This window comes from Siniperca chuatsi, linkage group LG7, assembly GCF_020085105.1.
Source record: "Siniperca chuatsi isolate FFG_IHB_CAS linkage group LG7, ASM2008510v1, whole genome shotgun sequence".
Lineage (NCBI taxonomy): Eukaryota > Metazoa > Chordata > Actinopteri > Centrarchiformes > Sinipercidae > Siniperca > Siniperca chuatsi.
This window is the reverse complement of record NC_058048.1, coordinates 20319467-20444252: the sequence shown is the minus strand read 5'-3', so window position 1 is coordinate 20444252 and position 124786 is coordinate 20319467. Positions and strand designations below refer to the sequence as shown.

The window sequence follows — 124786 nt, the reverse complement described above, 5'->3', positions numbered from 1 at the left end:
CTGTTTTCATAGGGCAGCCTTTGCATAACACAAAGTGTAATCTCAGCACACTAGAGGGTGATTAGTAGTGATTTATCTTATTTTCCTCTTTCTTTCTGTACTTTGGCCTTATATATAAGTGTATGTATGTATTTACATTTATATGTATTCAAAGTCATTAGTGGGCTGTAATAATTTAATTAAATTGATTTTAAATTTAGAAATGGCTACACTTCAGCACATTTAATTGATTTATTAAAAATGAGTGTTAAATAGAGACATAATTTAAAATGTTTTGTAATGTATTCATCCACAGTATGCTTACTGTAAAGTTCTACATTACTATGCCACAATAAGAGATTACTATAAATGAAGGCACAGGAGACATTTCCATTTAAAAAATCTTTAATATACTTATAAAGAGCTCTGTAACAAGTGTTCCTTTCAGGCAGAAACTGTGTAAAATGGGTAGAAGAGTTAATAAAAATGTAGCCACACTCTGCTATTTTGTGTAAGATAAAAAAAGAAATTATGTTAAAAAGTAAATATTCACAAAAGAGCACCATCACCTTTGCTGTTGAGGATGTTAATGGGACTGATACACTTTATTTGTACATGAAATTAGGATTTTTGCTTGCTTTTTTCTCCTTTTTGTGGGCATGCAACTGTTTGATTTATACCACCAAAATAAATATTATTCAAGCTAAATGCTCCTGCTAAAGAAACTGGGTTGATAAAGCTACATATTTAGATGGTGGGAATGAAGGAATAAGCACAACATTATAGATACAATTTTAGATTTTTGTATCTGCATTTTTATATATTTTTTTAAATTAACCTGTTAATCTTAATAACAAGTACATACTCTGTTGGTATCCTTGAATTCTGCAGACAGGTTACCAGTTGCACATTTAAGAGGACACTCAAAAAATTCTGTTTAGTCAGGAGTGATTGTAGCAAACTGGGAAGTGAGACAAACACACAGTACAAAGTAGCCAGTAGCTCTATATGCCCTAACACAGCCCAGGATCTTGGTGTTGAGCCCACATTACCCTCAACAAGAATGTCTTGAAACCAGTGTTTTACATTCTTATTTGGAAAAGGAGGGCTGAAAGTCAGCCGGATAAACAACACAGTAAAACGCAGAGACCTAAATTGCTGCTGTGTGGTACAAAACAGAGTCATGACAGTATGAGCAGCCCTGCAGGCAATTAACACATGTACAGTTCTCCTCAGAGCACAAGAGAGGCAGACGACGAAAGAGGTCCCGACAGCTATCCGGGACCACTCAGAGGGCTGATAGATGGTAACTGATGGTGAAAAATAGTGCAATGTCATGGTAAAAAGCATCACCATTGTGGAGTTATTGCCATGAGTTGGACTGATTCTGTTTGGTGATATTTTTATTCTTCTCATGTAGATTCCAAGCAGTAACACAGCTGCCAGAAAAAATCGTGTAACCCATCTGCTGGTGTCTGTAGGCCGCACACTCTCCACCCTGCCTGTGTAAACAGTAAATTTGTTGCCATCTGAGGAAAAAAAAAGATTTACATTATTATGTAAGTTTTGAAGGAAATTAAAGCATGCTTTTCCTGAAATGGCATCTTTGATTTGTTTATTAATATTACCTGCTTGTGTTAGAAATGCTTCTTTTGGACAGAGTGGTACATAGAGATTTGGTGGCATCTGCTGACAAGACATGAAAATTATTACTGCACACACATCACACATTCATGCAAATTCGGTTGGGTGATATGACAGTATATAGTATACTGCTAGATGATATACATTTGTCAACTGTCTGTACCATTTTTAACTGCTACAGAAAACAGTATTTGCATCACTGCATATAAGTTTGCTGAATCAGCCAATAAAATAGATATCTGTATCCATATCAATGGACAGTTTCCCATTTGAATTTCCAATAAATTACTATATCACAATATGCTTCTACAATCACAATAATAAATTATATATATACTGTGATTTATCCATAATGCCCACACTTCTGTGCAAACCTCAATACTATACTTCGTTGCAAATATTGCATAAACGCACACATACACGGCAAGGTATTTTAACAGTCTTCTCATATCAGCAGATTGCTCACAACATCCATCTCTGACAATAATAAGTGAAATTAATTACCTGCTTATATAATGCTAAATTAAAACTAATAAATAGCTGGCATTGTTGAAATACTTGTACTATATTATCTTTGTAGCTCCTCCAGCATGGATGAGCACTGATGATACTTTGAAACACACTACTCTTGAGAGACTGAGGCAGAAGTAAGGCACTGCACAGAAATACTGTAGGTGTACATGCAAACCTTCACATAGCAGATCCTGACATAAGCCTTCTGTGATTCTTCTGAGGACATCGGGCTCACTTGGCTCTCAGACAGGATGGAAATAAAGAATTCTGGAAATGCAGGTCCACGTTCTCTGTACAAAAAGCCTTGCAGGACTTTGACCTCAAGATTGCATTCCTTACAGATGCAGACACATTCCATTGTTTTCCAGTGGTCCACTAGAACAAGGGTAATGATGTGGGGGCAGTGAGCCACAGATCTCAGGAGGACAGATGAAGGACAGATACTTCTGTAATTCAAATGTGTGCTGTGATTATCAGTCTTTATCTGCAAGAAAAAATGCAGACAGACACATAAGATCTGCAATACATTTCATAATAATTTGGCATGAGCAGAAATACATTTTCTACACAAAAATGGCAATAATGGTTGAGTGCACTGTTCTAAATTCAAATTCAGATTTCATTTCACATGCAATATGATGAAAATGATTCCTGTTAACATCTAACTCTGGCACTCACCTCTATTGTAAGTAGAAGACAGCTGGTCTTAGACAGGAAATATACCAACAACTGCTGAAATTCACACTTATAGACATCCATGTTTTGCTTCTCTCCGATCACAGTCCCCTTCACTCTTTGCAACAGGTTCACACAGCCATTAAAGAGCATGCCGTTCAAAGTCACACCAGGAAAGAGGGCATAGTCTTTTTTGATCCTGCGCTGTGTCAAAATCCTGTCCAAGGCAACACTCATTTCAGCAGATCTAAACAGGTGAGAAAAAAAAAGATCAGTTCATGATCACATTATGTAGCAAATTATCACATATTCATAACCCTTAACTACTGTCATATGTTAAATTAATCTCCCAACTGCTCATTATCTGCCGCCAAAAAAAAAGCTAAACAGGCATTTAAAAAGCAAAACATTGTGAAATGCTGGTAAAACAACATCTTTAACTCTAACAGTGCAGCATGAGAAACATAATAACCCAACTGTGAGACTGTCACTTTGTATATTTAATATATAAATTGACTTCACAATGTAATTGACTCATAAAAGCTCCTCTAGAGATTGTCTAATTGTCTTTCTGAGGAGTCTCTCAATATGGTGTTTAGGCCCCGATAAATCAGGCTGGTTCCCCGTTGAGGAATTCATTAAATTATAAGCTAATTGCTGATTGATGTGTGGGAAACCACACTGGGGTATCCAGGTCCTTGACAAAAAAAGCAAGTTAATGAGCAAGATACAAGTGGAGGAAATGGAGAAAACTGAAAACACCATAATTTACCAACAATTTACTTACCTTTCACATGTCATTGTTGGTTTTGTTTTGTCATGAATAACAGCGTTTTTATATGATGCACCTGAGCTGAAGCCCATTGACTCTTCATCAGGTCCATGCTGACTGAACTCTGTACACTGGTCCACTCTGAGCTGTGTGCCAGATGACACCATCCAAGTGAACAGTGTTAAGAAGAAAAATGTGACTGTTGTCATCTCAGAGCCTCGCCTTTGGCACAGTCAGGATTCTTGGACAGATGTGTTTTTATAGCTTCCTCTCTGCTACTCAGCTGTAGGAGGAAACCTACTGGGCCATCCTCAGAGGTACATGCAAATATTTTGTTTTTGCGTAAGACCTGAAGGATGTCAGGCATGAAGAATACATCTGACAAGAATACACATGGGCCCTGTTTCCCAATAACGATCAGTCTAATAGCTTGAGAGTGTTTACTGAGAACGATTTGGTTAAGGCCTTTAGCTTTTACAGCTGATTCAGTAAAGCAGTGCTAAATAGGGAGTGCATGTGTGTGATTGTTAAGTGTGCATAAACATTAAATACATTTTAAAGAAATCATGTATTTAATTGTCATGTAAGTCATTCAGAATATGTTAAAAATACATTATTTACCAAGCATATATGTCACAATTTATCGAACTGTTGTAACTCAAGTAAATTGGTTAACTATGTGGTAGTGATTACATGTACATGAATTTTCCACCTGTGTGGCATCTAATTCCGGGGCCTAGCTTGTTGCATGTTCTCTCCATACCCTGCAGCCCTCCAAATTAAACTATAGGCCTTTTTCACAGACAACATTATGAAGTGACACATAATAAAATTATTCATTAATGTCATCAGTTACACCTGTGGTTTGACTACTATGACAAGTCAAAATCTGTGCTTATTATATCACAAGCTTATCATACTACACAGACATCCACAAGGTTCTGTTTATGTTATACTATGTGTTTGCATAGGTGGATGTGTTCCCCCGCGTGCAGTTCAGTATGTGTAAATAAATTTTGGGTTACACTTTGGTCTGCCAGAAACTCCTGCTCCCTTGAGGACATAGACGGATGACAAAATTGATGTCATGTCAACCTAATGTCTGTCTGAATCATTTCTGAATCATTTTTTGTGTCTTTTCAGATTTGGGCAGGAAAATAAATTACAATTGTAAATTGTCAATAACCTTGAAAACAATGTACATTTTTATTTCAATAGTGCACTAACAAATAAAGATAAAAAGTTGTTAAGAATCCAGTAGCCTAAACCTTTCCCCAACAAACTTTCTGGGCTAAGAATGATGGTAGCAGAAATAAGCCAATGTAAGCAAGTCAAAAGAAACAGAATGCATGGCCTGTTTGGAGTAAATCTCAACAATTTAATTTAAGATGTTATTAAAAGGCAAACATTATGTGAAATGTTGATCTTCCATTTTGGAATTGATTTTGCTGACATAATATTGTGGTTATTTTTCTGAAAATGTATGTAATTTATTATTTGATTAAAGAGGGAAACTGTTCAGGATTTCTTATCATAATATTCATGTAATAACATACATACTATACATGTGCAGTGTTGTGAAATAGATATAAGAAAAGTATGTTGGTTAGTGGGGGTACTCAAATAATTATGCAATGCAGATTTAGATCAATTATTGATTAATGATTAATTATTAAATACAATATTATTTACAACATCTTTAATATCAGGATCCAAGTATTTCAGGAAGAATGGTGAGTTCCTTTACATGATGGGGGACAAAAGCATGATTTAAGAACTTTAATAGACACTGACAGACTGGACAGCTGGAGGGCACTTGCTCTGGCTCTGAGGGTGAGCGGCTGCTCCCAAATACTAGCTGGGAACGGTGATCCGTGTGGGTACATGAGACCCTCAGAAAGAAGAGAAATCACGGGGAGTAACGTTACCACCAGCTGGTCCAGGAGCATCGCCTGGACGATGGTCGGTCCAAGGCTTATTTTAGGATGAGTCTGGGACAGTTTGTCAATCTGCTGTCAGTCGTCAGGCCTAGTATCACAAAAAGCACAGCTAACTACAGGGAGTCTATTGGTCCTGCTGAGCGGCTGAGCATTTGTTTGCGGCAGACTATGTTTGTTTTAACGTCAATGCTATATTTTGGGTTAAGCAAGTAGCCTACTGTTTATCCAACAGCCTAAAAATGTGTATGTGAGACTTGTTACTTACAATGATAAAGTTACAATGATAATGATGATGAAAGTGAGCTAACGTTAGCTTAACACAAACCATGAACTGTATGCTAGTTACCAATTAACTATTAACGTTAGTTTGTATAGTTTAACTTAATGAAAACAACTTACCCAAAATCTCAAGTACCGCACTAATTTGCATCCAGGCTGCTGTTTTCTGTTCAAATGATAAAACGCCAATGAAGTTGACATTTTTTCAACTATAGGCGTTCAGAGCACTCCTACAAAAACGCGAGGTGCTCCGAGCATCTGAAACGTGGGGCGCCCCGGGCATATTAGCAGTGAAAACGCTCACTGCCTATAGAAAACAATTGGAAAAAGACTCTTACTGCAAAAAGCGCACTCTGTCTGATCGCAGCTTGGAGGGGTGATCACACAGAGACACACTGTGACAGGCGCAGCCGGTTCAAAAACGCCAAAACAGCTGGTGCACCTGAAGAGCGTAGATCTCTCACAGTCCAACAGCTAACTAGCTAGCTAGTTAATTAGCCTATTTATTGGCTAGTAAACGGCATTATACTCACCAGAGATTCATCTGACTGAAAGTGGTAAAGTAGTAAAGCCCGCCTCTTGCTTGATTTGATTGGCTGTCTGGGCCAAGTTTGACATTGAAGAGTGGTGTGACTGCACCTTGCGCTGAAAAGTTGAGAATATTTTAACTTTTATGTCCATCTAAAAACCGCTAGAAAACCGCGCAGCGCGGTGCAAGAGAGGAGCGCAAGTCTGGTGTGCCGTCCCATAAGAAAACAATGGTTTTGCTGGCAACACGTTTCTAGTGACGCATCTCTGTGCTATCATAGTTGTCAAAATCGCTGCCATCACACAAAAGAATGTTAAAATGGTTCCCATGATCTCTGCATAAGACAATTCAGTTTCCTTCAAGATGCATGTGTCTCCTCTGGTATTCGATCAATAATTAATGGGACATTTGATGCACTCCATAGAGTCTGTTTTTGAAAGACACAAAAATATTGAAACTGAATCAAACCTTTAATGTTGCTGATTTCTCCTTCTGCACACATAACACAGTCATAACAGCAAACAGGTTTTCTTTTCTGCAGGATTTAGCATTTTCCTGGGAGGCAGCTCTCACTGCACAGGCACCGGGTCCATGAATATGCGGAGGAATTTCATTCAAACACATTAAATTAAGTTATAAACCATTTTGTGCTGCACTTCATTCTAGTGGATTATGAAATATTGTGCAGTATGGCATTGTGGCTGACAACCCAGAAATGTGAGAACAAAGCAATATCAATATGTACCATATGACTTCCTCTTCCCCACACTATCTTCATGCCATTCATTATAAACTGATGCTCACAGGGCAGAGGGGCATCAAAAACACCAACTGTGGCAACATGCATGGTCTCTGAGGTTACATGTTGTAAATTTACGAGTTCAAATCTTGCAGGTGAATCTCCATTATGGTCAAAAGTCAGTATTTCCCCCCTGTCTTGTTGTGAAGTTGATATTCTATAAATCAGTATCAACTTTACTGCCAAGTAGGTTTTCACATATAAAGAATTTGCTTTGGTATTTGGTGCCTGACAATAAATATAGTACACTATAGTACAAAGAATAAAGAAACATAAAGCAAGTACTGCAGGTCAAGAGTCGAAATATAAATTGACAATAATATATTAAAACACATTCTAAGAAAATAATAATAAAGAATATATACAATATGATGACATGTTATTTAAATGACAGTGTGTGCAATGTGCAACATATTCACATGTGAATGTGCAAACGTTTACAGTATTACTGTACTATAACTCGGGGGGGGGATCAGTGGGGGATGCGAGCCTTGTTGATGAGGCCGATTGCGGAAGGAAATATACTGTTGTGCGGCATCAGGGGTCAGCCTGCTCGCCTCAGGGTCCTGGAGGCGTACAGGTTCTGGAGGGAAGGTAGATTGCAGCCAATCACCTTCTCGGCGGAGCGGATGATATGCCCTTGTCCTTGGCAGTGGCAGCAGCATACCAGATGGTGATGGAGGAGGTGAGGATAGACTCAATGATGGCGGTGTAGAAGTGCATCATCATTGTCTTTGGCAGGTTGAATTTCTTCAGCTGCTGCAGGAAGTACACCCTCTACTGGGTTTTCTTGGGGAGGGAGTTGATGTTCAGCTCCCACTTGAGGTCGTGGGAGATGATGGTGCCCTGGAAACAACCAGGCTGTGGAGAACTGTAGCCACTGCATAAGCTGAGTTGTAAACATTATTAGTGAATCTCAGCTCAGTAACATCTGTAAAATGTGATTCAACATTCTGCAAGCTCTCAAAGCCACTGCTTGGCTTTCTTTGTGTGTTTGCAGTGTCATTCAAAGTGCAGTCAAACACATCTTCCCAGAGATCAATGACATATTGGCTGTCAGGAAACTGTGAGGGGTGGAGCTGCCTGAGGTGCTTCTCCAACACCGGTATCTGAGCTTTGCTGACAAAGAAGCCCAGTGAGCTCACCGGGATGCTGTGTCCCTCACTGTCAGTAAGAGAGTGATCTGTCATCCAGGCATCACTGCCAACCCACTGCTATCCTTATGTAATGTTCTGTTTGTACAACTCAGTCACAAGCACATTAACTTCTCTGTGGGACATGAAGGCCACAATGACTTTAGAGGAGTACTTCACAGTTTAAACTACTTTTTGTCATTCATGAAGAGGACCTGTTCGCTCAAATGCCCTATTCTTGTGCAGCTTGTAAAAATGTGGCGATCCTGTTGACATAGTTATTTTTGTTACTGATTGCCCCCACCCAGGTCCAGCCGAAGTGCTTGACCAGCTTTGCCAAGGCTCTGCTCTGGCGGAAGTCACTGGGAATAGTGGGGAAGAAGGACGGAAACTGTACTCTGTTGCAGAGACATGCACAGGTTGCAAAGTGGCTGAGCCGTGCAAAGGAAATTTTGAGAAACAGAAATGTGTTCATTACACGTAAATAATCTAATTGCACAAAAATTGCACATACTACAAAATCAGAAAGGATCTATATTATCAGACAAGTTAATCAAGAAGCTCTTTGAAATCCATAATTAGACATATCCAAGAGCACTATAACTCAAATGGCATAATTATTTATGTACACACAGAATAAAAGTAAAATATTTACCACTGGTCTCTGGAACCTTCCTTGCTTGTGTACAGACCTTTGAATCTGCCCACTCCACCGAGTTGACTGATTATGGTCTGGCATCATGACATGAAACAGCGGTTTCTCGGTTAAAAGTGATCGATCCAATGAGCACCACGGGGGAGTAACGAGTAGCCAATCAGGGCCATGGACAGGACTAAAGGCCAAAACACACCGCTGCCGTATGGCGCGCAACTGATTCTCTGCTTGTAGTCTACATCCTGAGGCAGCTCAACTTCCTGTCCTCACCTCTTGCTGTCGCTGTCTCTCATGTGTAGATCATTAACTATAAATAATGAATACATATACAGTCTAATGTGTAGATCAATGGATGAGCAGAGACAGTTGTTGACTGCAGTGTGTGTCAAATTGCAGTGTGTTTTCCACTTAACGCTGTTGTCAGACTGTTGTCAAGAGCTATCAAGCTGTGCGCTAGAACCAAGGAGGAGTAATAACAACAATGGCGTCCGCTATAGAAAAGATGCTGCGATCAAGGCTGTTCTAAATAAATTAAAAGTAAGTTATTTGTTTTTACTTAGCTCCGCTCCTCTCTTAAAACCCCGGCCAAACCAATATGTTGGCATGGCTACGCACCAGTGTCGACTTTAAATGATGTTAGATTCAGACGGATATGTTGGTCTCTAGTGAGTGGTTAGGGAAAATCGAATTACCCTCCCTCACGGAAATCAGTTAGAGTGGAGGCAATGTCAGACTGAAGATGAAAATAAATAAATAAATAAATAATGGACAAAAATAGTTCATGTCCATGCTCATGTCCATTGACTTGTTGCTTTAGAGTGTAAAGCAAATCAGGCAGGGGCCCCCAGGGAAGGAGAAAAAGTGGGTGTGGTGTAACAATCGAAGAGTATGCAACAGGCACACTCACAAAATATATACTGTTCATGAGTCTTATTTCTTCGTTTTGAAGTCTGATACTGAGTAGCTTGCGTCACAGCAAAGCCACAATTTTTAACTCCACCGATCATTTTTGTTATTGAATTCAATTCACTGCTGACAAACAAGACTGTACAGAATGGGGATGTGTTTCTCATATATTTTCTTCTGTTTATTTTTTATTTGTAACTGTCATATAGATATGTTATATTTTTTATAATAGTTTTTATTTTTTATTTTTATGGGAATCCCATGTCTCTATCAATCACAATATATGAGTGGTGTGCATATCACATTCCACAACATAGTTTTACAAACATTTTATCTAAATCTATTTAGCTGAATTCCATATATTTTTTTAAAGTCTATTTTCTTTTCCTTTGACCAGGAGGTCCCATTTCTTGTCCCATTTATTTTGGTCTTTTTGCTACTTAGCAGGGTATCTCAATTTTGGCAGAAAGTTTGGCCATGAGTCAAAGAAAAACTGGAACCAGTTTACAGATTCAGCAATTTTTTTTAAGGATTTCTTAATATTGTGATTTTTTTAAAAAATGTCTACTATTTCCTCATGTAATACTGAAATTACTTAAATGGAAAAAAAAAATCATCCCCATGATTGTCTATCATTGTTTGCATTTTGATGCCAACCCAGATTGAGATGCAGGTTAGACGTTTTTTCAACATTTTCTAATATTAAAATTATAAATTAAGTTGAATGTGCAGGCTTTTTGCAGATATGCACTCTATGAGTGTTTAATAATTTATCAGTATATCTTTATTATAGAGTATGAATTGGTCATGTGTATTGTGTGGAAACACTGCAAAAACTGCAGATTTCTTGTGGTCAAAGATGCAATTGAGAAATACAGTATGTTGCAGCTGATCAACTAGGCAGGCAGGTGGAAAGCTAAAATAATCTAAAATCAACTGATAATTCATTTAGTTTATCATCAGCTGAATGAGTTATTTTGTTGTTAGTGATAGGGCTGCCCCCGACGACACATTTTCCTAGTTGACTAGTTGTCATTAGTTCAAGCCATTAGTCGACTAGTTGTTGAACGTTTATTATATTAATTTAGTTATTTAAATGTATATTTTTAGGGGATCAGAAAATGGTTTTAGTTCCGGGGCTGAGAAAGAATGTTAAGTAAAATTGTCAACACTGTGCTACATTACAGCGAAATACAAAATAATGAGCCTTTAAAATATACATTTTACAAGGGGCATAAAGCGAGCCGCCTGTTGCTAATGGCAAAAGTGGTAATGATTCTGAATGTGTTGGAACAACCAGCAAGGAGACTGAACTTTTTTTTTTATTAATTTCAACACTGTATAACATCACACAAGTCTCGTTGTTCAAAACGCGGGAATAAATAACTTCCAACTTCACAAAAACAAATACTTGCAGACTTATGAATACGATGATGTATAAGACGGTGTAGTCCCTCATTCGTCCAGGAGTGTTCTATCGTAGAAAAGGTTTCAGTCGTAGTCATCTGGACACTGTTTTCAGAATCAAGACGTTTCGGCTCCCATCCGGAAGTCATTCTCAATTGTGAAAAAATTGGACGGGAACTGGAAATTTAAACTACTCTGAGTTACATAAGCCCTGCCCTCAGGAAGGAATCTGCCTGAGTATCTGTAAATAGCTAGTTTCACCTGAAACTGACCTAATAGTTTCAAGATGGCCCAGTAATCAGGCCTATTGTTCTCTGGCTGCATCTACTTCATCACTGCTAAGTGCCTGATTAGCATGTGATAGGCGTGACCAAGGTGATAATACACTCTGATAGACTTTGGGCAGATTAAATCTCAGACCACCATTTCTGTTCAAAGAGGGGTTCTCTTTCTTCACAAAAATGGCTTCCTTGACGCCCCGTTCCTAATCCTGCGTTAGCGTGTCGGCCGACACGCTAACTCAGGATTACAGAGCGCCGTGCATTTGCATTTAAAAGCTACAAACCACACATTTGAAGACAGCGAGGTGAAGATTCTTAGTAGAGAGAAGAGTTGGTTTGAACGGGGCGTCAAGGAAGCCATTTTTGTGAAGAAAGAGAACCCCTCTCAGAGTAGTTTAAATTTCCAGTTCCCGTCCAATTTTTTCACAATTGAGAATGACTTCCGGATGGGAGCCGAAACGTCTTGATTCTGAAAACAGTGTCCAGATGACTACGACTGAAACCTTTTCTACGATGATGTATAAGGTTACTTACAAATTAACTCACATCTCTCCTGTCCCTGCCTGAACATGCTGGGTCTTTGTCGTCCCCAGAGTCAGAGTCTGTACTGTTGTCTGTTGTCAAACGACCTCTGCCAGTCTCGGAGGCTATGTTTGGTCCAGGTCCCGTGTTCACTGGGACGCAGCTAAGCCCAGTTCTATTGTCTGCTCGCCCGACTCTGGTTCTAGTGGTCATTCCGGCCCCGCTCCCTGCTGGATCCCCCATCCCGGACCTGAAAACTTCCTCCTCCCGGCGGTCCAAAGCTCCTGTGCTAGCATTGTAAACAAACACAAGGACTCCCCCCAGTACTCTGAGCTTCCAGTCTGGGCAAAGTCAGCCAATAGGACTGCTAAGTTAGCTAACTAGCTAATGGCAGCTAGTACACTTAACAAAAGTGTGCCGGTAAGTGACTTCCTGTGTTACAAGAGATAATGTCTGTCTTGCAACAATCCCCTGATATGTCCCCTAATGTTTGGAACCTAAGGCCTTACGGACAGCAGTTGGATTCTGACACATAATGAGGGACATTGGACAGGAGATTTAAGGCGTTCATGGTCTCCCAATGCTCTCTAACTAAAGAGTGAGTAATCAGAAACATGATCAATAGCTACATAGAATTTTATTATATTGTACCAAATGGTTTAAAATACAACATTTAATTTAGATTGCTGATAAGACAAACAATGGCACAGTACAGCAGACTTGAGGTCAGAGCTAAAAGAAAAAAAGAAAAAACAAGGAAAAGAGAGAGAGAGAGAGAGAGAGAGAGAGAGAGAGAGAGAGATCAAAACAAACCCTTAATTGATGTAAGATGTAACATTTGCATGTTGTGACAAAGGTGTTAATTAATATAGACCCTATAATCTGCTTGAAGCAATATGCCACCTGTTACTCTTGTTGTGATGTAAAAGGATGAAGCAATCTGCAATGTTTATTCTCTTGTGTCTGCGTTTTGGGGCTCTGCTGCAGCTTTCCCACTGGGTAATGAAGTCATGCTTACAACAGATGGGAACTTATTTATCTTCCACTATTTTTCTTCTGAGTTGTTTTTGTGAATGCACATGTGTAACCTTTGTTTCTGTCGTATTGCATCTTTGTATCAGTGCATTTTTTTTATAAATGTCAGGGGAATTCCGGGGCTATGTTGCAGGCCTTGTTCCTTATTGAACCTTATCAGAAGAACCACATTGTAGAAGTGCTATCATACAGTTTCTCACTTACACAGTTGTTACACAAGTCATAAACATTTGTTCTGAACTAGGGGTGGTCATTTAGTGCTTTGACATTTTTGAAGCAGTTTTGGCTACAGGTAGTGTTGGTGGTAGTGATATTAGATTATGGTAAATCCTCTGATCACTCTGACCACTGGCTACCTTGTATCTAATTCAAAACCACATTGCCATACCTTGAGGCTATTATTTGGTCTGCATAGTGCACAGCCTCTCTTTCTCAGCCTGCAAAGGTGGAATAACCAAAAAATGAATCTCAGCACTGCAGTCACTCTTTTTCTTCTACTGTAAACTACATAGTATATTGAGGAAATAGTAATATAGAGTATTAGTAAGTTACTTACTATTACTATTAGTAATAGTAAGTAGTAATTTACTTCTCTTTCACATCCCCTTTATCCACTATTGTTGCATTTTAACTTTTAAGATTTGCTTTAGATATTGGTTTAAGAAAAAAATTGTAAAGCTGAAAGGAAGCTGAGATGAAGGATGGATTAATCTAACAAGCAGAGCCTAAGATGTCCAAAAATGGCCCACATACCGATATCTGCAATATTTTCAGAATTTATATTATTTTGGTATTAATAACTCTTCCAGTGTGGGCATATGTATTATATTAAGATAGACTTGGAATAAATGAGAACCTATCCTTTAATCTGATTACATCTAATTACAAAAGGGATAAACAGAAATGACCAAAGAGAGAATAAGTAATATTTTACTTAATACTTTTTTTAATTTAATTGGAAGGGGGTGAACAAGCATTGTTAGTGCAGCTTGTATACCGTGTACTTAAACTATAATTAAAATTAAAAAGTGGTTAGCATGCAGAACACATACTGTATCCTGTGTTTAAGGCATATGCACACCAAGTCCATTATATCTGTCCAAAAGTGATGGACATTGAGAAATAAATATAAGCTCTTGATGTGCGCACTATGTTTACACAGCAGTTCCATCATAACTAGTTTTCAAACAGTCTCTTTTTTCATATCTATCAAATATTTATCAAAAGGAAAACGCTGTTCTCATGAATGAACTTTGGCTGTAGGAGACACATGAACATTGTTAAAGATAATGTGGCCTTGATGCGGCCCCTTTGGAGCCAATAAAAGAGTCTTCTATTTTACTGACATAATTGTTTTTTCAAAGTGTTTTCACTGGATATCCAAAATTACATAAACCTATAGTAGAACTTGCTATATCTCTCACATTAAAAATACTATCGTAGAAAAGGTTTCAGTCGTAGTCATCTGGACACTGTTTTTAGAATCAAGACGTTTCAGCTCCCATCCGGAAGTCATTCTCAATTGTGAAAAAATGGGACAGGAACTAGAAATTTAAGCTACTCTGTGTTACATAAGCCCTGCCCTCAGGAAGGAATCTGCCTGAGTATCTGTTAATAGCTAGTTTCACCTGAAACTGACCTAATAGTTTCCAAGATGGCCCAGTAATCAGGCCTATTGTTTTCTGGCTGCATCTACTTCATCACTGTTAAGTACCTGATTAGCATGTGATTGGCGTGACCAAGGTGATAATACACTCTGATAGACCTGGACCTTAGTGTCCAGATGACTACGACTGAAACCTTTTCTACGATAGAACACTCCTGGACGAATGAGGGACTACACCGTCTTATTAAAAATACTACTTAATGCCAGTAATAAAACAGCAAATCAAAGAGTTTACATTTATTTAATGGCCCTCAGAATGACAAAATATTTTTGTGACTCCAGTCAACCCTGTTTACAGAGTTAGAGACTTATTTTAGTATACCACCTTGCTAATTTGGTGCTACAACTACTATAACTAAGCTACTATACTATGCCAGTAGCTTACCAATGTTGGAGGCTTATTTCATGAGGCACATGATGCTCTTAACATTGCTCACTTGTTATAGTGTCAGAAGCTGTATACTGTATATGGACAATGCTTGCAGATTTTTCACTTTTTTAGTTGTAGTCAATAACAAAACACCACAAAAAAGACATGAATATAATGATTAATAAAATGAATATAAAGATTTATTCACTGAAACAAATTAATATGCATTAAGGAACACTATAATACAAAACAAAGAAGCACAGATTACATTTTGGTTGCAAGAAAAACACTGCAGCAAAAGAAACAAAATTGTGATTTGGACAATGGTTAATAATGTATATCATTATTGAATGCCTTTCCCATTATGTTTTTCCTAGTGTTCTGCTCAGGCCTAAACACAATTATATAACATTTTGGCAGAAAAATGCAGAAAAGTAGACCATAACTGGAGGCTAGAATAGCAAATATCTCCACAGCTACAGTGAACTTCCCAGGAGAGCTGACATACGCTGGGATAAAGGAGATCCATACTGTACAGAATATCAGCATGCTGAACGTGATGAACTTAGCTTCATTGAAATTATCAGGTAACTTTCGGGCCAAAAAAGCAAGAATAAAACATAGGACAGCTATGAGTCCTATGTATCCTAACACAGCCCAGAACCCTACAGCTGAGCCAAGTTTACACTCTAGTACAATCTTCTCTTTATAGTGTTTCATATTTTTGAAGGGAAAGGGAGGGTTAATTGTCAGCCAAATTATGCAAATCAAAACCTGTATGAGAGTGAAACCCAGAACACTGAGTTTCTGCTGTGCAGGCCCAAACCATTTCATCACATTACTACCTGGAAGTGTGGCCCTGAAGGCCATTAACACCACTATTGTTTTCCCCAGAACACAAGAGATACAGAGGACAAAGGTGATGCCGAATGCTGTGTGTCGCAGCATGCAGGACCACTCAGAAGGCCGGCCGATGAAGGTCAGGGAACACAGGAAACACAGACTCAAGGAGAAGAGCAGCAGGAAGCTCAGCTCAGAGTTGTTGGCTCGTACTAGTGGGGTTTCTCTGTGGCAGTAGAAGACTAGCATTGTGATCATAGTTAGAAAAACTCCAAGCAGGGAAAATAAGGCTAACAATGTGCCCAGGAGTTCATCATATGACAAGAATTCTATTGCTTTGGGGATGCAGGCATTTCTCTGCTCGTTGGACCAGTACACCGGCGGGCATTTTATGCAGTGTATTGAATCTGCAAAACAAAAAAGAAAACTGAGAAATGTTGAGTTAAATCGATGTGGTTTCAGAGGTTAACACTTATACAACTGCATTTCTTATTTTCTGTTATGTCGTTATGTGTAATATATTTTATTGGGTTTCAAACAGCAAATGACATACTTGTACATTGTTTAGTTACCTGTTAAATTACTGATCTCGCCTGCTGGACAGGGTATGCAATTATAACAGCAGACTGGCTTTCCTTTCTGGAGGACCTTATGAGTTCCTGGGAGACAGCTCTCACTGCAGACTGACACGGGCACATTCTACACACATAAACACAATTTGTATGCAACACCTACAATATGCACAGTTAAATATATATCAAAAATATAAATCACAACATCCATATAAAGGCTTTTAGAACAATTTTAGTAAATCAGTGAACAGTTAAGACGTCCAAACCTCAGTTTCTGCTTTACCTCGGTCAGACAATTTCTCCAGACAACTGGGATGTTATTCATGACAAACTGATGACTCTCTGGAAGAGAAGCATCATAAATGCCAACTGTTACTCCTTCCATGGTTCCTTTGTTTGTCATTTGTAAATTAACAAGTTCATATCTTGCCGGTGAGTCTCCATTACTGTCAAAATAAACTCTTTCCCTTTCCTCAGTGGTGAAATTCACAGTGCTGAGAAAATGCAAGACCTAATAAAGAAATTATACAGAGATTAAATGACAGTGATACTTGCTGATATCACTCTGTCACACTTAACTGGTGGTTCCTCACCTGCCATGGTTGAATGTGTTTGCTATCAGCACAGCTCCCATTTGAAAAGGGCCCTTTACCCCCCTCGCATTTAATCAGGTTGTCAAGAGCATGACCCACTGCGTAAACTGACTTGTATACATTATTAGTGAATCTCAGCTCAGCCACATCAGTGAACTCTGAGACAACATTTTTCAAGCTCTCAGAGCCGTTGCATGGCTTTCTTTGTGTGTTTGCTGTTTCATTCAGAGCACAGTCAAACACATATTCCCAGAAATCTCTAACAAACTGGCTGTCAGGAAACTGTGAGGGGTGGAGCTGCCTCAGGTGCTCCTCCAGCCCCGGGATCTGAACTCGGCTGACAGTGAAGCCTAGGGAGCCCATCAGGATGCTGTGTCCCTCACTGTCTGTCAGAGATTGATCTGTGATCCAGGCATCACTACCAACCCACTGCAGTCCTGTAATGTTCTGTTTGTACAACTCTTTTGCCAGCAACTTCATTTCTCTGTGGGACATAAAAGCAATAATCACTTTGGAAGTGGCATGTTTAATGATCTCTATTGTCCTCTGCAGACTATCAGGTGGATCTGACGATGAAAATGCTTTAGAATACTCAATGCACACTCCATATTCTTGTGCAGCTTGGATAAATGCAGCTACGCCATTGAGGCCATATTCGTTATCCACAGCCAGAGCTCCAATCCAGGTCCAACCAAAGTGCTTGACCAGCTTTGCTAGGGCTCTGCTCTGGTAGTAGTCACTGGGAATAGTTCTGAAAAAAGTGGGATAATCTTTCCTGTTGCTCAGACAGGCACATGTGGCAAAATGGCTGATCTGCAGTGAAAGATACAAAGATCTTAGATGCAGTGAAAGAGCAAATATTAACATTCTTGCATAATCACTATTTCAATTCATGCAACAGTTTTGCAGAACATCATAATCAACTGTAGATATTTCCAACACCACACTTAACACAATGTAAAATAACACTTGACACTAACTTAAATTACCTTTATTCTTTGACTTACCACAGGTATCTGAAATCTTCCAACAACTTGTGCAAATGCAATAGTTGGTCTTGATCCTGAATGTCCCAAGATAGCTTGCACCGTCTCAGTTTTGGTGCAGTTGTCGTCAATGAGTTCTCCCTTTAGTCCACTCATCAGTGCCACTGCAGCTCTCACTATGTCCATTGTTCCACAGTTATCATAGATCTTGTAGCCAAGTTTAACATTAGGGAGCATATCAGGATTTTTGTTGATCTCATTTATAGCAAAAATCATTGCTTGAGCAAATTTGAATTCTCTAAAATTGAAGCTGGGGTGGTGAAATATAGAATAAAATAATCTATGTTTTTGTTTATGTCTCAAATACAGTAAAAAATACACAAACCATTTAAAATATATAGGCCTAATAATACATACTTTTTGCATTTTCGTACTTCTGGAATTGTCTGAAATGTGTTAATTACATAATCCTGCTCTGTGCGAAATGAAAAAATGCCTCCAATAAAAAGATCGCCGTCTTGGGCCAGTTCAGCTGGTCGTGCTGAGCCTTGCAGTCGGCACACAGAGTCACCCTTCCCCATTAGCAGGACCAAGAGAAGCAGCCTCAATAATGTCATAGCTCTGCTCTGCTCTTCAGGCCGAGACAATCAGCTCTTCAGCTCATGCCAGGTCTTTATACACATTAAACAAGGGGGAAGTTGTCATGGTTTAACTCAAGACTCAGGAGACCAAAGGAAACCAAACAAGTTAAGCCAAAGATGTTTTTGTTGATGAAAATGTGGATTTTATTATTTGATTACAATTTTAAAAGCTTTATTAAATGTTGTGAAATCAGTTAGCAACCAGGTATTAGACTTGTGCATTTGTTTGTACTTAATGATATATATATTGGTTGATATGATTGTTTATTATATTGTATTGAATGCTGTCATCTCAATATGTTATGTCACAAAAGAAATGATATACAATGAAAAAGCTACTACAATAGTAAAATGCAAGTCTTCGAAAAAATTAAGATAGATGTCTACTTGACGGTCTGGCTAACAAATGATTATGTAAAACTTATACTGGCACTAGAATGTCTTTGCCACCATATTATTTTAAGATCTCAAAATGATGTTGTTTCCCCCTTCCCCATCATATTCTTTTTTGTATTCTTCTCTGGTTTCAGTAAGATAATGTAACATTTTGGAATGAAAATACAAATGAGCAGTCCAAAACTTGACGCCAGAATAGCAAATATCTCCACAGCAACACTGAACTTCCCAGGAGAGCTGACATACGCTGGGATAAAAGTGATCCATACTGCGCAGAATATCAGCATGCTGAAAGTAATAAATTTGGCTTCATTGAAATTATCAGGCAGTTTCCGAGCCAGAAAAGCAAGAATAAAACATAACATGGCCAGAAGTCCTATGTACCCAAGTACAGCCCAAAAGCCTACAGCTGAGCCCAGAGCACACTCTAAGATGATTTTATCCTTGAACCCCTTAAAATTCTTAAATGGAAAAGGAGGAGAAATTGTTAACCAGAGGATACATATGACAACTTGAATAAGAGTGAAACCCAGAACACTGAGTTTCTGCTGTGCAGGCCCAAACCATTTCATCACATTACTACCTGGAAGTGTGGCCCTGAAGGCCATTAACACCACTATTGTTTTCCCCAGAACACAAGAGATACAGAGGACAAAGGTGATGCCGAATGCTGTGTGTCGCAGCATGCAGGACCACTCAGAAGGCGGGGCAATGAAGGTCAGAGAACACAGGAAACACAGACTCAAGGAGAAGAGCAGCAGGAAGCTCAGCTCAGAGTTGTTGGCCCTGACAATAGGAGTCTGCCTGTATCTGAAGAAAATGAATGCCACAACAGCAGTCATGCATGTTCCAAATAGGGAGGCTGCAGTGAGCAGTGCTCCCATAATCTCTATATATGACAGAAACTCTGCCTCCTTCTTTACACAGGCATCTCTTCTTTCATTTGACCAGAACTCAGGGTGGCATCGCACACAGGTGATAGAATCTGAAAAATAATATTGAAGCAGGTGTTAGACTTGCTCATTATTGTCGTTTTTGTCACTATGTTGCGTCTTATCTATGCCTACAAGAAATGCACTACTTTTGCACATTGGAACTTTAAACTTGATATTCATTTCCAAGATTATGCATACATTTATGTAGCTGATTTCAGATTTATGTATCAGTATATGTAGGATATTTGATACATTGAATTTAGATGTAATAATATTGATTTTTGGATTGATTAAAAAACTACACACTTACTGTATAATCCCTGCTGTAACTTCCCCCATGCTTTTGAACCCATGTAAACATGCCAGTTTTTAGACTTTTGTTTTGTCTTGCATTAAATATTACTATACCTGTAGTGTTGCTTATTTCTCCATCTGCACATCTTAAACAGTCATAGCAGCAGACAGGCTTTCCTTTCTGCAGAACCTTGCGAGTTCCTGGGGGACATTTCTCACTGCAAACTGACAAAGGCACCTGCATGAACAAAACAACTATGAGAAAAATTAATGGGCATTCACTTTGACAAGGTGTTATCTTTACAAGCATTTTTTTTATTAGTTGTGATGCATCAAAACTAAACATTATGATTATAACAATACGATTATAACAATTCAAATAGACTGTCATTAACAATTACAGTGATCACAAGGTAGCTTACCTGTTGTGAATTCTGTGTCCAAATTAAAGACTTATTTTGCAGATTCAGCTGTTTGTCTGCAGGTAAAGATGCATCATGAAGACCAACTGTGACAAATTCCACAATGCCATTTTCTGTTGGCTGCCAGTTTATAATTTCATACTTTGCTGCTGGGTCTCCATTCTCATTAAAGTAAACCTCATCTCCTTCCTTTGTTTTGAAGTGAATCTTTCTTATGTGCTGTAAAATCTAAGAAAATATACATCATTGCGGATCATTATCTGACAAACATTTTGTCGGCCTATTGTCTCAACAACATGAAAGACAGACTGCAACATTTGTTTTTTAAAATATAAACCATTTTATTTGTAATATGACTTAATGTAAAAACTATAATTTAAGTCAGTCACAAAACAGTCTGGATGAATTGCTGCTCGGGTGTGAAAAAGATATAATCTTTGGTGTATGACTCACCAGGAATGGATCTAGCTGCAACTTGTTGTTACATGTTTTATTACAGCTGAGAATACTGTGAAGTGCGTGGGCCACAGCATACACTCCTTTATAGACATTGTTAAAGATAGGCATGAGTGACATATCAGTAAAGCTGTTTTGCTCTCCAGTCAGATTTTCATGTCCAGTACATTCTCTCTGATTCCCTGCTGATGACTTTGACTGCTTGAACTTGCAGCTAAATAATGTCTCCCAAAACTCTGTAAACATTTCATTACTAGATGTATTAAGCGGCTTCACATCCAATATGAACTCTCTCATGCCACTGACATGTGCTTTGGGGATGGACAGGCCTATGGCACCATCCAGAATGTGATGCCTATCCATGGCTGCAGTTTGGGAATCAAAGATCCAGCCCTCACTGCCTACCCACTGGTATCCAGTCAAGTTGTGGTGAGACAACGCGTGTATTAGCACATCCATATCTATGTGTGAGAGGAAAGTGACAATCACCTTGGAAGTGGAAGACTTGATAATGTCAATTATCTTTTGTATTTTCTCTGGTGGATCTGTTCTAAAGAAAGAAACAGAGTACTCTAGACAGATGCCCAGCTGCTGGGCGGTTTCTGTGAATGTGGCCATGCCATTGTTGCCATAATCATCATTTGTTCTAATAGCTCCAACCCAAGTCCAACCAAAGTGCTTGACCAGCTGGGCCAGGGCTCTGCTCTGGTAGTAGTCACTGGGTATTGTTCTGAGGAAGGATGGGTACTTGGTTTTATCACTGAGACAAGCACAAGTAGCAAAGTGGCTGATCTAAAAGAAAAAAAGAAATTGTATCCCAAGATAAAGATATAAAATATAAAACATTTACATACCACGCTTCATTTCTTTTAAACCCCATGTTGCTAGCTGGAAGAATTACAGAAAAATTATTATTTTTCACAAATATAATTTCATTTTTACAAATCTTACTTACCAGTGGGATATGAAAGGGTCCGATGACAGTAGCTATAGCCATGCAAGGAGAGGAAGAGGTCTCTCCCATAATGGCCTGCACTTGGGCCGGTCTGGTACATGGTGCCTCAGAGGGTGCAGATACCACTTCATTACCATTAGCCAAGGCCAGTGCAACCCTCACACCTCTGGCAATGGAGCTACAAACATCATATAACTTATAGCCCAGAGAGATGCCAGGCAGTAGGTCTGTGCTGTTATTAATCTCCTCTATGGCAAAGAGCATAGCCTGGGCATACTGGAACTCTCTGAAATTCAAACTTGATGAGGACAGTTATACATAGTTGGAATTGTAAACAATTTGTGCCTGAAATAGAAACAATAGCATATAATTGAAAGCATTTGATGTTATTAATCCACATACCAAGGAATATTTCTTACTTTAATAATCAGTTTAATAACCTTTTTTTGTACCTGTTTTGTATCTGTACTCACTTCCTCTTAGACATTTTAAATTTAAATTTTAATTTCAGTTTAATAACCTTTTTTTGTACCTGTTTTGTATCTGTACTCACTTCCTCTTAGACATTTTAAATTTAAATTGATTTCTATGATATAACCTAATTTACCTTGTGCATTGCAGTGGCAGTGGTTTGTGCATGTAGGTATCCTGTCTATCTTTCCAACTGCTGTGGAAAGAGAAGATTCCCCCCAACATAATGTCCCCATCCTTAGATAGCTGGGGGTTCTCAGGATCCCCTCTCCGCCTGCACACCAGCTCCTCAGCCTGAGAGACAGAGGCCACCAACAAGAGCTGTAAGAGTGCCCAACCCTTCTCTGGCCACCTCTGTGTGAACGTCATACTGTCGAAGAGAGCTAAACCACTGGGTGGCATCACACGTACCTTAATGTAAATCAAAAGCTTGCACTGATATTTATACATTTTGGAGCAGCATATAACATAATAATACAACAGTGATGTTTTATCTCTGTGGACCTACAAGGTGGGGTGAGTGGAGGGAGGTGGCCAAACAGAAAAAGAGTTTTAAATATCTTAACTGTATATGTTATCATCCATCCATCCATTTTCTACCGCTTGGTCCCGTCAGGGGTCGCGGGTGACTGGAGCCTATCCCAGTGACTTTGGGCCTTAGGCAGGGTACACCCTGGACAGTGGCCAACTCGTCGCAGGGCTAACACAGACACAGACAAGGACAGACAACCATTCACTCTCACATTCATTCAATACGGGCAATTTAGAGTTATCAATTAACCTACACATGCATGTCTTTGGACGGTGGGAGGAAGCCGGAGAACCCGGAGAGAACCCACGGTAACACGGGGAGGACATGCAGACTCCACTCCAGAGATTGTGTGATGTTGGTCCGGTCCGGGAATCGATCCCACGAACCCACGATCTCCTTATTGGGAGGCAGGAGCTTTAGCCGCTCTGCCACCGTGCACCCTATATGTTATCAGATAAAAATAATATTCAATTGTGCTGTACAAAAGATTTCACTCTTTTACATTAAGATTTTAACATTATTGTGTTGCAATTTATACTTGAAAAACAATGCAGGATGAAGTTAATAAAAAGTAGAGAAAATTTGACTTTTTTGGCTCACTGAAATACCCCACAACAGTACAGTCTTTTTACAATGTATTAACTTATTTTTTTGGGGCCATTTGGGGACAGTGCAACAAGCTTTAAACACAACATTATCACCTTATAAAGTTGATATGGCTAACATGTAAGTAATTTCATGTGTTAGCTTATTAACACATCAAGCAGACGCAGCACAATGTTAGCATTCATTTTGTTTGTGTCCACCTGGTGAATGTAAGTCCAATATTCACTATCCTCTTAGCTCTGTTTTGGTCTCCACCAACAATTTAGAACTATGTTCACTAGCGACTAACTTTGTCTGTGTGACATTTGGTGATGTGCAGGTAGCATACAGTGGGATTTTAGATTTGTTTTGCTGAATATAGCCTGTTGTAGCTGAGAATCAAAACAGTAAAGTTACAGGCTATAACACCAAAACAGAGCAACAGAGACAGGCTGGTGTGACGAAAAATAGAATGAAATCATATATATTTTTATGTCACAAATATAGTACAAAATACACAAACCATTTAAAATAAATAGGCCTACCAATACATGCTTTTTGCATTTTTGTACTTCTGGAATTGTCTGAAATGTGTTAATTACATAATCCTGCTCTGTGCGAAATTAAAAGATGCCTCCAACAACAAGGTCGCCATCTTGGGCCAGTTCAGCTGGTTGTGCTGCAGCCTTGCAGTTGGCACATAGAGTCTCGCTTATCGCTTCATTAGCAGAACCAAGGGGAGCAGCCTCAACAATGGCATAGCTCTGCTCTTCAAACCTGGCCAATCAGCTCTACAGCTCATGCCAGGGTTTTGTACACATTTAACAACAAGAGGGGAGTCAACAAGTTAAACCAAAGACATTTTTGTTTGTGAAATTGTGGATTTTAATGTTTGATTGCAATTTCATAAACTATATTAAATGTTGTGAAATCAGTTAGGAATTAGGTATCAGGCCTGTGCATTTGTTTGTACTTAATCATATATGTATTGGTTGATATGATTGTAATTTACATTGTATTAAATGCTGTCATCTCAATATGCTATGTCACAAAAGAAATGATATACAGGGGAAAAAAGCACTACAGTATTACAATACAAGTCTTCAATAAAATTAAGACTTCTACTTGACAGTCTGGTTAACAAATTATGTAAAAATTATAATGCCACTAGAACGTCTTTGCCACCATATTATTTAAAGTTTTCAGAAGGATTTTGGTGCCCCCTTCCCCATCATATTCTTTTTTGTATTCTTCTCTGGTTTCAGTAAGATAATGTAACATTTTGGAATGAAAATACAAATGAGCAGTCCAAAACTTGACGCCAGAATAGCAAATATCTCCACAGCAACACTGAACTTCCCAGGAGAGCTGACATACGCTGGGATAAAAGTGATCCATACTGTGCAGAATATCAGCATGCTGAAAGTGATAAATTTGGCTTCATTGAAATTATCAGGCAGTTTCCGAGCCAGAAAAGCAAGAATAAAACATAACATGGCCAGAAGTCCTATGTACCCAAGTACAGCCCAAAAGCCTACAGCTGAGCCCAGAGCGCACTCTAAGATGATTTTATCCTTGAACCCCTTAAAATTCTTAAATGGAAAAGGAGGAGAAATTGTTAACCAGAGGATACATATGACAACTTGAATAAGAGTGAAACCCAGAACACTGAGTTTCTGCTGTGCAGGCCCAAACCATTTCATCACATTACTACCTGGAAGTGTGGCCCTGAAGGCCATTAACACCACTATTGTTTTCCCCAGTACACAAGAGATACAGAGGACAAAGGTGATGCCGAATGCTGTGTGTCGCAGCATGCAGGACCACTCAGAAGGCCGGCCGATGAAGGTCAGAGAACACAGGAAACACAGACTCAAGGAGAAGAGCAGCAGGAAGCTCAGCTCAGAGTTGTTGGCTCTGACAATAGGAGTCTGCCTGTATCTGAAGAAAATGAATGCCACAACAGCAGTCATGCATGTTCCAAATAGGGAGGCTGCAGTGAGCAGTGCTCCCATAATTTCTTCATATGACAGAAACTCTGCCTCCTTCTTTACACAGGCATCTCTTCTCTCATTTGACCAGAACTCAGGGTGGCATTGCACACAGGTGATAGAATCTGAAAAATAATATTGAAGCAGGTGTTAGACTTGCTCAATACATTTGCCTTTTTTTTGTCTCTATGTTGCGTCTTTTCTGTATCTACAAGACAGACACCACACCAGATTACCAGACAAAAAATGGATAACCTCATGAAAGCTACAAGGTATCATCATGAAAAGTGTGGATATTATAAGTACAAGATACAGCATAAAGAGGTATTATTCATATTTTTTGTTCATTTGTTTCATTTTCTTTCTTAATAACTAAACATTATATATTTTCTAGAAATGTATCATGCTGTTGCGTTTTTCAAATTTCAATGTTTAATGCTGTAGCAAAACTATAATTTAATTCACTATCAATGCATTTATTTGATTGACATTAACTCTCTGCATGCTGCAGATATCACTAGGAGGAGATAAGAAAATGCCAACACGTCCTCATACCTAAATGACAGAATAGGTTGCTTGCCAATGACTCCCAAAATGACATATATGACCAATGGAGAGTAACAGCGACAGGCGTACTGGACCTTCATTGTCATGGTAACAATAATAAACACATGGTTAACGTTGTGAAACTGTCAAAGTTTGGTTAGGTTTGGATTAAAATAAGTATGTTAGTTACGTAAGTTAAGTTACGTAGGTAAGTTATCTCACGTGACTCACCAACGTAACTTTACTTACATACGTAACTAAACTTACGTATGTAAGTAAAATAAGTCAACGTTGACTTTTGGTTTCACATGGAACACGAACAGTCTCCTGGGTGAAAGACCTGTGTTTGGTTTCACACAGGGACACGAACAGCAATCTCCCGGGTGAAAGTCCTGTGTTTTGCGACCATAAGTTAAGTTATATCATGTCACTCATTAACATAACTTTACTTATGTACGTAATAAAATAAGTCAACGTTGACTTTTGGTTTCACACAGGACATTAACAGTTGTCTCCAGGGTGAAAGTCATGTGTTTGGTTTTGTATGGGACACGAGCAGCAATCTCCTGGGTGAAAGACCTGCCTTTTACGTATGTCAGTTAAGTTACGTCTCGTCACGTGACTTAAAAACGTAACTTTACCTAACTAACATAAGTTAAAAGAAGTCAACATTGACGTTTGGTTTCACTGTGTTTGACGCATTGAGCATCTTTGCTCCTGTCATAATTACTACCAATACTAGAGGTCGCCACCTAACAATAAACGTAAATTTGGGTTGTAATGAGCTGCTTGCACAATCGACGGCTGTATTTTGGGGGATGATGATCTGGAAAATACTGTAGGTCGTTTTGTAATTTAAGTGAGCTGACCCTTTTTTGACCATTTTTTATGACTTTTTACCTATAGTTTTTTATATATTCTGATCACAATATTAATTTAATAAAGTTCTTACTTATAATTAGTGATTTCTGACCTTGTGACTCATAATGGTTGTACCAAATAATTTTCAAATTTTTAAATAAACAATGAAATTGGAGTAATTTTAAATACACTTGAGTTACATAATTGTTTTACCTTTAACTTTGATATGCATACATTCATGAAGCTGATTTCAGACTTATGTATCCGTATATGTTTAGCATTTATGATGCAATGATTGTTGATATAATGATATTGATTTTTGGTTTGCTTTAAAGACTACATAATTACTATGTAGTCCCTGCAGGAACACCCCCATGCTTTTGGAATCAGATTACAAAACTATGCCATTTCTTAAAATTGACTTGTGAACATAACTTTTAGACTTTTGTTTTGTCTTGCATTAAATATTACTACACCTGTGATGTTACTTATTTCTCCATCTGCACATCTTAAACAGTCATAGCAGCAGACAGGCTTTCCTTTCTGCAGAACCTTGCGAGTTCCTGGGGGACATTTCTCACTGCAAACTGACAAAGGCACCTGCATGAACAAAACAACTATGAGAAAAATTAATGGGCATTCACTTTGACAAGGTGTTATCTTTACAAGCATTTTTTTTATTAGTTGTGATGCATCAAAACTAAACATTATGATTATAACAATACGATTATAACAATTCAAATAGACTGTCATTAACAATTACAGTGATCACAAGGTAGCTTACCTGTTGTGAATTCTGTGTCCAAATTAAAGACTTATTTTGCAGATTCAGCTGTTTGTCTGCAGGTAAAGATGCATCATGAAGACCAACTGTGACAAATTCCACAATGCCGTTTTCTGTTGGCTGCCAGTTTATAATTTCATACTTTGCTGCTGTGTCCCCATTCTCATTAAAGTAAACCTCATCTCCTTCCTTTGTTTTGAAGTGAATCTTTCTTATGTGCTGTAAAATCTAAAAAGATATGCATCGATGTAGATCATTATCTGACAAACATTTTGTCGCCCTATTGTCTCAACGGCATGGTAGACAAACTTCAACATTTGTTTTTTTCAAAATCTAAACCATTTTTTTGTTAATGTGACTTCATGTAAAAACTTAAATTAAAGGTTAAACTCACCGTGAATGGATCTAGCTGCAGATTGTTGTTACATGTTTTATTACAGCTGAGAATATTGTGAAGTGCGTGGGCCACAGCATACACTCCTTTATAGACATTGTTAAAGATAGGCATGAGTGACATATCAGTGAAGCTGTTTTGCATTCCAGTCAAATCTTCATGTCCAGTACATTCTCTCTGATTCCTTGCTGATGACTTTGACTGCTTGAACTTACAGTTAAATAATGTCTCCCAAAACTCTGTAAACATTTCATTACTAGATGAATTGAGCGGCTTCACATCCAACATGAACTCTCTCATGCCACTGACATGTGCTTTGGGGATGGACAGGCCTATGGCACCATCCAGAATGTGATGCCTATCCATGGCTGCAGTTTGGGAATCAAAGATCCAGCTCTCACTGCCTACCCACTGGTATCCAGTCAAGTTGTGGTGAGACAACTCATATATTACCATATCCATATCCAAGTGGGAGAGGAAAGCGACAATTACCTTGGAAGTGGAAGACTTGATAACGTCAATTATCTTTTGTATTTTCTGTGGTGGATCTGTTCTAAAGAAAGAAACAGAGTACTCTAGACAGATGCCCAGCTGCTGGGCGGTTTCTGTGAATGTGGCCATGCCATTGTTGCCATAATCATCATTTGTTCTAATAGCTCCAACCCAAGTCCAACCAAAGTGCTTGACCAGCTGGGCCAGGGCTCTGCTCTGGTAGTAGTCACTGGGTATTGTTCTGAGGAAGGATGGGTACTTGGTTTTATCACTGAGACAAGCACAAGTAGCAAAGTGGCTGATCTAAAAGAAAAAAAGAAATTATATCCCAAGATGTAAAGTTAAAAAATTACATACAACACTTCATTTCTTTTAAACCCCATTTTTCTATGATCAACTGGAAGAATTACAGAATAATAATAAGTATTTTTCACAAATCTAATTTCATTTCTACAAATCTTACCCACCATCGGAATATGAAAGGGTCCGATGACAGTAGCTATAGCCATACAAGGAGAGGAAGATGTCTCTCCCATAATGGCCTGCACATGGGCACGTCTGGTACATGGTGCCTCAGAGGGTGCAGATACCACTTCATTACCATTAGCCAAGGCCAGTGCAACCCTCACACCTCTGGCAATGGAGCCACAGACATCATATATCTTATAGCCCAGAGAGATGCCAGGCAGTAGGTCTGTGCTGTTATTAATCTCCTCTATGGCAAAGAGCATAGCCTGGGCAAACTGGAACTCTCTGAAATGCAAACTTGATGTGGACAGTTATAAATAGTTGGAATTGCAAACAATTTGTCCTTGAAATAGAAACAATAGCATATAGATTAAAGCATTTGATCGTATTAATAAACATAACTTTCTTACTTTAATGCTCAAATTTGACAACCTTTTTTGTACCTGTTTTGTACCTGTACTCACTTCCTCTTACATATTTTTAATCTAAAAATATTTTTAAGGTATAATTTACCTGGTGCATTGCAGTGGCAGTGGTTTGTGCATGTAGGTATCCTGTCTGTCTTTCCACCTGCTGTGGAAAGAGAAGATTCCCCCCAATATAATGTCCCCATCCTTAGATAGCTGGGGGTTCTCAGGATCCCCTCTCCGCCTGCACACCAGCTCCTCAGACTGAGAGACAGAGGCCACCAACAAGAGCTGTAAGAGTGCCCAACCCTTCTCTGGCCACCTCTTTGTGAACGTCATACTGTCGAAAGAGAGCTAAACCACTAACCATAACCCTAATTCTACCTTAATGTAAATCAAAAGCTTGCACTGGTATTTATACATTTTGGAGCAGCATGAAAAATAATAATAGAATAGTGATGTTTTATATCTGTGGACCCACAAATAGGACATGAGGGAGGTGCCCAAAAAGAAAAGGTTTTTTGGGCCTTAGTCTATTTTAAATATCTTAACTGTATATGTTAACCGATAAGAATATAATTTGTGCTGTACAAAAGGTTTCCCTTTTTTACATTAACATTTTACATTTTTGGAGGCACAATTGATTATTGAATTTATATGGCTATGAGACAATCTCTGCCTGACACTGAGATTTTATGAGTAACAAATCAAACTAACTCATGGGAGCAGCAGTTTGGCTTTCACATTACTGTAAAAGTCTCCTAAAATGACTAGTTCTAATTGGCACTACATACACACATATGTTTTTCCAATCTGTGTAGACCAAGGTTTAAGATAACAAGCATGCATGCTCTATGTTCTCCATTCTCTCTCTCTCTCTCTCACACACACACACACTCTTTTCATATGAAAAGCACTCAGTAAGATTCTGCAGTAAGCTGTAAGTACTTTTTGATTAAGAGTTACAATATTAGCCTTTTAGCTGCTAAATCACAATTTATCCCCATACATTCCACCCTTTTGACACAAAATGGCAACAATAACATGGAGAAATATATTCAAGAATTACCAAGAGATAAAACCAAAATCTAAAACTTAAAAATTCCAATTCCAATAAGATAATGCTGGTTAAACAGCAATGCAAATACTTCACTTTTTATGACAATAAGGAAAAACTATCTTCTGATACAATCAAGCATAATTCAAATGTCACACAACACAGGAAAGCGACAATCACCTTGGAAGTGGAAGCCTTGATAATGTCAACTATCTTTTGAATTTTGTCTGGTGGATCTGTTCTAAAGACAGATACAGAGTACTCTAGACAGATGCCCAGCTGCTGGGTCGTTTCTGTGAATGTAACCATGCCAATATTGCCGTAATCATCATTTATTCTAATAGCTCCAACCCAAGTCCAACCAAAGAGCTTGACCAATTGGGCCAGGGCTCTGCTCTGGTAGTAGTCACTGGGTATTATTTGAGGCCTTAGCCTATTTCAAATATCTTCACTGTATATGTTATCATTTATTTGTGCTGTACAAAAGGTTGACCTTTTTTACATTAACATTTTAACATTATGGAAGCACAATTTATTCTTTAATTTATAACTGCAATGTAAACATTGAAAAATAATGCAGGAAGAAGGTGATGTAAAGCTGAGAAAAGTACAGTCTTCTGATTTTTTTTTTTTTTTTTTTGTTTTGTGGGCCACTTGGGGGCAGTGCAACAAGCTGTAAACACAATATTATCACCTTGTAAAGTTAATATGGCTCTCATGTTATCAATTACATGGGTTAGCTTATATATACACATGGGTGTAGGAGTATTGAAAATGTGGGTGGGACAATGTAACAGGGGGGTCTGACGGTATAATTTCCTGTATTCTGGTGCCTGGTTTGATACTTTTATTTGGTTATACTAGCATGAGAAAAATTATGGGTCATTTAATTTTATATAGGGGAAGTGTTTGGCAACATCACATATTTGAAGACATAAAAATGTCTTCAAAGAAATTGATTTGATGACTAATTCAGAGCCATCTTTAATAATAACCACTCATTGTTTATTTAAACTTGAGGATGTCTTTCAATTTCTGTTAAATAAATTCCTTATGCTATCAAATCAGTGAGTAAAGTAGAGAGGACAACTGTAAAGCTATCAAAGCAACAGAATCAAGAAGGCTACAAGCAACAGGTGAAGAAAACATTTAGTTAAATGCCAAGCTTTAATTAAAAGGAAAATTCAGCAAATTTTAAGCGAATGTGCAGTCAGTCTTGCTGGTATATGTAGTGTTGGGAATTAGTTCATTTGTGGGACTTTAACTGAACTTTTTTTTATGAGACCACATGCTCTTTTGTTCTGTAAACAAAGGAAAGCCATATAACTCCCACAATCCTCCAGACCTCACACTTACGGTAGGTGTGAACTTCCCCCATGGACCCAGCTTCCAGCTACCATTGGTCAGTCTGACCTGTGCCGTCACCAGGTCAATAAAAGGTCTTTTTTCTCCTCGCTCTCTTTTCTCCTCACTCTCACGCCCAGACCCAATGGTTCGCTGAACCTTGGACAAATGATTAGGCCGCAACACAAGCGCCTGCATTTGTCTTAAGATTCCTGGTCAGCGAACAGCTAACGGAGAGTAAACAATCTCTCTTTCCACCCGCATCTGCTCGCCTCTCGGACCGGAGACCAGGACCAGTCTGAAGTAGCTTACCGAAGAGCTAACTTTGAGGAGAACAACAGACAGAATGACCGGTTCCTCCATCTACATAAACAGACTGCGCAGCATGACTCCCTGCCTGGCTCATCCACGTGGCCAGTTAACAGCAGCACGCCAAAGCTATTCTTCCTTCACGGACTGGTAACTGGGCATAGCATAGAGTAACAGTGTACATGGCTAAGCACAGGACTGTTTAATTAATGTAACGTTACATTGTATTGATTTATTTTTTTGAGGCTTATTGTTGTGATGTGCTTACCCCTGTTAGGATTTGGTAGCCACATGCTAAGTTGAAGTGAGTTATCGTTATGCTTCACATAGACAGAGTCTTTTCATGCTAACTAACTCTCTTCAAACTGGGCACTATTATCCTACATCCATCACACACACGCACTCCGATTTGGCCTAAAACACAACCAGACACACTGAGAGGACATTTAAAGTTCCCGCTACAAATGTTTCTGTCATAGTTTAGTCACATCTCTCCTCCTATCCTTGTGTACTCTATTGTAGCTCTCCCCTTCCTGTGTTCCTTGTCAATCCTCTGTTTGTCTCTTGGTGCGTGTGTGTGTACTGGCCTGGGCAGGGCGCTCTGGTCTTCCCTCCTGCTGCTGATCACCGGCACACCTGATGTTCATCACCCAATCAACCTCACAGTATATCTACCCGGCTCTACCATATAATCAGCGCCAGATCGTCTCAGTGCATTATTGCGGTACCTTCGCTACGGCCTAAATCTCGACTCAGCTAAATCCTTCTGGTTGCTCGTTTTTTTGGCTCCTGTGTGACCTGATCTCTGCAGTCTCCTGTCCAGCTGCCTTTCCTGCTCTGCCTACCACGCTACCTAAGCCATCTCCAGAACATTCTCTCCCCGCCTCCATCCTCTGAGCCTTGCCGGTCCTCCGCGGGCTGCATCAGAAATTTTCCCCACTTGCTCCAAGGAACTACACATGCCTCGCCCGCTCTGGAGGAGCATTTCTCTACCAGTGATCTTTTGTCATATTTAAATTTAGACAGTTTGAACTGACGATCCACTTCTCCCCCTCGCTGTGTCCTGCCTTTGGGTCTTTTAGATCGTGAAACACAACAGTTTATTTTGTTCTGAACACGTGTTCATGCTCGTGCATGCGAGGCAGGACAATATATATATAGCCTAGCAGCACAAATGAACCAGCTGCTAAGAGATGGGACGCACCCTGAATGGCTTACCGAAGGGCGCACAATCCTGATCCTGAAGGATCCCGCAAAGGGTGCAGTCCCATCCAACTATCGGCCAATAACCTGTCTCTCCACAACATGGAAGCTCATGTCAGGCATCATCGCGGCTAAGATAAGTGGACACATGGATCAATACATGAGCAAAGCACAGAAGGGCATTGGCAGAGGAACCAGAGGAGCCAAACACCAACTGCTGGTTGACAGAACAGTCACCCAAGACTGCAGAGCCCAACACACTAACCTGTGCACTGCCTGGATTGATTACAAGAAAGCATATGACTCAATGCCGCACACATGGATCACTGAATGCTTAGAGATGTACAACATCAACAGGACTCTAGGAGACTTCATTGCAAACTCGATGAGGCTCTGGAAAACCACCCTTGAGGCCAATGGCAAGCCACTTGCACAAGGATCCATCAAATGTGGCATATACCAAGGAGATGCTCTGTCCCCACTGCTGTTCTGCATAGGTCTGAACCCCCTCAGCCAAATAATCAACAAGACTGGCTATGGATACCGACTCAGGAACGGGGCCACCATCAGTCACCTCCTCTACATGGATGACATCAAGCTATACGCTAAGAGCGAGCGGGACATCGACTCACTGATCCACACCACCAGGATCTACGGCTCTGACATTGGGATTACATTCGGGCTTGAGAAGTACAGTCGAATGGTGACAAAGAGAGGGAAGGTAGTCCACACAGATGGGGTCTCACTCCCAGAAGGAACAATTGCAGACATTGAGGATGGTTACAAGTACCTTGGAATACCACAGGCAAATGGCAACCTCGAAGAGGTAACAAGGAAGACAGCAACGGCCAAATACCTCCAACGAGTAAGGCAAGTCCTAAGAAGTCAGCTCAATGGCAAGAACAAGGCCCAGGCAATAAACAGCTACGCCCTGCCAGTGATCAGATACCCTGCGGGAATAATAAGGTGGCCAAAGGAAGAGATACAGACCACAGACGTTAAGACGCGAAAGCTCCTCACCATGCATGGATTGTTCCATCCCAAATCCAGCACCCTGAGACTGTACGCTAGCCGTAAGGAAGGCTGCCGTGGACTAGTGAGTGTGAGAGCCACTATCCAGGATGAATATATATATATATATTCTTTCTAGTGCACACCCAGAAACAATGCTCACTTTCTCTTACACACAGACAAACCCTTGTGTTCTTTAGTTAGTACAGTTTAGTTATATTTCATATTGTGCTATTTGCTATAATTATCTTTCAATAAATGCTTGTGTATACTTATGCTGGTTTTTTAATGTTGCACAAGAGTGAATAATTTGCCAACCTCTTCCATGTTGAAATCCAAATCCTTTAACCTACTAGCTATTAATGGTCATTAATTGAAGCAATAAATTCCTCAGTGCATGCTACATTGACTGAGAAAGCTAACTTTGCAAAGTAGTTCTTCCTGCATCCATTGATGTAATTGGAGGCATGGAAGAACTACAAGCGATTTCAGCTTGGATTTCTAGCTTCTGCATTCTGGGTAGCCAGGGGGCGTGCTCTAGATGCTGCACAAAAACAGAACTTCCTTGTTGTCTTTGCTTGTATTGCAAACTAGCTACGTTTCCAACAGTGAAAATGGCATCCCAAAATAAGTATGTGTGCAAAGGATGTTATGGGCGAAGATACATTTTACAGTGTTTTTGCTGACTGATTCAAGCCAGAGTATACGCTAAACAAATGCAGCGGAGAGAGGCCATGGCTGCAGCTGCATTAGCCATGTAAGTGGATACTGTAGCTGGCGGGAACCAGAAACTGAATCATTCTGCTGCAATGAATTTCAGGGCAGTTTTTGTTGGATGATGTCACCAATGCCAACCCCCCATGTGTGTATTACTATGCCTTTACCCCTCACTTGGACAAAGGTGTGCTGGATACCTTCATGATCCTGAAGATAAACTCAAAAAGACAACCAAGACCAGCAGGGCTAAGAAGGCAGATGAGTATTTTTGTCACTCAACGCTATGCTTTGGCCAACAAAGTAATCAGCTAATGTTATAGGTCTCGGGCAGTACTCCGGGCGATAGACTAATGTTGTAATATTGAGGGAGTCAAGAGAAACTGTGTAAATGTTAAGCCTCATTTGAAGCCAACAAAATAACGAGAGTATATGTTGGATTATATGCTGGTTATCTGTTTTTTCATGTTTTGTGGAAATTTATTAATGTTAGCGCAGCAGCTAGCCAGAGCATCTTTGAGCTAGCGTTTGCGTTGTTGTTATACTGAAGCCTATTCTGCCAGTATGTGTGTGTGTGTGTGTGTGTGTGTGTGTTGCTGCTTTATGTAAATTTGCTTGATAGACATCCCTGAAGGTAACCATATAGCTATGTGTGAAAAAGAAATGGTCAAACTGCAGGAAACTTAGATTAGCATCCAGCAGCTTGTTCAGACTATTTCTAGTCTTTCTAACTACTCAAAGCGCTTCAAAGCTGTAACGTTAGTGGACAGCTGGGCAGTAAGCCTGAGGTTATCGGAAGTTTTTGGTTTAGAAGCAGTTATTGTGGTGATATTAACAGTAGAAGTGCAGCTAGACTCAGTCAGCTTTTTTGTTATATGGATATGGATAATCGCTGGGTGAGCATGGGCATCAGAAGCTCAGGCGCAATGCATCCTGGTACATTTATGCACTGCAGGCACGGCTCTGCTGACAGTGGCCCTGAGGAGAACTCGGCTTTCTGTGTCGATATATAGCATGTACTGAGGAATTTATTGCTTCACTGGACTATATTTACCATAAACACTAACTGGAGATCCACATAAAAGGTGCCAGATTTCAGAATCAGAATCAGAATCAGAAATACTTTATTGATCCCCGGGAAGGGAAACTCTTTGTTACAGTAGCTCGCCTTTACGTCAGTGCACACAGGAGAAAGTACTAGAAAACGATATGATACACTATAAACACTATAAAACAGGTCAGAAATAAATTAAGTATCATGTCGGTATAAGTATAAGATAAACTAAGTGTCGAGTACCAAGTGGGTTTACTGGTTGATGGTGAAGTACAGTATAAAATACAATGTCACTAATTATGTAATAAATAATAGTAATAAGCAGAGGTGCATGTACTGTCGAGAGTAATTGAGGTATATAGTATCAGTAACAATAAATAAGAAAAACTAACAAGGGAAAACTAATATTGCACGGGAGTAGTAAACAGAATATTGCACAATTATTATTAATTATGGCGGAGATATAATGCTCAATGTCCAGTTTAGTGACCTAGGGTCAAACAGACTAACCCTTAGAGGGAGGAGTTAAATAGTTTGATGGCCACAGGCAGGAATGACTTCCTGTGGCGCTCTATGGTGGTTTTTGGTGGGATGAGTCTTCCACTGAAGGTCCCTTTAAGTTAACAATTTCCTGAACAATTTGTGGTGACTGTATGTGACCCACCAACTCAGCTACCTGGCATCCAGTCATCAACTGGTTTCAGACGAAATCAGGTGCCTGGTGGTGAAAATACCAGTAGGCGTAGTGGTAGTGCATTTAGGCTGCAGCGGTGGGGACCACAGGTGGTGCTGGGGAAAAAAAAACGCAACGACCTGTAACGGAAAAGTTGAAAAGGAATCAACTTTTGGAGAAACGCAGTGAATTAAAACAGTAAAGTTGCGGGCTGACCAAAACAGAGCAACAGGGACAGGTATAGAATAAAATAATATATTGTAAGGAAGTTCAGACAGTAGACAGAGAGACACTAGACACTCTGTTTGTGGAACCCTTCGCTTTTTGCCTAACCATAATGAGCAGAGGCTGAATAGCTCTGGTCACAATAGTCAGCACAGTCTGCATGCAGACTAAACCTAGACCTAAACTTGCCACATTTGATGGAAATGATAACTGGGACTCTTTCTTGTTGCCATTTGAGTGCCAGGCCAGGAAGTATGGAAGGAGTGCTTCAGGCTGCATGAATGCCTAAGAGGAGCTGCGACAGTATGTCTTTTCACTGACAGAACATACAAGGGAGGATTATGTTCTCCTAGTGGACCAGCTCACTCAGTGCTTTGGAAGAAGAGACCCCCCCAACACAGTAAGAAAAATTTTGGGAGAACTTCAACAAGGTAGAGAGTCATCAGCTCACTTTGCAGAGGAGGTATGACGTCTCAACATGAGTGGATCTCCAGCTGCAAGATCAACTGGAAACTGATGCCTTAAAGAAATCAGAAAGTGGCCTATGAAGTTATGAACCGAGATCCTGCTGTGGGATGTGAAACTGAAATAAAGAATGGAGCAAGACACATTTCTTGGGTTGACGATGGAGACATTTGTACAGACCCCTCAGTATGCTGCACTGATGGACCAAGTCAAGACCCTTGTTCATATGGTAGGGAACCTACAGCTGCAGTTTGAACATGTCCAGTCTACATATGCAGAGCAAACTAGAGCAGTAACGCAACTTCCCTTGCAGCTAGAGAGAAAGCAGAGCCATCATCAGGTGCAGCCCAGCCAAATGCACTCCCACGCACCAAGCCCAATCCGTGGAGCAGCTGGTCCATGTTTTAAATGTGGAGAACCAGAAACCAACTGTTGCCCTTGCTCCTTCTCGTTTACTTCTGATTTTATCAAACTTTTAGATTCTTTTAATTTGACTCAATACGTGAAGCAGTCCAACCATGGGGCACACACTTGACCTTGTGCTCTCCAATGGTTTCTGTGTGGATGATGTGAATTTGATTGATTTTGCCGTCTCTGATCACAATGCAGTGCTCTTCCAGGTTCCACTCCTTTCTCCTGACCCAAAACCCACCACACTGATTCCCTCCCGCCCCTTGAATTCACTGTCTGTTCCTTGCTTCTGTCATGCTTTTGTCTGCCTCAAATACATTTTTTAATACCAGTAAACAATATGGCCTTTCTGTAGAGGAGCTTGTCAGTGTTTTTAACAGCTCTTGCACAAACATTCTAGATTCTGTAGCACCAGTCAGATGTAAAACACTGAAACCTTCTTCTCTGCCATGTTTAAATGAAGACTTAAGGAACTAAAGGAGACAATGCAGGCAAACATGACACTGTTTACCCCCTTTTAAAGAAGCCCTCTCTAAATCCCTCTCTTAAAAGTAATTTTAGACCCATCTCCAAGCTGCCATTTTTATCAAATATTTTAGAAACACTTGTCTCCAATCAACTGATTTCTTTTATGAATAACAATCAAATCTTTGAAAAGTTTCAATCTGGTTTCCGCTCCCAACACAGCACTGAGACTGCTCTGGTCAAGGTCACCAATGACCTACTGCTTGCAGCCGAGTCTGGCTTGTACTCCATTTTAATTTTCCTTGACCTCAGCTCAGCTTTTGACACAGTGAACCATGATATCTTAATCAACCGTCTGAAGACCTATGTTGGCATCAGTGATGTGGCTCTGGATTGGTTAATCTCCTATCTGTCGAACAGGTCCTTCTCTGTAGTGCTTGGAGATGTCTCTTCCTCTCAAGCTCCTCTATTTTGTGGGGTCCCCCAAGGATCTATTTTGGATCCCCTGCTGTTTACACTGCATATGCTACACCTGGGCCAAATCATGTGTAGTCAGGACATTGATTTCCATTGCTACGCGGATGACACCCAATTGTATGTCCCGATAAAGCCCGGTACCATGGATATGCATCCTGTATTGTGTCCTGCCTTGCCGAGATTAAAAATTGGATGTCCAGAAATGTTCTGCAATTGAATGACTCCAAATCAGAGGTAATTATAACTACCCCCTGTGGCCCTAGTACTAGCACGATTAATAATCTCTCCTCTAGTTTGATGCCTTATCTAATAATGTTCGAAAAGAGGCCTGCAACATGGTGTTATTTTTGATTCAGAATTGTCCTTTGATGCTCAGGTGACTAAAGTGGTGCAGTCTTGGTTTGCACAACTGAGACAGCTAACCAAGATCAGGTCATTCCTTTCCTCTGCAGACTTACAAAAGGTTATACATGCTTATATTTCTTCCAAACTTGACTATTGCAATGCACTTCATTCTGGTATCATCAGGCAGGTATCAAGATGGCAGCTGATACAAAACACTGCTGCCAGACATTTGTCACGTACTAACAGAAGTGACCACATTACACCGATATTTGCTGCCCTTCCCTAGTTACCTGTAAGTTTTAGAATTGATTTTAAGATTTTACTGCTTGTTTTTAAATCCTTGAATGGTCAGGCTCCTGCCTATGTCTGTGATTTGCTAACTCCCTATGAGTCTGATCGCTCCTAGAGATCCTCTGGCAGGGCCTACTTATGGTTCCAAAATCTGGACTTGTCACTAAAGTTGACAGGGCTTTTGCTGTCCGTGCCCCTCAGCTGTGGAACGCCCTGCCTGGAGATCTCGGGCAGGCAAACTCAGTATCCTCCGTTAAATCTCTTCTTAAGACTCACTTTTATCATATGGCTTTTTCTTAATCTGATGGTATTTGTTGCAATTATTGAAATGATGTTTGTTGTTTGTAGGTTTATATCTTAAGTTCTGGATCTTATTTGCTTTTATTATGTTTTTATTGTAAAGCATGTTGTAACTTTGTTTTGAAAGGTGCTATATAAGTAAAGTTATTATTATTATTCTTATTATTAAGTTCATCATTGACACTGATGCTTCGAGCCACAGTATTGGAGCTGTACTGTCGCAAAAGTGCAAGTTCTATCACATGCCAACAACCATCTCACACCAGCTCAGAAGAGGTATTGTGTCTCGGGACAGGATTTACTTGCTGTTGTCCACTACACTCATCAATTCCGCCACTACCTACTGGGCAGGAAATTCCTTCTTCGATCAGATCATGACAGTCTCACCTGGCTCTTCTTCAAATACCCTGAAGGTGAGTTTGCTTGCTGGGTGGAAGAGTTGAGCCAATATGATTTTGACATTGAGCACTGAGCAGGCCGCCAACACTCCAATGCTGATGTCATGTCAAGGTGAGCCAAGGAACACTCAAACAGATGTGATAGTTACCCAGCTGGAAAGATCTTGTCCAACCTGCCATGTCAAGGATGTAAGAACTGCCAAAGACTTCATGAGCAGTGGGAAAGGTTTGAGGTTGATGTTGATGAGTTGTGCTGCTGGCAGTGAGGTGTATCCAGTCCGGCGGTGAGACCAGTGGTGATAACATTCAATCGATTGAAACAGGCCAGCCACATGCACCTACACTGGACACTCCAGTAGTTTACTGGCTGCAGTCAATCAGCCTTGAAGAGCTTGCCAAACAACAGAAAGCTGTCCACTCCCCCCTCCACACGTGGAAAGAATCTGGGACACTCCCTACTAAAGATCAGGTAATGCTTGAGAGCCCTGCAGTGAAGATGTTCTGGCTCTACTGGCATCAGCTTATGCTGTGGCAAGGAGTTCTGTGCTACTCCTGGGAAAGAGTAGGACCCCAACACCCAACCTCGCTGTTTCTGTTTCTGGGAAGCGAAGACCCTTGAGCACCTACGCCAGAGCTATCACTGTTATGGAATGGGTAATGATGTCCATCTGTTTGTAAAGATATGCCAGCACTGCAATGCAAGTAAAGCTACAGGACCGGTGAAAACAGCCAAGCTGCAAAGCGACCAAACTAGAACACCTCTTGACCATCTCCATTTGCCCATTCCCAGTATCCAACTCTGTAAATGAGTACATTCTCATCGTAATTGACCAGTTTACTCGAGGATCGAAACCTTTCCTGTTCCTGACCAAAGTAAATGGACTGTCCTTGTATAGTCTAGTCTTCTGACCACTCAAAGTGCTTCACACTACATATCAGATTCACCCCATTCGCACACATTCATACACTGATGGCAGGTACCAACTGCTCATCAGTCCAAAGAAACTAACTCACTCACACACACTCACACAACAAAGGCACAGCCCGTGGGAGCAATTTGGGGTTCAGTATCTTGCCCAAGGACACTTCGACATGTGGCTGTGGGGGCTGAACCAACAGCAAGGAAGCTTGTGTACAACAGTATCTTGATTTGGAGCCCCCCTCGAGTTGCACACAGATCAGAGTTGCAATTTTGAGAGTTCCCTGTTTCAGAATGTATGCAAGCTCCGACAAAATCACGAAGACAAGGGCCACCCCCTACTACCCTGCCTCTCATGGACAGGTGGAGTGGCTCAACAGTGCATTGCTCCAGATGATGACTGATCCAAAAGAACTGGTACGAGCATCTGCCACAACTCACCTCAGCCTAACACAGTTCACAGCATGCAGTCACTTGATCCACTTCTATCAGGCTCATGCTTGGCAGCGAAGTTGATCAGCCGCAGGATATCTATGCTGGTGCTGCAGATTTCAAATCTTACCGAATAGAGGTACCGGATTTCCTCTACAACCTGGGAGAAGGACTCAAGGAGGCACAAAACACTGCAAGAGTGTATCTCCAAACTGCACAAGAACGTCAGAAGAAGATGTATGATGTTCGAGCACAAGAACATCCCTACAATGCTGAAGATTTGGTATAAGTGAAGGATGACACCAAAGAGAGGGGACTAAGTCCCATGCTTCAAGCACCTTGAAAGGGACCCTTGACTGTTTCTGCATGCCGTGGTTCTGTCCTCTATAAGATTCAAGGGTTGAAGCACAGCAAGACAATACACCATGATTCACTTAAATCATACGATAGTGTGGAGTGATTCCTGGTTGGGTCAAATGTCAAAGGAGCCAAGTGCTGCAGCAGTGCCAAGGCCCAACAATACAGCTACCTGAAGAAGATGTCTGGTTGGTACCAGAGCTGCCACTACAAAACCACAACGATAAAGATTCAGCAGAGGAGAAAGCTTCTCGAGAGCCATGTGATCAAGAGGAAACACCTCAGCCTGAAGTTCTAAGGTGGCAGCAGAAAAAAAAGATGAGACATCAAAGACATTCCAGAAGAAGAAGACTGTTAAGCCAGAGAGATTCAGGAACTAGTTACTAAAAGAGAAAGACAGTTTAGTTCATCTGCAGATTATTTAATGTATCTAAGAATTTAATTTAAGGGTTTACATTAAAATGTTTGGACTTCAGAATCAGAATCAGAAATACTTTATTGATCCCCAAGGGGAAACTCTTTTGTTACAGCTGCTCACTATCACATCAGTGCATACAGGAATAGAAGTTCTAAGCAAAGTAAGACGACGAGATGGAGCTACGGCAACAGGCAGCATGCACGTTGGCGCATGCACACAATCTATTACTCTTAAGAGAGTGATAAAAGTAAAAAAGGGGTCTTTTACTGCTATTTAGATTTAAAGTGTTTTCAGCTTTCCAAGACTGTGATGTAAGCTGACAGTGATAATTTAGTTCTTAGAAATGTTCATTTGAGTCACCTGTACTGAAGGGACTCAGTGATCCTGGGGGTGTAGTGTAAGGAAGTTCATATTAGAAAATGTGTTGTTTGTTGCTACATGTAGCATGTTGGTTGGTCAATGAACGTGACACAATGACATATGTAAAAAAAAAAAAGGGATTTCCACCCAGGGGCATCCAGACAAAGTAGTCTAGCTTTGTTCAGAAGCAGCAGGCATGACAATATATTTATGTTAATATATCAAATACAATACAAAATTCACATAATACATAACGGGGTGGCTGTGGATTAGAGGTAGAGTGTGTTGTACATTAATCGAAAGGTTGGCAGTTTGAACCCGGCTTCCCCCAACCACATTTTGAAGTGTCCAAGATACTGAACCCAAAATTGCTTCGGTGTGAATGAGTTAGTTTCTTTGGACTGATGAGCAGTTGGCACCTGCCATTAGTGTGTGAATGTGATATGTAGTGTGAAGCGCTTTGAGTGGGCGGAAGACTAGAAAGGCGGTGCGCAAGTTTAGTCCATTTACATAGTCATTCAAAATATATAGGTCTAACAACACATGCTGAATTTTTGTACTTTTGGAATTGTCTGAAATGTGTTAATTACATAATATTGCCTTGTGCTTAATGATAAATAACAAGGTCGCCATTTTGGGCCAGTTCAGCTGTTTGTGCTGAGTCTTGCAGTAGGCACACAGAGTCTCCCATTCTCATAAGCAGAACCATGAGGAGCAGCCCCAACAATGGCATAGCTCCGCTCCGCTCTTCAGGCTGGACCAACTAGCTCTACAGCGCAAGGCAAGGCTTTATACACACTCAACAACAAGGGGAAGGTTATAATGGTTGAACTCAAGCCCCAGGAGACCAAAGGAAATCAAACAAGTTAAGCCAAATCTGTTTTTGTCTGTGAAACTGTGGATTTTATTCTTTGATTACAATTGTATTAACTGTAATAAATGTTGTGATATCAGTATGGAATCAGGTATTAGGCTTGTGCATTTGTTTGTATTTAATTATATATTGTGACACAGGAGTTAGAGTGGCATTGTCCACTGACCAAAGGAATGGCAGATCGATTCCCAGCTCCGCCTGTCCACATGTCGAAGTGTCCCTGGGCAAGACACTGACCCCCACATTGCTCCCGATGGTCATGCCAGCACCTTGCATGGTAACTCGCTGCCATCGGCAAAGTGCTTTGGATAAAAGCTGTATATATATGCAGCCTTTTGCCATTTTCCATTAATATATTGGTTGATATGACTGTATATTAGATTGTATTAAAAGCTGTCATCTCAATATGCGATGTCACAAATTAAATGATATGTAAAAATACTAAAGTAGTACAATTCAATTGACAGTCTGGTTAAAAAAATATTATATAAAACTTATAATGCCATTAGAATGCTTTTGCCACCATATTATTTTTATTAAGTTTTCAAAATGATGTTGTTGCCTCCTTCCCCATCATATTCTTTTTTGTATTCTTCTCTGGTTTTAGTAAGATAATGTAACATTTTGGAATAAAAATACAAATGAGCAGTCCAAAACTTGACGCCAGAATAGCAAATATCTCCACAGCAACACTGAACTTCCCAGGAGAGCTGACATACGCTGGGATAAAAGTGATCCATACTGCGCAGAATATCAGCATGCTAAAAGTGATAAATTTGGCTTCATTGAAATTATCAGGCAGTTTCCGAGCCAGAAAAGCAAGAATAAAACATAACATGGCCAGAAGTCCTATGTACCCAAGTACAGCCCAAAAGCCTACAGCTGAGCCCAGAGCACACTCTAAGATGATTTTATCCTTGAACCCCTTAAAATTCTTAAATGGAAAAGGAGGAGAAATTGTTAACCAGAGGATACATATGACAACTTGAATAAGAGTGAAACCCAGAACACTGAGTTTCTGCTGTGCAGGCCCAAACCATTTCATCACATTACTACCTGGAAGTGTGGCCCCGAAGGCCATTAACACCACTATTGTTTTCCCCAGTACACAAGAGATACAGAGGACAAAGGTGATGCCGAATGCTGTGTGTCGCAGCATGCAGGACCACTCAGAAGGCCGGCCGATGAAGGTCAGGGAACACAGGAAACACAGACTCAAGGAGAAGAGCAGCAGGAAGCTCAGCTCAGAGTTGTTGGCTCTGACAATAGGAGTCTGCCTGTATCTGAAGAAAATGAATGCCACAACAGCAGTCATGCATGTTCCAAATAAGGAGGCTGCAGTGAGCAGTGCTCCCATAATCTCTTCATATGACAGAAACTCTGCCTCCTTCTTTACACAGGCATCTCTTCTCTCATTTGACCAGAACTCAGGGTGGCATTGCAAACAGTTGATAGAATCTGAAAAATAATATTGAAGCAGGTGTTAGACTTGCTTAGTACATTTGACTTTTTTGTTGCATCTTTTCTATGCCTACAAGACAGACATTACCAGATAATACATGGATAACCTTATGAAACCCACATTTCTACCTTTTCTATAAAAATGAAATTGGAGTAATTTTAAAAACACATCCGCAACGCATCCATTTTTCACATTGGGGTTTTAACCTTGATATGAATTTCTGAGTGCATACATTTCTGTAGATGATTTCAGACGTATGTGTTAGTATTTGTTTAGGATATTTGATGTATTGACTTTTGATGTAATGATATTGACTTTTGGTTTGCTTGAAAGAGCCCATAATTACTATAAAATCCCTGCAAGCACTCCCCCCATGCTTTTGAAATCAGATAACAAAAATATGGCATTTCTTATTAGCATTAACATGACTTTTGTATTGTCTTTCATTACTACACCTGTGATGTTACTTATTTCTCCCTCTGCACATCTTAAACAGTCATAGCAGCAGACAGGCTTTCTTTTCTGCAGAACCTTGCGAGTTCCTGGGGGACATTTCTCACTGCAAACTGACAAAGGCACCTGCATGAACAAAACAACTATGAGAAAAATGTATGCATTCACTTTGACAAGGTGTTATCTTTACAAGCATCTATCATTAATTTGGATGCATCAAAACTAAACATTATGATTTTCCAGTAACAATAACTAATAACTTATACAATTATAACAATAAATAGACTGTCAACAATTACAGTGATCACAAGGTAGCTTACCTGTTGTGAGTTCTGTGCCCAAATGAAAGATTTATTTTGCAGATTCAGCTGTTTGTCTGCAGGTAAAGATGCATCATGAAGACCAACTGTGACAAAGTCCACAATGCCATTTTCTGTTGGTTGCCAGTTTATAATTTCATACTTTGCTGCTGGGTCTCCATTCTCATTAAAGTAAACATCATCTCTTTCCTTTGTTTTGATTTGAATCTTTCTTATGTGCTGTAAAATCTAAGAAGATATGCATCAATGTAGATCAATATCTGGCAACCCATTGTCTCAACAGCATGATAGACAGATAGCAACATTTGTTTTTCAAAATCTAAATCATTTTCTTTGTTCATGTGACTTCATGTAAGAAATATAAGTCTTTGGTGTTGAACTCACCATAAATGGATCTAGCTGTAGATTGTTGTTACATGTTTTATTACAGCTGAGAATATTGTGAAGTGCGTGGGCCATAGCATACACTCCTTTATAGACATTGTTAAAGATAGGCATGAGTGACATATAAGTAAAGCTGTTTTGCATTCCAGTCAGATTTTCATTTCCAGTGCATTCTCTCTGATTCCCTGCTGATGACTTTGACTGCTTGAACTTGCAGCTAAATAATGTCTCCCAAAACTCTGTAAACATTTCATTACTAGATGTATTAAGCGGCTTCACATCCAACATGAACTCTCTCATGCCACTGACATGTGCTCTGGGGATGGACAGGCCTATGGCACCATCCAGAATGTGATGCCTATCCATGGCTGCAATTTGGGAATCAAAGATCCAGCTCTCACTGCCTACCCACTGGTACCCAGTCAAGTTGTGGTGAGACAACGTGTGTATTAGCACATCCATATCCTTGTGTGAGAGGAAAGCGACAATCACCTTCGAAGTGGAAGACTTGATAATGTCAATTATCTTTTGTATTTTCTCTGGTGGATCTGTTCTAAAGAAAGATACAGAGTACTCTAGACAGATGCCCAGCTGCTGGGCAGTTTCTGTGAATGTGGCCATGCCATTATTGCCATAATCATCATTTGTTCTAATAGCTCCAACCCAAGTCCAACCAAAGTGCTTGACCAGCTGGGCCAGGGCTCTGCTCTGGTAGTAGTCACTGGGTATTGTTCTGAGGAAGGATGGGTACTTGGTTTTATCACTGAGACAAGCACAAGTAGCAAAGTGGCTGATCTAAACAAAAAAAAAAGAAATGATATCCCAAGATAAAGATGTAAAATATAAAACATTCACACAGTGCACTACAATGCTTTTAAACCCATTTTGCTATGGCCAACTGGAAGAATTACAGAATAATAATAAGTATTTTTCACAAATATAATTTCATTTTTACAAATCTTACCCACCATCGGGATATGAAAGGGTCCGATGACAGTAGCTATAGCCATGCAAGGAGAGGAAGAGGTCTCTCCCATAATGGCCTGCACTTGGGCCGGTCTGGTACATGGTGCTTCAGAGGGTGCAGATACCACTTCATTACCATTAGCCAAGGCCAGTGCGACCCTCACACCTCTGGCAATGGAGCTACAGGAATCATAGATCTTATAGCCCAGAGAGATGCCAGGCAGTAGGTCTGTACTGTTATTAATCTCCTCTATGGCAAAGAGCATAGCCTGGGCAAACTGGAACCCTCTGAAATTCAAACTTGATGAGGACAGTTATAAATTGTTGAAATTGCAGACAATTTGCCCTTGAAATAGAAACAATAGCATAGTGAATGAAAGCATTTGATCGTATTAATATACACAACAAATTTATCTCATTTTAATACTCAGTTTGATAACCTTTTTTTGTCCTTGTTTTGTATCTGTACTCATTTCCTCTTAGATATTTTAAATCTATAAAGAATTCTACTGTAAATTTACCTTGTGCATTGCAGTGGCAATGGTTTGTGCATGTAGGTATCCTGTCTGTCTTTCCAGCTGCTGTGGAAAGAGAAGATTCCCCCCAACATAATGTCCCCATCCTTAGATAGCTGGGGGTTCTCAGGATCCCCTCTCCGCCTGCACACCAGCTCCTCAGCCTGAGAGACAGAGGCCACCAACAACAGCTGTAAGAGTGCCCAACCCTGCTCTGGCCACCTCTGTGTCGACATCATACTGTCGAAGAGAGCTAAACCACTGGGTGGCATCACTCGTACTTTAATGTAAATCAGAAGCTTGTACTGATATTTATACATTTTAGAGCAGCATAAAAAAAATAATAGAACAGTGATGTTTTATCTCTGTGGACCTACAAGGTGGTGCATGATGAGGAGATGCCTAAACAAAAATATAGTATTTTGGGCCTTAGTCCATTTTTAAAATCTTAATTGTATATGTTATCAGATAATAATTTTCAACAATTACGCTGTACAAAAGTTTTCCCGTTTTTACGTTACAATTTTAACATTTTGGACGCACAATTTATACTTCAATTTCTAATTGCAATTTAAACATTGAAAAATTATTCAGGATAAAGGTGATGTAAAGTTGAGAAAATTAGACTTATATGGCACACTGAAATGCCCCGCAACAGTTTGGTCTCGTTAAAAATGCTTTAACTAATCTTTTTGTTTTGTTTGCTTGCAAAAACCTGTGAACACATTATCGCCCTTATAAAGCTGATATGGCTATCGTGTAAGCAGTCACGTGTCAGCTTATTTACACATCAAGCAGACACAGAGCAATATTTGTATAAATTTGGAGTCATATTTGTGTCCACTTGATGAATATAAGTCCAATATTCACTATCCCATTAGCTCTGTTTTGGTTTCCATCAACTCTTTAGCTGCTTAATGCTCTACTACAGTATGTCCACCAGCTAGTTGTAAACTTTGTCTGTTACGTCCCTGAAAAGGCCAGGGGATGAGGGGAGTAACAAATTAATATTAAAACCTGGTTAAAAAGGAGGAGAGGAAAACAGTTTTATTAAGAAAATAACAAGTTTTATTTACAATATAAAATGAATAGGCCCAAGTGTGTTATAGAAAAGTTTGTCTTCAAAAGGAAGAGCCGATTTGCCTATAAAGAAACAATAGACAAAGTTAAATGTAAGTCAGAACAAGACCCACAATCAATAAAATCTGCCACCCTTCACTCCAAGAAGGAAGTACCTACTTGTAATAGAAAACGAACTATCTCGGGTTTGGTTAACCACGCACAAACACACACAGCTTGTAAGCTGTTGTCTTCCCCACTGGCACCCATCAGCAGGTCACTACAGGTAGGAAAATGGGGAGAAAAACACAACACAGCAAAACGCACAGTAGCACATGCACATATACAACTGTTAAACACACATAATAAGCTGCCAACACAGAGCAACCTGCTGAACAGTCCACTGACACAACTTGTAGCTTCTCCATGCCTTTTATACTCTGGTCCTGGTTAGATGATTTCTGACAGCTGCCACCAATCAATCACTGCAGCTACAAGGCAAGGGAGGGCAATACCTACAGAAACACAGAGAGACAGGAGAGCACAAAAGACACACCCACTACACTATGGCACGTAACATTGTGTATCTGACATTTGGTGCTGGGCAGGTAGCGTACAGTGGCTTTTTACATTTGTTTTGCTGAATACAGCCTGTTGTTGCTGAAAGCGGTGAAAGTGAATCAAAACAGTGTGTGTGTGTGTGTGTGTGTGTGTGTGTGTGTGTGTGTAGCCTACCTCACTCACTGACTCGACTTACAGGTTGCTAAACCAGTGCCATAAAGGCCAGAAAAGCTGCGCGGTTAAAATAGAAACGCCGTCAAAATTTTATAATTCTCAACAATTTATCGATGTTTTCTACAGCAGACAGGGGGAAAGAGAAAGTGCGGCAGCAGCATGACAGAAGCCGGGTCAGAAATTAACAGAGATTGGACCAAAGGTACTCTTGAACGCTCATATTTTTTTTCTGCTGTTCTCACTTGTTATTTTTCAAATAAAACAAATCTTTGTGCCAAAGAAATACTGTAAATTTGACAATTTAATGTAATAATTATACATAATTTCAGTATTTATTAAATGCCCCTAAAAAAACAAAAATAGGCTACCTTCAGAAAAAAAGGCACAAGGAGCCCTCCCGCCCTCCAGCCAGTGGGGGGACTGTGCTTCCTTTGGGTCATCCCACTTGTTAAAAATTAACAAATCGCCTACTGCCTTTCCCAGTAGTAGAACCAAGAGAAGCAGCCTCAACAATGGCACAGCTCTGCTCTTCAAAAGGGCCAATCAGCTCTTCAGCTCATGACAGGGCTTTATACACGTTTAACAACAAGGGGGAGTTGTCATAGTTGAACTCAAGCCTCAGGAGACCAAAGAACACCATATAAGTTAAGCCAAAGATGTTTTTGTCTGTGAAACTAGATTTTATTCATTCATTACAATTTTATTAACTGTATTAAATGTTGTGAAATCAGTAAGGAATTAGGTATTGGACTTGTGCATTTATTTATACTGAATTAGATATGTATTGGTTGATAGGATTGTATATTACATTGCATTAAATGCTGTCATCTCAATATGCTATGTCACAAAAGGAATTATATACAGTGGAAAAAGCACTACAGTATTACAATACAATTCTTCAATAAAATTAAGATTTCTACTTGACAGTCTGGTTAACAAATTATGTAAAAATTATAATGCCACTAGAATGCCTTTGCCACCATATTATTTTAAGTTTTCAGAATAATTTTGGTGCCCCCTTCCCCATCATATTCTTTTTTGTATTCTTCTCTGGTTTCAGTAAAATAATGTAACATTTTGGAATGAAAATACAAATGAGCAGTCCAAAACTTGACGCCAGAATAGCAAATATCTCCACAGCAACACTGAACTTCCCAGGAGAGCTGACATACGCTGGGATAAAAGTGATCCATACTGCACAGAATATCAGCATGCTGAAAGTGATAAATTTGGCTTCATTGAAATTATCAGGCAGTTTCCGAGCCAGAAAAGCAAGAATAAAACATAACATGGCCAGAAGTCCTATGTACCCAAGTACAGCCCAAAAGCCTACAGCTGAGCCCAGAGCACACTCTAAGATGATTTTATCCTTGAACCCCTTAAAATTCTTAAATGGAAAAGGAGGAGAAATTGCTAACCAGAGGATACATATGACAACTTGAATAAGAGTGAAACCCAGAACACTGAGTTTCTGCTGTGCAGGCCCAAACCATTTCATCACATTACTACCTGGAAGTGTGGCCCTGAAGGCCATTAACACCACTATTGTTTTCCCCAGTACACAAGAGATACAGAGGACAAAGGTGATGCCGAATGCTGTGTGTCGCAGCATGCAGGACCACTCAGAAGGCCGGCCGATGAAGGTCAGAGAACACAGGAAACACAGACTCAAGGAGAAGAGCAGCAGGAAGCTCAGCTCAGAGTTGTTGGCCCTCACAATAGGAGTCTGCCTGTATCTGAAGAAAATGAATGCCACAACAGCAGTCATGCATGTTCCAAATAAGGAGGCTGCAGTGAGCAGTGCTCCCATAATCTCTTCATATGACAGAAACTCTGCCTCCTTCTTTACACAGGCATCTCTTCTCTCATTTGACCAGAACTCAGGGTGGCATCGCAAACAGTTGATAGAATCTGAAAAATAATATTGAAGCAGGTGTTAGACTTGCTTAGTACATTTGACTTTTTTGTTGCATCTTTTCTATGCCTACAAGACAGACATTACCAGATAATACATGGATAACCTTACGACACCCACATTTCTCACTTTTCTATAAAAATGAAATTGGAGTATTTTTAAAAACACGTGCATCCATTTTTCACATTGGGGTTTTAACCTTGATATGAATTTCTGAGTGCATACATTTCTTTAGATGATTTCAGACGTACGTGTTAGTATTTGTTTAGGATATTTGATGTATTGACTTTTGATGTAATGATATTGACTTTTGGTTTGCTTGAAAGAGCCCATAATTACTATAAAATCCCTGCAAGCACTCCCCCCATGCTTTTGAAATCAGATAACAAAAATATGGCATTTCTTATTAGCATTAACATGACTTTTGTATTGTCTTTCATTACTACACCTGTGATGTTACTTATTTCTCCCTCTGCACATCTTAAACAGTCAAAGCAGCAGACAGGCTTTCTTTTCTGCAGAACCTTGCGAGTTCCTGGGGGACATTTCTCACTGCAAACTGACAAAGGCACCTGCATGAACAAAACAACTATGAGAAAAATGTATGCATTCACTTTGACAAGGTGTTATCTTTACAAGCATCTATCATTAATTTGGATGCATCAAAACTAAACATTATGATTTTCCAGTAACAATAACTAATAACTTATACAATTATAACAATAAATAGACTGTCAACAATTACAGTGATCACAAGGTAGCTTACCTGTTGTGAGTTCTGTGCCCAAATGAAAGATTTATTTTGCAGATTCAGCTGTTTGTCTGCAGGTAAAGATGCATCATGAAGACCAACTGTGACAAAGTCCACAATGCCATTTTCTGTTGGCTGCCAGTTTATAATTTCATACTTTGCTGCTGGGTCTCCATTCTCATTAAAGTAAACATCATCTTTTTCCTTTGTTTTGAATTGAATCTTTCTTATGTGCTGTAAAATCTAAGAAGATATGCATCAATGTAGATCAATATCTGGCAACCCATTGTCTCAACAGCATGATAGACAGATAGCAACATTTGTTTTTCAAAATCTAAATCATTTTCTTTGTTCATGTGACTTCATGTAAGAAATATAAGTCTTTGGTGTTCAACTCACCGTAAATGGATCTAGCTGTAGATTGTTGTTACATGTTTTATTACAGCTGAGAATATTGTGAAGTGAGTGGGCCACAGCATACACTCCTTTATAGACATTGTTAAAGAGAGGCATGAGTGACATATAAGTAAAGCTGTTTTGCATTCCAGTCAGATTTTCATTTCCAGTGCATTCACTCTGATTCCCTGCTGATGACTTTGACTGCTTGAACTTGCAGCTAAATAATGTCTCCCAAAACTCTGTAAACATTTCATCACTAGATGAACTGAGCGGCTTCACATCCAACATGAACTCTCTCATGCCACTGACATGTGCTTTGGGGATGGACAGGCCTATGGCACCATCCAGAATGTGATGGCTATCCATGGCTGCAATTTGGGAATCAAAGATCCAGCTCTCACTGCCTACCCACTGGTATCCAGTCAAGTTGTGGTGAGACAACGTGTGTATTAGCACATCCATTTCTATGTGTGAGAGGAAAGCGACAATCACCTTCGAAGTGGAAGACTTGATAATATCAATTATCTTTTGTATTTTCTCTGGTGGATCTGTTCTAAAGACAGATACAGAGTACTCTAGACAGATGCCCAGCTGCTGGGCGGTTTCTGTGAATGTGGCCATGCCATTGTTGCCATAATCATCATTTGTTCTAATAGCTCCAACCCAAGTCCAACCAAAGTGCTTGACCAGCTGGGCCAGGGCTCTGCTCTGGTAGTAGTCACTGGGTATTGTTCTGAGGAAGGATGGGTACTTGGTTTTATCACTGAGACAAGCACAAGTAGCAAAGTGGCTGATCTAAAAGAAAACAAGAAATGATATCCCAAGATGTAAAATATGAAACACACACACGCTTTTATAACCCATTTTGCTATGACCAACTGGAAGAATTACAGAATAATAATAAGTATTTTTCACAAATATAATTTCATTTTTACAAATCTTACCCACCATCGGGATATGAAAGGGTCCGATGACAGTAGCTATAGCCATGCAAGGAGAGGAAGAGGACTCTCCAAGAATGGCCTGCACTTGGGCCGGTCTGGTACATGGTGCTTCAGAGGGTGCAGATACCACTTCATTACCATTAGCCAAGGCCAGTGCGACCCTCACACCTCTGGCAATGGAGCTACAGGAATCATAGATCTTATAGCCCAGAGAGATGCCAGGCAGTAGGTCTGTACTGTTATTAATCTCCTCTATGGCAAAGAGCATAGCCTGGGCAAACTGGAACCCTCTGAAATTCAAACTTGATGAGGACAGTTATAAATTGTTGAAATTGCAGACAATTTGCCCTTGAAATAGAAACAATAGCATAGTAAATTTGATCGTATTAATATACACAACAAATTTATCTCATTTTAATACTCAGTTTGATAACCTTTTTTTGTCCTTGTTTTGTATCTGTACTCATTTCCTCTTAGATATTTTAAATCTATAAAGAATTCTACTGTAAATTTACCTTGTGCATTGCAGTGGCAGTGGTTTGTGCATGTAGGTATCCTGTCTGTCTTTCCAGCTGCTGTGGAAAGAGAAGATTCCCCCCAATATAATGTCCCCATCCTTAGATAGCTGGGGGTTCTCAGGATCCCCTCTCCGCCTGCACACCAGCTCCTCAGCCTGAGAGACAGAGGCCACCAACAACAGCTGTAAGAGTGCCCAACCCTGCTCTGGCCACCTCTGTGTCGACATCATACTGTCGAAGAGAGCTAAACCACTGGGTGGCATCACTCGTACTTTAATGTAAATCAGAAGCTTGTACTGATATTTATACATTTTAGAGCAGCATAAAAAAAATAATAGAACAGTGATGTTTTATCTCTGTGGACCTACAAGGTGGTGCATGATGAGGGAGATGCCTAAACAAAAATATAGTATTTTGGGCCTTAGTCCATTTTTAAAATCTTAATTGTATATGTTATCAGATAATAATTTTCAACAATTACGCTGTACAAAAGTTTTCCCGTTTTTACATTACAATTTTAACATTTTGGACGCACAATTTATACTTCAATTTCTAATTGCAATTTAAACATTGAAAAATTATTCAGGATAAAGGTGATGTAAAGTTGAGAAAATTAGACTTATATGGCACACTGAAATGCCCCGCAACAGTTTGGTCTCGTTAAAAATGCTTTAACTAATCTTTTTGTTTTGTTTGCTTGCAAAAACCTGTGAACACATTATCGCCCTTATAAAGCTGATATGGCTATCGTGTAAGCAGTCACGTGTCAGCTTATTTACACATCAAGCAGACACAGAGCAATATTTGTATAAATTTGGAGTCATATTTGTGTCCACTTGATGAATATAAGTCCAATATTCACTATCCCATTAGCTCTGTTTTGGTTTCCATCAACTCTTTAGCTGCTTAATGCTCTACTACAGTATGTCCACCAGCTAGTTGCAAACTTTGTCTGTTACGTCCCTGAAAAGGCCAGGGGATGAGGGGAGTAACAAATTAATATTAAAACCTGGTTAAAAAGGAGGAGAGGAAAACAGTTTTATTAAGAAAATAACAAGTTTTATTTACAATATAAAATGAATAGGCCCAAGTGTGTTATAGAAAAGTTTGTCTTCAAAAGGAAGAGCCGATTTGCCTATAAAGAAACAATAGACAAAGTTAAATGTAAGTCAGAACAAGACCCACAATCAATAAAATCTGCCACCCTTCACTCCAAGAAGGAAGTACCTACTTGTAATAGAAAACGAACTATCTCGGGTTTGGTTAACCACGCACAAACACACACAGCTTGTAAGCTGTTGTCTTCCCCACTGGCACCCATCAGCAGGTCACTACAGGTAGGAAAATGGGGAGAAAAACACAACACAGCAAAACGCACAGTAGCACATGCACATATACAACTGTTAAACACACATAATAAGCTGCCAACACAGAGCAACCTGCTGAACAGTCCACTGACACAACTTGTAGCTTCTCCATGCCTTTTATACTCTGGTCCTGGTTAGATGATTTCTGACAGCTGCCACCAATCAATCACTGCAGCTACAAGGCAAGGGAGGGCAATACCTACAGAAACACAGAGAGACAGGAGAGCACAAAAAGACACACCCACTACACTATGGCACGTAACATTGTGTATCTGACATTTGGTGCTGGGCAGGTAGCGTACAGTGGCTTTTTACATTTGTTTTGCTGAATACAGCCTGTTGTTGCTGAAAGCGGTGAAAGTGAATCAAAACAGTGTGTGTGTGTGTGTGTGTGTGTGTGTGTGTGTGTGTGTGTAGCCTACCTCACTCACTGACTTGACTTACAGGTTGCTAAACCAGTGCCATAAAGGCCAGAAAAGCTGCGCCGGTTAAAATAGAAACGCTTCGTCAAAATTTTATAATTCTCAACAATTTATCGATGTTTTCTACAGCAGACAGGGGGAAAGAGAAAGTGCGGCAGCAGCATGACAGAAGCCGGGTCAGAAATTAACAGAGATTGGACCAAAGGTACTCTTGAACGCTCATATTTTTTTTCTGCTGTTCTCACTTGTTATTTTTAAAATAAAACAAATCTTTGTGCCAAAGAAATACTGTAAATTTGACAATTTAATGTAATAATTATACATAATTTCAGTATTTATTAAATGCCCCTAAAAAAACAAAAATAGGCTACCTTCAGAAAAAAAGGCACAAGGGAGCCCTCCCCGCCCTCCAGCCAGTGGGGGGACTGTGCTTCCTTTGGGTCATCCCACTTGTTAAAAATTAACAAATCGCCTACTGCCTTTCCCAGTAGTAGAACCAAGAGAAGCAGCCTCAACAATGGCACAGCTCTGCTCTTCAAAAGGGCCAATCAGCTCTTCAGCTCATGACAGGGCTTTATACACGTTTAACAACAAGGGGGAGTTGTCATAGTTGAACTCAAGCCTCAGGAGACCAAAGAACACCATATAAGTTAAGCCAAAGATGTTTTTGTCTGTGAAACTAGATTTTATTCATTCATTACAATTTTATTAACTGTATTAAATGTTGTGAAATCAGTAAGGAATTAGGTATTGGACTTGTGCATTTATTTATACTGAATTAGATATGCATTGGTTGATAGGATTGTATATTACATTGTATTAAATGCTGTCATCTCAATATGCTATGTCACAAAAGGAATTATATACAGTGGAAAAAAGCACTACAGTATTACAATACAAGTCTTCAATAAAATTAAGATTTCTACTTGACAGTCTGGTTAACAAATCATGTAAAAATTATAATGCCACTAGAATGCCTTTGCCACCATATTATTTTAAGTTTTCAGAATAATTTTGGTGCCCCCTTCCCCATCATATTCTTTTTTGTATTCTTCTCTGGTTTCAGTAAGATAATGTAACATTTTGGAATGAAAATACAAATGAGCAGTCCAAAACTTGACGCCAGAATAGCAAATATCTCCACAGCAACACTGAACTTCCCAGGAGAGCTGACATACGCTGGGATAAAAGTGATCCATACTGCACAGAATATCAGCATGCTGAAAGTGATAAATTTGGCTTCATTGAAATTATCAGGCAGTTTCCGAGCCAGAAAAGCAAGAATAAAACATAACATGGCCAGAAGTCCTATGTAAGCAAGTACAGCCCAAAAGCCTACAGCTGAGCCCAGAGCACACTCTAAGATGATTTTATCCTTGAACCCCTTAAAATTCTTAAATGGAAAAGGAGGAGAAATTGTTAACCAGAGGATACATATGACAACTTGAATAAGAGTGAAACCCAGAACACTGAGTTTCTGCTGTGCAGGCCCAAACCATTTCATCACATTACTACCTGGAAGTGTGGCCCTGAAGGCCATTAACACCACTATTGTTTTCCCAGAACACAAGAGATACAGAGGACAAAGGTGATGCCGAATGCTGTGTGTCGCAGCATGCAGGACCACTCAGAAGGCCGGCCGATGAAGGTCAGAGAACACAGGAAACACAGAGTCAAGGAGAAGAGCAGCAGGAAGCTCAGCTCAGAGTTGTTGGCCCTGACAATAGGAGTCTGCCTGTATCTGAAGAAAATGAATGCCACAACAGCAGTCATGCATGTTCCAAATAGGGAGGCTGCAGTGAGCAGTGCTCCCATAATCTCTATATATGACAGAAACTCTGCCTCCTTCTTTACACAGGCATCTCTTCTCTCATTTGACCAGAACTCAGGGTGGCATCGCACACAGGTGATAGAATCTGAAAAATAATATTGAAGCAGGTGTTAGACTTGCTTAATACATTTGTCTTTTTTTGTCTCTATGTTGAATCTTTTCTATGCAAACAGACACCACACCAGATTACCAGATTACACATGCATAATCTTATGACACCTACATGGCATCATCATAAATTATCTAGATCTTAGTACAAGATACAGTATAAAGAGATATTATTTATTGTTTTTTGTTCATTTGTTTTTTTTTTCGTAATGACTAAGCATTATATATATTGTTTATTGAAAGGTATTATGCTGTTGCATTTTTCAAATGTCAAACACAATTTCATTCACTCTCAACGCATTTAATGTAGTTTCAGAGAGAGAGAGATATCAAACCTCAGCAGATAAGACCAAAACTCTCTAAATGATCTGATACCACAACTGGGAGGTGAGAAAATACTCTAGGTCTTTTTGTAATTTGAGTGAGTTAGCTTCAATGAACTTAATGAAGTCTGAGAATGAATGGGCTGAAAACAACACAGTCTGCCCTAATCTTCCCAGGAATTTTCTCATTTTTGATGAAAACAATGACATTTGAGTTATTTTAAGCACACTTGAGTTACATACATTTTTCACATTGGGGCTTTAGCCTTGATGTGCATTTCTTAGACTGTACACGCGTGTTTAGCTGATTTTACACTTATGTATCAGTATTTGTTTAGGATATTTGATGTATTGATTTTTTGATGTAACAGTATTGATTTTTGGTTATCTTAACAGACAAGATAATTACTGTACAATCTATGTTTTTGAAATCGGATTACAAAACTTTGCCATTTATTGAAATTGGCATGAGAACATGACAACTTTAAAACTTTTGTTTTGTCTTGAATTAAATATTACTACACCTGTAATGTTGCTTATTTCTCCCTCTGCACATCTTAAACAGTCATAGCAGCAGACAGGCTTTCCTTTCTGCAGAACCTTGCGAGTTCCTGGGGGACATTTCTCACTGCAAACTGACAAAGGCACCTGCATGAACAAAACAACTATGAGAAAAATGAATGGGCATTCACTTTGACAAGCTGATGTCTTTACAAGCCTCAACTATTAATTTTGATGCTTTGAAACAAAATATTATGATACAGTAACAATAACTAATAAGAATTACTAATACAATTATAACACTTCAAATAGACTGTCATTAACAATTACAGTGATCACATGGTAGCTTACCTGTTGTGAGTTCTGTGCCCAAATTAAAGACTTATTTTGCAGATTCAGCTGTTTGTCTGCAGGTAAAGATGCATCATAAAGACCAACTGTGACAAAGTCCACAATGCCATTTTCTGTTGGCTGCCAGTTAACAATTTCGTACTTTGCTGCTGGGTCTCCATTCTCATTAAAGTAAACCTCATCTCCTTCCTTCGTTTTGAAGTGAATCTTTCTTATGTGCTGTAAAATCTAAGAAGATATGCATCATTGTAGATCACTATATGGCAACCCATTGTCTCAACAGCATGATAGACAGACTGCAACTGTTTATTTTTCAAAATCTAAATCATTTTCTTTGTTCATGTGACTTCATGTAAAAACTTTGGTGTCTTTGGTGTCTTTGGTGTTCAACTCACCATGAATGGATCTAGCTGCACCTTGTTGTTACATGTTTTATTACAGCTGAGAATACTATGAAGTGCGTGGGCCACAGCGTACACTCCTTTATAGACATTGTTAAAGATAGGCATGAGTGACATATCAGTGAAGCTGTTTTGCACTCCAGTCAGATCTTCATGTCCAGTACATTCTCTCTGATTCCCTGCTGATGATTTTGACTGCTTGAACTTGCAGCTAAATAATGTCTCCCAAAACTCTGTAAAAATGTCATTACTAGATGAATTGAGTGGCTTCACATCCAACATGAACTCTCTCATGCCAATGACATGTGCTCTGGGGATGGACAGGCCTATGGCACCATCCAGAATGTGATGGCTATCCATGGCTGCAGTTTGGGAATCAAAGATCCAGCTCTCACTGCCTACCCACTGGTATCCAGTCAAGTTGTGGTGAGACAACGCGTGTATTAGCACATCCATATCTATGTGTGAGAGGAAAGCAACAATCACCTTCGAAGTAGAAGACTTGATAATGTCAACTATCTTTTGTATTTTCTCTGGTGGATCTGTTCTAAAGACAGAAACAGAGTACTCCAGACAGATGCCCAGCTGCTGGGCGGTTTCTGTGAATGTGGCCATGCCATTGTTGCCATAATCATCATTTGTTCTAATAGCTCCAACCCAAGTCCAACCAAAGTGCTTGACCAGCTGGGCCAGGGCTCTGCTCTGGTAGTAGTCACTGGGTATTGTTCTGAGGAAGGATGGGTACTTGGTTTTATCACTGAGACAAGCACAAGTAGCAAAGTGGCTGATCTAAAAGAAAAAAAGAAATTGTATCCCAAGATAAAGATATAAAATATAAAACATTTACATACCACGCTTCATTTCTTTTAAACCCCATGTTGCTAGCTGGAAGAATTACAGAAAAATTATTATTTTTCACAAATATAATTTCATTTTTACAAATCTTACTTACCAGTGGGATATGAAAGGGTCCGATGACAGTAGCTATAGCCATGCAAGGAGAGGAAGAGGTCTCTCCCATAATGGCCTGCACTTGGGCCGGTCTGGTACAAGGTGCCTCGGAGGGTGCAGATACCACTTCGTTACCATTAGCCAAGGCCAGTGCAACCCTCACACCTCTGGCAATGGAGCTACAAACATCATATAACTTATAGCCCAGAGAGATGCCAGGCAGTAGGTCTGTGCTGTTATTAATCTCCTCTATGGCAAAGAGCATAGCCTGGGCATACTGGAACTCTCTGAAATTCAAACTTGATGCAAATGAAAATTAGAAATAGTTGAAATTGCAAACAGTTTTGCCTTGAAATACAAACAATAGCATAGTGAATGAGAGCATTTGATTGTATTAATATACACAACAAATTTATCCAATACTCAGTTAGATAACCTTTTTGTATTTGTTTTGTATCTGTACTCACTTTCTCTTAGATATTTTAAATCTAAAAATAATTATATGGTAAATTTACCTTGTGCATTGCAGTGGCAGTGGTTTGTGAATGTAGGTATCCTGTCTATCTTTCCAACTGCTGTGGAAAGAGAAGATTCCCCCCAACATAATGTCCCCATCCTTAGATAGCTGGGGGTTCTCAGGATCCCCTCTCCGCCTGCACACCAGCTCCTCAGCCTGAGAGACAGAGGCCACCAAAAAGAGCTGTAAGAGTGCCCAACCCTTCTCTGGCCACCTCTGTGTGGACGTCATACTGTCTAAGAGAGCTAAACCACTGGGTGGCATCACACTTACCTTAATGTAAATCAAAAGCTTGCACTGATATTTATACATTTTGGAGCAGCATAAAAAATAATAATAGAACAGTGATGTTTTATCTCTGTGGACCTACAAGGTTAGGCAAGAGGAGGGAGGTGCCCTCAGCGTTTTGAGTTTTACAATTGAAATTTAATCACTGAAAAGTAATGCAGAATGAAGGAAATATAAAGTATAGACAATCTGACTAATTAAGCTCACTGAAATGACCCACAGCCGTACAGTCTTGTTAAAAATGCATTAACTGATTTTTTGTTGTTGTTTGTTGTGGTTTTTGGGGCCACTTCAGGGCAGTGCAACAAGCTATAAACACAACAATATCTCCTTCATAAAGTTGATATGAGTATCGTGTATGTAATCCCATGTGGTAGCTTATCTACATGTCAAGCAGACACAGAGCAATATTGGCATTCATTTTGGTGTCATGTTTGTGTCCACCTGATAAATGCAAGTCCAATATTCACTTTTCTTGAGTTGTCCTCATTACACATGGTGTGTATATTTTAACAGGCAGCTAAACACCTTTCCCTCATCAGGTTCTGAAGACCATTATGTGGTTGCCAACTGGTTTATTGACAAGCAGAAAGGATGAAATTATAAAATCAATATAACCAAAAATGTTTAAGGTTAAATGTTACAAATAGGCAAATAAAAGGTGTAACATTAATTGCACAACCTCAGAGACTGGGAATACAGTACCGAAGTGGTTTTCTATTCGGGTTTGCCCCCTGGGATCCTGAGGCTGAGTCAGCTAGTAAATAGCACGGCTGGCTGCACGGGTCTAACGACGCTAATTAGCTAACAGCAGCTAACAGTTACAATTAGCAGCAGTTAGCGGTTATATTAATAATAATAATGATTATGGATTATATTTTGATATCCGAAGTGCTTCGCAGTGAAGGGTGGGAACTCACCTCAACCACCACCAATGTAGTTAGCTAACATTACTTTAGCAACAAGTAAAGCTATCTGTCCATCAGGAAACTCCATAAATCACCTTGGTACTGTACTCTGTTGTCAAACTGCCCTCATACCATTACTGACATATTTATGACAAGTCCAAATGGTTCCATTTTACTTGAGGTCAAGGGAATTATTCATGACACAATTATAATGGTCTTATGACAGTCGTTGTCAAAAACCAAGCACATATGACAGTATAAAGTAATGTTAACACAAAGCTAAATAGTTTCTTTAAGTTTGATAATTAGGCCTACTCTGTTATGTTTATGACAAGGTGTCAAGGTGTCATAACAAAGACATCTCAAACAATGTCAACTTTGCATTAAAAGTAACGTAATTGACCAAATGACACTTAATGACAAAAGTCATTACCTTCATACAGACTCCTTGCCATGTCATGGTTATGACGGTGTCATGTCAGTCTTGGGAACCCACCTTCAAATAAGTGTTACCCATGGTCTTATAACATATCACCATATTATCATCATATTAGTTGTCCCAGAAGGTATTGGAGAGGTGTTGGACTTGCCATCACTGATGCTTAAACATTTCTGAGGTAACAAACTCATCCGTAGGAGCAAGAAAAGCTTTCCCTTCTGCATGAGAAGAGCAGCCGTAGTGAGTATGAATAAGTCATCAGGGTCTGTTGACACAGGAACAAGGGGCCTGGCATTTATAATGGCAGCTATGTCTGCCATGGAGGTGACAAGCACTTCATGGGTCTTTTTGGTGTTTTTGAGACTGAAGAACATGGAGTCCAGAATTTCTCTAGTGAGGCTAATCATCCTTTCCTATTTTCCTTTGCAAAATATCACATAATTTATGAATATTAATAAAAGTACTGATATTATCAAATTATTAATATGGATTAATAATTACGGGGTACCACCCTGGGATCAGGGACCAATAACGAAGCGTGAAAAACAGTCTCAACAGTGGCTGTCCACTTAGAAATGTTGATATTTAATGTACAATCTTACATTAATGATAGTGGACAGTGGAAAGTGAGTCCGCGCACTGACCGACACAACCAGCTGCTATTGCAACACAAAATAACCCCAGGCAACTGCTCTTTAAAGGTACAATAGAGTTTAACTTTAGCACTGATTAATAATCAATAACTTCAGCCAACAACCACTATCATCTATTCTAAACACAATGAGCATAAAAGAATCAGCAAGCATGTAAAGTGTGTGTATAGAGGTGTGGGTGCGTGGGTGTGTGTGACTATAGGGAGGGGGGAAAGCGAGGAAGACGGCAGACGTGTCCACGTGGGTGGTCATCACACACCAAATCACATCCAAAATGGCGGGCAGGCCCACGAAACTCAAACAATCAGGGAGAGCCAAAATGGTGGACATAATCGATTTGTCCTCAAGATGTCATGGAACGTAGCTAGTTATGCTACCACGCTATCTGGGTTGATTGAGATGTGTGTGTAGGTGTGTATATGTACGTGTAAACATGTGTGGGTTGGTGAAGAGAAGAGAGAAAGAAAAGCACACAGAGTAAGGTACAAGATATCTCAAAAGCTGTGGAAAAGCACAATAGCTGCCCCTTTATCACAGAGGAAACCAGCAGCGTACGTTCATTTAACAGCCGTGTTACTGGACTTTAGTCTGATAAAGCACAGTTATTAGCTTCCACAGTGGCTACAAACTAACACAGTTAAATGGCCCAGCAGCGTGACACCGACACACAATGGAACGATCTAAGCACGAAAACACACAGTAGAACAGGAAACGGCAGTCCGTTACTTTCCACAATAATGCAAAACACAATTCACAACAAATGAAGCTTTGATGAAATAACACACAGTTATAAAATCTATCCCTGCACCAACACAAGCCTCTTACTTGAGATCACTCTTGATAAGCGATTTAATGCGTCAATCCGTTTGGATTATCCGGTGGAGTCCTCTCAGGCTCGGATGCTGACATTGCCTGGGTCCTGCGCTGTTGTCAGGTTCAATGGTGAAACTGTTCCTTCGGGCGGCAGCGGAGGGATGTTTTCTGGTACAGGTTACAGTTTTCAAGGAAGATATGGCCTGATGTCTGTGCTTTGCTTTGCCCATGACAAAGCCAACACTGCAGTTTCCATCAACATCTGTGATCTGCAATCGCTTTTGTTGATGCATCAGAAAAGATACCCAATTTTTCATGAATTGCATAAAGCCTCTTTGCCTTTTCTGCTGGAGCTTCACTTTTTAATTTCAGACTAATTTCTTTTTCAGCAAAGGAGAGATGGGCCTTGCTGCCTCTGCTTTTGTGCTTGCATTGGCTGTGGCAGAACTAGTAGATGACGTACTGTAATGGGATGTAGAACATAAAGCACGGGACTGTGTCCTGAACAAAGGTGCCTTGTTAGACATGATGGAATATAGTAGGGACATCTGCTGAGACACAGCTGTTATGGCCACAACCTCTCTTCAGTAGTGTCCGTTGTCAGCCTGGATTGCGTTGTCATGCCACCTGGGAAGCCGTCGTTTCACTATGTTGTCCTCAATACACATGGCGTGTATATGTGGACATGCAGCTTAACGCCCGCATCAGCCCAGTTATGTGGTTGCCAACAGGTGTATTGACAAAAAGAAACTATGTTACCAGGTGATAAAAGCATACACATAAATATATATACTGGAAATAAAACCCCTGTGAATAAAATTCTCTACTGTAGCAGTGCTGCTGCAGATGTTGCCTTTGGACAGCAAGGGCTGTATGTAGTTTAACCATCTCTTGGACCAGTGTGCTTGCTGAGAGGTGGGAATGGCTGCTGTTGTAGACAGTGAGAACATTTATGAATAATGCTTCTGTAAAATGAAGTACCTTCTAAATTTGACAGATTAGCACAAGTACTGTATTCTGTAATGATTTTACAGGGCAGTGTATTTGTGCTATATTTGTGCTAGAATAGTACAGTTAGTTAATAGTTTTATTTGCTTTGCTTTCTTTTTGTAAATTGAAAACCATTTCCTTCAGTGGAATCCGTGTTACGAATGTAGTTGTATTTAGGGCAGAACACATCTCCCTCTCCTCCCAACTGGCACACTTATCTATGCTGCAACTGGGGGCATTGTAGTTTGTAGGATCTCTGCCATGCTGATTGCTTTTGTTCTCCAGGAGTTTGCAGGGGTGGGCTGCACATTCTGTTGACCTTGTTGTTGTTTTTATTTTAGTAAGAGAGGCAAGATATTGTAATTTGGTTTCTTTTTTGTTTTTGTTAGGTTATACCTTCCTACAGTAGTTAGATTTGTTTGTTTGTTATTTTGGCCTTTGCCCACCCTGAAGTCAGTTATCAGCTCCATCAATTCTAAAATACATTGTAAATAAACAGCAATCTGTCTCTGTGGCTGCTTGGGACTTGGGGAAGATGAATCTAATTCATGTTGTGTCTCAGCCACCCCTAGACAGGGCATAACACTGAGCTTTGTTTTATTTTTTATTTTTTTAAAAATGGCAGAAAAGACAATACAAACCCCACAAAATAGCATCTTATGTTGTGAGTGGGATTTATCCCGGCTTCATATAAAAAATCAAAAAAAGTGTAAGCTTAATTATTATAAATAAAAGGTGTAGCATTAATTGCTCTAACCTTTGTGACGTTTATCTAGGTATTTGTGTATCTGTACCAAAAACAGCAATATACATGCATTTTATCAAAGTGCTTTAAATATAAACTTTCACAAATTACTGACAAACTAAAAATAGTCTAATAGTCTGGTTTACAACCTAGCTGGAATAACATCAGTAAACATGATGGCCATATAAAATATCACACTTACAAGGCTTACAAATGAGACACCTTGAACTATGAAGGGTGAATAAACACAAAATGACATTAAATACCTAAGATGCAACCAAAGGCATAAAATGTATGTAGATGTTGCTGATTTACACAGATAAACGGAAACAAAGAAAGAAAACTACTTTCCATGGCTTGTGCACCAACTTCCTGTTTAAAGTTTAAGGTTAAAGGAGCCAATAGGTGACATCAGTGCTCGTAGAGTACCTAGCTTACAAAAGCATAACCATAAGAACCACTAGGTGTCACTATTATAACTTACAATAATTTTAACACAACTATATATTTACTCACCTCTTAGCTCTGTTTTGGTGTCCACCAACTCTTTAGCTGCTAAATGCTCTATTTTGTTCACCAGCGAGTTGCTAACTTTGTCTGTCTGACATTTGGTGCTGGGCAGGTAGCGTACAGGAGCTTTTTACATTTGTTTTGTTGAATACCGCCTGTTGCAGCTGAGAGTGGTGAAAGACAAAACAATAAAGATGCTGGTTGTAACACCAAAACAGAGCAACAGAGTCGGGCTGGGGTGGTGAAATATATAATTAAATAATATATCTTTATGTTGATGTCTCAAATACAGTATAAAATACGCTTAAACCATTTGATATATATATATATATATATACAGTAAATATATATTTATTATTATTATTTTAAGTTTTCAGAAAGATTTTTCCCCCTTCCCCATCATATTCTTTTTTGTATTTTTCTTTGGTTTCAGTAAGATAATGTAACATTTTGGAATAAAAATACAAATGAGCAGTCCAAAACTTGACGCCAGAATAGCAAATATCTCCACAGCAACACTGAACTTCCCAGGAGAGCTGACATACGCTGGGATAAAAGTGATCCATACTGCACAGAATATCAGCATGCTGAAAGTAATAAATTTGGCTTCATTGAAATTATCAGGCAGTTTCCGAGCCAGAAAAGCAAGAATAAAACATAACATGGCCAGAAGTCCTATGTAAGCAAGTACAGCCCAAAAGCCTACAGCTGAGCCCAGAGCGCACTCTAAGATGATTTTATCCTTGAACCCCTTAAAATTCTTAAATGGAAAAGGAGGAGAAATTGTTAACCAGAGGATACATATGACAACTTGAATAAGAGTGAAACCCAGAACACTGAGTTTCTGCTGTGCAGGCCCAAACCATTTCATCACATTACTACCTGGAAGTGTGGCCCTGAAGGCCATTAACACCACTATTGTTTTCCCCAGAACACAAGAGATACAGAGGACAAAGGTGATGCCGAATGCTGTGTGTCGCAGCATGCAGGACCACTCAGAAGGCCGGCCGATGAAGGTCAGAGAACACAGGAAACACAAAGTCAAGGAGAAGAGCAGCAGGAAGCTCAGCTCAGAGTTGTTGGCCCTGACAATAGGAGTCTGCCTGTATCTGAAGAAAATGAATGCCACAACAGCAGTCATGCATGTTCCAAATAGGGAGGCTGCAGTGAGCAGTGCTCCTATAATCTCTATATATGACAGAAACTCTGCCTCCTTCTTTACACAGGCATCTCTTCTCTCATTTGACCAGAACTCAGGGTGGCATCGCACACAGGTGATAGAATCTGAAAAATAATATTGAAGCAGGTGTTAGACTTGCTTAATACATTTGTCTTTCTTTGTCTCTATGCTTCAAATTTTCTATGCCTACAAAACAGAGACTATATAATTACCAGATACTAAATGGATAATCTTATCATGTCTATATGGTATCATCTCGAATTATTTTGATCTTATAAGTACAAGATACATTATATAAAGAGGTATTATTCATGAATTTTTGTTCATTTGTTTTTTTACTAAGCATTATTATTTATTGAAAGGTATTATGCTGTTGCATTTTTGAAATCTCAAACCATTTAATTCACTCTCAATGCATTTATTGCAGTTTTCTTTAGGTATATAGTATGATTTCAATTGTAATTTAAGAAAGTACTTTATTATTGACTTTATAATTCCCAGCCTGGTCTCATTCGCAGGGTGTCAAATACTGACGTTTTGTCACACGCCTCTGCGTTGTATACAGACGCACAAGATGTCCTTTAAGTTTGTATGAGATGCACAGGGCTGCCAGAAACCCTTAAGGAAGTCAGGTGACGTAACATGATGAACGACAAAGGACTTTCACCCAAGAGACCAGGTTTTGTGCCCCGTGTGAAAGTGTCACTTAGGCCTACGTCACATGACTTCCTACAATCTAACCAAGTACTTTTGTTGCCTTAACCTAATCAAACTTTTATGTGACATTATGTCACATGACGTAGAAATCTTGTGACTTACGTCACATGACTTCCTAGTACCAAACCAAGTCTTTTGTGAAGGCGTCTCCTACAGACGCTAAAGTGTACCGTGTGTGTGTAGGACAAATCAAGGGGCGTTGACAAAACGTCGATATTTGACACCCTGGGAATGAGAACAGGTTGAAATTCCTTATTTTCTGACTCATAGTGGTTGTACCAAATACTACACTGCTGCTGACAATGCATGCCACAATCCCTCCCTTCTCCTCCCATGGATGTGAACCAAGACGTCTGAGAATGAATGGGCTGAAAACACCATAGACTGCCCCAATCTTCCCAGGGAGTAATTTTAAATGCCATTGAGTTACATACATTTTTCACATTGGGGCTTTAGCCTTGATATGCATTTCCAAGATTGTGCACAAATTTATGTAGCTGATTTCAGACTTATGTATCAGAATTTTTAGGATATTGGATGCAATGATTTTTAGTTTGCTTAAAAGATGACTGTGTAACCCATGTTTTTGGAATGAAAAATATGCCATTTATTAAAACTGACATGTTAACATTACAAATTTTAGACTTTTGTCTTATTAAATATTACTACACCAGTAATGTTGCTTATTTCTCCATCTGCACATCTTAAACAGTCATAGCAGCAGACAGGCTTTCCTTTCTGCAGAACCTTGCGAGTTCCTGGGGGACATTTCTCACTGCAAACTGACAAAGGCACCTGCATGAACAAAACAACTATGAGAAAAATTAATGGGCATTCACTTTGACAATGTGTTATCTTTACAAGCATCTATTATTAGTTTTGATGCATCAAAACCAAACATTATGATACAGTAACAACAACTAACTTTATACAAAAACAATTACAGTGATCACATGGTAGCTTACCTGTTGTGAATTCTGTGTCCAAATTAAATACTTATTTTGCAGATTCAGCTGTTTGTCTGCAGGTAAAGATGCATCATGAAGACCAACTGTGACAAAGTCCACAATGCCATTTTCTGTTGGCTGCCAATTAACAATTTCATACTTTGCTGCTGGGTCTCCATTCTCATTAAAGTAAACCTCATCTCCTTCCTTTGTTTTGAAGTGAATCTTTCTTATGTGCTGTAACATCTAAAACGATATCACTGTAGATCATTATCTGACAAACATTTTCAAAGTGTATTGTCTGAACAGCATGATAGACAGACTGCAACAATTTATTTTTCAAAATTTAAACAATGTTCTTTGTTAATGTGACTTAATATAAAAACTTTAAGTCTTTGGTGTTCAACTCACCGTGAATGGATCTAGCTGCACCTTGTTGTTACATGTTTTATTACAGCTGAGAATACTATGAAGTGCGTGGGCCACAGCATACACTCCTTTATAGACATTGTTAAAGATAGGCATGAGTGACATATCAGTGAAGCTGTTTTGCACTCCAGTCAGATCTTCATGTCCAGTACATTCTCTTTGATTCCCTGCTGATGATTTTGACTGCTTGAAACTACAGTTAAATAATGTCTCCCAAAACTCTGTAAACATTTCATCACTAGATGAATTGAGCGGCTTCACATCCAGCATGAACTCTCTCATGCCATTGACATGTGCTTTGGGGATGGACAGGCCTATGGCACCATCCAGAATGTGATGGCTATCCATGGCTGCAGTTTGGGAATCAAAGATCCAGCTCTCACTGCCTACCCACTGGTATCCAGTCAAGTTGTGGTGAGACAACGCGTGTATTAGCAAATCCATATCCGTGGGGGAGAGAAAAGTGACAATCACCTTGGAAGTGGAAGACTTGATAATGTCAACTATCTTTTGTATTTTCTCTGGTGGATCTGTTCTAAAGAAAGAAACAGAGTACTCCAGACAGATGCCCAGCTGCTGGGCGGTTTCTGTGAATGTGGCCATGCCATTGTTGCCATAATCATCATTTGTTCTAATAGCTCCAACCCAAGTCCAACCAAAGTGCTTGACCAGCTGGGCCAGGGCTCTGCTCTGGTAGTAGTCACTGGGTATTGTTCTGAGGAAGGATGGGTACTTGGTTTTATCACTGAGACAAGCACAAGTAGCAAAGTGGCTGATCTAAAAGAAAACAAGAAATGATATCCCAAGATGTAAAATATGAAACACACACACGCTTTTATAACCCATTTTGCTATGACCAACTGGAAGAATTACAGAATAATAATAAGTATTTTTCACAAATATAATTTCATTTTTACAAATCTTACCCACCATCGGGATATGAAAGGGTCCGATGACAGTAGCTATAGCCATGCAAGGAGAGGAAGAGGTCTCTCCCATAATGGCCTGCACTTGGGCCGGTCTGGTACATGGTGCTTCAGAGGGTGCAGATACCACGTCATTACCATTCGTCAAGTCCAGTGCGACCTTCACACCTCTGACAATGGAGGTACAGGCATCATAGATCTTATAGCCCAGAGAGATGCCAGGCAGTAGATCTGTACTGTTATTTATTTCCTCTATTGCAAAGAGCATAGCCTGGGCATACTGGAACCCTCTGAAATTCAAACTTGATGGAGACAGTTATAAATAGTCACAAGTGCAAATAATTTTACCTTGAAATAAAAACATATAAATAAAAGCTTTTGATGTTATTAATACACATGACATGGAATATTTCTTCAAAATTGATTTCTATACCTGGTGCATTGCAGTGGCAGTGGTTTGTGCATGTAGGTATCCTGTCTATCTTTCCAACTGCTGTGGAAAGAGAAGATTCCCCCCAACATAATGTCCCCATCCTTAGATAGCTGGGGGTTCTCAGGATCCCCTCTCCGCCTGCACACCAGCTCCTCAGCCTGAGAGACAGAGGCCACCAACAAGAGCTGTAAGAGTGCCCAACCCTTCTCTGGCCACCTCTGTGTGGACGTCATACTGTCTAAGAGAGCTAAACCACTGGGTGGCATCACACACACATTAATGTAAATCAAAAGCTTGCACTGATATTTATACATTTTGGAGCAGCATAAAAAATAATAATAGAACAGTGATGTTTCATCTCTGTGGACTTACAAGGTGGTGCATGACGAGGGAGAAACAAACAGAAAAAGTGTTTTGGCTCATAGCCTATTTTAAAAATCTTAAGTGTATATATTATCAGATACAAATATTCAGTTGTGCTGTACAAAATGTTTACCTTTTTTATATTTACATATTAACATTTTGGCAGTGCAATTTATACATGAATTTACAATTGAAATTTAAACATTTAAAAATAATGAAGGATGAAGCAGATGAAAGTTGAGAAAATTAGATGTATTAGGTTCACTGAAATGCCCCGCAACCGTAGAGTCTTGTTAAAAATGCATTAACTGATTTTTTTTATTTGGTTTGGTTTTGGGCTACTTCGGGGCAGTGCAATAAGCTGTAAACACGACATTATCACCTTATAAATTTGATATAGCTATTGTGTCAGCAATTACATGTTAGCTTAATTAGACATCAAGCAGACACAGATCAATATTAGCATTCATTTGCATTTGTGTTTGTGTCTACCTGATAAATAAGTCCAATATTCATCTCCTTTTAGCTTTGTTTTTGGTATCCACCTACTCTTTAGCTGCTAAATAATAATAACAATATTGAACTGAATTTGTTTAGCACTTTTATGAACAATGTTACAAAGTGCTTCACAGAAGAAAAAAAAACAGCAGATGAAAATAGAACAGATAAAAACACCGGAGGATAAAACAAAGTAAAATGGCAAGAGTGAAATGATAGAAACCAGCATGATATTAATAATTCATAAATTGGGGCTGGAGGAGCAAAGGCCCAGTCACCTTTGGTCACATCTACAGATCTAAGGAACACCCAGGCATAAAGGGAGTCAATAAATCCATTATAGAATTTGGAGCAATGCCATTTAATGCTTTCAAAGTGGTCAAACAATTTTCAAAACAATATGGAACAAAAACAAACATTGTGAGCTCTAAAACCTGACTGAAATCTGTTAAGAATATTATTATTGTTCATAAAAGAGATTAATTGAGAGTTGAAATGACTTTCTCCAGCACCTTAGATAAAAATAATAATTTTGAATTTGGTCTGTAATTGCTGAGTAATAGGGGATCCAGATTAAGTTTCTTTAGTAACAGTTGAATAATTGCATGTTTTAAACACAGGAAAATTGCCAGAAGTCAGAGAACTGTTAATAATCAAAAGAACAAATTGACAAACAATGGGGAATACCCCTTTTAAAAACTTTGTTGCATGTTGAAAACACAGGTAGAGGATTTCATTTGAGAGATTAATTTACATAATGATGACAGATATTAAGAGTTTGAAACTGGGTGAGGGAAGCAAGATTATTGTGGAAGGTTGGAAGATTTAGTGGATCAGGTGAAACTTGAGACAGAATGCTCTATATCTTCTCAATGAAATGAGCCACAAATTTCTCTGTCCAATTGTTACCGGGTTCGAGCTCTGTACTGATGGTCCATTGAGAACAGAGCTGTATACTTTAAACAGAACTTTGGGGTTGTAGGAAATCAAATATTTTAATAATAAATTATTAAACTTGTTTAATGGGGGTAACCACCTGGAAACAGGGAAAACAAATAAAACAAATAAACCGAATAAACCGAACAACTTCTTATTGATTAAATGAGGACATTTATTGATAGCTAAATTCCTAAACTGAATAAATGAAGGATTGATAAGTTGTAAAATGATATGATAAAGAAAATCAACAAACACAACAGATGAATAGCATATATTAAGTGATGAAATACTTGATCTTATTGGCAATAGTGAAGCAGAGTATGTGATCTGATTATTAAAACAAAAACGGTGGCTATGGGTGAGATGCTAATGTAACGCTACAAATCTTGACACACAAATCTTGATCGCAGCAAAAACCTTGGTTTAGCCTACTGTTTTGAAATGCTGGCAGAGATGAGATGTTCTTGCTGGCTTCCCGGCATTGTGTGCAGGGTCATTTAGGAGCCAGCTGCAGGATACGCTCAGGTGACTCCGGAGGGCAGTTGATCATTGAGAGGAAGAGGTCTCCTAGCTGGTCTGGCAGTCTCGTTTCAGGGCTGATGGCAGATGTTCGGGCCACAGTTTTCAGAGAGATGCAGGATTCAAAGATTATTCAGTTCTAACATATATTATGTTATAACACAGATGTTGAGCCGGCTTCTGGCAGTTTATGATGTTGTGTTTTGTTGAATAAAATATATTTGACTACCCTAACTATTTCAGCTATGCTTGAATAATTATGTTGGCTGCCAGATGAAAACTTTAAAAAAGGAAATAGCCTGCTATAAAAATCATGAGGCTTTGTGGTACAAAAATATAACTAACTAAGTAACTAAGAAACAACTAGCCTATTGAGTTCAACACTGATGCACTCAAAGGCTTGTTAAAGAAAAAGGTTAAATTAAGAGCGGACTTTATAGGCGAAAGAAAAACTTAAAGGTTCTGTATATGAGATTCTGAACATTTTTATTATATTAATATATTATATATTAATATAGCAGAAAACAACTATTTTCTATTTAAAGATATAGTGGAGTAGGCTAATGGTGTCCTGAGCAGAGAATAAGGTCACACACCCTCTACTTGAGTATCTTGAGTCTCTCTGTGCTTTGTTTATACAGCCATTGGCCGCACATGCATGTTAGTGCATGTGAGTTCCTCCATGTGAAACTGTGAGGAGAGCTTTTCTTTTCTCATCTAAAGCAGGGAATTAAGGATTTATTTTGCCAAACCAGCATTGGTGATTGTTGGAACAGTGGACAGACTAACAGAGACAGTTTTCGTGAGTTTTATTTTGTTTCTGTCCAGTTTGAATAAAGTGTGTTTTACAACGATCTGCAAGGTAATGTTACTGTTTTTATCAATGGAGTCTGGTAAGCCGGGGTGCACGGTGGCAGAGCGGTTAAAGCTCCTGCCTCCCAATAAGGAGATCGTGGGTTCGTGGGATCGATTCCCGGATGCAATCTCTCTGGGTGGAGTCTGCATGTCCTCCCCGTGTTACCGTGGGTTCTCTCCGGGTTCTCCGGCTTCCTCCCACCGTCCAAAGACATGCATGTGTAGGTTAATTGATAACTCTAAATTGCCCGTATTGAATGAATGTGTGAGTGAATGGTTGTCTGTCCTTGTCTGTGTCTGTGTTAGCCCTGCGACGAGTTGGCCACTGTCCAGGGTGTACCCTGCCTAAGGCCCAAAGTCACTGGGATAGGCTCCAGTCACCCGCGACCCCTAACGGGACCAAGCGGTAGAAAATGGATGGATGGATGGATGGAGTCTGGTAAGCCATAGTGTCCGTTTGTTTTGGTCTGAGATGCTAGTGCTCTAGTGCAACATCTAGTGGCAGTGAATGCTGCTTACAGCCCCTTCAAAGAAAACTGTCTAAGAAACTAAGATAAAATAAAAGCAGTTAACAGTTAAGCTCAAGGGTGAGGTCCAACCAAAGGCTAAAACAACAGTGAAGCTAATTTTGTCTAGTCAAAGTAAGCTGAGTTTTGGGTTGAGGAAGGCATTTTCACACCAAAAACTCTTTTAAGATGCTACTCAGGTTTTCTGACTAGTGAATTTTACTTTAAGTTTTACGTGCAAGAATCACATACTTTCAAACATCCGTCAACCCTGATCCAAAACATAAACATAGCATAGTGATTATAAGAAAACACAGTTTAACCAGCAACTATTTCACCAGATCATTCAGCTGTTGAGATGATACACCATTTGATTATCAAAACATAATTGTCAACACTATTAACAGGTGGCACAAAATGCAACCACAAGGGGGCACAAGCCAGTGTCTTCTTGTGCCAGTCCCAAGTCTGGATAAATGCAGAGGGTTGTGTCAGGAAGGGCATCCGACGTAAAACACATGCCAAATTAAAAATGCGAATCGTGAAAATGACTTCCATACCGGATCGGTCGGGGCCCGGGTTAACAACGACCACCACTGGTGATGTTGACCTACAGGGTACCGGTGGAAATTGGACTACTGTTGGTCAAAGACGAAGAAGGAGAGGAGGAAGGTGTGTTCGTAGGCAGAGAGAGAAGAGGAAAGCTAAGAATGTAGGACTGACAGTAGGGACTTTGAATGTTGGGACTATGACAGGGAAGGCTAGAGAGTTGATTGACATGATGCAGAGAAGGAAGGTGGACATACTGTATGTGCAGCAAGGCTAGAAGCTTAGGAGCAGGGTTCAAGTTGTTCTACCATGGGTCAGATAGGAAGAGAAACGGAGTAGGAGTTATCCTGAAAGAGGAGTTTGTGAGGAATGTTCTAGAGGTGAAAAGAGTATCAGACAGGTTGATGAGTCTGAAACTGGAAATTGAAGGGGTGATGTTCAATGTTGTGAGTGGTTATGCCCCACAGGTAGGATGTGAGTTAGAAGAGAAGGAGAAATTCTGGAGTGAGTTAGATGAAGTGATGCAGAGCATCCCCAGAGGTGAGAGAGTGGTGATTGGTGCAGAAATGGCTGTAGTGAACACTTTCTTCCAGAAGAGGCAGGAACATAGGGTGACATATAAGAGCGGAGGTAGAACTTGTGTAGACGTAATATGAAAGAGACCAGTGACTGTAAAGTAGTGGTAGGGGAGAGTGTAGCCAGACAACACAGGATGGTAGTGTGTAAAATGACTCTGGTGGTGAGGAAGATGAAGAGGACAAAGGCAGAGCAGAGGATGAAGTGGTGGAAGTTGAAAAAGGAAGAATGTCGTGTAGTTTTCAGGGAGGAGCTGAGACAGACTCTGGGTGGTCAGGAAGTGCTCCCAGATGACTTGACCACTACAGCTACTGTGATCAGAGAGTCAGGTAGGAGGGTACTCGGTGTGTCATCTGGAAAGAGGAAAGTGGACAAGGAGACTTGGTGGTGGAACGAGGAAGTTCAGGAGTGTATACAGAGAAAGAGGTTAGCTAAGAAGAAGTGGGACACTGAGAGGACTGAAGAGAGTAGACAGGAGTACAGGGAGATGCAGCGTAAGGTGAAGGTAGAGGTGGCAAAGGCCAAACAAAGAGCATATGAGGACTTGTATGCTAGGTTGGACACTAAAGAGGGAGAGGTGGATTTGTACAGGTTGGCCAGACAAAGAGATAGAGATGGGAAGGATGTGCAGCAGGTTAGGGTGATTAAAGATAAGGATGGAAGTGTATTGACAGGTGCCAGGAGTGTGATGGGAAGATGGAAGTAGTACTTTGAAGAGTTGATGAAAATGAAAGGGAACAAAGAGTAGAAGAGGTGACTGGTGTGGAGCAGGAAGTAGCAAGATTAGCAAGAGTGAAGTGAGGAGGACGTTGAAGAGGATGAAGAGTGGAAAGGCAGTTGGTCCTGATGACATACCTGTGGAGGTATGGAAGTGTCTAGGAGAGGTGGCAGTAGAGTTTCTGACTAGTTTGTTTAACAAGATCTTGAAGAGTGAGAGGATGCCCGAGGAATGGAGGAGAAGTGTACTGGTGCCAATTTTTAAGAACAAGGGAGATGTGCAGAGCTGTGGCAACTACAGAGGAATAAAGCTGATGAGCCATACAATGACGTTGTGGGAAAGAGTAGTGGAAGCTAGGCTAAGGGCAGAGGTGAGCATTTGTGAGCAGCATTATGGTTTCATGCCTAGAAAGAGTACAACAGATGCAGTATTTGCTTTGAGGATGCTGATGGAGAAGTACAGAGAAGGTCATAGGGAGTCGCATTGTGTCTTCGTAGATTTAGAGAAAACGTATGACAGGGTGCCGAGAGAGGAGCTGTGGTATTGTATGAGGAAGTCTGGAGTGGCAGAGAAGTATGTTATAGTGGTGCACGACATGTATGAGAGCTTTAAGACCGTGGTGAGGTGTGCTGTAGGTGTGACAGAGGAGTTCAAGGTGGAGGTGGGTCTGCATCAAGGATCGGCTCTGAGCCCCTTCTTGTTTGCTCTGGTGATGGACAGGCTGACAGATGAGGTTAGACAGGAATCTCCATGGACTATGATGTTTGCGGATGACATTGTGATTTATAGTGAGAGCAGGGAGCAGGTGGAGGAAAATCTAGAGAGATGGAGGTCTGCTCTGGAAAACAGAGGAATGAAGCTTAGCCGTAGTAAGACAGAATACATGTGCGTCAATGAGAGGGACCCAGGTGGAACGGTGAGGTTACAGGGAGCAGAGGTGAAGAAGGTGCAGGACTTTAGGTACTTAGGGTCAACGGTTCAGAGCAATGGAGACTGTGGAAAAGAGGTGAAGAGGCGAGTGCAAGCAGGTTGGAACGGGTGGAGAAAAGTGTCAGGTGTGTTGTGTGATAAAAGAGTATCAGCAAGAATGAAAGGAAAGGTGTTCAAGACGGTGGTGAGACCAGCGATGTTGTACAGCTTAGAGACAGTGGCACTGAAGAAAAGACAAGAGGCAGAGCTGGAGGTAGCAGAGCTTAAGATGTTGAGGTTCTCTTTGGGAGTGACGAGGACGGACAGGATCAGGAATGAGTACATCAGAGGGACAGCTCATGTTAGATGTTTTGGAGACAGTCAGATAGGCCAGATTGAGGTGGTTTGGACATGTTCAGAGGAGAGACTGTGAATATATTGGTAGAAGGATGCTGAGGTTGGAGCTGCCAGGCAGGAGGTCTAGAGGAAGACCAAAGAGGAGATTTATGGATGTAGTGAGAGAGGACATGAAGTTAATTGGCGTGAGTGAAGAGGATGCAGAGGACAGGGTTAGATGGAGGCACATGATTCGCTGTGGCGACCCCTGAAAGGGAACAGCCGAAAGGAAAAGAAGATTAACAGGTGGCACAAGGTTAACCAAAACTTAGTTTGATCACACAGTACAGTATAATAGTTACAATAATAGATATTCTGTCCTGTTGACACTAGATGGCGTTATTTTTACATGGTGAACAAGAGGTCAATTCTATAAATTAATATTTCACTCATTTATCCCAGTGCAGCGATCACAGTTGGGCTATTCATCAAGATAACGTGCTGAGAAATGTTAGCTGGATTACTGACTGGTTAGATAGTTAATTCACATTAATTCAGACTTGGGTTAAAAAGAAAGAATATCACAGTGTTACTTCATTATTTCAGACCACATCAGGGGGTGAGAAGAAAGAGAGAGAGATGGTGTTTGTGTGTGAGACAGATAAGGGATGAGAAGAGGAGGTCTATACAGACTCTTGGGTGTTTTCATGAGGGATAATTTCATAATGGACATTTGTGTTATGATATTTAAACCAACCATCCATCAACACAGTTATTGATGTGTTTTTAAGCATAGGATTTTCAGTTATACTAAAATTACTAAATTATTATTATGTGGGGTGTCAAATTCACTCTGTCAAAGTCGATCAAATAAAGTATGTGTTGACAAAACCATTTGATTCATAACAAACTTTGATTTGAAGTTTCATTATTTCAGCTTAGGTCATTATTGCTGTAAATTTATGCAATTCACACTGTCGAGCCAAAACGGCCCAAAATATGTGCTGGTAAAATCATTTGATTCATAGATCTCCAGAAATAATGTTACAGTGTGGATCCATTATTTGCCAGACTGGTGAAATTTATGATATTTTCAGATGGACTGACACTTTGCAACCTAAAGTACAGTAAGTTTTTAAGAATGAAGATGTCGAGTGTCCTGTCATACAGTATATGAAAAACAGTTGTAATGAGTAGTGCATCCCGGTAGCTCACCTCGCAAAGTGCGTTCCATCCATCCAACCTGCAGCTCTTTTCCCCTAAAAATAATCTTTTTAAAAAACACTGAAAACAGTTTTATTACATGCTAAGTGCATGAAATAACATAAAACTTCTGGTAATCCAAACATCAATTGTTGAAATTAGTGGTTAATTAGCTATAGGCCTACTGAATTTTTGAATGTGTACAGTCATTTGTACGTACATGTTTTGTCATGGGGACCTTGCAATATGAACATTACAATTTTTTTTTTAATCTTGGCAGCATTATGAACTGAAATAACATACAACTTTTGGTAACAAATGTGACATGAGTGTGACATCTGTAATCAATTCAAACAATCCATGAATTTAGCGGGGAAAATATTTACTATTAAATGCCAACTCTCCCCTTTTCCACAAGTGGGTTAGGGGTTAGGCTGGATAGTTGAATATAAATTTCCACATCCCACAAGATGGGCCATGAGGTAACAGATATTGTTTTGTTAATGGGCCTCTTGCTGTTGTGGCTGAAAGCGGTGAAAGTGAAACAAAACACTCAGGTTGCGGGCTGTGACACCAAAATGGAACCACAGAGACAGGCTGGGGTGGTGAAAGATCGAATGAAATAATATATCTTTAAGTTAATGTCTCAAATACATTACAAAATATACAAACCATTATATGTAGGCCTAACAATACGTTCTTGTTGCATTTTCGTACTTCTGGAATTGTCTGAAATGTGTTAATTACAGAAACCTGCCGTGTGCAAAATGAAAAAAATGCCTCCAATAACAAGGTCCAAATCTTGGGCCAGTTCAGCTGGTTGTGCTGAGCCTTGAAGTCGGCACACAGTCTCCCTTGCCCAATAGCAAAACCATGAGGAGAAGCCTCAACAATGGCATAGCTCTACTCTGCTCTTCCAACATATCCTCAAACTTAAACAACAGAACAGGTTGTTTTCCAATGACTTCCAAAACCACATATATGACCGTTCCCCAAAACAACTTTTATTACTGTTGGCTATTACCAATGACAGGCGTACTGGACCTTCGTCATCATGGTAACAATAATAAACACATGTAAATGTTGTAAAACAGTCGCAGTTTGGTTAGGTTTAGGTACCAAAACTACTAGATTTAGGCCAAAGCTTAACACCAGAATAGCAAATATCTCCACAGCAACACTGAACTTCCCAGGAGAGCTGACATACGCTGGGATAAAAGTGATCCATACTGCGCAGAATATCAGCATGCTGAAAGTGATAAATTTGACTTCATTGAAATTATCAGGCAGTTTCCGAGCCAGAAAAGCAAGAATAAAACACAACATGGCCAGAAGTCCTATGTAACCAAGTACAGCCCAAAAGCCTACGGCTGAGCCCAGAACGTTGAGTTTCTGCTGTGCAGGCCCAAACCATTTCATCACATTACTACCAGGAAGTGTGGCCCTGAAGGCCATTAACGCCACTATTGTTTTCCCCAGAACAAAAGAGATACAGAGGACAAAGGTGATGCTGTGTGTCGCAGCATGCAGGACTACTCAGAAGGCCGGCCGATGAAGGTCAGAGAACACAGGAAACACAGACTCAAGGAGAAGAGTAGCAGGAAGCTCAGCTCAGAGTTGTTGGCTGTAACACCAAAACGGAACCACAGAGACAGGCTGGGTTGGTGAAAGATAGAATGAAATAACATATCTTCATGTTAATGTCTCAAAAACAGTTCAAAATATACATAAACCATTTAAAATGTGTAGACCTAACAATATGTATGTTGCATTTCCGTACTTATGGAATTGTCTGAAATGTGTTAATTGCATAATCCTGCCCTGTGCGAAATGAAAAAACGCCAATAACAAGGTTGCCATCTTAGGCCGGTTATGCTGGTTGTGCTAAGCCTTGCAGTCAGCACACAGATTTAGTGATGTTAGATTCGTGATCAAATTGTTCTTTTTGAACGACTCTTAAAGAGGAACGAGTTAACTCGATTCGCAAGTGGAAGTGAATTTAAAATCCAGCTCCTGTTTGGTGCATGCGCAGTTGTGCATAAGAGCCGGGTTAACTTCCAACTATATTACAGAATACAGAACCAAAAGAGTTGTGCATGAGTTGGTTCGCTAGTGGCGGGTGAACAAATTGAGCCAGGTAAATGGTCTTCTCATCTATACACAGAGTCTCCCGTTCCCCAGTAGGCGATTTGAGGGGGGAGGGGGGGTGCCATCCCCCTGTTGGACCAAAATCCATCCTCCGTGTTAACCTGCTCAAAAGATACTCTGTAGTTTGTCTCGTAGTGGCGCTTCACATTGCCGCTTAAAATAATCGCCACACTCTTGAGCATACTGGTTTTGAACTGCCTGTGGGAAGATTAAACATGTAAGAGTCTGTCCATTAAAAGCTGTTTCCACTGTCTACTTTTCTCTTTTTAGAGCACGCCATGTGAAATTATTTCTCTGACTCGTCTCGTCTCTGCTCTCTGTGTGTGTGTGTGTGTGTGTGTGTGTGTGTGTGTATCATACCTCACTCACTGACTCGACTTGCAGGTCGCTAAAACAGTGCCGTAAAGGCTAGAAAAGCTGCACAGGTTGAAATAGAAACGCTTCGTCAAAATTTAATAATTCTCAACAATTTATCGATATTCTCTACAGCAGACAGGGGGAAAGAGAAAGTGCGGCAGCAGCATGACAGAAGCCGGGGTCAGAAATTAACAGAGATTGGACCAAAGTGCCCTTGAATGCTCAAAAAAAAAAAATTCTGCTGTTCTCACTTGTTATTTTTCAAATAAAACAAATCTTTGTGCCAGAAAATTACTGTTAATTTGACAATTTAATGTAATAATTATACATAATTTCAGTAATTAGTAAATCCCCCTAAAAAACAAAAATAGGCTACCTTCAGAAAAAAAGGCACAAGGGAGCCCTCCCCGCCCTCCAGCCAGTGGGGGGACTGTGCTTCCTTTGGGTCATCCCACTTGTTAAAAATTAACAAATCGCCTACTGCCTTTCCCAGTAGTAGAAGCAAGAGAAGCAGCCTCAACAATGGCACAGCTCTGCTCTTTAAAAGGGCCAATCAGCTCTTCAGCTCATGACAGGGCTTTATACACGTTTAACAACAAGGGGGAGTTGTCATAGTTGAACTCAAGCCTCAGGAGACCAAAGAACACCATATAAGTTAAGCCAAAGATGTTTTTGTCTGTGAAACTAGATTTTATTCTTTCATTACAATTTTATTAACTGTATTAAATGTTGTGAAATCAGTAAGGAATTAGGTATTGGACTTGTGCATTTATTTATACTGAATTAGATATGCATTGGTTGATAGGATTGTATATTACATTGTATTAAATGCTGTCATCTCAATATGCTATGTCACAAAAGAAATTATATACAGTGGAAAAAGCACTACAGTATTACAATACAAGTCTTCAATAAAATTAAGATTTCTACTTGACAGTCTGGTTAACAAATCATGTAAAAATTATAATGCCACTAGAATGCCTTTGCCACCATATTATTTTAAGTTTTCAGAATAATTTTGGTGCCCCCTCCCCATCATATTCTTTTTGTATTCTTCTCTGGTTTCAGTAAGATAATGTAACATTTTGGAATGAAAATACAAATGAGCAGTCCAAAACTTGACGCCAGAATAGCAAATATCTCCACAGCAACACTGAACTTCCCAGGAGAGCTGACATACGCTGGGATAAAAGTGATCCATACTGCACAGAATATCAGCATGCTGAAAGTGATAAATTTGGCTTCATTGAAATTATCAGGCAGTTTCGAGCCAGAAAAGCAAGAATAAAACATAACATGGCCAGAAGTCCTATGTAAGCAAGTACAGCCCAAAAGCCTACAGCTGAGCCCAGAGCACACTCTAAGATGATTTTATCCTTGAACCCCTTAAAATTCTTAAATGGAAAAGGAGGAGAAATTGTTAACCAGAGGATACATATGACAACTTGAATAAGAGTGAAACCCAGAACACTGAGTTTCTGCTGTGCAGGCCCAAACCATTTCATCACATTACTACCTGGAAGTGTGGCCCTGAAGGCCATTAACACCACTATTGTTTTCCCCAGAACACAAGAGATACAGAGGACAAAGGTGATGCCGAATGCTGTGTGTCGCAGCATGCAGGACCACTCAGAAGGCCGGCCGATGAAGGTCAGAGAACACAGGAAACACAGAGTCAAGGAGAAGAGCAGCAGGAAGCTCAGCTCAGAGTTGTTGGCCCTGACAATAGGAGTCTGCCTGTATCTGAAGAAAATGAATGCCACAACAGCAGTCATGCATGTTCCAAATAGGGAGGCTGCAGTGAGCAGTGCTCCCATAATCTCTATATATGACAGAAACTCTGCCTCCTTCTTTACACAGGCATCTCTTCTCTCATTTGACCAGAACTCAGGGTGGCATCGCACACAGGTGATAGAATCTGAAAAATAATATTGAAGCAGGTGTTAGACTTGCTTAATACATTTGTCTTTTTTTGTCTCTATGTTGAATCTTTTCTATGCAAACAGACACCACACCAGATTACCAGATTACACATGCATAATCTTATGACACCTACATGGCATCATCATGAATTATCTGGATTTTAGTACAAGATACAGTATAGAGATATTATTTATTGTACATTTGTTTTGTTTTATTTCTTAATGACTAAGCATTATATATATTGTTTATTGAAAGGTATTATGCTGTTGCATTTTTCAAATGTCAAACACAATTTCATTCACTCTCAACGCATTTAATGTAGTTTCAGAGAGAGAGATATCAAAACCTCAGCAGATAAGACCAAAACTCTCTAAATGATCTGATACCACAACAGGGAGGTGAGAAAAACTCTAGTTCTTTTTGTAATTTGAGTGAGTTAGCTTCAATGAACTTAATGAAGTCTGAGAATGAATGGGCTGAAAACAACACAGACTGCCCTAATCTTCCCAGGAATTTTCTCATTTTTGATGAAAACAATGACATTTGAGTTATTTTAAGCACACTTGAGTTACATACATTTTTCACTTTGGGGCTTTAGCCTTGATGTGCATTTCTTAGACTGTACACGCGTGTTTAGCTGATTTTACACTTATGTATCAGTATTTGTTTAGGATACTTGATGTATTGATTTTTTGATGTAACAGTATTGATTTTTGGTTTGCTTTAAAGACTAGATAATTACTGTATAATCCCTGTTTTTGAAATCAGATTACAAAACTTTGCCATTTATTAAAATTGGCATGAGAACATGATAACTTTTAGACTTTTGTTTTGTCTTGCATTAAATATTACTACACCTGTAGTGTTGCTTATTTCTCCCTCTGCACATCTTAAACAGTCATAGCAGCAGACAGGCTTTCCTTTCTGCAGAACCTTGCGAGTTCCTGGGGGACATTTCTCACTGCAAACTGACAAAGGCACCTGCATGAACAAAACAACTATGAGAAAAATGAATGGGCATTCACTCTGACAAGCTGTTGTCTTTACAAGCATCTATTATTAATTTTGATGCATTGAAACCAAATATTATGATACAGTAACAATAACTAATAAGTATTACTAATACAATTATAACACTTCAAACAGACTTCAAATAGTCATTAACAATTACAGCGATCACATGGTAGCTTACCTGTTGTGAGTTATGTGCCCAAATTAAAGACTTATTTTGCAGATTCAGCTGTTTGTCTGCAGGTAAAGATGCATCATGAAGACCAACTGTGACAAAGTCCACAATGCCATTTTCTGTTGGCTGCCAGTTAACAATTTCATACTTTGCTGCTGGGTCTCCATTCTCATTAAAGTAAACCTCATCTCCTTCCTTCGTTTTGAACTGAATCTTTCTTATGTGCTGTAAAATCTAAGAAAATATGCATCACTGTAGATCATTATCTGACAAACATTTTCTAAGTGTATTGTCTGAACAGCATGATAGACAGACTGCAACTGTTTATTTTTCAAAATTTAAACAATATTCATTATTAATGTGACTTAATATAAAAACGTAAAAAAGTCTTTGGTGTTCAACTCACCATGAATGGATCTAGCTGCACCTTGTTGTTACATGTTTTATTACAGCTGAGAATACTATGAAGTGCGTGGGCCACAGCATACACTCCTTTATAGACATTGTTAAAGATAGGCATGAGTGACATATCAGTGAAGCTGTTTTGCACTCCAGTCAGATCTTCTTGTCCAGTACATTCTCTCTGATTCCCTGCTGATGATTTTGACTGCTTGAACTTGCAGCTAAATAATGTCTCCCAAAACTCTGTAAAAATGTCATTACTAGATGAATTGAGTGGCTTCACATCCAACATGAACTCTCTCATGCCACTGACATGTGCTCTGGGGATGGACAGGCCTATGGCACCATCCAGAATGTGATGGCTATCCATGGCTGCAGTTTGGGAATCAAAGATCCAGCTCTCACTGCCTACCCACTGGTACCCAGTCAAGTTGTGGTGAGACAACGTGTGTATTAGCACATCCATATCCATGTGTGAGAGGAAAGCGACAATCACCTTCGAAGTGGAAGACTTGATAATATCAATTATCTTTCGTATTTTGTCTGGTGGATCTGTTCTAAAGAAAGAAACAGAGTACTCCAGACAGATGCCCAGCTGCTGGGCGGTTTCTGTGAATGTGGCCATGCCATTGTTGCCATAATCATCATTTGTTCTAATAGCTCCAACCCAAGTCCAACCAAAGTGCTTGACCAAGTGGGCCAGGGCTCTGCTCTGGTAGTAGTCACTGGGTATTGTTCTGAGGAAGGATGGGTACTTGGTTTTATCGCTGAGACAAGCACAAGTAGCAAAGTGGCTGATCTAAAAAAAAAGAAAAAAAGAAATGATATCCCAAGATGTAAAATATAAAACATTTACACAGTGCACTACAGTGCTTTTAAAATCCATTTTGCTATGACCAGCCGGAAGAATTACAGAATGTCATTTATTTTTCAAAAAATAAAAATTACAAATAACATAAATACATTTTTTTTACAAATATTACTTACCAGTGGGATATGAAAGGGTCCAATGACAGTAGCTATAGCCATGCAAGGAGAGGAAGAGGTCTCTCCCATAATGGCCTGCACTTGGGCCGGTCTGGTACAAGGTGCCTCGGAGGGTGCAGATACCACTTCGTTACCATTAGCCAAGGCCAGTGCGACCCTCACGCCTCTGGCAATGGAGCCACAGACATCATATATCTTATAGCCAACAGAGATTCCAGGCAGTAGATCTGTGCTGTTATTAATCTCCTCTATGGCAAAGAGCATAGCCTGGGCATACTGGAACTCTCTAAAATTCAAACTTGAAACAATTGCATACAATTTTGCCTTGAAATACAAACAATAGCATAGTGAATGAGAGCATTTGATGGTCAACAAGGACTATTTCTTTGTTTAATTCTCAGTTTGATAACCTTTTAAAAACTTATTTTGTATCTGTACTCACTTTCTCTTAGATATTTTAAATCTAAAAATAATTATATGGTAAATTTACCTTGTGCATTGCAGTGGCAGTGGTTTGTGAATGTAGGTATCCTGTCTATCTTTCCAACTGCTGTGGAAAGAGAAGATTCCCCCCAACATAATGTCCCCATCCTTAGATAGCTGGGGGTTCTCAGGATCCCCTCTCCGCCTGCACACCAGCTCCTCAGCCTGAGAGACAGAGGCCACCAACAACAGCTGTAAGAGTGCCCAACCCTTCTCTGGCCACCTCTGTGTGGACGTCATACTGTCTAAGAGAGCTAAACCACTGGGTGGCATCACACGTACCTTAATGTAAATCAAAAGCTTGCACTGATAGTTATACATTTTGGAGCAGCATAAAAAATAATAATAGAACAGCAATGTTTTATCTCTGTGGACCTACAAGGTGGGGCATGAAGGGGGAGGTGCCCTCAGCGTTTTGAGTTTTACAATTGATTTTACAATTGACAAATTGAAATTTAAACAACAATCTGACTAATTAAGCTCACTGAAATGACCCACAGCCGTGCAGTCTTGTTAAAAATGCATTAACTGATTTTTTGTTGTTGTTTGTTTTGGTTTTTGGGGCCACTTCAGGGCAGTGCAACAAGCTATAAACACAACATTCTCTCCTTGATAAAGTTGATATGGGTATCGTGTAAGCAATCCCACATGGTAGCTTATCTACATGTCAAGCAGACACAGAGCAATATTGGCATTCATTTGGTGTCGTGTTTGTGTCCACCTGATGAAGTCCAATATTCACTTTTCTTGCGTTGTCCTCATTACACATGGTGTGTATATTTTAACAGGCAGCTAAACACCTTTCCCTCATCAGAACTCTGAAGACGTTATGTGGTTGCCAACTGTTTTATTGACAAGAAGAAAGGATGAAACTATAAAAACTACCAAACTACGAAAAAATATTTAAGGTTAATTGTTACAAATAGGCAAATAAAAGGTGTAACGTTAATTGCACAACCTCAGAGACAGGGAATACAGTACCGAAGTGGTTTTCATTTCGGGTTTGCCCCCTGGGATCCTGCGCTAATTAGCTAACAGCAGCTAACAGTTACAATTAGCAGCAGTTAGCGGTTATATTAATAATAATAATGGATTACATTTATATAACGTTAGCGTTTTATTTTGATACCCAAAGTGCTTCACAGTGAAGGGGGGAAACTCACCTCAACCACCACCAATGTAGTTAGCTAACATTACTTTAGCAACAAGTAAAGCTATCTATCCATCAGGAAACTCCATAAATCACCTTGGTACTGTACTCTGTCGTCAAACTGCCCTCATACCATTACTGACATATTTATGACAAGTCCAAATGGTTCCATTTTACTTGAGGTCAAAGGAATTATTCATGACATTGTTATAAAAGCATTTGACAGCGTTATAAAACTTACTGACGTCTTTATGACAAGTTCAAATGGTTCCACTTCACTTGAGGTCAAGGGAATTATTCATGACACAATTATAATGGTCTCATGACAGTCGTTGTCAAAACCAAGCACATGTGACAGTACAAAGTAATGTAACACATAAAGCTAAATAGTTTCTTTAAGTTTGATAATTAGGCTTGCTATGGCATGTTTATGACAGATTATGTTTTCTTGGTTAATGTCAAGCTGTCATGACAAGACTTTTTTTTTTCTTGGTTAATGTCAAGCTGTCATGACAAAGACATTTTTGTCTCGGTTAATGTCAAGTTGTCATAACAAAGACATCTCAAACAATGTCAACTTTGCATTAAAAGTAACGTAATTGACCAAATGACACTTAATGACAAAAGTCATAAACCTTCATACAGACTCCTTACCATGTCATGGTTATGACGGTGTCATGTCAGTCTTGGGAACCCACCTTCAAATAAGTGTTACCCATGGTCTTATAACATATCACCATATTATCATTATATTAGTTGTCCCAGAAGGTATTGGAGAGGTGTTGGACTTGCCATCACTGATGCTTAAACATTTCTGAGGTAACAAACTCATCCACAGGAGCAAGAAAAGCTTTCCCTTCTGCATGAGAAGAGCAGCCATAGTGAGTATGAATAAGTCATCAGGGTCTGTTGACACAGGAACAAGGGGCCTGGCATTTATAATGGCAGCTATGTCTGCCATGGAGGTGACAAGCACTTCATGGGTCTTTTTGGTGTTTTTGAGACTGAAGAACATGGAGTCCAGAATTTCTCTAGTGAGACTAATCATCCTTTCATTTTTTCCTTTGCAAAATATCACATAATTTATGAATATTAATAAAAGTATTGATATTATCAAATTATTAATATGGATTAATAATTACGGGGTACCACCCTGAGATCAGGGACCAATAACGAAGCGTGAAAAATAGTCTCAACAGTGGCTGTCCACTTAGAAATGTTGATATTTAATGTACAATCTTACATTAATGATAGTGGACAGTGGAAGGTGAGTCCAAGCACTGACCTACACAACCAGCTGCTATTGCAACACAAAATAACCCCAGGCAACTGCTCTTTAAAGGTACAATAGAGTTTAACTTTAGCACTGATTAATAATCAATAACTTCAGCCAACAACCACTATCATCTATTCTAAACACAATGAGCATAAAAGAATCAGCAAGCATGTAAAGTGTGTGTGTGGGACAATAGGGAGGGGTGAAAGCGAAGAAGATGGCAGACGTGACCATGGGTGGTCATCACAAACAGATCCAAAATAGTGGGTAGGCCCAAGAAACTCAAACAAAGGAGGAAAGCCAAAATGATGGACACGATCGATTCGTCCTCAAGATGCCGTGGAGCGTAGCTAGTTATGCTACCACGCTATCTAGGTTGTTTGAGATGTGTGTTTAGGTGTGTATATGTACGTGTAAACATGTGTGGGTTGGTGAAGAGAAGAGAGAAAGAAAAGCACACAGAGTAAGGTACAAGATATCTCAAAAGCTGTGGAAAAGCACAATAGCTGCCCCTTTATCACAGAGGAAACCAGCAGCGTACGTTCATTTAACAGCCGTGTTACTGGACTTTAGTCTGATAAAGCACAGTTATTAGCTTCCACAGTGGCTACAAACTAACACAGTTAAATGGCCCAGCAGCATGACACCGACACACAATGGAACGATCTAAGCACGAAAACACACAGTAGAACAGGAAACGGCAGTCCGTTACTTTCCACAATAATGCAAAACACAATTCACAACAAATGAAGCTTTGATGAAATAACACACAGTTATAAAATCTATCTCTGCACCGACACAAGCCTCTTACTTGAGATCACTCTTGATAAGCGATTTAATGCGTCAATCCGTTTGGATTATCCGGTGGAGTCCTCTCAGGCTCGGATGCTGACATTGCCTGGGTCCTGCGTTGTTGTCAGGTTTAATGGTGAAACTGTTCCTTCAGGAAGCAGCGGAGGGAAGCAGGTGTCGACTTTTAGTGGGGAGAAAGCGGGGCTCAGCGGTTATCCTTCTCTCTGTAAAGAAAAACAGTAAATTTGTATCTTCCTTCTGCAAGCAAAGATTGTTTTGTGGAGTTTAACAATAAGGATCCAAAAAGTGTTTTAGCAAACACAAAACGGTCTTTTGCTGGTCCAGTGAGTTAAGACCTTCCTAAGGGAAATTAAATTTCAACACTGAGCGCCTCCTGAAGTAACCAGAGTTACAGCAATTGACCAGTGTGCTCTGCTTTTATAGAGGTGATGAAGTCTTGGCCAGAGCGCCAGGATTTCCTGCGCTCCTGTGGCGGCTCATCCAGTGGGAATCTAGGGTTTGGATTTAACCGAAATCTCGTGCCCAGGTGTGAATTAACGGCTCAAGGAGGTTTGGCACTCTTTCTATGAGTTCACAAGCAATGTGCACCAGCCAAGTAAGGGCACGGATCAGTGATCTCTAAGAGGAGAACTTGGTGAATCGTTGGGAACCAAGTTGTCTGGTACAGGTTACAGTTTTCAAGGAAGATATGGCCTGATGTCTGTATCTGAATTGGGATCAATACGATTGTAAGTGCACTCAGGAGGATTTTGGTTTTGGGCGAGCAGGAATTTGGTACCAGTGAGCCAATTGGTGTGCACTTTTGGGAAAATACTGTGTCCAAATTGAACTTTTTGGAAGGTGTCCCATTACATCTGGTGTAAAAGTAACACCGCATTTCAGAAAAAGAACATCGTAGCAACAGTAAAATATGGTGGTGTTAGGATGATGGTCTGGGGCTGTTTAGCTGCTTCAGGACCTGGAAGACTTGCTGTGATAAATGGAACCATGAATTCTGCTGTCTACCAAAAACTCCTGAAGGAGAATGTCTGGCCATCTGTTCGTGACCTCAAGCTGAAGCGAACTTGGGTTCTGCAGCAGGACAATGATCCAAAACACACCAGCAAGTCCTGAATGACTGAAGTCAAAGTCCTGACCTGAATCCTATTGAGATGGCATGACCTTAAAAAGGCAGTTCATGCTCAAAAACCCTCCAATGTGGTTGACTTACAAAAATTCTGCAAAGATGAGTGGGCCAAAATTCCTTCACAGCGCTGTAAAAGACTCATTGCAAGTTATTGCAAACGCTTGATTGCAGTTGTTGCTGCTAAGGGTGGCCCAACCAGTTATTAGGTTTAGGGGGCAATCACTTTTTCACAAAGGGCCATGTAAGTTTGGATTTTGTTTTCCCTTAATAATAACAACCTTCATTTAAAAACTGCATTTTTGTGTTTACTTTGTGTTATCTTTGACTAATATTTAAATTTGTTTAATGATCTAAAACATTTAAGTGTGACAAACATGCAAAAAAACAAGAAATCAGGAAGGGGGCAAACACTTTTTCACACCACTGTGCATCTTTTCAATGTCTACAAGACAGACACTACATGATTACCAGATAATAAATTGATAACCTTATGGCAGAAGAGACCAAAACTATCTGCATGCTTAGATACTACATGCTGTCCCTTTCTTGGCTTTATGCAGGTAAAGATGCATCATGAAGACCAACTGTGACAACATCCACAATGCCATTTTCTGTTGGCTGTCAGTTTACAATTTCATACTTTGCAGCTGGGTTGCCATTCTTATTCAAGTAAACCTCATCTCCTTCCTTTGTTTTGAATTGAATCTTTCTTATGTGCTTTAAAATCTAAGAAAATATGCATCATTCTGTGTTAATACTGCTGTGCAATATATTCTGTTTTCAGTTTAATTTATTGATATTTATTCATACTCTATTACTGCTGTGCAATATCCTCCGTCTCATTATAATCTTAATAAGCTACACTTAACTTGACAGTTCATGCACTATTAATTTATACCGTATTATTACCATGAACCGGTAAACCCACTTTGTACTTCACACTTATTTTAATTTTATACTTATACCCACTTGGCACTTAATTTATCTGACCTGTATTATAGTGTATTATATTTTTTGCTTAGTACTTCTATACCTGTGTGCACTGACGTGATAGTGAGCTGCAGTAACAAAAGAGTTTCCCCTCGGGGATCAATAAAGTCTTTGGTATTCAACTCACCATAAATGGATCTAGCTGCACCTTGTTGTTACATATTTTATTACAGCTGAGAATACTATGAAGTGCATGGGCCACAGCATACACTCCTTTATAGACATTGTTAAAGATAGACATGAGAGACATATCAGTGAAGCTGTTTTGCACTCCAGTCAGATCTTCATGTCCAGTACATTTACTTACTGGATTATTATTATTACTGGTACAAGGTGCCTTGGAGGGTGCAAATAATACTTCATTACCATTAGCCAAGGCCAGTGCGATCCTCACACCTCTGGCAATGGAGCTACAGGAATCATAGATCTTATAGCCCAGAGAGATGCCAGCAGTAGGTCTGTGCTGTTATTGATCTCCTCTATGGCAAAGAGCATAGCCTGGGCATACTGGAACCCTCTGAATTTCAAACTTGATGCGGACAGTCATAAATAATTGAAATTGCAAATAATTTGTCTTTGAAATAGAAACAATAGCATAGTGAATGAGAGCATTTGATGGTATTAATACACACAACATGGAACATGTCTTAGTTTGATTTTAATTTTTTATTACTGTTTAGTCACTTCCTCTTAGATATTTTAAATCTAAATATATTTCTATGGTATAATTTACCTGGTGCATTGCAGTGGTTTCTGCATATAGGTATACTGTCTGTCTTTCCAACTGCTGTGGAAAGAGAAGATTCCCCTCAACTTAATGTCTCCATCCTTAGATAGCTGGTGGTTCTCAGGATCCCCTCTCCGGCTCCTCAGCCTGAGAGACAGAGGCCACCAACAACAGAGTGCCCAACCCTTCTCTGGCCACCTCTGTGTGGACGTCATACTGTCTAAGAGAGCTAAACCACTGGGTGGCATCACACGTACCTTAATGTAAATCAAAAGCTTGCACTGATAGTTATACATTTTGGAGCAGCATAAAAAATAATAATATAACAGTGATGTTTTATCTAAACATCTTATCTAAACTGTATAGGGTTTTGTAAGCACTACTAAAATCAACAAAAATGTATAATTTACCATGGTATTGGCTGATTCAAGGTGTTTGTAAGTAAGATGGAGCAGTTAAATCAATATAAACATATGTCCAATGATTCAAGGCACACAAAAACTCATCCATGTATAACCAGTCTCTGGTCGAGAATATTCACAGCAGAGAGGTTTGAATGAGTTAATTTATCATTCATACTGCATGTAAGATATATTCAAGACTGTGTGTACAAGCACAGTTCATACTTTAACTGATATACAGAAGCCCAACTTGCCCGACCCTAACTGTGTGTGTATTTGTCTGTTACACAGGTGTGCATAAGCCAACAAAATATAGAAACTTGTTCACTGAGATTCTCTGAACGAGCCTCTCTCTTGTCTTAAAATATCTAATATCTAAGTATTTTAATTATGTTTATTTTTAATTAACAATTAGTGATTTCTGATATATTGAATAATACACTGACTGATACATTCTGAAATGATTATGTCTCTGTAATGTGTACTGCACAACAATTTTGTGTTATATAGTTTACTGAAGTGATTTTTTTTACTGTAATCTGAAACCACTATGGAGTTAATGAATATTTTTCAAGGCTGTAAAAAAACAACACAAAAAAGAGTACACAATTCATGTAATATTTAAATTGTATTTCTGTTAATATATATTGTATAAATGCAAAAATGTATTATTTTACATTATTCAAATATTGAACGTGGAGGTTTATTCTTGACCTTGGGAACACAGACAGTGATAAAAATAGAAAGTCAAGGTTGAAAAATTATTTTCCTAGCCCTTAACATGAGAAAACTTAGCTGCCACATTACATGTTTTATTTGTATTCATATATATCTGATCAATTATATTAATTTTCAAGTCATCTGAGTACCATACCACCATAAAGACGTTTTTGTGCAGAGCTATAAATTCCTATAAATTAGGCTACAGAATCAGCCCTTTTTCATGAAAACATTAGTGTAGTTACAGTATGATCACAATATTCATATTTTCCAAGAAATTACTATATTTAAAGTATCTATGTATAAACGAATTAGATGCATAGAAAATATGATACAAATAAATCTACTGTTGTGATGTAACAAATAACTCAAAGGGCTCTTGGGGTCACTTTACCCATCAAATGTTTCTTTGTATTTTTCTCAGGCTTTAATAAAATTATGTAGCACTTGGGCAAAAAAATACAAAACAGCATTCCATAACTAGAGGCCAGAATAGCAAATATCTCCACAGCTACAGTGAACTTCCCAGGAGAGCTGGCATAAGCTGGGATAAAGGTGATCCAGACTGTACAGAATATCAACATGCTGAAAGTGATAAATTTTGCTTCATTGAAATGATCAGGCAGCTTTCGAGCCAAAAATGCAAGTACAAAACATAGGACAGCTAAGAGCCCTATATATGCTAACACAGCCCAGAACCCTACAGGTGATCCCAGGGCACACTCGAGTATAATCTTCTCTTTATAGTGTTTCATATTTTTGTAGGGAAAGGGAGGGTTGATTGTCAGCCAAATTATGCAAATCAAAACCTGTATGAGAGTGAAAGCCAGAACACTGAGCCTCTGCTGTGCAGGCCCAAACCATTTCATCACATTACTACCTGGAAGTGTGGCCCTGAAGGCCATTAACACCACTATTGTTTTCCCCAGAACACAAGAGATACAGAGGACAAAGGTGATGCCGAATGCTGTGTGTCGCAGCATGCAGGACCACTCAGAAGGCCGGCCGATGAAGGTCAGAGAACACAGGAAACACAAAGTCAAGGAGAAGAGCAGCAGGAAGCTCAGCTCAGAGTTGTTGGCCCTGACAATAGGAGTATGCCTATAGTGGAAAAATATCAGAGCTATAGTCATTGCCAGGCAGGCACCAAAGACAGAAAAGGTGACCAACAGTTTACCCATCAGTTCTCTGAAGGTGAGGAACTCAATAGCTTTCAAGTCACAGTTATTCCTCTCTTCGTTGGATTTGTACTCGGTAGGACATTTGTCACATTTCACTGCATCTGAAAGCATAAATATGTTTAGGCTGTACAGCACACACATCTTCAGATAGACCAGTAAAGTGCTGGCAGTGATTTTGCCCAACAGAAACACGATGAGTGCTAAAGTAAAGGCTAGGAATCCTGCTGTCTCACTTGTACTGTTGCTGAACTCCCCATCAGCACAGGTGATGCAATCAAAACAGCAGATAGGCTTGCCCTTGACAAAAGCCCGGCGGGTCCCTGGCAAACAGCTCTCACTGCAAACAGACCTTGGCACCTGCATCACAATGACACCATTAGAAAACATCCATAATAACTTCCAGACTCATAATCCTGTTAATATGGCAATGAACTCAAGTCCAAAATAAGATTTAATAAAGCTCTTTAGGACAGTCTGTCTACATTTACTTACCTCAAGATTCATGCCTGCCCAGATGGCTCTCACACCTTCTTTCATCTCAAACTGCTGACCCTCAGGCTGGGAGGCATCATAGTAACCAATGGTCTCAAAGAGTATGTAACCTGTGTCATCCATCTGCCAGTTTACCAGTGCATAACGTGCCACAGGGTCACCCAACTCATCAAAGAACACATTTTCACCAATCTTAGTGGTGAAATTGACCTGCGTTAGGTAATGCAGCACCTGCCGGGAAACAGTGAGGTTGCTATTTAACTACATAATCACTAGCAAATACAGTACTTTTGATTTAGGCACAGCATTTGTTTTTTGTTTACCTTCCATGGTTGTACATTCTCCCTATCAGCACAAGTATTGTTCTCAAAAGGCCCCTGTCCATCCTTGCAAGTAAAGAGCATGTGCAATGCATGAGCGACAGCATATGTGGCCTTGTAAACATTATTCAGCAGACTGGCATCTGAAACATCTGTGAAGCGTGTGTTTGTGTCCCACAGAGACTCCTTCCCAGTGCAGGTTGCCACTGAACCCTGAGCTTGATCCTCTGCTTGGGGAGTTAGGGTGCAGCTGAACACCGTCTCCCACAACTCCACCAGTCCCTGGTCTCCCAGTGTGGTGGAGGGCCTGCTGTTAGCCAGGAACTCCTGCAGTCCAGGGATGTGAGCATTTAGTGCTGCAAAGCCCACTGCCCCCTGGACCACAGCGTAGTTCACTGGAGAGGCAATATAGCGATAAGTGATCCAGCCCTCACTGCCCACCCACTGCAGGCCTGTCACATTCTGAGCATGAAGCTCCTTAATAAGTATGTCAAGGTCTGTGCCATCAGCAAATGCCACTATTACTTTTGAGGTGGATTTCTTTATAATGTCCACCACCTCTAAGAACCACTTCCTGGGTTCAGTTCTGTAAATAGCCAATGAATACTCAACACACACACCTTCCCTTTCTGCTGCTTCCAGGAAAGTGGCCATGCCACCATTTCCATAGTCAGTATTAGTTCTGATAGCCCCTACCCATGTCCAGCCAAAGTGTTTCACAAGTTTTGCTAGGGCTTTGCTTTGATAAATGTCACTAGGTATGGTTCTGAAGAAAGAGGGATAGTCTTTTCTGTTGCTAAGGCATGCACAAGTGGCTGAATGACTGATCTGAAACACAAGTAAAACAGATAAGTAGTTTTGGAGGTATTAAATACCTAATAATATGAATCACACATGTAAAAGCATTTTCAGATATTATATTACTTCTCATTCAACAACACAAATTCACTTGACAGTTCATGTGTGCAGAGAGTGTACATGTCCCCAACACTCACCACAGGTATATGGAAAGGTCCCATGGTGCGTGCAATACCTATTGTAGAGGTGGATGTGGTTTCCCCTATAACAGCATGCACATTGGAGAGTTTGTTACAGCTGTCTTCTCCGCTCTCATACCTGTTCATCAGGTTTAGTGATGCCCTGATGGATTGAGGGATACTGGGGCAGGAATCAAAAATCCTGTAACCCAGTGTCACTCCTGGCAGCAGCTCTGAGCTGTTGTTGATCTCCTGTATGGCAAACATCATAGTGTACGCATACTGAAGTTCTCCTGGGTCCAGTCTGAAAGAAGGAGACCAGAATTGCACAATTTGTCAAAAGTTTAAAAAAAGTGAAACATACATAAGGATACACATTGATTTACACTTTACATGTATAAACAACGCATCTTGTAATAGGATTTACATTTTTTTCATCCCTCTCTTACCCTTCACACTGGATTGTTCCTGGATTGACTTGGAGAGCTGGATTGACACTGACTGGCTTCTGATGGAAGGAGAAAATGCCTCCAATGTTGATGTCTCCCTCCTTAGAAAACTGAGACACTTCTTTTGTCCCATATGTTTGACACATAAGCTTCCCTCCTTTGACAGCCAGAAGGGAAAGGAGTAGCAGATCTGCTATCAGCAGCATAGTTGCCTGCCTCAATATTTACCACCCAAGGCCCAAAGATAAAAACCCTCAACTCTGAGCATTTTATAGGGTTTTTCTTTTAACTATCACAAAGCCACGTGGGCTTGGTTGCACCCTATGTGAATATTGTGTTTCTCTCCACCAGTGACAGCTCTTGTGGTGTGACTGACAGATGGATGGGCCTATTAGAGGGTCTACTACATTTGTATGTCATCTTTGTTTTTAGCATAAGAAATTCCTAACTGCAATAATTTCAGAAACCTCTTTGGGAATATATGAGATGTTGTTGTGTATGTTATATTTTATTTCAGTTTAGAATTTTTGGACACTGCACCAACGTATGAGGGAGAGAAGTGTTACATTCAACAAGGAGCTGAACTGTATTCTTTTTTTTATTTTTTATTGACGGTTATGTTATGGAAATCATTCTGCAGAACATTAAATTAAACCTTATCTCAAACAGACAGATATTGATGTTTTAATGCATGCATCTGTGTTTCCCTTTCAAATGCACTTCATTACAAATCTAATGCAATGGATTATTCTTACTTTTCCAGGGATTCAAAACAGTACAGCTGAGAACATTCAAATTATAATTCAGTTTCAGGGATGGCAATGTACTGATTTTTTTATTGCATTTAACAATCTTTACAAAACTGCTCAGGGGAAAAACTGCACACATGGCCATGCAGTCCCTTAGTGCAATTAGTAGGTGCATTGTTTCCAAAGAAGCGAATACCTACATGTGAACAAGCAAGGTGAACAAGCAAGTAATCTGCAAATTGCTTACTGTCCAAAAGAGGCAGAGGCATTTATTGGTCCTTTCTCTGTTCATAGCCTGCAAGGTAATATTCAATCCATAACCTTTAATAAATTCATATTGAAATAGCAATCCAGCGTCACTATTCTGCTAATTAATTTATGGGGATTTTTATTGGTTTCTCCCCATCATATGTTTTTTAGTATTTCTCTCTGGTTTCAATAGTAAAATATAACATTTTGGAGCAAATATACAGAAAAGCAACCCAAAGCTAGAGGCCAGAATAGCAAATATCTCTACAGCTACAGTAAACTTCCCAGGCGAGCTGACATATGCTGGGATAAAGGTGATCCAGACAGCACAGAATATCAGCATGCTGAAGGTGATGAATTTAGCTTCATTGAAATTATCAGGCAGTTTTCGAGCCAGAAAAGCAAGAATGAAGCAAAGCACAGCCAGAAGTCCTATATACCCCAACACAGCCCAGAAACCTATGGGTGAACCTAAATCACACTCTAGAATAATCCTTTCAGTGGCATGAGCTGTATTTTGGTATGGGTGTGGCGGAGCATAATTTAACCACAGCACACAAACTAACACCTGCAGTAAAGTACAGCTAAGAACACTTGTTCTCTGAAGCGGAGCAGAACACTGAGGAACTGTGTTTGCTGGCCTTTTAGCCTTAAAGGCAATCACCACTGCCATGGTTTTAGCCAAGATACAAGACATGCACAAGGCAAAGGTGATGCCAAAAGCTGTGTGTCGCAGCATGCAAGACCACTCAGAAGGCCGGCCGATGAAGGTCAGAGAACACAGGAAACACAGAGTCAAGGAGAAGAGCAGCAAGAAGCTCAGCTCAGAGTTACTGGCTTTGACAAGAGGTGTGTGACGAAACCGAAAGAAGACACATGACACCACCAGTGTTAAGCTTGCTCCAAACAATGAGAAAGCAGTGAGAAGGGCTCCCATGGTTTCTCCATAAGATAGGAACTCGATCACCTTTGGAACACACTGGCTATGATCTTCGTTTGACCAGTACTCCAGTGGGCACAGTGAACACTCTGTAGAATCTGAATGGAAAACATGAAACACTGAAATGTGTTCATGCTGTAAGCTACAAATTATGAGGGCATGCTAAAATAAGTATTGGCTGTATTTAGTGACACATAAGTGAGATACTGGAAAGCATTGATTTTGTGCAAATATTACAAAATAAATTACAGTTAGGAAACCTTCTACTCACTGCTGAAGTTGCTGATCTCTCCAGCAGCACAGGCGATGCAGGAGAAACAGCAGATGGGTTTACCTTTAATCACAGCCTGCCGGAAACCTGGCAGACAACTCTCACTGCAGACAGACTGTGGCCTCTGTAACAACAACACAATTGATCAGTAATTCATAGTAATTCATATATATACATACTGTATATATTTACTTTGATATAACTACCTAAACAATGCTGAACCGGCCTATGTTTAATGATGGAGATGACTTAGGGAATACTTATTACTTTGAAAATCAACCTCCACAATGAGTATCCATACATAACATGTTTGATACCTTTGGGGATTCGGCCGCCCATGTTATGTTTATTCCATTTATGGTAAACTGCTTTCCATTTGGTTGTGAAGCATTGTAGCTCCCTACAGCCACAAACACAGTATCTCCTGCTTTGTTTCTCTGCCAGTTCACCAGCTCATAAGTCGCTGCAGGGTCTCCATTTTCATCAAAATACACACTCTCTCCTGACTGAAGAGTGAAATTCACATTTTGGAGGTGTTTCACAACCTACCAATAGAGAATAGTGGTTAATAATCTAAAGTACAGGGAACTGTTTAGTATTCAAATTATTCACAGAATTCATGAAGGTGACCTCTTACCTGTTTTGGCTCTAAATCATCTTTCCAGATAAATGATTGATTCACTGCTTCACCACTTTGTCCACATTTTAACATGTTATGCAGAGCATGAGCCACAGCATACACAGCCTTATACACATTGTTAGATATCCTTAGCTCTGACACATCTGTGAAAGGATTGTTGATGTCCTGTAGTCTTTCAGAGCCAGAGCACTGGGTCTGACCATGTAGACTGGATTGGAAACTGCAGCCAAATGTGGCTTCCCAGAACTCTCTCAGCAGATTATTCTGAGGGTCCTGACTTGGGTTAACCTGCAAAAGAAACTCTTGAAGGCCTGTGATCTTTGTCTTTTTGATGGCGAAGCCCAGAGACCCTGTCAGGATTCCCGAGTACCTTTTCGTGGCAAGATGAATTGCTGTAATCCAGGACTCACTGCCCACCCACTGAAGCCCAGTCAAGTTCTGGTTCAGAGCTTGCTCAAGCAGAACGTCCATCTCGCCCTGGGCGAGGAAGGCAACTACAACCCTTGCACTGCCGCTTTGCATCACTCTGACCACCCGGGCAACCTGCTCACTGGGGTCAGTCCTTGAGATGGACTCTGAGTACTCAATACAGACCCCCTCCTGACTTGCAGCTGTGATAAATGTTGCCATGCCATTGTTACCATAATCATTGTCACTTCTAACTGCCCCAACCCATGTCCAGCCAAAGTGCTTTACAAGTTTTTCCAAGGCTCTGCTCTGATAGTAGTCACTAGGGATGGTTCTGAAGAAGGAGGGGTATTCCTTTCTGTTACTCAGACAAGCACAAGTGGCAAAGTGGCTGATCTAATAGAAAAGAAAAGGAGGGAAATGACATTAACATTTGAGTGGTCAGAGACTGACACTTAAGTATTAAGTTACAAACTGTAGACAAAATCTTGTTTGACTCAACTTTTGACTCATTCTGCTGCATCTATACAAACCATGTCAACTTTAATAGCATAGCCCTAAAATTAAACACAATACTGCCAGAATTCAGTCTTCATTAGCTGTGATCAAGTGTGATCAAGACTTTTGGAAGAAGAAACATGGTGAAATCAGTCAAAAAAGGAGCATAAATATTATTTACCACTGGTATTTGGAATATCCCTGAAATTTGTAGCATCACAATGGTTGAGGAGGACTCAGAGGCTCCGATGATGGCATGAACAGATGACTGGCTGGAGCAGGTTTTTCCCAAAGTCCTTTCCTGTCCATTCATTAAACCCATCACTGCACGCGTTGAAGGCAGTGTTGAACCACAGCTGTCAAATACCTTATAACCAATTGAGATATTAGGTAGCAGAGAGCTGCTTTTGTTGATCTCCTCAATGGCAAAAATCATTGTTTGGGCAAAACGAAATTCTCTGAAATTTATCCTGAGAAGAGTAAGAACAGTTTTCACTAACAGTTTTCAGACTTTATGTGACTATCCCTCCCTTCAGAAACCAATAAATGAAAAGGGAGACAAAAAACAGTACCTGGAGCACATGAGAGGTTCTGGACTATCTGTGAAGGAGAGCGGAGGCTTTGAGATTTGGCTATGGATAGAGAAAGCTCCTCCAATAGTGATATCTCCTTCCATAGATAACAGAGGATACTCTGGGCTCCCCAGCATCTCACAGAGCATAGTGTCCTCCTCTGCTCCAACGGTTCCCATTAAAAGCACAAACAGTAACATTATATAGACACAGTCACACATCTGGTACAAATAGGCTCACACGCACACACAAACCTGTACTCTGTGATAAGATCTTCTGTCACTGACCAAAACATGTACTTCCTTTCGTGAGCAGAGTTTTATACTTCTGCAGATGATGATGAATAAGGTTGTCTATCAAATCACAGTTTGATGATGTCAGACCGCTTTGCTGTTCTTCATTTGAGATGGCATATTCTGTGTTTAAGATGATTATGTCATTATTACTGTAAGTTGTGAATGAAATTGTAGGAAGATGTGATGCGGGGGAACATAGCATTTAAACATATTTTAGTTGCAAACTGAGGATATTATTCTATAGATTTGTATAGAAGCTGGAGATTTTTTTATTTGCAGCAAGTAAGTTATACCAAATCTACAACAATGAAAAGTGGAAAATAGGAAAAAGCTGGAAATAAAACTCAGTAATCAGTAAAGGATCTGGAGAAACCCTATATAAAATAATTGTTATTCAGACAAATATACCAAAATTAATTAAATCATTTGACATTGATTTTATAATTGAAATGTTAAATATGTCAAAAATATTTTAATAGTTTCAAGTGTAACTATTGAATTAAAAATGTAATTAGACATTCTGAGTCATGTTTGTTTGGCACACTTAAAAAGTTTTCAGACCGAAATACCAAAAACAGGATAAAAACATTTTGATGGAAACTACAGACGTGTAAGCATATCATATTCTTGCTAAATGAGTATGTGAAACAGTACGGCCCTGCAGTTGATCTTCATATAAAGAAAACTTTTTACAGAGGAGAAGAGTGTAGCTTTAGAATAAGTTGTATGAGTTGTTTTGGTGCAAAGGTAGGTGGTAGTGGATCAGTGTAAACTGAACAACTAAATCCCTCAACTCCCTTTGTCTGTGCTCAACTATGTGTGTGTGTGTATTGGGAGTGTGATTGTGGACATATGTGTGTTATCATATATTGTGTTTATTTAATATGAAAAAATATGTTAGGTATAATTGTTTTTAAAAAACAATGCAGAAAAAAACATAATATGCCAGCCTGGTATTCCGAAGAATAACGTCTATATTGGATGATTCTACACCTCATGATTACAAGCAATGCCAATGTTCAGTGCCAATGCAGGAGGTAGTGTTGTTGAGGTTGTGGTGGTGAATGGGCATTGAGCAAGTCTGACTTTGGATCCTGCTACTGTCCTGCAATTAACATTCACATTTTTATTAACCCCATCCAAAATGTATTAATAGATGGTGTTGCATATGTATACACTATAGATGTATAGTATATGTATATATTAAAGAAGTAGATTTATTCAAATACATTTATCACAATTTAAATATATTAAATGTCCAGCAGGTGGCAGTGAAGAACAGCCTAAATTTAAGTGTGCTAACATGCTAAATGGTATGCTAAACACCAGCATGTTAGGATTCAATGGTTTTTTACATGCATGTTAATGTACTACGTGTAAGCATTGTAACATAAGCATGCTTGCATGCTGACAATTTCTCATTGCACAGCTATAACTAACTATATCTGAGTCTAATGAAGTACTTCTGAGACTCACTAAAATACAGCTTAGATTGCTGTAATATTAGTCAAGTAGAGTTGAGCCTGACAAGCCTAATCTGAAATATCCAAATTAAACACTGTACAGAGGATACATTCTTCGATTTAAGTAAAAACAATATTGTGTCTCAATTTTTCATCCAACCAGATGTTTTAATTAATTTCTTTTTCTGGTGTGTACTGAACATCACAGACACAATTCTAGCCTTACTATGTTGGAATGAAACCCTGAAAATATGCTCAGTAAATATCACGTATCTTATGATGTATCTTATGCTTGCTTGTGAGGTTGCCGGTTCAATCCACAGAACACTGATGTGCCAAGGCAAGGCCTTTAACTCCCAAACCTGCTTAAGTAGAGCTTTATTTGTCATTTCATTAACTATGTTTGGGGGAACTAAAGCCAGAACAGTCTGTGTGGAGAGGTTAGTGTGAAGTTCAGGTTCTTTTCAAGTATCTTTATAATGACAAAGGCTACCAGAGAGGTAAGATTCAATATACCATAAAATGATATATATACATAAAAATGTAGGAGTTTAACAGCCAGTCCACGATGTTAAATTGACATCGAAAAAGTATTGTTGCTTTGTAGCTTTTGATACAGAAAAAAGGAAAGCTTAATAATATTTATGTTTAAATTAATAGTATGTTCAGATCACGCTAAAATTTAAGTCAAGCCAGAAGCCATGAAATAAAAAATTTAAAGATATACTATCATTTCCTTTAAACTGATGTCTAGATTTAATCGGATTGTGTTTTCCCCATCAGATTTTTTTTTGTGTTCAGTTCAGGTTTGAGTACAATAATAAAACATTTTGGTGCAAATATACAGAGAAGCAGCCCATAACTGGAGGCTAAAATAGCAAATATCTCCACAGCCACAGTGAACTTCCCCGGAGAGCTGACATATGCTGGGATAAAGGTGATCCAGACTGCACAGAATATCAACATGCTGAAGGTGATAAATTTAGCTTCATTGAAATTATCAGGTAACTTTCTAGCCAAAAATGCAAGTACAAAACAAAGAACAGCAAGGAGTCCTATGTATCCTAACACAGCCCAGAACCCTACAGGTGATCCCAGAGCACACTCGAGTATAATCTTCTCTTTATAGTGTTTCATATTTTTGAAAGGAAAGGGAGGGTTGATTGCCAGCCAAAGTATGCAAATCAAAACCTGTGTGAGAGTCAAAGCCAGAACACTGAGCCTCTGCTGTGCAGGCCCAAACCATTTCATCACATCACTACCTGGAAGTGTAGCTTTAAAGGCCATCAACACCACTACTGTTTTCCCAAGCACACAAGAGATACAGAGGACAAAGGTGATGCCGAATGCTGTGTGTCGTAGCATGCAGGACCACTCAGAAGGCCGACCTATGAAGGTCAAAGAACACAGGAAACACAGAGTCAAGGAGAAGAGCAGCAGGAAGCTCAGCTCAGAGTTGTTGGCCTTCACCAAGGGAGTGTCCCTATTGATCAAGAATAGAGTGGCAACAAAAAAAGTAAGGAGCACACCAAACAAAGTGAAAAATACAAGTATTATACCCATAACCTCAGTGAAGTAGAGGAACTCGACATTTTTCAGTACACATGCATCTCTGTTTTGATTGGACCAATACTCTTCAGGACACTTTTTGCAGTCATTAGAATCTGTAATAGAAATATTGTCACTATTATTGTAATTTAATCAGTTACATCCTAAAACCATGAATAAGAAACTGTACCATTGCGAGCTTTAACATGATACACAGAGTGTGGCAAGCAAACAATGTATGCAAATTGACATATCTCAGGTCTGTGGTACATATACCTGTGCTGGTGCTGACTTCTCCCTCTGCACACGGTATACAGTCATAGCAGCAGACTGGCTTTCCTTTCTGAAGGACTTTATGAGTTCCTGGACGACAGCTCTCACTGCACACTGACACAGGCAACTTTGAATCAAAGAAAATGACAGATGTCGAGTTTTTCAAGAGTCATTCAAGATGAAATATTGTCAAACTACATGGCATACCCTTGCATTACATAATTGTAGGTTTTACTGTCAATTATGATATTTGCCTCTGTCTGTCCATCACGCCACATTATGGCTTCAGTCTTGAGGACAAACTTCTGTCCAGGAGGTAGGGAGGCGTCATAGTAGCCGACAGGTTTAAACTGGACTGAGCCATCTGATCCAAGCTGCCAGTTCACCACTTCATACCGAGCCACAACTGCTCCGGTGCTGTCAAACCACACCTGGTCCCCATTCTTAATGGTAAAATTCACCTGCTTCAAAGACTCCACTACCTAAAAAGCATTAAGTCAATAATTCAATACATTCATTTACAGAACTAAGAAATAAACAGTAGTATTTAATTTTTACCTGCCAGGGAGTAATCTTTACAGTCTTGTCACACCCCTGACTTTTGGAGCACTTTAGGATACTATGCAGAGAATGGGCCACAGCATAGATGGCTTTGTAGATGTTACTGGAGTATCTCAGCTCTGCCACATCATCATCATAATCTTTAAGCTCAATAAGATCCTGGTTCTCTTTGCAATGTGCTTTTTCTATCATGGTGTCTCTGTTTGTCTCCTTGCACTTAAACTCTGTCTCCCAAAAATCTTTGATTAAAAAATCATCCAGGCCACTGATATTGGCCTTTTGCATAGCAAAACCAAGTGAACCTCCCAGCACACTGAAGCTGGTGGGAGTCACAAGGCTGTCAGCAGTGATCCAGGCCTCCACCCCAACAAACTGCTTGTCTGTGATGTTGTGTAGACTCAACTGCTGTAGAAGGTTGTTCATCTCCACATGAGCCAGGAAACCAACAATGACCTGAGCAGTGCTTTTTTGGATCACGTCTACCACTCTCATGAGTTTTTCTGGTTCTGTCCTGTGAAATTTCTCTGTATACTCTATACACACTCCTTCCTCCTGGGCTGCAGCAAGGAAGATGGCCATGCCGTTGTTGCCATAGTCACTGTCGCTGTTGACTGCCCCGACCCAGGTCCAGCCAAAGTGCTTGACCAGCTGGGCGAGGGCTCGGCTTTGGTAGAGATCACTGGCAATGGTTCGAAAGAAAGAGGGATACTCCTGCCTGCTGCTCAAACACTCACAAGTAGCTGAATGACTTATCTAAGAATACACAAAGACAGAGGAATAATAAGGAGAGTTTGCATATAATATACAAATTGATACATGTAGACATCCCTCTTACCACTGGTATTTTGAAAGGTCCTGTAGTGCGTGAAAGCACAATGGTTGAAGAGGATTCAGACTCCCCAATAATAGCATGAACAGCTGACTGACCAGAGCAGCTCTTTCCCACAGTCCAATCATCTCCGTTCATCAGGGCCATCACTGCACGCATTGAGGATAATGTTGAGCCACAGTTATCATAAATACGGTACCCAATAGAAACACTGGGAAGAAGAAATTCACTTCTGTTTATTTCCTCGATTGCAAAGATCATGGTCTGGGCAAATCGAAACTCCCTGAGGTTGACACTGAGACAAAAAGAGCAAAATCCAATCTTGCATTTACTGTGACAAAACTCATAAGAAAATATTTTAAAACAGTGCTCAAAATTACCTGGAACATGTGAGATGTGTTGGTTTCTCTGTAAAGGAAAGTGGAGGTTGTGTGATTTTGCTGTGGATGGAAAAAGCTCCCCCTATCATGACATCTCCCTCTTTAGACAACAGAGGGAACTCTGGACTTCCCACAATCTGACAGAAAGGAGCATCATCCTCTGCTGCTCCAAATGCCAACAAGAGCCCCATGAAAACCAGCCCTGTTATCACTTGTGACATTTTCCACTTCCAAATGCTAATGGGGTAGAGCCACCCAGGTCAGGTCAAAACAGACATATATGTGACGTTTTATAATCTTAGCTGAGGCCATGCTCACTGGCCTCTTACTATCCAATCAGAGATAAGCAAAAGAGGACAGACGTTATTGTGCCTTGCCATGAAATTGTTGTACGGAATTTTTGTGCCATGGCAGGTGTAGTTACTAGTTACGAAATATGATACATTGTTACAGATTAAACTGTCCAACAGTATATGAAATAAGAAAAATAATACCTTCACAGTAACCAACCACAAAATCTAAATACATGTCAATGTATCAATAATAACAATCCAATATAGTTTATATTACAATATAACACTCTGAAAGGGGGCCATTCTGCATAATTAGTACTTTTACTTTGGAAACTCTAAGGAAATTTTGTTGACAATACTTCTGTACTTTCATTTAAATAAAATTGTAAATACAGCACTTTCACTTGAGTATTTTTACATTGATGTATTTCTACTTTTACATATACTTCTTCCACACTGACTGCCACAGGCTTGAAAACAGAATTATGCTCACTATAATATACTATTTGGATCTTAAAATATAGTCAACAGGGGAAGTCTTTAATGGTTTTATTTTGAAAAAAAACATCTTATTTTAACAGGTACACAGGGTCCAACCTCTTATTCCTAAATTCACTTTATTTTTATTTAGCAGATTATACGCACTTGCAATGTTGTCCCATAGGACAGTGTCGGACAACAAAAGCAAATTCAGTGTGAGCATGTGAACAGACAAGCAGGCATTAGGGCCAGTCAAAAAGGGTATAGGGTACGCACATCCAAAAAAAAAACAAAAAACACTTTTACAGGTGCTGGATCAAAAAGCAAACTAAAGGCAAGAAGGCATTGATGCCCGGCGAAGATCTCTATTAGATCGAAGTGTTGCTCAATAAACATTGACAGGAGCTGTTAGTTCAGTGTGCAGATCTTTTGTTTGATTAGGGCCAGTCCTGCAAGAAATAATTAAACCCAGTAACTCAGGCCCTGGTTTTTACACTCCAAAATGTGGAGGCGAAAGAAGCTCAGTTCAAACTTCATATTTAGCTTCTCCTTCTGTAACACACATATTAGTTTGTTATAGTTTTGATGTTATTTGATGGAAGTGCTTGCAATAATGACACTGTTACTTTAAGCCATAGTTCCTACAATATGTTAATTATACACACAAGTGATACAATTAAAAACTAATGCATTGCAACATGATGCATTCTTGTATTATTTGTTTATATGTATTTTTAAATCAGTGATTAACACCCCATCACTATGTACAAATGTAATTTATTAAAATGCTTGTCTACTCCAGTTAGGAGTAGTTAGGCCTATTTGAAAACATTAACACTTCTTCTATCTGTCATTGAGGTATTCACTTAGCCTTTGGCCCTTTGGGCCATCTTCCTGATGTACTCCGGGATCTTTGTTGTTTCATCCTGGACAGTGGTTCTGACACTCAGTCCTCAACCTCCCTTGTTCCGCTTAGTGTACAGTCTCAGGGTGCTGGATTTGGAGTGAAACCATCCATGCATTGTGAGGAGCTTCCTTGTCTTGATATCAGTGGCCTCTATTTCCTCCTTTGGAAATTTATAGTTAGTTAGTTTATTATACCAGCAGGGTATCTGATCTGATCTGACTTGTAGGGCGTATGTGTTGATGACTTGGATCTTGTTCCTCCCATTCAGCTGACTTTTCAGGACCTGCCTTGTAGGTATTTGGCTGTGGCTGACTTCCTTGGTGCTTCCTCATGGTTTTGGTTTGCTTGCGGGATCCCAAGGTATTTGTAGGTGTCCTGAACATCTGTAATGTTGCCTTCTGGTAGTTCAACCTCCTCGGTTCTGATCATTTTCCTTCTTTATGGTACCATCCAACCACACTTGTCCAGTCTGAATGACATTCCAATGTCGTTGCTGTGAATCCTGGTAGTGTGGATCTGTGAGTCAATGTCTCGCTCATTCCCGTCATACAGCTTGATGTCATCCATGTAGAGGAGGTGACTGATGGTGATAGTGCATCACCTTGGTATATGCCGCACTTGATAGTGACTTGTGCAATTGGCTTTCTACACTTGTTTTCCACTGCCCCAGTGAGTTCTGCATGAAGGCTCTCAGTGTCCTGTTGATCTTGTACATTTCCAAGCATTCCAGTATCCATGTATGTGGCATTGAGTCGTAGACTTTCTTGTAGTCAATCCAGGCAGTGCACAGGTTAGTCTGCCTTGTCTTGCAGTCTCAAGTGACTGCTCTATTGACCAGTAGCTGGTGACTATCGTTTCCCTTCTGGGCCTTAGGCATGTATTGAGCCATGTGCCTACTCATCTTAGCCGCTACGATGCCTGACAGGAGCTTCCATGTTGTGCAGAGGCAGGTTATTGGCCGGTAGTTGGATGGAATCCTGGCTAATTTCTTCAGCCAGTAGGTGTAGATCATGTCAGGGCCTGGTGCTGTCCAGCTCTTCATACCTGGCACTCTTTCTTGGATGTCTGCCATTGTAATGGTTACTGGATCTTGTTCTGGGAGATTGCTGTTGTGTGATGCCTCCTTCTCCCATATGTTCTTACAGTATTGTTCATTCTCAGCCCTGGGTGGACCTATTCTTGCGTTATTACCCTGCCTCTGAGAGTACACTTTGGATGTTTCGGTGGAGAACCATCAAATCAGCCCTACACTGTTCTTCTCTAGTCCATGAATGTCTTGCTCCAGTAGCCCATTTCATCAGGTCGCCCTGGTTCCTGATGCAGACCTTGTTGACCTGGGCGAACCACCGATCACCTGTACTAAAGTCAGTGGTATCAGTGTATAATCCATATACAGTATCTAATGCAATTGCAAATATCACAAACAGTAATCAAACATCTTAAATCTACTAATGTGGCCTGATTTTTCTTTAATTTTGTCATTCTCTTCCTTTCCATCTTTACCGGCCATGAATATTTAACTGTGTAAATACTGGAAGCTATAAATGTGAAAAACATATATTTGTGTGTTTACACAATGATCATCCTCATCCATGAATTACTGTTAAATTATTTTACCTTATATGCCGTATCATTTTTAGGGAATTCTGCATGTGGATACGAGAATTAAAGTTACACTTTTGACAACAGATCAAAATAAACTATTCAACACACCTAATTAAGCGAGGCATTGAGCCATGTGATGTTTAATTTGGTGTTATTGTTATTTTTCAGCCAAAGGGGAGTTTAATAGTCAGCTGATATGCCTCTTAAGCCCTCTTTAATTAAAAAAGAAATTGTTGTTTGTGTGTTTGTATTAGTTCATGAAACACTTTAGAGTTCTCCAGAGGGTATGTCTTTTGGGGGCTGATTTAGCAGGAACACATGTGGTGAAGTGCAGGTACCCCAGGCCTGACCATGACTTACACCTCAGGCTCTTCCCATTCACAAAAATAACAGACTCTAATGAACTAACAAACTCCCTCTAGAGTTCACAGTGTCTCCAGCCTGCCTCTCTCTTCTCGCCTTACATTGGAAATTTCCCTTCAGGGCTATTGCATCATGATCCCCTTAAGATCTCTACTGGAGAACTTGAGGCTTTTGTCAAGCTGGTGCCCTGGAGCCCAAAATCTGACACTTCTATTTTACCATTATGTTGCCTTTTGAACTCAACAAACTTCAATAATGAATGAAAAAGACATAGAATTTAAGTTTAAATGCTTTCTGTTTAAAATGTGAGGAGAATGGGAATTAAATCTTAATGTGATGTGCTGAATTATAGACAGAACACATTCAGTTAGATGTCAAGTTAGAGTAATTCCTAAAATTGATTCAAACAGTGATCAGACATCTTAAATCAACTAATGTGGCCTGATTTTTTTTTTCATTATGTAATTTTCTTCCTTTTTTTCAAAGAAATCTGTACCTGCAAGTAAGTTTTAACTGTGCAAATAATAGATGCTGTAAATGCGAAAAAAAATATATTTGTGTGTTTACTTAATAATCATCCTCAGCCATAAATTACTGTTAAATTATTCTGGTATATTTACATTTAATTTTCTATTATTCTACCCTACATGCCACATCATTTTTAGGGGCTTCTGCATTTGGATACAGGGATTAAAGTTACACTTTTGACAACAGATCAAAATAAACTATTCAACACACTTGATTTAGCAAGGCATTGGACCATGTGATGTTTAATTTGGTGTTATTGTTATTTTTCAGCCGGATGTTTCATAGTCAGCTGATGTGCCTCTTTAATTAAAAAGAAATTGTTGTTTGTGTGTTTGTAGAGATGCCAGTTAGTTTATGAAACACTTCAGAGGGTATGTCTTTTGGGGGCTGATTTAGCAGGAACACATGTGGTGAAGTGCAGGTACCTCAGTCCTAACCATGACATACACCTCAGGCTCTTCCCATTCACAAACATAACAGACTCTAATGAACTAACAAACCCCCTCTAGAGTTCACAATGTTTCCAGCCTGCCTCTCTCTTCTCGCCTTACATTGGAAATTTCCCTTCAGGGCTATTGCATCATGATCCCCTTAAGATCTCTACTGGAGAACTTGAGGCCTTTGTCAAGACAGTGCCCTGGAGCCCAAAATCTGACACTTCTATTTTACCATAATGTTACCTTTTCATTTCTTTCTTTCTCATTAAACTTCAATGATGAATTTAAAAAAGACATAGAATATGGGTTTATATGCTTTTGTTTTTAGAATGTAAGAAGGGGAATCAAATGTGATGTGCTGAATGGTAGACATAACACATCCAGTTAGATGTCAAGTTAGATCAATTCCTAAAATAGACCATACAGTTTACTTTATTCAGTTTATATAATAGCTAATAATAAACTCTGCAATGAATAACTCATGAAAGTGCTACAGTAATATAATTTAGTAATGAAGCTTAGCATTAGTTCAGTCAGGAAGACTGTTTTAATGCCTACTCTATATTTTTACATTCTCTTGCTCTCTCTTCCTTTTCCAACTCAATCAGCTGTCTGAGGGCATTCACTCAATTCACATTCAACCAATCAGATTTTGCCACAACCTCTGTGAGCCAATCATCTTGTTGCTGTCAAATTTGAAATCTGTTCCTTTCTCTGTTGCTGCCAGTTGTCATTTCAGTGTCAGATCGATGCGACCCCCTATTCATCTCCAGTTTTGATCACAACCAGCGCCCATGGGTCCTTCTACTGAGCTCATCAGTCCGTCCAGATCTTCAGCATTGCTCTTCACCCCTTCACCTCCATAAGTGTCTAGATACCATCAGGGGATATTCCCGTTCAGCTCATGACATCACTACCCCCTCAAAATAATGGTGTCATGATGGGGTCTAATCGCCAATCTTCACTTTCCTTTCTGTACTATGTCAAATAAATTTATTGAATTACTCTATAAGCCTCTTTTCAATTAAATGTCTCCTGATTGAAATAAGATGTTTTTTTGATGTACAAAATTCTACTTCCATTTTCAAAGAAAATAGATTTCAGTTTTTATTTTGAAGCACAAAGTGCGCTAACAGGGATGGCTGGTACTAATGAATACGTACAATTCAAAAAACCATTTATCACGGAGGTTGGCACAATGGCTAAGTGGTAAGCCTGTGGCCTTGGTGTTTGCCTGTTCTCCCTATGCTGTATTCTGTTTATCAATCTACGTGACATGGCCAGAATTTTGGGGTTAGAGTTAGTTGTAACACCTTACCACCACATGTTGATTGACAGTGAGTGCAAACTAGTTTGCAAGCAAGCAGAAAAGTCAAAATAGACAGCTAAAGGTAATGGCTACATTTTTGAAAAGTCCAGCTTCTGCCACCCCTAGTGTTAGTAGTATGACTGTAAACTTGACCAAACCTACTGAAAAAAAGAACAAAATTTAATGGTTAATGTTTTATACACAGTTTTGTCCCCTCAATCTGATTAACACAACGTCTACTCACACAGACACATAATCACACAGTCTTTGCTTTGTAAACTATGGAGCATAGCCATACCTTGGACAATGTTGCCATCTCCTGGCAATATTGTGTAATTGCTGACAATCTGTAATAATGATAGATATGATGCTGTTGCTGCTGTTGCTGATGATGATGACAATGTTTATTATTATTATTATTATTATTATTATTATTATTATTATTAAGAAGAAGAAGAAACTGTTTATAGGCAAATAAAAACAAACACACATTAAGAGACAAACACATATAAATATGAATGTATACATAAATGCAAAATAAGAAATAGAAGTATAAAGATTGAAATGGACTGACATATAAGATAAAATAAATATAAATGAAATGTGATAGCATAAAAGGACAATCAAAATTAAAAGATAAAAGATAAGACACTGGCACAGCCTTAAAGACTCAACTAGGCGAAATCAGGCTGAACACTGGCTCACAAGGGGTTAACATGTCTATTACATAGATTGGAATTGGAACTAAACTTGTAATTAGAGTATTTTGTTAAATCCTATAATCAATTATAAAGCTTAGCTGGAAGCAGTAAAGAGAAGGTAAATTTGAGTTAATGTGCTCCATTCTGAACCACTTGGGGCAAGAAAGTAAACTGATCACAGTGCATCATGGGAACAAAGTGCTGCTAAAGAGTAGCAAACAACAGTTGTCGTAACGCAGGTGACTGCAATATTAGAATGCTGTTAATGCAAACTCAGCTCTACCAGCAACTGCTTCCAGTCAAAACAGTTCAGAGGTTATTTTTCACTCAGGGTAGCTTAGCTTAAGTCACTAATATTATAATAGAAGTTGGTCTAAATCTATATTTGGACTTCCCCTGTGAGGTTCCATGTGAGCACTGTATACCAGAGGACAGCGTCTGCACTGTGCACAGCCTTTCAACTGAATAAATCATTTTCTGAAATCTGATATTGCTTCAGGAATCACAGGATGCCATTTTTATTTTGTGTTATTATGACAATTATGACTCACTTTACGCATTCTACCTGTTTTGTTATTTATGTCTATTGTACATATGGGTTACACTTGAACAAGATGATCGTGTTATTTTAAAGCATTTGAAACTCTGTAGTGTTTTTATTTCTCATGGAGGAAAATCTTTTGTGTTTTCAAAAAGCACCTTGTGATTGTGATCATAGTATGTAAAGATAAAAAGTGTCTAAATGAGTAACCCAAATAGAACTATTAATTGCACTCAGTGTGTGTTAAAGAGCCTTTGACATGCCAGATTTGTCACATTTGACATAATATTTTTTTCTTTCCAATATCAAACTAGCAGGTACTGAATAATGATTCTACTGTTATCATAATTATTGTGAACAACTTGTTTTGAAAGAGGCAAGATCACCTTCCATTAAAACTCAAAATTAATTAATTCCCAACACAACACCTGTGAGCTCCTGTTTCACAGCCTCAGGCCCAGATGTCATCAGTCTTGTCAGAAACACTTGCTTGTCTAAGCTTGCCCAGCTGGCCCCTTGTTCCCCCCTCAACCACCTGGGTAAAAGGTAAATTGGCAGGTTTAGGATGATGCCATGATGCCACCTCCCTTCCAGAATATACACAATAACAAGTTTTCTCAAGTATGTGTTATGCTTCAGTATTATTCATCATGACTGATTAAAATTAAAACAACACTTTATGCTCATAGGTTATTCCTGGAGTACAAGTTCACAAACAACCCCAAAAAAAATAAAAAAAATAATAATTAAAGAAACACACCACACACACATGTTTACTTCACACACACACACACGCATACCTCCTCTCCATATGGTGCATATCCCAAACATTTAATCAGGTATTTTGTTGTTTTAATCTGATCTGTAGCTACTCCAATAATAAATCTAGGATAGAAGTAGGCCTAGATTTTGATGTGACCCGCACTTGTTCTAGTAGATATCTATTATATAAAAGACATTTAAGAACAAATCTGTTGCAGAGTGATGGTTAGACTACCTGCCATGGAAGTCCATTTTTGTCATTGTGTTTTATGAACTCAAATTTGTCTAGATTATCACAAGAACAGATTTAGCCTTGTTTCTCCTTGATTTCTCCAGAATATCTTGGATTTCTCTACCTAAAACTAAATTAAAAAAAGCCTTAAGCAGGGACTGTATTAAGGTTAAAGGCTGTAGGGGCAAACGATTTGACAGTGACAATAATCAGAATCAGAAATCAGAATCATAAATACTTTATTGATCCCCGAAGGGAAACTCTTTGTTACAGTGGCTCGTCTTTACGTCAGTGCACACAGGAGAAAGTACTAGCAAAAAAATATATAATACAATACACTATAAAAATAATTGTGAAGTAACAAGTGGGTTTACCAGTTGATGATGATAATACGGTATAAATGCAATGTAATAATATAAGTAATAAGTAGTATTGCAGCATGAATAATAAATAGGAAAAAAAAAACCGAAATATTGCACATGAGTATTACACGGATATTGCACAGTTATTCAAGTATTGCAGAGATGTAATGATCAATGTCCAGTTTAGTGCCCTAGGGTCATACAGACTAACACTTAGAGGGAGGAGTTAAAGAGTTTGATGGCCACAGGCAGGAATTACTTCCTGTGGCGCTCTGTGGTGCATTTTGGGGGAATGAGTCTTCCGCTGAAGGTACACCTTTGTTTGACCAGCACGTCATGGAGTGGGTGGGAGACACTGTCCAAGATGGCATGTAGTTTGGCCAGCATCCTCCTCTGTGACACCGCCAGAGAGTCCAGCTCCACCCCCACAATGTCACTGGCCTTACGGATCAGTTTGTTGAGTCTGCTGGCGTCCGGTACCCTTAACCTGCTGCCCCAGCATGCAACAGCATACAGGATAGTACTGGCCACCACAGACTCATAAAACATCTTCAGCATTGTCCGGCAGATGTTGAAGGACCTCAGCCTCCTCAGAAAATAGAGGTGGCTCTGGCCCTTCCTGGAAACAGCTTGAGTGTTCTTAGCCCAGTCCAGTTTATTGTCCATGTGTACTCCCAGGTACTTGTAGTCCTCTACAATGTCCACACTGACACCCTGGATGGAAACCGGGGTCACTGGTGCCTTGCCCCTCCGTAGATCCACAATCAGCTCCTTAGACTTTGTCGCATTGAGCTGCAGATGATTCTGCTCACACCATGAGACAAAGTTCCCCACCACAGCCCTGTACTCAGACTCATCACCACTGCTGATACTTCCCACCACAGCAGAGTCATCAGAAAACTTCTGAAAATGACAGGACTCTGTGTGGTAGCTGAAGTCTGTGGTGTAGATGGTGAAGAGGAAGGGAGTTCCCTGAGGGGCCCCAGTGTTGCTGACCACGCTGTCCGATACACAGTGCTGCAGGCGCACAGGCTGTGGTCTGCCAGACAGGTAGTCCACAATCCAGTACACGAGGGGTGCATCCACCTGCATTGCTGCCAGCTTCTCCCCCAGCAGGGCTGGCCGGATGGTGATGAAAGCACTGGAGAAGTCAAAAAACATGATCCTCACCGTGCTTGCTGGCTTGTCCAGGTGGGTGTGGATGCGGTTAAACAGGAAGATGATGGCGTCCTCAACTCCCAACTGGGGCTGGTAGGCGAACTGAAGGGGGTCTAAGAGGGGTCTGACCATGGGCCGCAGCTGTTCCAGCACTAGTCTCTCAAGGGTCTTCATTATGTGGAAGGTCAGTGCCACCGGTCTGTCGATCTTGGAGCCACTGGGATGTGGCGTCTTCGGCACAGGAATGAGGCAAGATGTCTTCCACAGAACAGGGACCCTCTGGAGACTCAGGCTCAGGTTGAACACATGTTGAAGAACTCCACATAGCTGGGGGACACAGGCCTTTAGCACCCCGGGGCTAACGCCATCGGGGCCTGCAGCCTTGTTTGAGTGGAGTTTCATCAGCTGTCCTCTCACCTGGTCAGCAGTCAGGCACACAGCAGAGGTTACAGGTGGGGGAGGTGGGGAGTCATTAGTCAGAAGAGGGCCGTTAGCCTGATGGGGAGGGGGGGAGCAGAGTACTCAGAGGAGCTTGAGGGCCGACAGCAGCTGAGTTAGAGGAGGGATGAGCAGGAGCCGGTGTGTCGAATCTGTTAAAGAGCTCAATAAGAGCTCAATTCAGCATTTTGTCAAATTTCTAAATCTCAAGGATAAAACATGTCTGTGACAGTCCTTCAACTGCATGTGAAATGGTCATGACACTCTCATTTCAAAAATTAAAAAAACTTTCTTTATTGAGCTTGCTTTTAATCGTGGCCTATTTTGTTCTGACACACTTTAGGGAACCCTCCAAGCAGGTACATGAACTTTGAACGGCACAGCTTTAAAATATTAGGACATGTAGGCCATCATTCAATGTCTATGTTTTCACCAACAACTTATTGTGTATGTTATGCTCAAACTTTTGAAAATGAAATGAAACTCATAATGCTGAAAACACTTAATGTATTTTCTAGCATGTTAATATAAAATAGATTTAGGATGGCAACTTTAGTCCCTGGAAAAACTTGTGGGGAACTTTTAGGGAACTGCTTACTTCCACAGAGCACACATAGCATGAATGAATGATTAATTTAATAAATGAGTGAAGCAAATGCACAACCCTTAAGTGGCCAGGCAACCTTAATCAGACAAAACAGTTTCAGATGTGTGTCCCTCTTTCCAGCAATGCAAAGAGATTACTAGATATGTAAGGGTCAGCACATGCCACAGAGGAAAATAAAAGAAATCAAAGTTTCAACCTTTAACTTTTCAGTCAAATCTCCCCTCTGAAATCCTGTCCTGAACCTTCTGTATTTTTCATGCAATTTTCAATGTCTATTGACTTAGCACTCCTTCAGCTGTCTGATGCCCTGTATTATTGAAGCACCAACATTTCTTTGAGGTATTTTAAGGCCATTTTTGATAGTGACAGTAGAGATACAGACGGGAATCAGAGAGAGAGAGGGGTATGACATACTGTACAACAAAGGTCCTTGGCCAGAATGGAACTGGGGTTGTTGTGGTTATATGTTACTGTATGTGAGACACATATTTCTCAACAAAATGTGTGTGCCTCATGTCGTATCTGGTTAAAGCCACTAAACCTTATGTACTGGCTGATGAGGAAACATGGAGTGGCCAAGCAGTTAAAAATATCCCTCAAAATTCTGTTGTGCCAGAAGTGAATACAGACCTAGAGAAGGACCCAAAAACCTCCATCAAGTAGAAATTTAAGAAAAGGCAGGACAAAGAGTGATATGTCAAGTCTTTTACCACTGAACAGACCCATAAAACCAATTATATTCCTATATTCCTGAGTGAGCTCAAATGGCTTGTGGAGGATCAATAATTCACAGACATGTGAAATGTTATCATGTAGCCAATGCACAGGTCTCTGATTCCTTAGTGCAGCCCCCTTTTGGTCTCTTTGTATTAGATGCCTGAATCACCTCAACTGAGCAGCGGGTCTACTCCAAGTTCCTTCCTGATGTCTGACCTTCTCATCCTACCTCTAAGGCTGAGTCCAGACACCCTGCAAAGGAAGCTAATCTTGGCAGCTTGTATCCATGATCTCATTCTTTTGGTCATTACCCAATGCTCATGACCATAGGTGATGGTTGGAATGTAGATTCACCAGTAAATCCAGAGCTTTAACTTCAGGCTCAGCTCCCTCTTCACCATGACAGTCTGATTCAGCATCTCCACTACTAAAAATTATTGAATTGAAATGACTCATGATATTCTTTCTTTGACCCATCTATTTGTCTGTACCTATACCCATTTCTCTCTCTTTTCTTCCTTCCTGCTCTCCTGTGTCTGTCTCCTGTGTCTGTCTATCTATCTGCCTGTCTCATCTGCATATCTTTATAGCTAATCAACCTATGCTTTAACTCAACATACTCATCACATCTCTTTTGTTGACTGGCTCACAACTGTTTTATCTCTCTATTTGAATCTGGTATTCTTACTGCTCTATCTACAGTACATGACTGTCTGCCTGTTTTTCTTGGTTCTGTCTGTCTTTCTGTCTTTTGCCAGTTTGTTCATCTGCAAATTCAAGGACTGAATAAAATACAGTGAAACATTGAATACTCATGGGCTTTAATTATTTTGAATCGCATATCCCTGTGAGGACAACTGTGACACAGTTGTAATCTCCTTATTGTTCACTTCTAATCAGCTTGTTTTCAGAAACAATAGGGTGACCCCTTTCCCCTGAGAGCATATCATATCATATCATATTCTTTGAGTCTAAGATCTTGTTAAAGGCTTATTTACAAGAAAAGGACACAACTGTATCACAATACTGAGCGTTCTGTCTTTGGGCCCCTCTGTCCTTCGTCTTCTGAGCGTCACTCAGGGACATATTAAGTGAATAAGACAAACTATATGACCTGAGGCAACACAACACACAGCACGTAAAATTATCTTTGCTACACACTCTGTAGCGTTCTGTTTTGTAGCCTGCAGGTTTGTCCTGATAATTATATGCACAACACCCTAATGACTCATTAATTTCACCATATTAAACCTGTTTAAGGATATTTTACGCAAAAATAAGAAAAAATAGAAAAAAGCCAGACAGTTTGTAAAAATAGTTAAAATTGAAATACAAATTTCATGAAATGGAAAGCAAATAACTACATAACAGTTACATTGTATGTCAAGTAACACTGCAATGTCATATGCTCACATTAAATGTACACTTAAAACAATACAATAATGCACCTTATGTACCTCTTTCTGTTTATTACTGTGAACAATATTTTGGTTTTCCACTCTCAGTAGTTCAATGTGTGCATATTGTTTGTGTGTGTGTGTTTCTGTGTGTGTTTGGAAGGTATGTAACTTTTTAGTTTAGCAGCCCCTTGTGATATGGGTCTACTGTCTGCCTTTTCCCATCACTGAAGGATGAGTTAGGCCTAGTCAGGCATAACATTGTGACATGACACAGCTCATGTCTTTCTCCATTATGGTCAAGTGCTCATTCCAGTTCCTTGCTATTGTTGTTACTGTGAAAATGGGGGCTCTTTTTCCATTGATCAGAAGCCCAGGAGAAATTAGGTCAGTTTGACAGTTGTGACTTGAAGCAGGTAGCATATATAGGCTACAGGGCAGCATCTCTGGCTTGACACTAAAGACTGGATAGCTTGTCTGTGCGGTGTTAATGCAATGAAGATGCAGCACTCTGAAAGTGTTTGATGAACTTCTATTAAAAATAGGGCTTTACCTTGAATATACAGACAGGTTGATGATGGGATGCTTTTTCACTAATTGTTGTGAGTTAAAGATGATTTTTGTATACTGAGTTTACTAGAAAATTTTCAATTCTAAAGTTCTGAAGTTAATGTGTTTGTCTGAATGGGTATTCTTTTCTATGCATTAGTTCTTGCTTTTTACTGACCGATAACAAATTGTTTGATGCTTTGTCAGCTTACAGGGTGCTCGTTTGGTTCATTATTCACTGTTTGTATGGGTTATCGAAAAATCTATTACTTGAACTGGAACTGTATAGACATACATTTGCTATAACGGGTGACTTAGCTTAAATGAAGGATGAATCATTTTTGGATGCGATCAATAGAGACCAGTCTTTCATGGAGAAGGGCCGAGCTTGTGTTTTTGAGTCTCCTATGGTGTGTGATTTTTCCCTACAACTCCCACCAAGACCAGAGCCAACAATGCAAAATAATCCCAGGTTCTATGTCCCTGCCTGTGCTGGAGAAAAAGGGGGATATAATCTTGGGTGGACTCTTCTCCCTTCATGACATGGTGGTGGAGCCCAGTCTGTCCTTCACCTCTACGCCTCCTCCCACACAATGCACCAGGTAAACTGTTTTTAGCCAGTCCTCAAATTGCCGTAGCTGCAAAATTGTGATTAAGCAACTGTAATCTCTGCTCACATGGCCAAATATGGCACACATCTTGCTTCCATAGTTCTGTGCATCAATGTTTTGTGAACAATGTTGAGTGAAATAAAGTTATTTTTTACAGGGCTTCACACTTATAATTATTTTGAAAATTAAGATTGCTTCAAACTTTGCCTCTCTCTCCTTCCAGATTTAATTTTCGGACGTTTCGTTGGATGCAAACTATGATCTTTGCCATTGAGGAGATCAACAGAGATGGCAAACTCCTTCCCAACATCACACTGGGCTATAAGATCTATGATTCATGCAGTACACCCCATCAGGCTCTGAAGGCTGCCATGGAGTTAATGGGGAGTGAGAAGGGTTCAGGGGTTGAAGGAGAGACACAGCGTAAAGTCATCTGTCATGGGACCGTACCAGCAGTGATAGGAGACGGAGGCTCTACTCAGTCTCTTGTAGTGGCCCATTTCCTGGGTGTCTTCCATGTGCCACAGGTAAGTTAGTAGCTATTCAACAACTGTGTACCAGTGATTTACTGTGTATTAAAGCCCCTGGGCAGGCTAAAGATAGCATTGTGCATTGCTTTTTGCCATAATATGTTTTGTTATTAGTACCACTAGGGAGGGTCAAAGTCAACAGTCTCAAATTCAACACATAGTGGTATTAACTACTGTGACCAACTGACTGATTTAAGAATGCTTTAATGTTGGACATTGGACATTGTTTTCTTCCATTCAGGTTAGTTATTTCTCCAGCTGTGCCTGTCTCAGTGACAAAAAAGAGTTTCCTGCCTTTTTAAGGACCATGCCCAGTGACTTTTTCCAGGTAGAGAAGACACACGATCAGATTACTCACAATGTGATATAACCTCTATACACAAGCAAAAACATGTCCACATCTTCATTTCTGAAACAATATTAATCATTATCTCTCTTTGTCTCTCGCTTCCTCCTACTATCTCTAGGTGGATGCACTAGTACAACTTGTTAAGCATTTTGGCTGGACTTGGGTGGGTGTGATTGCAGGGGATGATGCCTATGGCCGTGGTGGGGCAAACATCTTTGTCGAAGAGGTGGGCCATTTAAATGAATCAGAATTAATTGTTATTTTGTAATTTTCAGTGTGTTATTTATTGAACATACTATAAACATAAAATGAAGTTGTCATGTATCTCCCCTGTTGCTCTCTTAGGTTATAAAGTTAGGTGCTTGCGTTGCCCTGCATGAGATCATCCCTAAGAACCGAGCACAGACTGCCATTACATCTATTGTTTCCAAGATCCGCTCCTCTGGGACTCGAGTGATTCTGGTGTTTGCTGTGGAACAAGATGCAGCCGCATTGTTTGATGAAGCACTCAGGCATGATGCTTATGTTCGGGATCTTCCACAGCACTGTAGTATTTATAATATGATAAAAACAGAGTATCAATTTTTTGGTTTTTTTTTTTTTTTTTTTACTGATTCAGGTTTACTGAGTTTGATTTTCTGATGTGTTTGTCATTGCAAAATGCCATCTACATATCTCTTGAATTTAGAGAGGGGCTCACTGAGATACAGTGGCTGGCCAGTGAGGCCTGGAGTACAGCTGCCGTCCTCTCCACCCCCAAAAAGTACCACCACATCCTCCAGGGTTCTATGGGATTTGCCATTCGACGAGCTCACATCCCTGGATTGCAAGATTTTCTGCTTCGCTTGCATCCCTTGAGCCCAGATGCCCTTGAAGATCCCTTCCTGATATCCTTCTGGGAAGAAGTGTTTCAATGCAGTTTGGGTGTGCAGGCTGAAGGTCAGGAAAGTAATGTTGAGGGTAAACCTCCATGCTCTGGAGCAGAAAAGCTGGGGAGCACGACAAATATCTATTCAGATGTGTCACAGCTAAGGATTTCCTATAATGTCTATAAGGCTGTGTATGCCATTGTCCATGCACTCAAGGCTATGAGAAGCTGTGTGAAAGTAAAATGGCCATTTCCTCTGCAGGCCTGTCCAGATGCAGACAATATACAGCCATGGCAGGTACCATCCCATATGTTCAGTTCAGATGAGCAAAAGTTATAGTCATGCTAAAGAATTATTTATAGATTTTGGTAATACTACAAGATGATCATATGCACTTTCTTCCCTTAGCTACTTCATTACATAAGACAGGTGGAATACTTGAACTCATTTGGTGATGAAACCAAGTTTGATGAGAATGGGGACCCTGCAGCCATATATGACCTGGTCAACTGGCAGCTGAGACCAAATGGAAAAATGGAGTTTGTCACTATTGGAAAATTTGATGAGACAACCACAGTTGGAAAGCAAAAACTCCAGATCCAGGAACAGAACATTGCATGGAATGGCAACCAAACCACAGTAGGGATAGAATAAAACAATGTTTTGTGAATTGGATTTTGTGCAATAATATTTCCATTATGTGACTGTGTTGTGACCAATGTAGTATGTGTTTCCTCTTTTGCTTAGGTTCCCTTGTCAGTATGCAGCAGCATTTGTGCCCCAGGTACCCGGAAAGCAATTAGACCTCACTTCCCTATCTGTTGCCATGATTGCGTGGTTTGTGCAGCTGGGGAGATTAGCAATCAGACTGGTAAGTAAAGGAACTAACTGCCCACATTATGTTTGAGAATCTGACCTACAGTTACAGTGGAAAAGCCACAGTATAGCAGCTATAAAGACTTCTCGCCTTTCCTTTAGATGCCATAGAGTGTGTGCGCTGCCACCCTGAGTTCTGGTCAAATGCTGATAGGACAGCCTGTATCCCCAAACAGGTGGAGTTCCTCTCCTTTAGCGACACCATGGGCATCACCCTGATGGCTATTTCCCTCATTGGCTCCTTCTGCACCTGTGTTGTGGTCTTCATATTCTCCTATCATAGAACCACACCCATTGTCAGGGCCAACAACTCTGAGTTAAGCTTCCTTCTGCTCTTCTCCTTGACTCTGTGTTTCCTGTGTTCTCTGACCTTCATTGGCCGGCCCTCTGAGTGGTCATGCATGCTGCGACACACAGCATTTGGGATCACATTTGTCCTCTGTATCTCTTGTATTCTGGGGAAAACTATTGTGGTGCTAATGGCCTTCAAGGCTACACTTCCAGGCAGTAATGTCATGAAATGGTTTGGGCCTGCGCAGCAAAAGGCGATCATTACCTTTTGTACATTGGTCCAGGTAAGGACCTTTGACTTTTTATGTGCTTTGAATAGTTAGGGGAGCATTTATTAAAATGTTTTAAAAAAAATACATATTTCTTTTTATGCAGGTAATCATCTGTACAGTGTGGCTGGTTGTTGCTCCCCCCACTCCATGCCAACTGATGCCACGTGAGAGCGCTATTGTCATTCTGTTGTGTGACGAAGGTTCACCCATAGCATTTGCTCTCGTCCTGGGCTATATTGGCCTGCTGGCCTGCCTCTGCCTTCTCTTGGCTTTCCTGGCAAGAAAACTCCCGGACAACTTCAACGAGGCCAGACTCATCACTTTCAGCATGCTCATTTTTTGCACAGTGTGGGTAGCCTTTGTTCCCGCCTACATCAGCTCTCCAGGGAAGTACTCCACAGTCACAGAGGTGTTTGCTATCTTGGCCTCCAGTTATGGACTGCTGGGCTGCATCTTTGCACCAAAGTGCTACATAATCCTACTAAGGCCAGAAAAGAACACAAGGAAACACCTGATGTCCAAAGCTGCCACTGACACATTTTAGGAGATCATCTTTATTGCATGCACATTTTATGGACTTATTATTTATTTTTATTTTACTTTTTCCAGATAAATAAAAAGATATATGTTAAACTCCCTTCACATCAAAATTTGTGATTTTGTGGGTAAAAAATGTAAGGGGTGGCAGAGATAAAGTTTATAAGCCTCCTGTCCTTGAATATGAACAGTTACATTTTACCACCAGATGGTAGTAGTGTGCTGTTAATGTTGCCCTCTGTCATTATCATGTCATCAACAGGAAATGCACCATGCTGTCACACACATTTACTCTTACCAATAACTTTCA

General features: G+C 39.8%; 12 protein-coding genes and 2 pseudogenes across 18 annotated transcripts; 1 reads left to right on the top strand and 13 right to left on the bottom strand.

The window, feature by feature from the left end:
• Positions 1 to 366: 366 nt before the first annotated feature.
• Positions 367 to 3827, bottom strand: LOC122879491. Its single transcript, XM_044203648.1, has 5 exons — positions 3599 to 3827; positions 2815 to 3058; positions 2312 to 2620; positions 1608 to 1665; positions 367 to 1508 (listed from the first exon to the last, which is right to left on the bottom strand). Exons 1-5 carry the CDS (start codon positions 3790 to 3792, stop codon positions 808 to 810), a joined length of 1506 nt encoding a protein of 501 aa, XP_044059583.1. The 5' UTR covers positions 3793 to 3827; the 3' UTR covers positions 367 to 807.
• A 4043-nt stretch (positions 3828 to 7870) lies between these two features.
• LOC122879493 lies at positions 7871 to 8778 on the bottom strand (annotated as a pseudogene).
• Positions 8779 to 15285: 6507 nt separating this feature from the next.
• LOC122879304 (extracellular calcium-sensing receptor-like) lies at positions 15286 to 18762 on the bottom strand. 2 transcript variants are annotated; one of them, XM_044203271.1, is made up of 6 exons: positions 18514 to 18762; positions 18118 to 18406; positions 17111 to 17923; positions 16801 to 17028; positions 16518 to 16644; positions 15286 to 16352 (listed from the first exon to the last, which is right to left on the bottom strand). In XM_044203271.1, the coding sequence occupies exons 1-6, from the start codon at positions 18711 to 18713 to the stop codon at positions 15433 to 15435; spliced, it is 2577 nt and encodes an 858-aa protein (XP_044059206.1). In that variant the 5' UTR covers positions 18714 to 18762; the 3' UTR covers positions 15286 to 15432. The 2 variants fall into 2 exon arrangements, with proteins under 2 accessions (XP_044059206.1, XP_044059208.1); XM_044203273.1 differs by having other exon boundaries at positions 16212 to 16352; positions 16784 to 17028.
• Positions 18763 to 18855: 93 nt separating this feature from the next.
• LOC122879303 (extracellular calcium-sensing receptor-like) lies at positions 18856 to 23219 on the bottom strand. 2 transcript variants are annotated; one of them, XM_044203269.1, is made up of 6 exons: positions 22803 to 23219; positions 22196 to 22493; positions 21238 to 22032; positions 20785 to 21012; positions 20477 to 20600; positions 18856 to 20118 (listed from the first exon to the last, which is right to left on the bottom strand). In XM_044203269.1, exons 1-6 carry the CDS (start codon positions 23114 to 23116, stop codon positions 19205 to 19207), a joined length of 2673 nt encoding a protein of 890 aa, XP_044059204.1. In that variant the 5' UTR covers positions 23117 to 23219; the 3' UTR covers positions 18856 to 19204. The 2 variants fall into 2 exon arrangements, with proteins under 2 accessions (XP_044059204.1, XP_044059205.1); XM_044203270.1 differs by having other exon boundaries at positions 21730 to 22032; positions 22803 to 23213.
• Positions 23220 to 24644: 1425 nt separating this feature from the next.
• LOC122879362 (extracellular calcium-sensing receptor-like) lies at positions 24645 to 30048 on the bottom strand. The gene is made up of 6 exons (XM_044203372.1): positions 29833 to 30048; positions 29319 to 29616; positions 28360 to 29154; positions 27966 to 28193; positions 27658 to 27781; positions 24645 to 25899 (listed from the first exon to the last, which is right to left on the bottom strand). Exons 1-6 carry the CDS (start codon positions 29862 to 29864, stop codon positions 24986 to 24988), a joined length of 2391 nt encoding a protein of 796 aa, XP_044059307.1. The 5' UTR covers positions 29865 to 30048; the 3' UTR covers positions 24645 to 24985.
• Positions 30049 to 44339: 14291 nt separating this feature from the next.
• LOC122879365 (extracellular calcium-sensing receptor-like) lies at positions 44340 to 48223 on the bottom strand. The gene is made up of 6 exons (XM_044203374.1): positions 47935 to 48223; positions 47416 to 47713; positions 46448 to 47242; positions 46064 to 46291; positions 45746 to 45869; positions 44340 to 45286 (listed from the first exon to the last, which is right to left on the bottom strand). Exons 1-6 carry the CDS (start codon positions 48198 to 48200, stop codon positions 44373 to 44375), a joined length of 2625 nt encoding a protein of 874 aa, XP_044059309.1. The 5' UTR covers positions 48201 to 48223; the 3' UTR covers positions 44340 to 44372.
• A 2158-nt stretch (positions 48224 to 50381) lies between these two features.
• LOC122879223 (extracellular calcium-sensing receptor-like) lies at positions 50382 to 54750 on the bottom strand. The gene is made up of 6 exons (XM_044203100.1): positions 54247 to 54750; positions 53736 to 54033; positions 52788 to 53582; positions 52404 to 52631; positions 52086 to 52209; positions 50382 to 51633 (listed from the first exon to the last, which is right to left on the bottom strand). Exons 1-6 carry the CDS (start codon positions 54558 to 54560, stop codon positions 50720 to 50722), a joined length of 2673 nt encoding a protein of 890 aa, XP_044059035.1. The 5' UTR covers positions 54561 to 54750; the 3' UTR covers positions 50382 to 50719.
• Positions 54751 to 56702: 1952 nt separating this feature from the next.
• On the bottom strand, positions 56703 to 61281 carry LOC122879224 (extracellular calcium-sensing receptor-like). The gene is given in 7 exon segments (XM_044203101.1): positions 56703 to 57601; positions 57604 to 57954; positions 58825 to 58948; positions 59153 to 59380; positions 59548 to 60342; positions 60506 to 60803; positions 61020 to 61281. Coding segments are annotated over 7 exon segments (2589 nt in total). The 5' UTR covers positions 61253 to 61281; the 3' UTR covers positions 56703 to 57041.
• A 4376-nt stretch (positions 61282 to 65657) lies between these two features.
• On the bottom strand, positions 65658 to 71246 carry LOC122879225 (extracellular calcium-sensing receptor-like). The gene is made up of 6 exons (XM_044203103.1): positions 71000 to 71246; positions 70571 to 70868; positions 69623 to 70417; positions 69230 to 69457; positions 68936 to 69059; positions 65658 to 67651 (listed from the first exon to the last, which is right to left on the bottom strand). The coding sequence occupies exons 1-6, from the start codon at positions 71230 to 71232 to the stop codon at positions 66741 to 66743; spliced, it is 2589 nt and encodes an 862-aa protein (XP_044059038.1). The 5' UTR covers positions 71233 to 71246; the 3' UTR covers positions 65658 to 66740.
• An 8662-nt stretch (positions 71247 to 79908) lies between these two features.
• LOC122879226 (vomeronasal type-2 receptor 26-like) lies at positions 79909 to 81338 on the bottom strand. The gene is given in 2 exon segments (XM_044203104.1): positions 79909 to 80484; positions 80487 to 81338. Coding segments are annotated over 2 exon segments (666 nt in total). The 5' UTR covers positions 80659 to 81338; the 3' UTR covers positions 79909 to 79990.
• Positions 81339 to 81685: 347 nt separating this feature from the next.
• LOC122879370 lies at positions 81686 to 86789 on the bottom strand (annotated as a pseudogene).
• A 6948-nt stretch (positions 86790 to 93737) lies between these two features.
• LOC122879286 (extracellular calcium-sensing receptor-like) lies at positions 93738 to 99108 on the bottom strand. 3 transcript variants are annotated; one of them, XM_044203232.1, is made up of 6 exons: positions 97079 to 97292; positions 96648 to 96933; positions 95656 to 96480; positions 95333 to 95563; positions 95074 to 95197; positions 93738 to 94941 (listed from the first exon to the last, which is right to left on the bottom strand). In XM_044203232.1, exons 1-6 carry the CDS (start codon positions 97282 to 97284, stop codon positions 94028 to 94030), a joined length of 2586 nt encoding a protein of 861 aa, XP_044059167.1. In that variant the 5' UTR covers positions 97285 to 97292; the 3' UTR covers positions 93738 to 94027. The 3 variants fall into 3 exon arrangements, with proteins under 3 accessions (XP_044059167.1, XP_044059169.1, XP_044059166.1); XM_044203234.1 differs by lacking the exon at positions 97079 to 97292 and adding an exon at positions 99044 to 99108 and having other exon boundaries at positions 93738 to 95197; XM_044203231.1 differs by having other exon boundaries at positions 93738 to 95197.
• On the bottom strand, positions 98212 to 106975 carry LOC122879285 (extracellular calcium-sensing receptor-like). Of its 3 annotated transcripts, XM_044203229.1 has the most exons (13): positions 106756 to 106975; positions 106382 to 106670; positions 105544 to 106299; positions 105240 to 105467; positions 104989 to 105112; positions 104724 to 104828; positions 104427 to 104552; positions 101406 to 101565; positions 101015 to 101303; positions 99925 to 100731; positions 99605 to 99832; positions 99288 to 99411; positions 98212 to 99114 (listed from the first exon to the last, which is right to left on the bottom strand). In XM_044203229.1, the coding sequence occupies exons 1-13, from the start codon at positions 106944 to 106946 to the stop codon at positions 98216 to 98218; spliced, it is 4326 nt and encodes a 1441-aa protein (XP_044059164.1). In that variant the 5' UTR covers positions 106947 to 106975; the 3' UTR covers positions 98212 to 98215. The 3 variants fall into 3 exon arrangements, with proteins under 3 accessions (XP_044059164.1, XP_044059163.1, XP_044059165.1); XM_044203228.1 differs by having other exon boundaries at positions 104427 to 104828; XM_044203230.1 differs by lacking the exon at positions 104427 to 104552.
• A 13188-nt stretch (positions 106976 to 120163) lies between these two features.
• On the top strand, positions 120164 to 124539 carry LOC122879414 (extracellular calcium-sensing receptor-like). The gene is made up of 10 exons (XM_044203479.1): positions 120164 to 120743; positions 120976 to 121279; positions 121524 to 121610; positions 121750 to 121857; positions 121977 to 122143; positions 122320 to 122797; positions 122909 to 123139; positions 123248 to 123371; positions 123479 to 123951; positions 124043 to 124539. The coding sequence occupies exons 1-10, from the start codon at positions 120472 to 120474 to the stop codon at positions 124481 to 124483; spliced, it is 2685 nt and encodes an 894-aa protein (XP_044059414.1). The 5' UTR covers positions 120164 to 120471; the 3' UTR covers positions 124484 to 124539.
• Positions 124540 to 124786: the final 247 nt, after the last annotated feature.

Bases quoted from the DNA above. Each gene is read 5' to 3' on its own strand.
- LOC122879491 (XM_044203648.1), bottom strand. From the start codon at position 3,792: ATGACAACAGTCACATTTTTCTTCTTAACACTGTTCACTTGGATGGTG. The intron at 3,059-3,598 runs GTAAGTAAATTG...TCACCTGTTTAG, and splicing joins CCAACAATGACATGTGAAAG to ATCTGCTGAAATGAGTGTTG. The intron at 2,621-2,814 runs GTGAGTGCCAGA...TTTTTCTTGCAG, and splicing joins GTCTTCTACTTACAATAGAG to ATAAAGACTGATAATCACAG.
- LOC122879304 (XM_044203271.1), bottom strand. From the start codon at position 18,713: ATGACATTATTGAGGCTGCTTCTCTTGGTCCTGCTAATGGGGAAGGGT. The intron at 17,924-18,117 runs GTAAGTCAAAGA...CTTTCACTGCAG, and splicing joins GAAGATTTCAGATACCTGTG to ATCAGCCATTTTGCCACATG. The intron at 17,029-17,110 runs GTGAGGAACCAC...TTTCTTTATTAG, and splicing joins AACACATTCAACCATGGCAG to GTCTTGCATTTTCTCAGCAC.
- LOC122879303 (XM_044203269.1), bottom strand. From the start codon at position 23,116: ATGTATAAATATCAGTGCAAGCTTTTGATTTACATTAAGGTACGTGTG. The intron at 22,033-22,195 runs GTAAGTAAGATT...TTTTTCTTTTAG, and splicing joins GACCCTTTCATATCCCACTG to ATCAGCCACTTTGCTACTTG. The intron at 20,601-20,784 runs GTAAGCTACCTT...TTGTTCATGCAG, and splicing joins GGACACAGAATTCACAACAG to GTGCCTTTGTCAGTTTGCAG.
- LOC122879362 (XM_044203372.1), bottom strand. From the start codon at position 29,864: ATGCACAAACCACTGCCACTGCAATGCACCAG. The intron at 27,782-27,965 runs GTAAGCTACCTT...TTGTTCATGCAG, and splicing joins GGACACAGAATTCACAACAG to GTGCCTTTGTCAGTTTGCAG. The intron at 25,900-27,657 runs GTGTAGTAATAT...ATTATTTTTCAG, and splicing joins AGAAATAAGTAACATCACAG to ATTCTATCACCTGTGTGCAA.
- LOC122879365 (XM_044203374.1), bottom strand. From the start codon at position 48,200: ATGCCACCCAGTGGTTTAGCTCTCTTCGACAGTATGATGTCGACACAG. The intron at 47,714-47,934 runs GTAAATTTACAG...GTCCTCATCAAG, and splicing joins TTGCCACTGCAATGCACAAG to TTTGAATTTCAGAGGGTTCC. The intron at 47,243-47,415 runs GTGGGTAAGATT...TTTTTTGTTTAG, and splicing joins GACCCTTTCATATCCCGATG to ATCAGCCACTTTGCTACTTG.
- LOC122879223 (XM_044203100.1), bottom strand. From the start codon at position 54,560: ATGTATAAATATCAGTACAAGCTTCTGATTTACATTAAAGTACGAGTG. The intron at 53,583-53,735 runs GTGGGTAAGATT...GTTTTCTTTTAG, and splicing joins GACCCTTTCATATCCCGATG to ATCAGCCACTTTGCTACTTG. The intron at 51,634-52,085 runs GTGTAGTAATGA...ATTATTTTTCAG, and splicing joins AGAAATAAGTAACATCACAG to ATTCTATCAACTGTTTGCGA.
- LOC122879225 (XM_044203103.1), bottom strand. From the start codon at position 71,232: ATGACGTCCACACAGAGGTGGCCAGAGAAGGGTTGGGCACTCTTACAG. The intron at 70,869-70,999 runs GTATAGAAATCA...GTCTCCATCAAG, and splicing joins CTGCCACTGCAATGCACCAG to TTTGAATTTCAGAGGGTTCC. The intron at 69,060-69,229 runs GTAAGCTACCAT...TTGTTCATGCAG, and splicing joins GGACACAGAATTCACAACAG to GTGCCTTTGTCAGTTTGCAG.
- LOC122879286 (XM_044203231.1), bottom strand. From the start codon at position 97,284: ATGCTGCTGATAGCAGATCTGCTACTCCTTTCCCTTCTGGCTGTCAAA. The intron at 96,934-97,078 runs GTAAGAGAGGGA...TCCTTCTTTCAG, and splicing joins GGAACAATCCAGTGTGAAGG to ACTGGACCCAGGAGAACTTC. The intron at 95,198-95,332 runs GTAAGTAAATGT...ATTGTGATGCAG, and splicing joins GGGCAGGCATGAATCTTGAG to GTGCCAAGGTCTGTTTGCAG.
- LOC122879285 (XM_044203228.1), bottom strand. From the start codon at position 106,946: ATGGGGCTCTTGTTGGCATTTGGAGCAGCAGAGGATGATGCTCCTTTC. The intron at 101,566-104,426 runs GTAGTGATGTGA...CCGTTGGAGCAG, and splicing joins CTTTAAAGCTACACTTCCAG to AGGAGGACACTATGCTCTGT. The intron at 99,115-99,287 runs GTGAGTAGAAGG...TTTTCCATTCAG, and splicing joins AGAGATCAGCAACTTCAGCA to ATTCTACAGAGTGTTCACTG.
- LOC122879414 (XM_044203479.1), top strand. From the start codon at position 120,472: ATGAATCATTTTTGGATGCGATCAATAGAGACCAGTCTTTCATGGAGA. The intron at 122,798-122,908 runs GTACCATCCCAT...TTCTTCCCTTAG, and splicing joins ACAATATACAGCCATGGCAG to CTACTTCATTACATAAGACA. The intron at 123,952-124,042 runs GTAAGGACCTTT...CTTTTTATGCAG, and splicing joins CCTTTTGTACATTGGTCCAG to GTAATCATCTGTACAGTGTG.